Here is a 106,377-nt window from a genome sequence, read left to right on the forward strand (position 1 = left end):
TTAAAATATTATAAAAATAAAATTTAAATATTTAAGTTAAGGTAAAAAATATTTTTTGAGTTTAGAAAAGATTAATATATATATTTTTTACTGTAGTTAAGATAAAAACAAAATATATATTCAATTTTATTAAGACGTGAATTTAAGTTATGATATATATAATATTTTGAATTTAAAATTATACTAATATACAAGTTATATACTACATGTAGTCTATTTTAAGGCAAGTAATTAGCCTTGTCCCAGTGGTTAATGTTATCTTTTGTCACCCACACAACCCAAGTAAGAATCATGTGACCCCTTCTTCAGCGCCTTTAATTTTCATTCCACCTTAGAGGGTCATGTCACCCTTTAATTGGTGGAAATTAAATATATTAAATTAAAATAAATTAAAAATAAAGTAAATCTTCTAATCGAGTGGCGACACGTTTCATGATATTTTGCACTACTGACATGTGACATGATCTGATTTGAAGATTAAATTAAATTAAATTTATTAAAATTAAGATCAAACTAATAGAATATATAAGTAACAGTGACCAAATGTGTAATTATATCAATTTTATTAACTGCCACATCAACACTTCCTTTAACTATTAACATTCAGTGGCCTGGTTGAATACATTTAAATAGTTAGGTGGCATGATTGATACAATAACAACAACAACAAAACCCTATTCTCATATGCAATGGGGTAAGGGGGAGGTAGGGTAGTAGGCTGCCCCTATTGCCCGGTTGAGAACAACTTCCGTAGAAGACCTCCGGCAGTTAGAAAAATTAAAAAATAAAGATAAAAATCCAATGTATGTATAAATAAATTAATTAATAAATACATAGTTGAATAGTCATCATATGCAGTTTTCATACGTGCGTCTGTAATGGGAAGTAATCCCTGCAAATAAGTCACTGTGTAAAAATCTTTGCATATAGACAATAACGTAATTCCCGGCTAAATTTAGAAAGAGAAAATATGAAGAGAATGATACACAAAAGTCATCGATAGCAAGTTATGAGAAGTAATAAAGTCAAATGGGTTAAAACCTAAACTAAAGCAACTCTACTCTGCTACCCTAATTCTAATCCTTCATAAATTCCAATGACAGAAATGAATAAAAAGTAGAAGTCATGGAAATTACTACAGAGGCATTAAAAAGAAGACAGAGATGCTACACCTTATGGCTTTGACCCACAACTACTCGGCTACCCTGGTCTTAAGTCTCCATAATTTCCTATCAGAGGTCATGTCCTCGGTAAGGGCTAAATCCTTCAAATCTGATCTCAAGCACTCTAACCACTTCCTCCTTGGTCGTCCTCTCCTTCTGGCACCCTCGACAGTAATCGACTCTACCCTCCTGACCGCATCCGACGGTTGTCGCCTAAGGACATGCCCAAACCACCGTAGTCTTCCCTCCCTCAATTTTTCGGATACAGTCACCACCCTCAAGGACATCCTAATTGCAGAGTTTGGTGTCATGTCCCACAGAGTCCTACCACATGCCCATCGAAGCATTCTCATTTCTGCGGCCTCCATCCTCCTTATGTGATCCTTCTTGATTGCCCAACATTCTGATCCATACAGCAGCGCTGATCTAATTTCCATTCTATAAAATTTTCCCTTAAGTTTTAGAGGCACCTTCTTGTCACATAAAACTCCTGTAGCAACCCTCCACTTTAGCCATCCCGCCTTTATACGTTGTGTAACGTCATCATCTACACTCCCATCTTTATGTATCATAGACCCTAGGTACTTGAAATAATCCTTTGAGGGTAGAACATGTCCTTCGATGCATACTTCTACATCTTCATAGGTTTGGTTCCCACTGAAGTTTGAACATATATACTCTGTCTTTTCAATATTGATCCTTAGACCTTTTTCTTCCAAAGCAGTCTTCCAGGTAGCCAATCTACTATTCAGCTCAGTTTTTGTTTCAGCAACTAGGACAATGTCGTCAGTGAAAAGCATACACCATGGGACACTGTCTGGTATCGCACAATAAATGTCGTCCATAATCAAGGCGAAGATGTAAGGGCTAAGAGTCGACCCCTAGTGGAGTCCGATTTCCACCGGGAATGCATCAGTGTCACCAACTGTAGTCCTGACGCATGTAGTAGATCTACAGTACATATCACGAATCACCCGTATATAAGCAGATGGTATCTATCTCGTTTCTAAGGTCTTCCAGATCGTATCACGGGGAACGCTATCATATCCCTTCTCAAGGTCAATGAACGCCATGTGAAGATCTCTATTTTTTTCTCTATATTTGTCCATAAGCCGTCTAAGTAGATGAATCGTATCCGTAGTAGACCTGTCTGGCATAAAACCAAATTTATTTTTCGAAACCCTAGTAACTTGTCTCAACCTAGCCTGATTGATAAGAATTCAAAAATAGTGGTCAAAGTGAAAAGGGATTATAATTGGGTGACACTGGTATAGTTGACCCTTTTTTATGTCCGCAAGGTTAATTTGAATTATTCAAAACAAAGATCGTGGGAAGAAAAAAACGTAGGGATTTTAACCCACTGAATCTCGACTCTGACTCCAGCTTGAAAAATGATTCCATTCAATCCAATTAGATTTCTGTTATAAGGAACTTAAAAAAATTGTTATGAGGAAAAGGGCACTACAAGAATACTCACCTTATTTATAGAAATGGTCACTTGTGCAGTAACTAACATCCAAGAAAATTACTGAAGAATGCCTCCCAGCAACCTGTTCAACTATTGAATCGCTTATTTCGCTTCCTGGCAGCCGTAAAGTCTGAAGAGATTTGGCACTAGAAGTAGGGAAGAATGAGTAAATAATAGCAGCAATAATCAAATTCACAATATCCACAATCGAGTTGCTAAATAAAACGGAATGTGACCATTATGCGCTGACAGTAGAATTCGATTCAGATTCTTTAGAATCTTTACGGCTATGATTGTTATTATTCCTTAATCTATTAGTAAGATACTTAACATACAGATCTTCAATAAAATCACAGCCAAAAATGAAAAATATAAGCAGGTTCATCCAACCATGTATTAGTTTTTGGCCTAGTGTTGGTTGCCTTGGCTAATAAATGGCAGCATTTTCCCATTAAATCTAGTGTTCTTCAGTTCTTCGATAAATTTCATGCAAAGGGATATGAACAGATAATGTAATTGAAAGACATGTTCGTACTTATCCTCGATGAACGAAAAGCTCTCATCATTAGCTAGACCGGTAACACAGAGATTTTTGAGTGAACCTGAGCTTCTAGTTATCAGTATTCGAAGCATCCGGTCGAGGGTTACGGTTCGGCACTGGTGGCTCCATTGTTCAATGTCAATGTCCCACCAACATTACGGTCCTGTAAGCGCCCTCTGCCACGATTTGCAGACCCTCGGGACAATAGTAAGTATTTCCTGAAGTGAAAGATTCTTGAAAATCAGCCCCAAGGCATCCGGAATCAATTCATCCCAGCATCTGAAATCGCCATTATCTTCCATCAAATCCATGTTTCCCTTCCAGCTAAAGCATAACTAAATATGAATCTGCAAGCAGTTAACAAATATAACTAAAATAGAACGATAACATAAGCTGATTGACAATTAGAACAATATGAAACTGGGGCCTCAATAATTACCAATTGAAGTGCTAATCAGTAACTTTTTTTAGTAAAAAAACATTTTTGAACATAGAATGATGTTTCAAAATCAATAAAATCCGAGTTTCCTATTGAAAGAGGCCAGCTTTGAACAGAAACATGAGGTCTTATGGTAAGAAATATGACCCCTATTCAGCGCCTTTAATTACACGTGTTACCCTTTAATTGGTGAAAACTAAATATATTAAATTAAAATAAATTAAATCCTCTAATCGAGTGGCGACACGTTTCATGATATTTTGCACTACTGACATGTGGTATGATCTGATTCGAAGATTAAATTTACTTTAATTTATTAAAATTAATATCAAATTGATAGAATATATAAGTAACATTGACCAAATGTATAATTATATCAATTTTATTAATTGTCACATCAACACTTCCGTTAATTGTTAACAATCAGTGGCCTGATTTAATACATTTAAATAGTTGGGTGACTGGATTGACAATAATTTAAAAATAATGGTCAAAATGAAAAGAAATTATAATTGGGTGGTCACTGATATAATTTATTTTTTTATGTCTGCAAGGTTAATTTGAATTAATCATAACAAAGATCGTGAGAAAAAAAACGTTGGCATTTTAGCCCATTGAATCTCACTCTGACCCCAGCTTGAAAAACAATTCTATTCAATCCAAATAGATTTTTGTTATAAGGAACTTAAAAAAAAGGATTTTTGTTATAAGGAAAAGGGTACTACAAGAATAGTCACCTTGTTTAGTGTTGTTTACTTTTGTTATGAGGAATTTAGATCAGATTTCAGCAAATTAAATCTCTTCAATGCACGATCTTTTTTTTAATTTCTCAGCTTTCGACAGTACTTTGTCCTGAATATCCAATAGCGAGCCAAATTTCTACTGCTTTCTATTTAACCTATGACAATCCAAAGACCTTAGACCGTAAGAAGATGGCTTAGGCTGCCAATGATTGGCATATCTATTAGAAACAGGAACCCCAAAGCTCTCGTCAAAGCCTTTGTCTGAAAGTCCAACACAAGGCACAATGGCTACTGCGGACGCATTGCTTTGAAAAACCGCTCGGCAATCCAAATTTGTTGCCATGTGCACCTCATAGGATAATCAAAATTTTATTACCCAAGAGCAGTAAACTGCAACAAAACAATATAGTAAGAAATACAAAGATCACCCAAACTATACCCCATTGGTTACAAAGAAAAATGTTAACATTGTCTATTCTACTTATTGTTCTTCCCCTTAGATGAAACCCAACAATTTCCTTGATAGTTTTGAACATTTCTTCGACAGTAGAAGAATGACTTTGGAAAAGTATCTTGTTTTTTTCCTTCCATATGGGTAAATTAAGGCATTAGAAGAAACTTTCATAATGGTAGATAAAAGTGATTTTCCCTTCCAGAACACAATAGCCCAACCGAAGAGAGCATCCCAAGAAGGATGTCTAAACCGTAAGCCATTGAGAGAAAAAAGAGTAGACCATAGGGATGAGGCAACCGGGCATTCGAAGAATAAGTGATCTTTCGTTTCCATAGCAGTGCACAAAATATACAATGACAGTCATTAACAAGCCCCATTTTATAAAGTCTTTCTTTCGTAGGAAGTCTGTCAAGAAATGTCATCCATGCTATAAGACTATACTTAGGTATAAGAAGAGGGAACCAAAGCAAAGAGTGCCATTGCAATTTAGGATTTTTCACCCTAATTGAGATATGATAAAATTTGATCTCATAATCTTAAACGACTATCATATCTCAATCATCAATGATAACATCCAACTCAAATTGCCGTTATTTTTTTAACAGAAAAAGATGAGTTTGGAACATAATGAATAGTTAGATTACTATTTTATAACTTTTAATAGTCGGGAGACCAAATAAAGTAATATTATATAGTCGGAGGACCATTTGTGTACTTTACCCAAAATAAAATTACTATTAATAAAAGGAAGGGTAGTAGATTCTGATGGTGAATTGATTTTCGGTTCAATACTTATTGTTATAGGAATACCATAATGGAAATTGAACTCCGTCAACTTATTAAGCATACAACTTAGAATAAATCCAATGATCCAACATTAATACAAAAACCTCAACACCGGAAGACATTGTTATAGTATGTTCTTGATGAATTTATTAAGGTTATTGTAAGAAGTCCCTCCAACCTCGGTTGCTTCTTCAGCTTTCTTCTTCCATTCCAAAGCTTTGTTCTTCATTTTCTTCCCTTTATCCCCTTCCATCATCATCTTCACAATGCTTGTAACTTCATCACGCTTCACATCATTACTGATCTCCATTCCGATTCCCCATTGATTGCACAGATACAAACAATTCGTCGGCTGCTCATCGAAAAACGGCCAACAAATCACAGGCTTACCTCCACTGATACTCTCCAGTGTCGAATTCCAACCACAATGTGTAAGAAACGCTCCAACTGAAGGGTGAGAAAGCACTTGATCTTGATGGCACCAATTCACCATTAATCCCCTGTTTCCGATCTCTTTGTAATATTCTTCCGGCAAGATTTCAGGGCTCCCCATCACCATATCAGGCCTCACCACCCATAAAAACGGGTGCTTGCTGTTCGCAAGACCCCAAGCAAATTCCTGGAACAGTTGGTGTGTCATCACGGTTATGCTGCCATAGCTAACGAACACCACCGAGTTAGCTTGTCTCTCGTCAAGCCATTCGAGACACTCCGAGTCCTCTTTCCATAAGCTGGACCTGAGCAAGTCGTCTTGGCCGAGAGGAGTGAGCTTTTCGAGCAGCGAAAGGGGGCCTATGGTGTAAATGTTTGGGGACTTTGCGGCGATTGCCTGCAGCACTTCGTGTTCTAGCTCATCGAATGTGTTTAAAATGATTGCTGAAGATTTTAGACAATTTCGAGATTCTTCACTCATGAAATTCAACATTATGTCGGTTTGATTCGTTGTTCTTATCAATGTTGGGAAATCTTTGAGCCTCATGTTGCTCATACCAGGGACTCCGTGGACCAGTTTGTCCAGTGTGCCATCGTTGCTGAAGTTTTCATCTGCAGACACAGAGAAAATAACTTAGTTGATCGTGTGATTCTTCATTAATGAGGTAGAAAAGTGTACCTTTAAATGGAACAATGCCTCCTTTGATGAGTTCACTGAAATGCAAATATGCCATGAAACCGCAAGCCGAGGTGGTCCAAAACTGAGCTTCAGGTATGCCTAGTTCCTTAGCTGCTTTAATTGTGAAGCTCATGGAACCATCTGAAATAATACAGCTCACAGGTGGGCAATCTGACGAACCATTTAGCTTAGCCAGCAACTCCCTAAATGGACTGGAGCAGTTTCTCTTAACCGAATCGGACAGAACCCATATGTCTTGGGTTGCATCACAGTCTGATGACGGCAACCCATCGGATATGGTCTCGAACCGAAAGTCGGACTGGCTGGTGAGAAATCCAGGACCCTTGGACCTCACTAGGCGCCTATGGTTAAATTCAGTGTTGACAAAGGTGATGTAGAAGCCTCTTGAATGTAAAAGCTTAGCTAACTGCATTAAAGGGTTTACATGGCCCTGAGCTGGGTATGGGACAAAAACTGCGTGAGGCTTAGTGATTGATCCCATGCTTAGAATGAACTCAACTCCCTAATTTGAGGCAGTATTTATAGAAGAGAACAGCAACTATATTACTCGGACTCGGGTGTAAATGTCGAGTATATATAGTACTAATATATTCAAGTTCATATCTTCGTACTCATCTTCGAATATGTATTGGGCAAAAGAATCTGCAATTCAACCTGGAGTTTTATGTTCAAAGTCAAAATACACGGCTGTCAAAATACACGGGTGCTAGTGAATTCGGTGGTCCACGTGGACAACAGATTTTGATTGAAAATTGGCAAGGGAAAATTACCAAATTTAGTACTTGTACTTTAGAGTATTTATAAAATTAGTCTTTAAGCTTCAACTATAAATACTTAACGCATCATAAATCAGTGGACTTGAATTCAATACATCATAAATTAGTGGACTTAGGTTCAACCTATTGTCGTAATCGGTTTTCGTCCGGGTACGAATTTCATTTGCGGAAAAGTAATGTGAATGAAATAAATAGCTTTTTTATTAAATGTTTTGGAGTCGCCATCGACCTTTAGGGTTAGGTAGGTCGAATACCTAAAAATCATCTTTTAAAACAGTTTTTAAGAAGAAAAAAAAACTATTTAAAAGAAAAATCGGTCTGCGTGTAACCAAAAATTCATTCTTTTTAGTAATAAAAAGATATTCGTGGTCGGTTACGTTTGGGGAATGATTAACACCCACAAAATCCTCGAAATTGGTACCATTCGATTATAAATTGTCTCTAGTAGTAGAATTTTAAGAATTCGAATATTAATTTAATTTATGATTTAGTTATTGCAGATTCAATCGAATAATTCTAAGGAAAAATCTATTAAAATATTTTTTATAAAATTAAAGTAAATATATATATATATATATATAAATATATATATATATAAGGTTTTATAACTGAAGTATTTATTTATTTAAAATTATCAGAAAAGGACATCTAGTTACTTTAAGGCAATCCGTTTCTTTAATATTAAAAAATAAATAAATATTAATAAGAATATGATAGTTTTTCCTTAAAAAATAATTTAAATAAAACTAAATTAAATATAATATTTTATTTATTTAAAAATATTAGAAAATGACATCTAGTTACTTTAAGACATCCCCTTTCTTAATATTAAAAAATAAATAAATATTATTATTTAATCAATTTGTGAAATTAATCAAATAATATTGTATTTCATGTAAATATTAGTGACTAAAATATAAATAAATAAATAAATAATTACAGTACTATATTTAAAGTGTTGAAAAATGTAAAAGAAAAATAGAAAATTAAAGTAATGAAATTAAATAAATAAAAAGTAAATGGCATCAATTAAATATAAAGTAAATGACTAAAATAAAATATATCAGAAAATTAAAAGATAGAATTAAGATGACTAGAATATAATAAAGTAAAGCATAGAGATCAAAATAAAAAAAATAACAGTGATTAGCTTATAAATAAAAATAGTGACCAAAATAAAAGAAAATAAAAATATAACAGTTAATATCGAAATAAAAAAAAAGAGAAATTACGGGACTAAAGTGTAAATATACACATAAATTGGAGGGATTAGTTCATGATTTTCCCTATTTTAAGTGACTAAAATATAAAAATACATTAAAGGTCCAGAGACCTTAGCGTGATTTACCCCTAAAACTGAATTAAACACTTCAGTGACCAATATGCGAAAATGCAACATAGATTAGAGTACTGAAGTGTAGTTTTCTCCTAAAAACAGATGGCATAATACAAAGGGGTACTAAAATAAGGGAGCCTCTGTGCGAATAACCCAAAAAATTTATAAACTTAAAACTCATCTTCTTCCTCTCTTTTTCATGCAGCAGACCACACCAAAGCCACCCAACTTATTCGGTCGGCCATCTCAAAAAACCCAAGGCTCCAACGCCGGCCACCGCTACGGTGTCCCACCCTAGCGTTCCAATCAACGACGGAAGTAAACTCCGACCAAGGACCAACAACGAGGTAAATCCAATCATATTGTTTTTTTAACTTGCTGCATTGTTTTTTTAAATAAAATATAAAACTAAAAAAACAAACGAAAAAAATTATGGAAGATAATAACCTTTCTATTTGTATTGATTTCCCAAATAGAATTGGGGAGAATGGAAGTCCCTGTTACACTGATTTTTTTTAGCTTAGAATCGGGGGAAGAGGAGGAGATATTTTTCTCCTGTTTTTTTGGGTTTTTATAACCCATATTACATGTGTAAAAAAAACTAGTATTTGTTGTTTTTTGATTTGCTAATGAAGATGTTGGGATGTGTAGCAAGGGAAACTGTGGGAGCTACCGACAACGTGGAATGAACCAACTATTGTTGCTGGAAGATACTGGATGGAGTGGGAACAGCTGTTGTTGCTAAAAGCTACTGAATATTGTTATGGTGGAGCTGTCGACATGGAGGGACAGCTGGTGTTCCTCTGGAAGCTGCTGGAACCGTTGGGTGGAGCTGCAATGTGGAGGGGGCTGCTGTTGAGGTAAAAATGGTGATTACATCTGCCCCTCTTTGCTCTTTGTTGTGGAACAAGAAGGGAGCAAAGATATAAAGTACCATTTTTAGCTTGAATTGTTCAAACTTCTGAGCTATAAGTTCTTCTCATTGTGAACTTTTCACTGGGATTGACGATCCACCTCCTTCTGTGATGGATTTGATTAAGAATGACAATATTGGTGTTGATCTATCTCCTTCTCTTTCTGTGATGGAATCTAGTAAAAGGTTGAACAAGTTATTCTCATTATGAACTTCTTCTTTATTTTCCTCTTCGGACGAATTATTCTTATTATGAACTCTTCCATTGAAAATGTTGATGTCTCTAGTGAGGTGTCATTAATTCAACTCCATATACGATAAATCAAGGTAAAGTTCAACAAGTTCTTCTCATTATGAACTTCTTCTTCCTCTTCAGATGAGCTCTTCTCATTTTGAACTCCTTTTGGAAATGTTGATGCTGGTCTATCTCCGTATGTGATGAATCGAGCAAAAGGTTGAATAAGTTATTCAGATTATGAACTTCTTATTCCTCTTCAGATGAGTTCTTCTTATTACGAACTCTTTCTAGAAATGTTTTAATAAAAATAATCTCAAGTGAGATAAATTGCTATTTCGAGTGAAATTTTCTCAAGCAATAAACAGTTTGTTTTAAGAAAAACAATCTCAAGTGAGATAAATTGTTATTTCAAGTGAAACTTTCTCAAGCGAGAAACAGTTTGTTTTAAGAAAAACAATCTCAACTGAGATAAATTGCTATTTCAAGTGAAACTTTCTCCAGCGAGAAACAGTTTGTTTTAAGAAAAACAATCTCAAGTTAGATAAATTGCTATTTCAAGTGAAATATTCTCAAGAGAAACAGTTTGTTTTAAGAAAAACAATCTCAAGTGAGATAAATTGCTATTTGAAAACATCCTGCACTGAAGGCCTTATGGATGGCCCGTAGGACTTACAAATTTGGGAAATAGTTTACTAAGTAAGAAACTTTGGAAATCGTTTTCTTACTATTTAACAATTTCATTTTCATAAAAGATTAAATGAGAAACTTTGGAGATTGTTTTTTCATTTTTCAAAATAAATTTTAGTTGGGTAACATGCCCCAACTTCAAAATAATGGTTCATTTGTGGATTGCATTCATCTATTATTCATATGTTTGCATGATTTCTATACTTGAGGCTTGAATTCTACCTTACACTTGTAAGGTATTTTCCATCATGAATCTTCTTTTTTCATATGAAAACGTGTAAAACTTCATGTTTGAATGCAATCAAATGTATCAATGTAATGCATTTTCTATTATGCAAATGATGTTCTTATGAATGCATGAATATGGAATCCTTCATTTGTCTTCAAATTGACAAGCTCGATCTTTCTTCACTTAGTCAAAATGTCATTTCAAGTTGGAATTCTCTTTTTTGGAAGAGCAATCTTTGTGTTTTTCTTTACTTCATTTGTATTTCAGTCTCGGAAGAAATGTTTCATTTATGAAACTATTGTCGTAATCAGAATTATGACCTTGATGCCCCCATTTTGTCTTTGATAACAACAGCTTTCTTTACTTGGACTTATATAGAAATCCAATAAAGCTTTCATCTTTGAAAAGATAATCTATCATCTTTGAAGAACGTAGATGTAGATATGCCAAACTCAGCAGAGATTAATTAGGAGAGCAGCGTATGTTCTGATTTGACTCTTGAAACACATAATAAGGATGATTTATCCTAATTCCTTTCATGTCTCCACATCTAATCAGATCTTGAACAAGTCAACTTGGACTATATCATGTCGAGATGTTTAACAACAACCTATTGTTCAATCTTAGTTGGCTCGACTAGTTTCTTGTTGATAAATTTTCAGTTTCCCTTCCGTGGAAAGAAATCATCATCATATCTAACTTCTAAACTTGGGGTTGAAGAAGTCAAACTTCATCTTGGGTCCATAAATGGAAATATCATATGATTGCAACATTGGTTCAACACCATAATCATTGGTTCGTAAAACATTTGACAACACATTCATCATTTCATGTGACTTTTGCACAGATGTTCATTAGTGAAGTTCTTTCATAGTGTTTGGAGTTTTTGTAGGACGTCACAAGGACACCTAAGAACAAAACTTAGTGGGAATACAAGTGGAACGCTTTGGCTTACCAGCATCAAATCACCAGAATAATGCAACTGTATGATTAACAAAGCAATTATGTATAGTCAGCTCCATTGTCACTGTTTCACCATTTTCATTCTTCATATCTTTCTATCTCATTGGAAATATTTTATCAAATTGATCTTTCTGCAAAATGATATAGGCCTTCAGCATACCCCAGTATTTATTGATATGAACGTTCAAAATGTGTCAATATTCCTATTTCTGATTGAAAAGGGTTTTCAGCATACCCCACATGGATCATTTTTGTCTGAAATGGGCCTTCAAAATGCCCCAACATTTGTTTCTTGCGAATATGAGCTTTCAAAAATGCCCAAATATTCGTATTGATGTAGGCCTTCAAAATGCCCTACATGGATCATTTCTGTCTGAAATGGGCTTTCGAGATGCCTCAATATTCTATTTCTGGTTCATTCTCAATGCCTGTTTGACTTGAATATCATAATCCCCACGAGATCCAATTTTGACAATGCACTGTTATGGGTACTTGTGGCTTTATTCGTGCCCCAAATCTGTTTATCTTGAATACTCTCATTTTGTTGTCACTAAACAGCAGTGGTGTCAAGTAACTTGAGGAATTCTCTTCATGTTGTCACAAACTTAAGAAGTAATTAATCTTTCTGACAGAAATGCCTGAGATATGTGCCTCTTCTGAATGAGGTGATCATATTCTTTTTATCAGGCTGCTGCTAATGTCACAATAGAGCATTAATGGTTCAGTTCTCCAAACTTTCTAGCTTCTTGGACCACTTGTTTTCAAGAATGTGAAACGCTTCATCATTCTGGCCTCACTTATTCTTTTTTCTCCAATAGAGGTAGAATATGCAACAACTTGCTTCAAGGACCTTTCTCATTTGAGACTGTCCTATTTGAAAATGTTTTCCTCATTTCTTTATCAAAGAATGAAAGAATTTTGTAAAATATTGCCCCTTAATTTAGGCTCACAATTGAATTAAATAATAAAACAGGAGTTTAATAAATATCAAATAAATCAACTACACTTTTAAATCAAAAAAATCATAGTCCTATGGAAAGTGTCAAAATTATTGATTGATTTAAAGTGTAGATAGATTTTGGTAAGGTAAGGTCTCTCAAGTTGGTCCAGCATATATATCCCTTTGAGCTTTCTCTAACTTGAAGAAATGGTTGTTATGTTCATCTTATAGAGATACTTCTTGATTCCATAATCTCAAAAACATCTTTATGATGTGCGGTGCTTCATCAAGAGCTTAAGATCATCTCTTATGTTGTTGTTGCACCATTCAATAATCGAGTCGCCATTTTAGGTTTTTAACTCGAATCCTCCTTTGGTTTCAAGGTGTTATTTAAAAATTTACATCTTGAACCCCCTTTTATCATTTTTCATATCATGTATTAAAGATTAAAAAAACCAATTTTTTGCAAAAAAAAAAATCAATCCTGAGAGGCGGAATGAAATCTAAAGATAGTCTCTTTCACATAGAAATTCGTATATGATTTTTTAGGTACGTAACGTAAGCCAGGGTCCAAGGATCAATTCATTCTGATACATTCAATCTTGTCTTGCTTGACTTGGATCTACTTTTCTACTCGTCTTTCATCATTTCTTTTTCTGGATCACTCAAGACTGCCAATTTTTGGGTTCATTTCCATTTTCTTATATCTCCAGCATTTCTTGTGCTTCTTGTTAAATATGAATCTTTGAACTTGATCAACCTTATAACTTGAGGCTTAATGAGTCATCCATCTTGATTCAATTTCTTTTTTCTTCTTTCATTTTCTTTTTTTTTTTTTTTTTTTTTTTTTTCTTTTTCTTTTCTTTTTTCTGATGAATGAGTATAGGATTTTAATTGCTTTGAGAACCTCTTTTCCCTCTTGTATTTCAGAAATTCTTTAATTATTCTTGACTGGATTGATCTTCAAGCACTTTGTATTTGATCTACCTTGTGGTATCTTGATATTTCTCACTTTATTTCACCATGACTTACTTCTGTAGCGAAATTTGGATTGATAATCTTCACTCATGCAAGCAGGTGTCCTTCATCTTTGCCCCCAGTATGGAGGGTTGAATCAGAAAAAATCATTTCATAGACAGAAGTCTTTGTAAAAGGAGGTATCCCTAGGGGGATGAATATTCAAGATTAATTTTATTTACATGAAAACAATGTAATTAATGCATGATATAATTATTTAGATCAATCCCCTTATTTTTTTTTTCTTGCTTCGAGCATGCCCTAATTACTCAAAATTCTCTTCGATATGTTGATCCATGATGCCTCATCTCGTCTCTTCTTGTAGAAAGATTCACAGATAATTGAAAGTTTGGTTCTTTTGAGGTCTTTTGGTTTTACCAGTATGATGGTTTTGTATCTGGAAGGACAAATGTGTGACTTTTGAAGTCGTGTATATGGTGGAATGTTATAAACTAATCAACTCTACCCGAGAAGGTAAACAGTTGGATTTGGTATCTCAAAAATAGGTAGAGACATTACTTCAGAGTCTCAGATATTTGTGGGGTCAGATTTGGTAAGGGTCAAAAATAGATCATGGAATTGTATTTCTGGCGTTGTACATGATATGAAAGGTATAATTTTACCACTTGCCAAAGATCTACGATTCTTGAGAAAGAATATTTAATCTACTTGATACTCAAAAATTTCAAAATTAAAATTTGATTCCTTGCTCATAACCATAAAATCAACAAAAATTTATTTATCACAACAAGGCAGAGAAAAGAACAAAAAACAAGTTCAAACAAGATGCTGAAAATAGAAAGGTACTACAGTGGTAGATAACAACTTCCATTTGTTTATTTATCTTGCTCTATCATTCCTCGAATGTTGGGTGTGTACTTGGCCCATGATTTTCATTCTTATTTGCCCCCCCATTTCTTGATCATTTCTTGTGCCAATGCTTCCTTGTCAACAAGCATCTCTATTTCTTTTAACAGTGGCCAACAATTCCCTATTGAATGCCCCTTTACCCCCAAGTGAAAATTACAGAAACTATTTTGATCATAGCAATGGGAATAAGGTTTTGGTGACACTTTCACCAATCTTGGTGTAATGTATTGACCTTTAACCAAATGAGGGTACAAATCTGAGATTGATTCTTGAAACACCTTCAAAGTTTTTCTTGATCGTGTGATTTTCTTTAGTCGATCCGAACAACTACTTGCTCTTTTTCTTTTGTAATTGTGGGGACTTTGGATTCGACATTCATTCACGTCATCAGCTTTCACTTTTTGATCCGTTGGGCTCTTGGATGTGACTTTTGAGTTTCCTTCGCTAATTACATTTTCAATTAATTCTCCATTTGTCACAAGATTCTCGAATTCCTTCGTCGGCTTTGCCAACATTAACTACAAGAAAGGAATGAGAAAGGAATCACGAAACATATGTGATATCTCTTCTTCTAACATGGGAGGTTGAACTTGTGTTGCCACTCTTCTCCATCTCAAGGCATACTCCTTAAATCCTTCATTGGCTATCATCTTTACTTCTTGAAGATCCATACGTGTTGGAGCTAAGCCTTTAACATACCGTTATTGTCCCTAAAAATGCATCATCTAGATCAACCCATCTCTTAATCAGCTCTTGGTTCAAATAATTGTACCATACTACTGTTGGCCCAACGAGGCTATCATGGAAGGAGTGAATTAACAAATCATCATAATTTAAATATCCTTCCATTTTTCTACAAAACATTCTCAAGTGGATTATGGGACAACTGGTGTCATCATATTTCTCAAAATCAGGCATCCTGAATTCATGGGGAATAACCAAATCTGGAACCAATCTGAGTTCTTTTGCTTCTAATTATTTGTTGGAGGCATTAACACCTTTCATATTTCTGATAGCTTCATCCACCTTCTTGAATCTCTCCCCATATTGTGAATAATTAATGAGGTTATTCTTTAGGTTCGAGTGGGATGTACCAGGGTATATTATCACTCTCGACTCTTCAATCTAATAGCATGGTTACTCTTTAGCAGTTATCTCTTCTTTATCAGATGTCATCTGTTGCGTGTTGTGAGTACTATAAAATATACGCAAATAATGTGCAAGTATACACAATCGCTCAAGTAATATAATGATGAGTGAGTATCGTCTCCACAGGGATTGGGTGAAATCACAAAAGTCTAACCAAAGCAATGCAGTATTCTATCTAAGTATAGTTAGTCTTGATATATACAAATGTCACGGCAATGGATATGTGTATGCTGGTGGATGCGGATTGATGGTGTGATGGTGTAGCAAATGGAAATGCAGTGGCAATGATGGATGTTTAATATTGAGTATGGTGAAATGTCAAGGCAATGAGAAATGGTAAAAACAGTAAATAAAAAGATAAATAAAATAAGAAGAAAATAATCCTCACGTGACAAGCTTCCAATGAAATGAATGGTAAGGATTGGTCTAAGGTTGCTAAACTTATTTCTCAAGTATATTTAAGCTATCTTGTCTTTACTTACTCGACAGGGCTTTCCTAAAGTGTTCAAAAGAACCTAACAGAATAGGATGCCAAGGCATCTGCTCTCACTCAACGATGTTGGACAGCCTACCCTATTGATAAAGACACCCTTTTTAGTCGTTGAAATCCTATCCTAGTCTCTTCCGAGATCTAAGGGATTAAGTTATAATATTCCTAGGCCGGTTCAAAGCCCCTTGAAAATACCATAACCCATTGCTTATGAGGATCTTATCTTGCGTTTCTTCCGAATACTTACAAGTATTTTTAGTTTAGGATTCTTCCGAATACCTAACCTTCATCTAAGAGATGGACATTTCCATGCCTCTTACAAGCCTAGATGGTGAAGCATTCATAAGCAAATCAAATAAAGAACCAAAATAAACTTAAATATACCATTAAAAATAAAGTTTAAACAACCATTCAACCAACCACCACCAAATAAGTTAGTTCATGGTGGGGTTCGAAATATCCAAACACACAGTCATGAAAATTCGTTCCAACAACCCACAAAATAATATAAAGAAATAGCAGCAAAAAGGGAAGTGAGAAGAAGCCTTCGACACGCCACCGGAGGTCTCCTCTCGGCCACCACGAACCACCTAGCTCGCTAGCTCCTTTCGGCGCCTAGCTTGCCACTCCTTGGAGCTTTATCAATGGAGGAATATTCCAAGGAAGAAGAAAGGAAAAATAGAAAATAAAAATCTGATTTATCTGCTCTATGCGTGTGCTCACTCTCCTTGTCTCTCTCTCATGAGGTGTCATATATAATAAATAAAATATCTAGGGGTAATGATGAGTTTGTTGGGTGCGAAATACCCCTCATACCCCTAGAATCACATTTTGTGCATGAACCTTATCCTACAAGTGGCAGTGGTCTATTGGTAGCTCTGGCAGGCGGTTACAGCAGTCCTCCACGTGCAGGGACAGTTGTCCAGTGCCAGCTGTCCTTATGCAGAAATATCTTTTTGTCTTTTTCTGCGCCAGAAATGCCAATGCATTTCAATCTGCTTTAGCAACGTGTGATTCCGCGACATTACTTCCCAAAGAATCCTTTTCCTTGCTATTCCCTGCACACCATAGACAAACTGCACCTTTCTCTCAAACAGCATCATTAAGAAATAAAATAGCACAGCCACCACAAATGCAACTATATGCAACTACATGATCCTAAAATGACTAAAATGAGCTTTTAAACAAACAATAACTTAAGTGAAAAAGGCTTTAAAAGTAGCCTTTTTAGGAAGTTAACATCATCCCCTGAATAATTTTATTTGATCCATCTTGTGGAGAATTCGATGCTTCTTTCCTTGTATCTTGATGTAACCCTATCAATTATTCTGGCCACTGATCTTGTAATCCCTCGCGAGATTGCTCCATTGTTTTCATGATGATGATACAGTAATATGAATGAATGATCTCGGTTTTACTGTTACAAATCCTTTCAAGAATTATTTACATGTTTTTATAACTAATGCATATAACAATACTTAAATAAAAATGTAATGTAAATGCGAAAATGTAAAAATGGGAATGCAAACTGTGCAATGCAAAAACAAACAAAAAAGTATGAATGTAAAATGAAAATGAAAATGCAACGAAGGAGTTAATCAAGAGTGATCATATTAAAACAGACTTCATTGAATACAAAAGTTTCAGTACATCAAACAAAACTTTACATATAGGGGATAGTTTGCACTCCTAACTTCCCTATTTCACTTAGAATCCAAATTAACTTCCGCTCATGCTCACGTGTGGAGTTGTTAATCTGCTTTAATTCTCTAGTGAAGCCAGTTAAATCAACCAGTTTTATTGCTTGCTTGAGCATCTACTTCCTTCATGACATTGTCTTTTTCCTTCATTTTCTGTGTCAATTCTCGAAGTTGTAGACAATGTTGTTCATTCTCCCCTGTAAGAAAACCTTTGTGTTCAAGAAGTTCTCGTACAAGTTCTCCATAATCATCGAAACATTTCATCAATGTCTTATTTTTGGCTCTAGTGGCTTTTAATTCAGTATCAATCTCATGCTGATGAATCTGATATGATGCTTCTATATTGGTCATAGCATTATTCAACGTTTGATTTTTGGCCTGACATTTTCCAAATTTAATGACAGTTGTATTCCGTCTTTCTTCTACAACTCGTAAATCATGAGAAAAATTCTTGGCTCGTCCTTCATGTATCTTGCAGTTCTTTTTCAGTTTGGTGACCCCTGTTATCCATTCTTCTGGGGTATTTCCTATACCAATATTTTTAAAGGCTTGACTGACCTTTTGGAAATCCTTATGCATTGTTTCCATGTTTGAGCTCAATTCATCATTTTCAATCTTTAAATGACGTATTTGAGCTTCGTACCTCAGCAAATCTTCTTTCTTCTGAACGCTTCTATTATATTCTTACCTTTGAATACTTTTGGTATTAATCCAGCAGGACCTTCAGTTACCAAACTAGGTCGATCATTTATTATAAACTCTAAGATTCCATGATCCAAAAGACTTTGGACTCGATGTTTGAAGGCAAGACAATTCTCAATGGTATGTCCTTGAGCTCTGACATGATATTCACAATAAACGTTGATGTCATACCAATTCGGATACGGAGGTTACAACAGTTTCACATAATGAGGATACGTTTCTCGCGCTTCAAGCAGCTTCTCATATAACTCCTTATATGATATATGTATATCATCAAAATGAGAACCACCTTTTATCTTGGATTGAACCTGAGTTTCAGACGTCGGGAGCAGACTAAACCTCGACGATTTCAGATTACATGATTTTTTTTCATTTCTGGGAGCTTTAACAGTTGTCACCATTTCCTTGGTATCTCCAGATAGCTTGTGAATACGAATGATGACTGTATGTAATTTATTAAATTGATTAGGATCAAAAGTCCCTTGTATATATGAGATTAAGGGATTATATTCATTAATCTCTTTTTGTGTATGCGTCTCTTTTCCTTTGGCCAAAATATTATACCCATCATCTTGGACATTTGTTCTTTTATTTCTTGTATCTCCTTTTGCTCTTCAACGGGCATACGATCTTTGGGTGCATAATTCTCCTCTATCCTCATAGTTTCCTCAGGAATGCATTCCTTGGCTGCGTCATAGTTTGCTTGATCATAAAACTTGTTGTCCATTTATGAAAACTTTTCAATTTGATGTCCACTCTCTCGAATCAACACCTTCTAGTTCCATGCTTTCTATCATGGTATATAAATTTATGAAAACTTCTAGTTCCATTTATGAAAAAAATTTATCTATCATGGTATATAAATCCTAACCTCATGCTTTCTAGTTCCATGCTTTGTTTGGAAAAATTAACCTAACCCCATGATTAAAAAAATCAAATAAATAAAAAGACAAAAGTTAGAACATATTTCTCCTTTGTGTATACCTATAAAGAGAGGTTCGGTATTATCTTAGATCGGATGAATTTATATGGTTTACTATATGCAGGGTTTCAGTTCTATGAGTAAAGGTACTCGAATTGCCCTTGTTGATGCCCCCTTGGGATGCCAAACCCTCAATCCTGGTCCATTATAGATTTAAGCGGATCGAGTTCAATTCGAGGGGACACATTTCTCTATGCCTGACATGGAGAATAAATCCTCACGAAGACATGGAGAATAAATTATCAGGAAGACGTCACTTTCACTCCCACTTAAAAGGGAAAAGAGTTCGAGTATAGAGCTTATGTTTATGCAATGCAAGTGTTGTGTGTGAAGAGAAATTTTTACACAAAAATTAATATCTAAAAAGCAATTAAATACAAACATTAATATACAAGGGTATAAAATAAATTGAAAGAAATAAAAAAAATCATAAATTAAATAAAATTGAATTCTTAATTAATTATAGACACAATATATAATCGACTTAGGTTTGACCAGGGTCCCTAGCAGAATCTCCAAGCTGTTGTAAATGGTTTTCACCCGGGTACGAATTTTATTGCCGGAAAAGTAATGTGAATGAAATAAATGGTTTTTTATGAAATGTTTTGGAGTCATCGTCGACCTTTTAGGTTAGGTAGGTCGAGTACCTAAAAATCATCTTTTAAAAGAGTTTTTAAGGAAAAAAAACTATTTAAAAGAAAAATCGATCTGCGTGTAACCAAAAATTTATTCTTTTTAGTAATAAAAAGGGATTCGTGGTCGGTTACGTTTGGGGAATGATTAGCACCCCCACAACGCCCAAAACTGGTACCATTTGATTATAAATTGTCTCTAGTAGTGGAAGTTTAAGAATTCGAATATAATTTAATTTATGATTTAGTTATTTCAGATTCAATCGAATAATTCTAAGGAAAAATATATTAAAATAATATTTATAAAATTAAAGTATATATATATATATATATATATATATATATATATATTTAAGGTTTTATAACTGAGGTATTTATTTATTTAAAAATATCAGAAAATGACATCTAGTTACTTTAAGACATTCCCTTTCTTTAATATTAAAAAATAAATAAATATTAATAAGAATATGATAGTTTTCCTAAAAAAATAATTTAAATAAAACTAAATAAAATAAAATATTTTATTTATTTAAAAATATTAAAAAATGACATCTAATTACTTTAAGACAACCCCTTTCTTAATATTAAAAAATAAATATTATTATTTAATTAATTTGTAAAATTAATCAAATAATATTATATTTCATGTAAATATTAGTGACTAAACCATAAATAAATAAATAAATAAATAAATACAGTACTATATTTAAAGTGTTGAAAAATGTAAAGGAAAAATAAAAAAAATTAAAGTAACGAAATTAAAGAACTGAAATTAAATAAATAAAAAGTAAATGGCATAAATTAAAATATAAAGTAAATGACTAAAATAAAATATATCAGAAGATTAAAAGATAGAATCAAAATGACTAGAATATAATAAAGTAAAGCATAGAGATCAAAGTAAAAAAAATAACAGTGATTAGCTTATAAATGAAAATAGTTACCAAAATAAAAGAAAATAAAAATATAATAGTTAATATCGAAATAAAAAAAAAGAGAAATTATGGGACTAAAGTATAAATATGCTCATAAATTAGAGGGATTATTTCGTATTTTTCCTTATTTTAAGTGATTAAAATATAAAAATACATTAAAGGTCCAGAGACCTTAGCGTGATTTATCCCTAAAACTAAATTAAACTCTTCAGTGACCAATATGCGAAAATGCAACATAGATTAGAGGACTACAGTGTAGTTTTCTCCTAAAAACAGATGGCAGAATACAAAGGGATACTAAAATGAGGGAGCCTCTGTGCGAATAACCCAAAAATTTTATAAACTTAAAACTCATATTCTTCCTCTCTTTTTCACGCAGCAGACCACACTAAAGCCACTCAACTTATTCGGCCGACCATCTCAAAAACCCAAGGCTCCAACGCCGGCCACCGCTATGGTGTCTCACCCTAGCGTTCTGACCGACGACAGAAGTAAACTCCGACCAAAGACCAACAACGAGGTAAATCCAATCCTATTGCTTTTTTTTAACTTGATGCACTGTTTTTTTTAATAAAATATAAAACTAAAAAACAAACGAAAAAAAATTATGGAAGATAATAACCTTCCTGTTTGTATTGATTTCCAAAATATAATTGGGGAGAATAGAAGTCCCTGTTACACTGATTTTTTTAGCTTAGAATCGGGGGAAGAGGAGGAGAGATTTTTCTCCTATTTTGTTGGGTTTTTATATCCCATATTACATGTGTAAAAAAACTAGTATTTGTTGTTGTTTTTTGATTTGCTGATGAAGATGTTGGGACGTGGGAGCTACCGACGACGTGGAAGGAACCAGTTGTTGTTGCTGGAAGATACTGGATGGTGTGATAATAGCTGTTGTTGCTAGAAGCTACTGGAATATTGCTGTGGTGGAACTGCCGACATGGGGGGATTGTTGGAATCGTCGAGTGGAGCTGCAACATGGAGAGGGCTGTTGTTGAGGTAAAAATGGTGATTACACCCATCTTCACAAGGAATCTAAAGATCATGATAAAGAACCTGCTAAGAAAATAAAGCCTTTTATAGCCAACAACGCATGTCTGATTATAAAACTCCTCTATAAACACAAGCACCCAGAAGAAGAGCCCAGAATCCCACCCAAAGAAAGCGATGATGGTTCGGATTCTGAGGACTTTGACCCACTCAGGGGCTCCATCTTTGACATAGTTGAAACCCCAAAAAATGAAGTAGGATCGACCCAGCAGTCGAATAAAGCTTCAGCTGAGGATGACTTAACGAACAATGAGGAGTATCACCATGATTTCACCCATGGCGACGAAGAAACTGATAAATCAAGAACAAGGTGTTGGTAAAATAGACTGCTGCAAAACGAGGCATTAGCACTGACATGAAAGATATATATTGAAATATATAAATAAAGAACCGATTAATCGTGTCGTGGTATTAACCACTGCCTTATAAACGAATTCGCCCCGATGTGTGTAATCGCTGCAGTAGGCGGACCGTCCCCCGAGGTTAACACAGTCGCTCCGAATTCCGTACACCCAAAACTATAGTGGACTTGGTGGTATTGCTCTTCTCTCAACTCAAACAACACTCAAAAGAGAGGAGTGTTTCAAAGCAAATGATTGCTTGGGATATCACAAAGTGAATGAAATTACCCTCTATTTATAAGCTAAATAATGAGGGTAAAATAGTCACTTCTAAATCACAATTTAATTCTATTAAACATAGAATTAAAAACCATTAAAAGACTGTTACAAATTGAGCATTACCAACATTCCCCCACTAATGCGAAAGAATTCTTTCGTAAAGATGAGAGCAATGAAGTTAAAACACGAGAAGAGCAATAGCGAGATCAGTTGCTTAAGCACTAGTGAACGTATCTGGAACTAGTACATAGTGATGATGAGCAATCCTTCTCTTAGATAAGTGAAACTAGTCTGGAACTTTCTAAGATGGGGGTAAACTCATAACACACAACTAACCCCTTCATCCACCTGAGTCCTCGATGTGTAAGATATATATATACCAAAGTATATATTTGGCCATCTTACCTCAGGATTCTAATAAGTGTGCTAGAAAAATGGCCCAACATTTTTCATAGAATGCGACTAACCCTTCTCATTTACATAGGTTATTTCATCAAGTTTATCTCAAAATAAACCACCCTTTAAAACAGAATATGAAATAATTAAGAGCTTTTATAATAGCTCAACCTCACAAAGGGTATGGTGACTTTTTTCAAGTTCATTATAAATGAACCACCCAAACTCTGGGCTAAGAAGTCATTAAGAATAAATATTCAACTTCATTTATCGATAAATTCAATAAGTCCTTCTCACTAGAACCATCCAAATACTTGGATTTGAATTTATTAAGAGTTTAACAAACTCAACCTTTCTGTCGGTAAGTTCATCATTTCCTACCCACTCACTCTGGGTTATGAACTTATTAAGAATAGATATTCAGCCAAAATCGGTAAATTCATCAAGTCTTTCTCACTAAGACCACCCAAAGCCTGGGCTATGAATTTATTAAGAGCAATTAAGCTCATCCTGGGCATGCACATTATTCATCATATGGATAGGCAGTAGGAATGTGCACTATGAGTCTTTCCATGGTTTCGTTTGACCACATGGAACTTAGATAACTAAGTTGGGTATCCACCATGAATTCCTCAACCAATGGGCTTTAAATCCATCCCCCTCGACGAATCTAGGACCAACTTCCGACTTAACCCTTTGGTAAGTGGATCTGCTAGGTTCCTTTCCGACTTCACATACTCTAAAGAGAGCACTCCATTCTTTATCAAGTGTCTAACTGATTCATGTCTTATGTGAATGTGTCTTTTCTTACCATTGTAAGCTTGGTTCTTAGCCACACATATCGCAGTTTGTGAATCACACAACAATGAAACTAGAGGAGTCGGTCTTCCCCATAATGGAATATCTGCTAACAAGCTTCTGAGCCACTCAGCTTCTTGCCCAGCTAGGTCAAGAGCTATAAACTCTGACTCCATGGTAGAACGAGCAATACAAGTCTGCTTTGATGATTTCCACGAGATCACTGCTCCACCCAAAGTAAAAACATACCCGCTCGTAGACTTACCTCATCATTATCAGAAACCCAGTTGGCATCACAATATCCTTCCAGTATCGCAGGAAAGCCAACAAACTCAAGTTTCCAATCCACAGTACCCTTAAGATACTTCAGTAAGCGTTTAAGCGCAATCCAGTGCTCACCACTCGGATTATGAGTATATCTACTTAGTCTACTCACATCATAAGCAATATCAGACCGAGTATAGTTCATTAAGAACATTAAACTTCCGATTAATTTAGCATATTCAGTTTGGGAAACACTACTTCCTTTATTCTTAACTAGATGTATGCTAGGGTCATAAGGAGTTCGAACAGGGACGACATAAAAACTGTCAAATTTCTTTAGCACTTTCTCTATATAATGTGCTTGACATAAAGAAAATCCCTTCTCAGTTTTGGTAACTTTGACTCCTAAGATTACATCAACTTCTCCCAGATCCATCATCTCAAATTTAGTGGACAAGAAACCGTTTGTTTTGTTAATGGACTCAATGTTAGAACTGAAAATCAACATGTCATCAACATACAAAACTTATGATGACGTAATCAGTATCAAACATCCTTGAATACACGCAAGCATCCGAACCATTCACTACAAAACCAAAACTAAGTATAGTTTTATGAAATTTCTTGTACCATTGTTCTCATATATATCTCCTCATCTAGATCTCCTTTTAAAAATGCAGTCTTAACATCTATTTGATGTACTCGCAACTTATGAATGGAGACTAGTGCAAATAATGCACGGATCATTGAGATGTTCATAACAGGAGAGTAAGGATCAAAGTAGTCTAAAACAAACTTTTGAGTGAACCCTTTGACAACTAGCCTTGCCTTATACCACTGGATCAAACCATCTGGTCTCATTTTCTTCCGGAAGATTCATTTGTTACAGATTGGTTTAAATCCTCTAGGCAAGTAAACTAATTCTCAAGTATGATTAAACATTATCGATTCTAGTTCATCATTAATAGCGCTTTTCTAGAACTAGTATCGATAGATCTTATAGCCTTTTAGGATCCTCTTATAATATTTAAGCTATATGATCAGAAAGAGAGTCTAAATCATTTATCTCAGAAATAAAGGAAGTGATAAAATTTGGTCCAAATAGCCTTTTACTTCTTCTAGTCTCGAAATCAATTTCTTGAGAAGACCTAGCAGGAATACTAGAAGAAGTTGATAGAATATTTTCTATTTAAGTTTAAGCATTTAATCTACATTTTAAGACACCCCCACATTTCTAACATTTTAGGATATCCATAAGTGTCTTGTAAAACTTGTAAACAAATACTCACTCATACTAGAGTAAAGTTTGTTATGAGTTTTAGCCATAAAACTATATTTTAACAAACTCAAGTTTTGTTTACACATAATTCTCAAAGTTTTGAGAAGTTACAAATCATTAAGATTAAAATGCATAAACCATTATGAAATAGATAATCTCTTTTCTTTCTACTACTTAGGAAAATCACTTAAAGAGATTTAATAGATACAACACACTTTTAGTAGAAATAGTGTCTAGCATATTCTCATTCACTATATTCAATATATTAGCCTTAAAGAGATCATCACATATTTTATTTACTATGACTAAGTTTGGTATTTCACTCAACCAAATAAATCTTTACTCCTTTAACTTCTAAACTAAGTTTAAAGAGTTATCATCTTGTCATAGTATTTTATAAATTGAAATAGTGAGCATAGTAATGAACAATGCACCAGGTAGGTTTCTATGAAAGAGAGGTGGTGCACTAGGCACGCTTAAATACCAAATCTTCATTGAACCAATCCTAGACATGCACTTTCATACTCATCACACTACTTTCCAATAAATTATTTATAGATTTTCTCTTTCTTAAGGCTTCTAAAAGAATTATGCTTGATACTTTTAATCACAATAGTATCTTATTAAGCATATATATTTCGGGTTTGCACTACTACCTTAGCCTTAGTAGTACTACCTTAGTCTTTACTAGTGATTTTATCTCATTTCATAGTATCCACTGAGTTTTAAAGACTACCTTAAAGGCTCATGCAGTCTAATTCATGTATTTAAAAGAACATGAATTAACAAACAACAAGTCTAAATAATCTAACCTCGTAGGTAGAGTCATAATTTCCAAATATACTTGTTCATCCTCACCATGCATGCTACTTCAGCCTTTGCATAAGGACCTCAAAATCTATCATGACAATCACTTCATCTGACCCATCATCTCTTTTGAATCTTCCGAATTTAACAACTATTTCGATTTGAAGAATCTTCTCGTCCAATATCATCATCTTCATGATTCTCCAAAATTGCAACGTTCTGTTATCTTTAATAATTTCTCAAAAGAAATTATAAGTACGACAAGAGAGTTGACATTTATTTTTCAACTTACTATTCAGAAACTGAATAGTTTCATAGCTCAACTCATTGTACATGAACCAACCATATTAAAATTCTTAAACACATAATAAAGAATTAAATAAGGCAGGCCATGGAAACATGAAACAATTCACTAAGAATAAAACGGCCATCTACCACCTTTATACAATATTGTTAAAGCTTAATAAATTGTCATTAAAGCTTAATAAACAATTCAATTGCTTGCTATAATAGAACCATTAAAAATTCTATTCAAAGCTTACTGTTTTTTTTTCTTTTTCATGATTTTTCATTATTCAAATATTAATCCATTTATCACCCAAATGAATTGTCAATAAAAATTACCACTAATGCATATTCAACCGATGCATCATAAACACAACACAAATGTGTCAAATTTTTAAATGTAATCTTAATCTACATTTAAAAGTTTCTTTTACTGTTTCATCATAAACACATAAATGTTAAGACATAATAATAATGCCATAAAACAACCAATAACTCCAAATCAAAAGTTATAACCACATAATGATTATAATACATTCATGTTTTCCAATAAATACCATTTCTTAAAAAGATATTATAGTTTTCATTTTTCTTAAACGCATTATATATACATTTCCATTCATATTAATACACATTAACCAAAAAGAAATGTGCATATTTACGTGTAACTGTACAAATTAATGCATGTAAATGCATTGACATGGCATTTAATCGTTTCAAGTAATAATTGCATTTTTTAATCTGAACATTATTCAGATATTGTATTACTTACAAACGTTTAAAAATACTAACATTTATATAGCTATTAACTAATATTTATATAGCTATTTAATAAATCGTTCAATCTAGTATTGAAACTTAAAACATTTAGATCATATAATTACTACAATCAACATTCATGTATAAGATTAAATGTCATGAAAATCCCATCAATAAATGTGTAATCATGCATAACTTTAAAGTATTTTAACCAACAAATTTTAAAGTCATAACCGTTTCAATTGATTTAAATAACCATAAAACTACTTCAAATGTTACAATTTAATAGCATATTAATGATTTTTTTTAAATCAAAAAATTCAAAATCCTTCCTTATCATTAAAAAAAAACCGTTATGGCTAAAACAAATAAATCAATTGCATTTTATAATTAATCTACTAAGATAACATCTCCAACTAGTGAAACGGTTATTAATTTTTCCACAAAATTAATCATCCAAAGAATTTATTATTTCAATTAAGCATGCAATAAGTTTTTACCATTGTCATAAAGCTAAAAACAATTCAAAGAATATGATTTGTCTACTCAAATATTTTACTAGTTAACCGAATCAAAATAATTATTTGATATTTGTAACCTTCCTAAAGCACTAGTAATTATAATTGCATCACCGACTCAAATTCTTAATTCTGCCATTTTAACAACACAAAATGGTCATTAACAATTCAACAGAAAGCTATTAGTTTAGAGGAAAAACCGTTTGTTTTCTATTAAACATGCAATCATTCATCATCAGTCAAGCAATACCAATTACTCAAAGAATTACTCATTGTTTCATAGTCTTCACACTAAAGTTTAAACCCGACATACTTCTTTAGCAATTTTGTAGCCATGTAAAACATATAAAACAGTTTAGCTTCCAGTAAAAAGATAGATCAAACCTGAACTCGGATTAAAAATCCTTGTATCGATGATCAAACATGCAAATATTCTTTCAATAGCAGTAGAATTCGTTTCTAAATTGTTGGTAAAATAGACTGCTGCAAAACGAGGCATTAGTACTGACAGGAAAGATATATATTGAAATATATAAATAAAGAACCGATTAACCGTGTCGTGGTATTAACCACTGCCTTAGAAACGAATTCGCCCCGATGTGTGTAATCGTTGCAGTAGGCGGACCGTCCCCCAAGGTTAACACGGTCGCTCCGAATTCCGTACACCCGAAACCAGAGTGGACTTGGTGGTATTGCTCTTCTCTCAACTCAAACAACACTCAAAAGAGAGGAGTGTTTCAAAGCAAATGATTGCTTGGGATATCACAAAGTGAATGAAATTACCCTCTATTTATAAGCTAAATAATGAGGGTAAAATAGTCACTTCTAAATCACAATTTAATTCTATTAAACATAGAATTAAAAACCATTAAAAGACCGTTACAAATTGAGCATTACCAACACAAGGAAATTGATTTCAAAAATTGGTGGTCTTATAGGAGTGAAGAAGAATCTTCACAACAAGAAAGAACATCCAGTAGAATAATATAAACGAAAACGCTAACATCTTTTCTATCTAATCTTTTATTCGCAATTAATTATATTTAATTTTATATCTAAATTTAGAGGACATGTTTGTCTATTTATTTGTTATGAATTGGTGAATAAATTTTTAATTTGAGTAAACATCTTCATTTATAATATTTATAACTATGATTATTTATATATTTATTAACTATTTTAAAAATATTATAGATATGAAATTTAATTGAGTAATTTTTTTGAAACAAACCTTTATTTAATTAACCGACAATAGTTTCTTGCAAGACAAGAAAAAATATAATTTAGAAAGTCATAAGCAAAGGAGATAGATTAGAAGCATGTGCAATAGATGACCAATCAGCTAAAACATGATCAGTGGAATTTGCCGAGTGTAGTATGAAACGTATAATAATACGAGGAGATATATCTAGTAGTTGACGAGTTTCTGTAACATAATAATTTATTATGTTAGTTGAAATTTGAGGAAGATTTTCAATATTGATGATATCATTTTTGTTTTCGCTTCAGTTTCGGGAGTGCAACAGATTAACACTATTTGGTTGTGGGGTGAGACGAGGAGAAAGAGAGTCTCATGTCTTCTGGCAAAAAGTTAATTTAGTTCCTTTTACACGTTCTTAGATATTCGATCATTGTCAGGTTAGTCATTTTAGACCGGCTTAACATCAGAGATAGACTATTGAGAATGAATATTTTGGTTGATCCTAATTGTTTGATTTGTAGTGTTACTTAAGATATTAGAGATCATTTGTTTTTCAATTGTCTATTTTCGTGTTATTTTCCCGACTTATGCAGCAAATTTGTTATAGGGATCTTAAGCTGGAAAACACACTATTAGATGGGAGCACTGCACCGAGACTCAAAATATGCGACTTTGGCTAATGAACCTATACTAATTATTCAGCATCAATCTGTTTTATTTGCTAAATAAAGTTATGTTACTCGGACTCGGATAAACATATCGAAAGAGTGTTCGATATGGGTGTTGAAAACAAAATGAAGAGTCCGAACAACATAGCTCTAAAGTAAAGTTACTAACTTTCTACTGTATGTTTCAGTCAAGTGTGTTGCATTCCCAGCCCAAATCAACAGTAGGAACCCCAACTTATATTGCACCAGAGGTCTTGTCTAAAAAAGAATATGATGGGAAGGTAAATTCTTATTCTTATTAAGTTTTTTTCCCCTTCAAAAACATTCTGATTTTCGAATTGGATTGTCATATTCGACTAAACCACTCCGAAGAAAAAGAAAGCTTAGAAAAAACATTTTGGAAAAATTTTAGGTTGCAGATTTTTGGTCTTGTGAGGTTACTTTGTATGTCATGTTGGTTGGGGCTTATCCTTTTGACGACCCTGAAGATCCAAAAAAAATTCAGAAAAACAATTCAGGTTAGTTGATATTAGTAAGATCCATGCATAATGTAGATATTACTAATTAGACCCGAAAAGGTATTCGATATATATCCGAACATGGAAACTTTTATTAAAAAAATTAAAATATACCCGTATTAGATACATACACGTATATTCTTTATCCGATCACCATATTTTTTTTCAGAGGATAACTATACCAGAAATCAAACAGCATCCCTGGTTTCTAAAGAACTTGCCAAAGGAGTTACGGAAGGAGGCGACAATGAAAACGGAGAAGAAAGTGAAGATGTATCACAGTATTGAAGAAATATTGTGTGTAATCGACGAAGCAAGGAAAGGCGGTGAAGGTCCAAAATTTGGCAATGGATTACTAGGTGGTAGCATGGATCTCGATGATGACCTGGATGCGGATGCAGACATTGGTGATTTAGAGACGAGTGGTGATTTTGTGTGTGTATTAAGAGCGTGAGTTTTGAAAACAGTTATGTATGAAAACTTTTGAGAACCAATCTTTACTGAAAATTCAAATAAAAGAAGAAGAAAAGCAGCGTATGGTTTCGTGGATGATGATGATTTTTCATGGATGATGATGATGTTTCATTTGCATCAAGGCATTATAATAAAGAAGGATGAGTAAAATAATCGAATGCTGGAAAGTGGTTGGGTAAGTGGATTAGTTTTTATGAGATAAACTTATTACTAAACCACGAATTAAAACAATATATAGGGTAAAGTACACAAATGGTACCCCGACTATAGTGTTCTTTTTGTTGAATCTCCCGACTATTAGAAGTTACAAAATGATCACTCTATTATTCATATATTCTAAATCCGTTATTTTTCAATAAAAGAACTTACGATTGTCTGAGCTGGATGTTAACATGCTGATTGAGATATGATAGTCGTCTGATATTATAAAATCAAATTTTAGCATATCTCAATCAACATATTAACGCCCAGCTCAGACTACCGTCAATTTTTTTAACGATAAAGGACGAGTTTGAAACATATGAATAGTCGGGTGACTATTTGGTAACTTTTGATAGACAAGGACTCAACAAATCAACAAAAAATTAAGAATAGGAAAAATAACGGTATTAGTAACAAACTTATTATTATTTCTCTATTTGGTCACTAAATTTTTTTTTACAAAATCACTGTTAATATTATGTTTGTCTTTCTATTTTGGTCATTGATAGTTAAAAAATTAATGATCATCCGTCATGGATTCATTTTTTTATTTTTTATATCCTTTCTCTTCACACGTCAACACTTCATGTGTTACTTTCCCTTATATGATCCAGGTTTTAATTTTTATTTTTATATCCTTTCTCTTTTCTCGTCGACACTTCATATGTTATTTTTCTTTTTATTTATTCGATCAATAAAGTGATAACATATTATTATCTTATTATACATATAAAATGAGAAAAAATATTGTTATTAGTGATCGAAGGGAGTGTCAGACCCAAGTCCTGTGGTATAGCTATATATGATTTTACAAAAACTTCTAATACATATGGTGTGTGTGTGTTTGTATATATATATATACTAATAGAACAATTGAACATATACATACTGGGCATCCATCCTTAAACTAGCTTTACAATCCCACATCGAAATTGTATTAATTATTGTAGGTTATTACATGAATATTAAAAGGAATAAAAAAAACTTTCTTTTGGCTACAAATTACTTGTTTTTATTACAGACGCTCATGGAAGACCATTGTTTATATACATAAGCGAAGTGGTGGAACTACGTGGTACTCAATAATGGAGGTCTAACAATGGTGGAAAGCATTGACAGAGTTTGTCAATGTCAATTATGAAATATGATTAGGGAAGAGAACTTAAGGGGAGGGGCCAATCAAATGCAGCATCGTCTAAATCGAAGCCGCCATAGAACCTCATTTCCACGTCTTCCATGCTTTGGTCATCGTCCCGATCTCCGGCTGATATTTCATCATCATAATCAGAACCGACATTTCCGGTGACAAAGTCCCAGGCCAAGTAACCGGATGTGACTGGATAATTTGAACAATCATCACAGCCTTTCATCCCCAAATAATCGACAACAAGAGGTACGATAACTTTCAGTCGAGAAAATTTCTTGAAAAATTTCTGGTCTAACTTCACATTCCAACAGCCTCGAACATCCAATAATTCAAGCTCAGGACAGTTTTCAAGTACCTTAAGCACACCTTCCGTGATAATAAGCAGGTATGCCACCTCGAGTTGCTTGAGCTTTGGCATCGTCATAGCAACGGAAAAGGCCTCATCGTCTTGAGACAGTTTATCGATTACCTCTAAAGGGTGCATTGTTCTCCTCAACCCCATTAGTAGCTTACAGTGCTTGCCAATCACTTCAAGAGCTGGAGCTCCGATGTTCCTGCAGTAACTAACATCCAAGAAAGTTACTGAAGAATGCCTCCCAGCAACCTGTTCAACTATTGAATCGCTTAATTCGCTTCCTGGCAGCCGTAAAGTCTGAAGAGATTTGGCACTAGAAGCAGGGAAGAATGAGTAAATAATAGCAGCAATAATCAAATTCACAATATCCACAATCGATTTGCTAAATAAAACGGAATGTGACCATTATGCGCTGACAGTAGAATTCGATTCAGATTCTTTAGAATCTTTACGGCTATGATTGTTATTATTCCCTAATCTATTAGTAAGATACTTAACATACAGATCTTCAATAAAATCACAGCCAAAAATGAAAAATATAAGCAGGTTCATCCAACCATGTATTAGTTTTTGGTCTAGTGTTGGTTGCCTTAGCTAATAAATGGCAGCATTTTCCCATTAAATCTAGTGTTCTTCAGTTCTTCGATAAATTTCATGCAAAGGGATATGAACAGATATTGCAATTGAAAGACATGTTCGTACTTATCCGCGATGAACGAAAAGCTCTCATCATTAGCTAGACCGGTAACACACAGATTTTTGAGTGAACCTGAGCTTCTAGTTATCAGCATTCAAAGCATCCGGTCGAGGGTTACGGTCCGGCATTGGTGGCTCCATTGTTCAATGTCAATGTCCCGCCAACAATACGGTCCTGTAACCGCCCTCCACCACGATTTGCAGAACCTCGGGACAATAGTAAGTATTTCCTGAAGTGAAAGATTCTTGAAAATCAGCCCCAAGGCATCCGGAATCAATTCATCCCAGCATCTGAAATCGCCATTATCTTCCATCAAATCCATGTTTCCCCTCCAGCTAAAGCATAACTAAATATGAATCTGCAAGCAGTTAACAAATATAACTAAAATAGAACGATAACATAAGCTGATTGACAATTAGAACAATATGAAAATGGGGCCTCAATAATTACAAATTGAAGTGCTAATCAGTAACTTTTTTTTAGTAAAAAAACATTTTTGAACATAGAATGAGGTTTCAAAATCAATAAAATCTGAGTTTCCTGTTGAAAGAGGCCAGCTTTGAATAGAAACATGAGGTCTTATGGTAAGAAATATAGATCAGAGAGGAAAAATCATTAAAACCAACATCATTTTGTACTATTTAACATCACTAAATGAGTGACACTATAGAAATGTAAACATTATATTATATTTACACATAACATTTATGTACTAATTTCACACACTTTATAGATAACAAGAAAAAAAAAGAGAGAGAACAAAAGAATAGGAAGAATTTACTAGAAGATGGGTATTTTTGTTTTCATGAATATGCAGAAACCCGGTTTATCCGCCAGAAACAAGGTTAAAAGGAGAGAGAAACCTGAAAGAAAGAAGAAAGGGAAAGAGAGAGAAAGAGAGCTTAAATGGTAGTAGAAGACTACAGAAAGAACAATGGAAACTAAAAATGAAGCAAACTCCAAAAGAAATAAATCAATGGAAAGAGAAAGGGAGAAACATGAAGGAAAGGTAAATAATTGAAGGAACTCAAATGTTTTTATTTAGTTTGAGTAAACACTGTAAATCTGTAACAGAGGACCCAATTATAGTCGTTGACTACTATTTTTTTGTTAATTAGACTATTTAATTATTTAAATACATTTAATCAGATCGTTGTTAATATTTAATGAAAGTATTGACGTAGTAATTAATAAAATTAATATAATTACATATTTGATCCTTTTTACTTATATATTATATCAATTTAATCTTAATTTAATAAATATAAATAAATTTGATTTTCAAATCAAATCATATCACGTGTCATCACCTAAGAAATAGCTAAGAGATTTGAACAAGCATCCTACGATAACAAAGGGATCATCAACCATTAAGATAAACCCATTTTATGGTTTATAATAGAATACATTGTGTAGATTAAATATATCTTATTCTTATCTTAATTTTAAAATATATATTTTATTTTAATTTTAAAACATATTTTAATATATTTTATTCCTATTTTAATTTAGAAATATATTCTATTTTTATCTTAACTATAAAAAATATATTTTTATCTTAATTTTAAAATATTATAAGAATAAAATTTAAATATTTAATTTAAGGTAAAAAATATTTTTTAAAGTTTAGAAAAGATTAATATATATATATATATTTTAATTTAGTTAAGATAAAAATAAAATATATATTCAATTTTATTAAGACGTGAATTTAAGTTATGATGTATATTATATTTTGAATTTAAAATTATACTAAGATACAAATTATATATCACATGTAATCCATTTTAAGGCAAATAATTAGCCTTGTCAATGCTATTTTTTGTCACCCACACAACCCAAGTAAGAATCCCACCATTTGAGGATGACAACTGTCACCCTTTAATTGGTGAAAACTAAATATATTAAATTAAAATAAATTAAATCCTCTAATCGAGTGGCGACACGTTTTATGATATTTTGCACTACTGACATGTGGTATGATCTAATTCGAAGATTAAATTTATTTTAATTTATTAAAATTAATATCAAATTGATATAATATATAAGTAACATTGACCAAATATATAATTATATTAATTTTATTAACTGTCACATCAATACTTCCGTTAATTGTTAACAACCAGTGGCCTGATTGAATGCATTTAAATAGTTGGGTGACTTGATTGACAATAATTTAAAAATAATGGTCAAAATAAAAAGAAATTTTAATTGGATGGTCACTAATATAATTTATTTTTTATGTCCGCAAGGTTAATTTGAATTAATCATAACAAGGGCCATGAGAAAAAAAAAAACGTTGATATTTTAGCCCATTGAATATCGACCCTGACCCAACTTGAAAAACGATTACATTCAATCCAATTAGAATTTTGTTCTAAGGAACTTAAAAAAAATGATTTTTGTTATAAGGAAAAGGGTACTACAAGAATAGTCACCTTGTTTAGTGTTGTTTACTTTTGGTCATCAATAAAGTTATATTCTAATAATTTATGTTAATTTAATCAATAATTTATTTCTAAATTGACCTCTAAATTTCTTAAAATTTATTTTCCATTCTATTCAATAAAAATAATAGGGTAAAGTACACAAATGGTCCCTTGGCTATAAGATATTATTTTATTGAGTCTTCTGACTATTAAAAATTACAAAATGGTCACCCAACTATTCTTTATGTTCCAAACTCATTATTTTTCGTTAGAAAATTAACAATATTTCTAGTTGGACGTTAATCTGCTAATTGAGATATGATAAAATTTGATCTCATAATCTTAAACGACTATCATATCTCAATCAACAATGTTAATATCCAACTCAAATTGTCATTATTTTTTTAACGGAAAATGATGAGTTTGGAACATAATGAATAATCGGGCTACCATTTTGTAACTTTTAATAATCGAGAGATTAAATAAAGTAATATTATATAGTCGGATGACCATTTGTGTACTTTACCCAAAATAAAATTACTATTAATAAAAGAAAGGGTAGTAGACTCTGATGGTGAATTGATTTTCAGTTCAATACTTATTGTTATAGGAATACCATAATGGAAATTGAACTCCATCAACTTATTAAGCATTCAACTTAGAATAAATCCAATGATCCAACATTAATACAAAAACCTCAACACCGGAAGACATTGTTATAGTATGTTCTTTATGAATTTACTAAGGTTGTTGTAAGAAGTCCCTCCAACCTCGGTTGCTTCTTCAGCTTTCTTCTTCCATTCCAAAGCTTTGTTCTTCATTTTCTTCCCTTTATCCCCTTCCATCATCATCTTCACAATGCATGTAACTTCATCACGCTTCACATCATTACTGATCTCCATTCCGATTCCCCATTGATTGCACAGATACAAACAATTCGTCGGCTGCTCATCGAAAAACGGCCAACAAATCACAGGCTTACCTCCACTGATACTCTCCAGTGTCGAATTCCAACCACAATGTGTAAGAAACGCTCCGACTGAAGGGTGAGAAAGCACTTGATCTTGATGGCACCAATTCACCATTAATCCCCTGTTTCCGATCTCTTTGTAATACTCTTCCGGCAAGATTTCAGGGCTCCCCATCACCATATCAGGCCTCACCACCCATAAAAACGGGTGCTTGCTGTTCGCAAGACCCCAAGCAAATTCCTGGAACAGTTGGTGTGTCATCACGGTTATGCTGCCATAGCTAACGAACACCACCGAGTTAGCTTGTCTCTCGTCAAGCCATTCGAGACACTCCGAGTCCTCTTTCCATAAGCTGGACCTGAGCAAGTCGTCTTGGCCGAGAGGAGTGAGCTTTTCGAGCAGCGAAAGGGGGCCTATGGTGTAAATGTTTGGGGACTTTGCGGCGATTGCCTGCAGCACTTCGTGTTCTAGCTCATCGAATGTGTTTAAAATGATTGCTGAAGATTTTAGACAATTTCGAGATTCTTCACTCATGAAATTCAACATTATGTCGGTTTGATTCGTTGTTCTTATCAATGTTGGGAAATCTTTGAGCCTCATGTTGCTCATACCAGGGACTCCGTGGACCAGTTTGTCCAGTGTGCCATCGTTGCTGAAGTTTTCATCTGCAGACACATAAAAAATAACTTAGTTGATCGTGTGATTCTTCATTATTGAGGTGGAAAAGTGTACCTTTAAATGGAACAATGCCTCCTTTGATGAGTTCACTGAAATGCAAATATGACATGAAACCGCAAGCCGAGGTGGTCCAAAACTGAGCTTCAGGTATGCCTAGTTCCTTAGCTGCTTTAATTGTGAAGCTCATGATACCATCTGAAATAATACAGCTCACAGGTGGGCAATCTGACGAACCATTTAGCTTACCCAGCAACTCCCTAAATGGACCGGAGCAGTTTCTCTTAACCGAATCGGACAGAACCCATATGTCTTGGGTTGCATCACAGTCTGATGGCGGCAACCCATCGGATATGGTCTCGAACCGAAAGTCGGACTGGCTGGTGAGAAATCCAGGACCCTTGGACCTCACTAGGCGCCTATGGTTAAATTCAGTGTTGACAAAGGTGATGTAGAAGCCTCTTGAATGTAAAAGATTAGCTAACTGCATTAAAGGGTTTACATGGCCCTGAGCTGGGTATGGGACAAAAACTGCGTGAGGCTTAGTGATTGATCCCATGCTTAGAATGAACTCAACTCCCTAATTTGAGGCAGTATTTATAGAAGAGAACAGCAACTATATTACTCGGACTCGGGTGTAAATGTCGAGTATATGTAGTACTAATATATTCAAGTTCAAAATCTTCGTACTCATCTTCGAATATGTATTGGACAAAAGAATCTGCAATTCAACCTGGAGTTTTAGGCCGTAAAATCCTGTGCCCTGAACTCTGAACCTTGAACGCCAACCTGGTTATGAAACGAGCCGAACAATTCAAACAAAAATTTAACAGTGCTGGAAATGAAATATGTATTCAATGAAAATGGTTAATATACTACACGACAACTGCATAGTCTACAAAGTCCGACCCTAAAACCCAGCAAAAAACCAGACATAAAACAAGAAAACAGATTTTAATCTAATGAAAATGCTTCTGCCTTGTCAGCACCATGTTAGAAGCTCCATGTATTATGGAATATGCCATTTAAGCCTGTACATGTTTAAAAGATTTGCTTTGTAAAACCCACCCATTGGAGGTTCGTAGATTAAACGAACTTTAAAAATAAAAGGATGTAGATTTCAACGCCAATGAAAAGATATCAAATCTATATCTATTCTACCATTTGATAATCCGAAGAGACAAGAAATCTGCTTCAGTGTTATCAATGATTTGAATGCTGTCCTGTTCTAAAACAATTTCCCATTTTATACTTTTCTAGTTGCTGCAGATAAATAAAAAGAAACCAATGTCACTGGCCAAATCTACTCTTGATTTTTTAAATTTCTTCTGCAATTTTAAAACAAATTCCAGTTCCGAAGCAAAACGACCGAGGCAGGGGCACACTCTTTTATTTTTATAATTGAGTTGAGAGATGTTATATTTTTAAGGTAAATATTAGAATTTGAATTTAATATGAATATCTTTAATAACTCAATTAATTAATATATATCTGATTTCATTATTTAATAATACATAATTTTACTAAATTTTAATTATTTTATTTTATTATATATTTTATATCTAATTTATTTTATTTTAATAACTTAAAGTTATCATTAATAATTAAAATAATTATTAATGATAACTTAACGCTCTTAATTACTCCACTTGTTAGGCAGTGAACCAGCGTGTCCGTGCATATACTTTAGAAATGCTTAAGGTGAATTTGAGCGCCATCACCATGTCTGGCCGAATCAATTGCGTGTTGGTGTGACCATTATTTCAGTTTGACTTGACTGATTAGTCCATCATTAAGGGTGCGTTTGGTTCATGGAATATAAGATTATCAGTGGGAATAAAATATTATCAAGGAATAGGATTACTGAGAATGTTACATTACTATGTTTAGTTTGTTTGGCAGAAATGTAAGATTACAGTGTTTGGTTGAAGAAATAAAAGATTACTAGAATGTATATTTTACCAAACTTTCCTTGTTCTATATTTTTTAACAAGTGAAATTTTAAATATTTAAATAAAAATTATTTATATGAAAATTCATCGATAATATTGTTGAAAACATTTTGATATTTCGATATAACAAATAAGTATGTTTGTTCGAATCATTTTCATGTTTGGATTCAAATTTGATAAGTTAAATTTCACTGCTTCAATTTGTTGCTAAAACTTTCATAAATGATCATCCATGTCCACGACATTAATTAAGGATTTCATTAGGGTACAATTCCCTTGATCAATGTCATTTACACATTTTAATCAAGACATGTAGATGTTCAAAGTCAAATAATTTAGACACCAAATGGTACTTTGTCAAAGTCAAAAATTAGGCACCTAATTTTTGTTGAAATTGGGTAATGGGATAATTAATTTTAGTCATTGTAATTTAGGGTATTTATAAGATTAGTCCTTAAGTTTCAACTATAAATACCCTAGCTCATTTAGCTTCAAAATCATCCCAAATCATTCTAGCTTTCTTCCAATACTAGAGAGATTTTATAGAGTTTCTTAAGAGCTGTTTTCTCCTTTTTATCTAGAGAGAATTATCAATGTTTTCTCCTTGGTAGATCGAGAGAGGTTGTAATTCCTATTTTCTCATAGTGAAATTCTTTTACCGTTGCATGTGGTTTTTACCCTAAATTTTTAGAGGTTTTCCAAGTAAATTTTGTGTCTCTTTTATCTTCATTTTTATTTTCTCAAATTATTAGTTGCGATTTTGCTCTATCCGATAGTCGTCTTCCGCAACAATTGGTATCCGAGCCAGATTTGAGTGTGTAATATCTGCTTATTATCTTTGTGGTTGCCACCAAAAGGTGGATCCTCCAACATAAGAAAATAAGAAGGTATTACCCATTCTTTGAGGTTCTAAAGAACTATTCACGATAGTGAAATAGTGGGAGCTATCAATAATAGAAGCTATGGCAACGAAATTTGATATTGAAAAATTCAATGGGAGAAATTTCTCATTGTGGAAATTGAAGATGAAGGTCATCCTGAGGAAAGACGGTTGTCTAGCAACTATCAGTAAAAGGCTAGTAGATTTCACAGATGACAACAAATGGATCGAAATTGACGGGAATGCTATGACAAACTTTCATCTAGCATTAGCAGATGAAGTATTGTCAAGCATCGATGAGAAGAAGACAGCTAAGGGGATATGGGACAATCTCACCAAATTGTACGAGGCCACATCGCTGCACAATAAAATTTTCCTTAAGAGAAAATTGTACACTCTCCGTATGCCAGAATCTACTTCAGTGACAAAGCACTTAAATACACTGAATACTTTATTTTCTCAGCTTACATCCTTAAGTTGTAAAATAAGAGAACAAGAACGTGCTGAACTTCTACTTCAAAGTCTACCGGATTCGTATGATCAACTCATCATCAACTTGACAAACAGTAATGTCACTAGTCTAGTCTTTGATGATGTTGCAGCTGCTGTTCTACAAGAAGAAAATTGACGCAAGAACAAGGAAGACAGATAAGTAAATCTGCAACAAGCAGAAGCGTTGACAACGATGACAACGATGAGAGGGAGATCAACAGAACGTGACCAAAGCAGCAGTCACAAACATGGTAGATCAAAGTCGATGAGCAAGAAGAATTTAAAGTGTTACAACTGTGAAAAGAAGGGTCATTTGAAGAAGGATTGTTGGAGTCTAAATAAAAACTCCAATCCACAAGGCAATACCGCAAACACTTCAGATGATGGAGATGCTCTATGCTGTGAAGCGTTAACCACTGTGGAAGAAAGAAAACGATTTGCAGATATATGGCTCATTGATTCGGGAGCAACATATCACATGACCTCAAGAAGAGAATGGTTCCATCATTATGAACCTGTCTCAGGAGGATCTGTTTATAGTTGCAATGATCATGCCTTAGAGATCGTTGGCGTGGGAACCATCAAATTTAAGATGTATGACGGAACAATTAAAGTTGTTCGAGATGTACGACACGTGAAATGCCTGAAGAAAAATTTATTATCCTACGGATTGTTGGATAATAATGCAAGCAAGATTGAAACACGGAAAGGAATCATGAAAGTGTTCCGTGGAGCGCTTGTGGTACTGAAAGGCGAAAAAATAGCTGCAAACTTGTACATGCTGAAGGGAGAGACTTTGGTAGAAGCAGAAGCCTCTGTTGCCTCATGTAGTTAAAATTCGGCAATGCTATAGCATCAGAAACTTGGACACATGTCAGAACAAGGAATAAAAGTCCTTGTGGAGCAAAAGCTACTTCCAGGCTTAACAAATGTATCACTTCCTTTGTGTGAGCATTGCATAACAAGTAAGCAGCACCGGTTGAAATTCAACACATCAAATTCTAGAGGCAAAAGTGTTCTAGAATTGGTTCACTCTGACGTATGACAAGCACCAGTAACGTCTCTAGGTGGAGCAAAATACTTTGTCTCATTTATTGATGACTACTCCAGGAGATGTTGGGTGCACCCTATTAAGAAGAAGTCAGACGTGTTTTCAACTTTCAAAAACTTCAAAGTGGAACTTGATTCTGGAAATAAGATCAAGTGTTTCAGAACAGATAATGGAGGAGAAAACACAAGCGAAGAATTTGATGACTTTTGCAGGAAAGAATGCATCAAAAGACAGTTCACAGTGGCGAACACTCCTCAACAAAATGGAGTGGCAGAGCGGATGAACAGAACAAGAGCAATGTTGAGGGATGCAGGCCTAGAAAAATCATTCTGGGCAGAAGCAGTCAATACCGCCTGTTATTTGGTGAATCGAGCTCCATCAACTGCCAATAAATTTCAAAGTTTGATCCAAAATCCAGGAAATGCAAATTCTTGGGGTATGCTGATGGAGTAAAAGGGTATCGCTTGTGGGATCCCACTGTCCGCAAAATGATCATTAGTAGAGATGTTATCTTTGTAGAAGATAAACTACAAAGAAAATAAGACGATGATAGCGCTGAAAAGTCAGAGACTACTCAGATACATGTGGAAAAAGAGTTTGAAGAAGGAGATTCTTCTGAAGCAGAACTAGCACATGATGAACAAGAACCAGAGAGTTCTGAAGTTCCAACAACTCGTCAATCAGATCGTGTGAGAAGACGTCTCAATTGCCACTCAGATTATGTTATAGAACGTAATATTGCATATTGTCTTTTAACAGATGACGGCGAGCCATCAACATACCATGAGGCAATAAACAGCTCAGATACTTCACTGTGGATGATGGCGATGCAAGAAGAAATCGAAGCCCTTCATAAAAATAATACATGGGACCTTGTGTCACTACCACAAGGAATGAAGCCAATTGGTAACAAATGGGTCTTCAAAATCAAGTGAAATGGTGACGATCAAGTTGAGAGGTATCGTGCAAGACCGGTGGTCAAAGAATATGCTCAAAAAGAAGGTATTGATTTCAATGAAATATTTTTTCATGTGGTTCGACTAACAACAGTTCGAGTAGTTTTGGCAATGTGTGCTACATTGAACTTACATCTAGAGCAGCTAGATGTTAAACCAGCTTTTCTTCATGGAAATCTTGAAGAAGAGATTTACATGCTCCAGCCTGAAGGTTTTGAAGAAAAAGAAAAGAATAACCTTGTTTGCAGGTTGAACAAATCTATGTACGGTCTAAAGCAAACACCGAGGTGTTGGTATAAGAGATTTGATTCCTTCATTATGTGTCTTAGATACAACAGACTTAATGCAGACCTTTGTGCTTATTTTAAGAGGTCTGGTGATAACGATTTTGTTATATTGTTGTTGTATGTCGATGACATGTTGGTTGCAGGACCCAACAAATATTATATTGAAGAATTGAAGGCACAACTGGCTAGGGAATTTGAAATGAAGGACTTGGGATCAGCAAACAAGATTCTAGGGATGCAAATTCACCGAGACAGAAGTAATAGGAAGATTTGGCTTTCACAAAAGAATTACTTGAAGAAGATCTTGTCACGATTTAACATGCAAGATTGTAAGTCAATTTCTACCCCTCTTCCTATTAACTTCAAATTATCCTCCAGTATGAGTCCTAACAGTGAAAAAGAGAGGATGGAGATGTCTCGAGTACCGTATTTATCAGTAATGGGAAGTTTAATGTTCGCTATGATATGCACAAGATCATACATTGCACAAGCAGTGGGAGTGGTTAGTCGGTACATGGCGAATCCAGGCAAAGAGCATTGGAATATTGTAAAGAGGATCCTCAGATACATCAAAGGGACCTCAAATGTTGCATTATGTTACGGAGGATCAAACTTATTAATCAATGGTTATATAGATTCTGACTATGCAGGGGATTTGAATAAAAGCAAATCTACTACATGATATGTGTTCAAAATTGCTGGTGGAGTTGTAAGCTGGGTTTCAAAATTACAGTCATTTGTGGCTACGTCCACAACAAAGGCAGAATATGTAGCAGCTACACAAGCCAGTAGAGAAGCAATTTGGTTGAAGATGCTATTGGAGGAGCTTGGGCACAATCAAGAGTATGTCTCTCTGTTTTGTGACAGTCAAAATGTCTTGCATCTAGCAAGGAATCCAGCATTTCATTCAATGAAAAATCATATACGAGTTCAGTACCATTTCATTCGTGAAAAGATTAAAGAAGAAACGGTAGATATGCAGAAGATCCATACTAAAGACAACATAACAGATTTCAAGACGAAGGCAAGCAATGCTGATAAATTTACCTGGTGTCGATCTTCCTGTGGCCTGTCAGAAACGTAAGCAACATGAAGGTACAAGGTAAAAAGAATGGTGTGAAGATATGATTATTCCAATCAAATTTTTAAGTGGGATATTATTAAAAGTCAAATAATTCAGGCACCAAATGGTGCTTTGTTAAAGTCAAAAATTAGGCGCCTAATTTTTGTTGAAATTGAGTAATGGGATAATTAATTTTAGTCATTGTAATTTAGAGTATTTATAAGATTAGTTCTTAAGTTTCAACTATAAATACCCTAGTTCATTTAGCTTCAAAATCATCCCAAAGCATTCTAGCTTTCTTCCAATACTAGCGAAATTTTAAAGAGTTTCTTGAGAGTTGTTTTCTGGAAGGGAGACTTTTGAGTTCTTCATTTATGTTGGAATATTGCTTGGATTTGGTGGAAAGGTTGTTGCTAATTTGTATTTATTACAGTTTGTTTGTAGCTTCATGTTATGACTGAATTCAATGGAATATTGGCATTAAGTTTAATTTCAACATTCTTGTACTTATATAAAGATTTCTTTTACAAAAATTTTCTCTAGTGCTGCATCATAGCTTAATACTGGTCTTTACCTTTCATGTATTTTGAATCAAATTAAATCTTAAAATAATTTTGGTGTTCAAGAAAATGAGACGTTTTACTTGCTCATAAGAGTGATTCTGCAAAGAGGTCTACTTGTCCTTGGCAAACCCCAACCGGATTTGTGTTGTAAGCCTAGTAATGGCTGATGCTGTCGGAATAGCTTTCCACCGGTTCATTTCCTGTTAGTTTTCTTTTTAGTGCATACCCTTCATAGGACTGAAATGAAAGGAAAAGAATAAGCTTGAAAGTCAAGAGTACAAGAGGTGCTGCTCGTCCTAACACAAACTTGTTCATATTGGAGGTGTTCTGTTGCTTTCTCTCTTTGGTAATTATGTTGTATTGTGGCAGAACATTGATCCCTAGCCTGTTTTCAAGTGTCAAATATGTGGCCGACTTGAGTACTAGGAAATCAAAGGCCAGAGAAACATAGTTGACCGGATATGCTAATTGCATTTTGCCTTACATTTTTGTTCTTGAATGTTTTTGCAGGGATGAAAGTCACTTTTATGCTCATAATATTTTATATTTCATGCTATTGATCATTGGGGCTGACTTTGCTGAAGATGGAATTATTTCGTGGTTTTATCATATTGACTTGCTTTCTTTCTTTTGCATCTGCTAATATACAAGGTAAGTCGTTATTCCTTGTTTGATATCCTATTTTCCCCCCACATCAAACATGCATACGCTGCACTTGTGGAGGCAATTGTTCTCTGGATTTTTAACACATAAAATTTGATAATAGGCATCTAATTAGTTTTCTCATAAAACTAATTACTTGGGACTTTTAGGTCCTTATTTGTTTGTGGTAAAGTGTTTAGATGTAAACAGAAGATGTTACTCAGCCAGTAAGCTCAAATAGGAACTCAATAAGCTTGAAAGTTTTCATATTGCTCAATGAAATTTACCTCCAACTGTCGGTGATTACTTATCGGCTGGATTTGAGTTGGACTCTAGATTTGGTTGCTTTTATGTTTTCAATCAAACTATATGATACATTATTTCCTCTACAGAAATGTTATCGAGTTGAGAGTTTGAGGTTTTTTGAGAAACTTGGTGATATCGAATCAAATGTGGACATAATATTTGCTAAAATATTAGTTATTTTTGCATGAACTCTTTAGAGAGACGGATTTCTATGCATGTGTGGGTGGAATAGTGAGATAATATTCCTCGATGATCTCCCCCCACTATATTGATTTTATATACTAATTTTTTAGGCCTGGTTTGGCCTGAGGGATTATTTGTTTTGCTTAATTGGATTATGAATATTTGTATCATTTGTTTCAGGAGATGCTTTATTTGCATTGAAGACTTCACTTCTTGCCTCACCTGATCAGTTGGGAGATTGGAATCCCGATCAAGTTAACCCTTGCACTTGGTCAAATGTTATGTGTGATTCTAGTAATAATGTCATTTCCGTGTAAGTCATTAGTGTAATTCTTCCTCCTTGACTATGAATCATAGCCGCAAATGTATGTGTATTTGATTCAATTGTTTAAGGAACTTTATTTTGTTTGTATAATATAAATATGTAGTATCCTTATATCATAATTGTGCTTTCAGGACATTGTCATCCATGAACTTTTCAGGCACGTTGTCCCCTAAAATAGGAGTTCTGACGACTCTTTCATCACTGTATGTATCAAACATATAAATATTCAATCAAATAGTAGATTTCTATTATTTATGTTCTTCATTCGTAGACATTTGCTGAGGTCACTTTCTTGATTTCCAGATTCAAAACTCTTTACTCCCGGTGCTGCACTTAAGTGTACAGTTCATTATAACATTGGAGTGAATCTTTTATGTTAATACATTTCCTTATTCCATGTGTTCATCATGCAGTACGTTGAAAGGAAATGGTATGACCGGTGAGATACCAAAAGAGTTAGGGAACTTGTCGAGCTTGACCAGCTTGGATTTGGAAAATAATCATTTAACCTGAGAGATACCTTCTTCCCTCGGTAATCTTAACAATCTCCAATTCCTGTAAGCAACGCCTTTTAGATTATTTTATTTGAGGCTTTTATTTATTTCTCCATATTACATGTTCATTGTAAGGCATTTGTTCTTTCATGCAAGCAGGACACTGAGTAAGAATAATCTTACTGGGACTATCCCTTCATCAATTTCAGATCTTCCAAACTTGATCAACCTGTAAGTATTGAATCCACTGATATCTGAATGTGTTGGATTCAAACGATCTGAATATCCGAATCTTTCCGCAGTCTGCTCGATTCAAACGATCTTAGTGGTCAAGTTCCAGATCATTTATTCCACATTCCGATTTACAAGTATGTGTGTCTTTGACTAGTTTGTTTCACTCCCTATTTTAATACAAAGAAATAAAAATATCGTAAACGATCATTCACCTTGCACACCGTTCACAAACATATATCTGCAATGAATTGAAGCTAAAACAATTTTATTTATTTCAGTTTTCAAGGAAACAGGTTAAATTGTGGTGGAAATTTCCCGCAGAGTTGCGTATCAAACGGAAATGATTCAGGTAATTGGATTAACTATTTCAAGTGAATTGCATTGCTTTTAGAGTGTTTGATGGTTTTAAAGGTACCCCATTAATGTGTGCGGTGTGCCATAATTAGACCAGCTATCTTAGACAATTCTCTTTTCTTGCAGGTTCTTCACAGAAGTCAAAGGTGGGAATTGTAGTCGGAATCATTGGTGGGTTAATAATTCTTCTTCTCTTTGGTGGCTTGCTGTTTTTCCTGTGCAAGGGTCAACGAAAAGGCTACAAGAGCGAAGTATTTGTAGATGTTCCAGGTTATTGCTACATTTCATTACTTTGGAGTAAAAATTAGTGGCTCCATTGGCAGGTGAAGTCGACCGAAGAATTGCTTTTGGTCAATTGAAAAGGTTTGCATGGAGGGAATTACAATTGGTTACTGACGACTTCAACCAAAAGAATATCCTTGGACAAGGAGGTTTTGGGAAGGTTTATAAAGGCGTGCTTTCTGATAACACAAAAGTTGCAGTTAAGAGATTAACTGATTTCGAGAGTCCTGGAGGAGATGCGGCTTTTCAACGTGAAGTCGAGATGATAAGTGTAGCTGTTCACAGGAATCTCTTAAGGCTGATTGGCTTTTGCACAACACCAACCGAACGCCTTTTGGTCTATCCATTTATGTAGAATTTAAATGTGGCCCATCGCCTTAGAGGTACTAGCTATTCAAGAATTTCATTTGAACATGATTTTGTTACATGTAAATTAAGCACTTGATCTTGAGATTTCTGAAGAAACTAGTTGTTATATACTTCATTTATACGGACCTTTGTATGATGTGTGATTATTATATGAAACTGCTGCAGAGCTCAAACCGGGAGAACCTGTTTTAGATTGGCCTACAAGAAAAAGAATAGCCCTGGGTGCAGCACGCGGACTGGAATACCTTCATGAATATTGCAATCCGAAGATCATTCATCGCGATTTGAAGGCAGCTAATGTATTATTGGATGAAGACTTGGAAGCCGTTGTTGGTAACTTTGGCCTTGCAAAGTTGGTGGACGTGAGGCGGACAAATGTTACGACTCAAGTTCGCGGGACAATGGGTCTTATAGCACCCGAGTACTTGTCCACCGGGAAGTCATCAGAAAGGACCGATGTATTTGGCTATGGGATTATGCTTCTAGAGCTTGTAACAGGTCAACGTGCAATCGATTTTTCACGCTTGGAAGAAGAAGATGATGTTTTGCTGCTTGATCGTGTAAGATAACTCGAAATCTATTACCATGTTTGATTTTGTATAATGCCCTAAGCGCACACCTTGACAAAATTTCTTGATGTTTGTGAAGGTCAAGAAGCTGGAAAGGGAGAAAAAACTGGATGCTATCGTAGATCGGAACCTTAATAAAAATTACATCATCAAGGGGGTTAAGGCAATGATCCAAGTTGCATTACTTTGTACCCAATCTTCACCCGAGGAGCGTCCAGCAATGTCGGATGTGGTGAGGATGCTGGAAGGAGAGGGGCTGGCTGAGAGATGGGAAGAATGGCAGCATGTCGAAGTTACCCGTAGGCAAGAGTACGAAAGACTTCAAAGGAGATTTGAATGGGGAGAAGATTCATTGTATAATCAGGATGCGATCGAGTTATCCGGTGGAAGATGAACATTTCTGTTGTAAAAAAGCATAGTATCCTAGCTTATTTTAGTAGGTTAGTTAAATTTGATGTTTCATTTTAGTGGAACAAAAAAGGGCATCACATTGTTTTTATATATTCACGATGCATTGTTTGTTGTAACTCTCCGTTTTAGCATGTTTTATTCAGCGATTTCTTGTTCTTGTTCGTGTTTATTGAATTGAATCTCAACATAAATTTGAAAGAACAATTTATTGTCATAAGAAGCTGACACTATAATATGTTACAACAAGGATTGTAGGACAAATTAGCAGATCGAACAAGGATTGTAGGACAATTTTTTGTTCTTGTTAGTGTTTATTGAATTGAATCTCAACATAAATTTGAAAGAACAATTTATTGTCATAAGAAGCTGACACTATAATATGTTACAACAAGGATTGTAGGACAAATTAGCAGATCGAACAAAACATTTATGTAATGGCGATTTTAATGTTACAGGAAGGCATCATGAGAAGGTCCCAACACGTCTTGCAAACTGTAATTCTCAACAAAACCAAACCCATCAAGCAAGTCGTCAAATAACCCATCTTCCAGACAATCTTCCTTCTCCATCGAATCATCTTCGTACATGCACGAAAAACCTTTCATCTTCTGATCCTCCTCAGAGACGACTGCAGGCATATGCCCTTCGAACAACGATATGTGTCCGAAGAGCTTATCTTTCCTGGAAAACCCATTACCGCAACTACACTTCCACTTCTTAACCTCTACCCCAATGCCACAATGCTTCAAATGAGCCTTCAAATCGCTCAATACCGAGAAACACTTCTTATGACACCTATTGCACCTATACATTTTCGGGCAGTGGCTTCTCTTGAAATGATTCCTCACACAGATTACCGATTTCAATGGCCTGAACTTGGGATTCTTCTTGTTCCTATTACACCCATCGTATGGGCACGAAAACCGGGTATTCCAACCCGGATTCTTCACTTCCGATTTCTTGGCCAACGCTTCCGGAGTTTTGTACTGATCTCCGTGAGCCCTCATATGCATCCGTAGATTCGCGTCGCGTTTGAAACCTTTACCGCAAATTTCGCAGAAATGTAAATGTTCCGAGAGCAATTCGACGGCGTCTAACTCGATTACCTCGGAATCTCCTTCATCGTCTTCGTTGAACTTGGGTTTCGGTTCCGGAATCGGGTTCGGAACCAGAATCGGATTGGGGAAATGAGCTCTTTCGGCGCCAGAGAGAAGAGCGGCACCGTTGACGATGATCTGGTGGATGGCGGCTGTGATTTCCGAGGAAACGAAATCCATTTGATGTTCGGAGATCAAAGTATTGGTGTTGACCGATTTAGAGAGGAAATCTTGTAGTGAATCCATCCTCGTTTTGAGCGTCGAGAGGTTTCGGAGTGGGACACGCAGATCGGCATCGGCAATTGAACCATGTTGCCGGACAGAGGGAGCTCCGGTTCCGCGAAATTCCGGCGATATTCGATAAGGCTCTACGGGATTCGACATTTTTGTTTTCGGCGAATTGAAAGTTTTGATAAGGTCAGCTTCCGAGAGAATTAAGTACGAAAAAGGCTTTGGTATTGAACATTGAAAAAGACACGAGGAAGCAAGTTGGAAACACTCCAAATGTTCGTGGAGATTGACGCGTGTGAATCTCAGATCTTGACCGTTCAAAAAGTTGCGTTGCCGCCATGGGCCATGGGAACCTATTTGGCTTCTTATTTGATTTTGCTCGACTTTTGCCACTATATAATTGGTAAAATACACATTTAGTCACCGTTATTTTTTATTTAGGTAAACTACTTTAAATATCACTCACTTTTAGGTTCGGGCTCGTTTATGCCACTAACGTTTCAATTTTATCAATTTTAACACTAACGTTTTAATTTAACTGTAATTATGTCACTTTTCTGTTAAGCCACAAGACATCTCTTCGTCGTGACATTGTTGACGTGACATCTCCCATGAAATTATTAAAATTTTCAAAAAAAACCTAAATTCATAAAAATCCAAAAAAAAATATAATCCCTAAAAAACATAAGATTTATTTCTTAGAATGAATTTAGGGATTAACAAAAAAAATCATAAACTCTAAATCATAATCCTTAAAATCATAAAAAAATCATTCTTTAAAATGAATTCGGGGTTTACTAAAAAATCATAAGTTCCCTAAAAATGAATCTTATAATTTTTAGGGATTATAATTTAGAGTTTATGTTTTTTGGGTTTTTTAGGAATTTTTTGCGATTTTCTGGAATTTAAGATATTTTTGAGAAATTTTAATAATTTCATGAGTTTTTTAGAAAATAACTTTTGACTAATGTTATGTACATTGTGTTTGTAAGATCTTATTAAAAATTTAAGTTGACACAACGGCTAAGTTTTAACCTTTGTTTCAAAAGGCCTGCAATACTAAATTTTTTCAAATAAAATTACTCATTAACAATGGAGTAACATATTTGCAATTAAACTTAAATGTTAATGTTAAAAATAACAAATTGAAAAATTGAAGGCAAAAACGAGCCCAAGCCTAAATGTGTTTGATATTTAAAGTAGTTTACCTTTTTATTTTAATCACATTTTTAAAAATATATATAAAATAATAAATAAACTTATTGAAACTAATTTCTTAGTTCGTAACCGTCATCAGGAGGGATGATGTGATAGGTTAACTCAATAATTGAATATCTTATTTCACTCCTTAAGTATATCTAAAATTTTAATTTAATACATTCAATTTTTAAGCAATTTTAAAAATAGCAAAGAACTCTAAAAATATTTTTAAAAAATTATAAAAAGGAATTATATAATTCTTTAAATTATAAAAAAAATAAAGATTATAATTATGCATATCTAGTTGATCATGTGGAATATGACACTAGATCTCTTAAACAAAGTCAAGAGTTCGAATCATGGCATTTACGAATGAAATAAACTAATTTAGAAAGATCACCCTCATCTTTTCAATACTAGATCCGAATTAGTTGATTAATAAATCATATACTAGTGGTTAACCATATATATATATATATATATATATATATATATATATATATATATATATATATATATATATATCTAACATTTAAAAAAGATTAATTTACAAGAGTATCAATTATCATAACTGAATCCAGTTTAATAAAGCAAAATCCAAATTCAAATGATACTAAAAACAATTAAATTAATCTAGAATTCATTACATTATAATTTTCAAAGAAATGGATGTTCAATGCAAATCTAATACTGATTTTTGAGGGACAATAACAGTATATATTAGTAATAATGCTTGAATATGTATTTGGTACTTAAACTATACACATTCTTTCAATATGGTATTTCAAGAATTACATTTTTATACTTTTATTTTTATTTATATAAATGTATAATAACGTTATTTTCATATGTGCAAGACTCACTCATAAATAGCAGTGGACAGAAAAATAATAAAGGGTGCAAAGAAATGCTTAGTTCTTTCTTTATCTTTTAAATTACTTCACAATCACATACATGATTATTCAATTCACAATTCATACAATTTTGCAGTGTTCCAAAAGGTCAGAGACTTGCATCGATGCATTGGTTCTTTATATTCCCAATATTAAGCACATACGATATGGATTCTTCATTTGCATGCATCTTAAAATTCATTTTAACCCTCCCATTAAAACTTGGGAAAAACAACTGGAAACTATAATAATTGGGGTCAATCTGAGAAATCCCCTTACCTGCCTACAGGTGTTATTAGGCTTCCTTCTTTTTGACTCGGTATGGATATTTCTGGTATATTGAAATGCTACTGATGACAAGTGGAAGAGCCACGAGACTATACGTCGATGGTGGTTTTCCTTCAAACAGGAACTGCAGCATCGCCGTTACAAGAAGTGCTGAAACAACGACAAACCCCTGCTTGCATTTGAGGGGGGGAAATTACCATCATAAGTATTATTGAGAAAATGGTATGTGGTATAGAAACTAAATCCAAACAATCTGTGTTCTTAGAATTCAGATACATAGAAGGGGATAAGTTTCATCTCTGCATCAGTGCCCCTTATTGCCAGCAGGTGTTCTAGGATTTCAAGGCACTTTGCCTACATTACCCTTCATCCCTCTTTGATTTCAATACATGAATTCATAAAATTAAGCGAGGTCAACGACTTGAAACTCATAATTTAGTTTACTAGATGATGCATGCAACTCAATAGCCCCCTTACCAACATGCACCTATTTAATCATCAATGTACCCTTCGATATCCCATCCTGAGTTTTCACTGTATTAATTTGATGTAGTTAGGCTTACCTTTGTTACACCACCTGCAAGGCTGGTGATAAGGCCAACAAGAATCCCGCCAAGAGCATTGGCTACAACCGGAACCTGAAAAAGCAAGGAAAAATTGAAAATAGTCTTGTTTAAACTTTAGCGTGCATGTATCATGCAAGTTAAAACACAAAAGTATCACCGAAATAAGCTTATATTCATCAATTATAGAGAAATTATGTAGTCTTAACTAGTAAAGTTCCCCACCCAATCTTACACTATTCTTTTCCTACTTCCATAAACCCAAGAGCATCCCCAATTTTATCTAAAGAAATTTTCAAATAAAATAAGATAATTACCAAAGTCAGTGGAGTCCAACCATAAAAGAATCCATGGCGTCTAATCGCTTCTCCATCTGGAGACTTGGAGATACTAGCCAGTAAGCACAAGCTTCCGACAGTAGACATTTCTATAGTCATCAAGTATGATGAGTGTTTCTTGACCTAATAAAGAAAACCTTAAGGGGATAAAAAAAGATAGACAATCCTATATAATGTGTTAATTTAAAATAGAAAATAAGCTGTTTCTTACCTGAGAAGCCCATTGACACAATGAAGAAGCCAGACCGGAAAGTACAGAACCAACTAAAACGGGGACAATTCCGTAAAATAGAATTTGCTCGGGGTCACCACTGCTAGAAGCTTTGCTAGAACCTTCACCAATGCTTAGAAGAAGAGCTGCCATTATCAACAAAAACAGAGCCCCAATTTGGTGAATTGACTGCCTCTGCCTGCATGGAAACACCACAAATTAAGCAAAATAAGCTCACATATATCCTGAAAATAATTATTAGAATGGAAATAATAGGATGATGCTTTGAGTTGAAACAATACCACTTTGCAATGTAAAAAAAAAAAGTCATGAAGAACTATAAAATTCAGAAAAATACTAGACGAAGTAATCCTTTGCAACTCAAAAGAAGACCAACAAATTGGTGAGTTACAGTTAGTGAAATATACAAACATCAACCTAGTTTCTAGCTTTAAAACAAAACAGTTGATCAATACTAAAGAAGATGAATCATAGATAAAGAGCATTTTGGGAAGGATACCTCAGTATGATAAATGTAAATAAGGCAGTAAAAATTATTTTTGTCTGGTTCAGCATTGTGAAAGTAAGTGAATCCAGATTCCTGTAAGATATCTGCAACAAGCTGTTTTGAAGAGCATAAATCGCTGCAGGAAGACCTGATGCAATAAGTGAACCAATCAAAGTCCATTCCTTTGCCAGTTTCTTTAAGCTACCATCTTTCACCATGAGCATAATGGCACATACAACCTAGTATACATATTCAGAAGTAAACGATCTCACAAACCCAAATTCTTAAATGCTAAAAGAACCAAAAGCATATATTTGTTGTAAAATTACCTTGGCTACCTCACATGTCAAGACTGATGAAGTTACAATTACTTCCCGACTGGAGAAAAAAAAGAAAAAGAATATGAGTTAAAAACTTGGAAAAGAAAAATGTTCAAACACATTCCAGCAGGAAAACAAACAAAGAAGTTAGGTGTCATTTATGATCCATATACATACTATGCTACTCGGATTCAAGTATGAAAAACCGGACAGAGGTATGCATGGATACGTTCAAGTGTTTCCGGAATTTCCGTGTATTTGAAGGATTCATAGAGGATCTTATCTCTATATCCATATCCAAATAAGTAACCGACAGAGGTTCTACACGAAAAATGAACAAATAATATATATGTGCGCACTGAGCAAGCGCTTGGATGTTTACTACCATTATCAAATTGAATTTGATAGTTCTTATGACTGTAGAAATACACAGGCAAACCTAGATGAACAAGCTCTCTAGAAGTTTCCAATTTCAAGAAAAAGAAAACAAAACAAAAACTGGGAAAAATCATGAAAATCCAACTTAGCAAAAAGATCATGGTTAACTAAAATATTGCAAAGCGGTTCCTCTTCATCAATTACTATCTTTCCTCCACAATCCAAACCAATGTTTCGAAATGATAATTCAAAAAATAAATCAAAATAAATAAAACCCAGCAGTTGATTGATTACACTCCAAATCAAAAGGCATGGAATTAAACAAAATAAAACAAGTTAAAGTTTTGGAGCGAAATTACAGTTACCTGATGAAGCGCTTGGAGATGAGAGGTTGTGCGCCGTATTGAAGAGTGAGCAAAATGGAGTAAAACCAAACGCGTGAACTCATTTTGCCTGGAACCGGAGTAGATGCTTTTGGCTTTGGCGCCGCCATTATTGGCGACCTTCACGAAGAAGCAAGATCTCTTCTGCAGCGTTGCAAAATCGATCCTCCACTTACTAGTCTGATGGTTCTTTTGGCGGATGACAGGGATTAGATCAGAGTGTGCTCTTTTTCTTCCCTTGTTTGGCGTTGGAGAAGGTACTTCTTGTCTCGCACAGGCAGGGAACCACATTGAGTTTGGGACAGGCCCTTGCCGCCCCAAAACCTTTAGTCTAATAGCAATTGAGGTCCTCTCAATTTAAATATCAGTTAAATTAAGGACATCCTTTTCTTTACTTTTGAAAAGTATATGGGAGAAGTGGTTTTATTTTGTTTATTTTAAATTTTGTGTGTTTAGTATTATCGTTAAAAATAGTGATATATGTGGTTCGGTTTAAATTTCTATATATTTTTAATAATTTATCTGATTTTCGTTAAGTTAATTTTGATTTTTTATATTACTTTTAATTTTTTTTAGATTTTGTATTTAATTTTGATAAAATAATTTTTATTTTATGACTTTTAGTTATTTGATAAAAATTTTAAAAATCATAAATATTTTTTAAGTAAATAAAAATTTAATAATTTGTATATTGTATTTTTTTTAATACACAGACAGAAAGAACGTAGAAACTAAGCCCGATTCAATTTTTAAAACTAAATAAAAAATTAAATCTGATTCAATTTTGATAACCATGAATATTAAACTTGTTAACCATAAGTTTATACCTGGCATGTCTCAAATGATGGGCAGCACATATGATACCTTCTAAAATGAGGCTCTTAAAATATTTTATAATAAAGATTCATTTATCAAATATGAAATTATGGTGGATCTACGAGATCTTTTTATCAAAATTCATTATGGAAACAATTAAAGATACAGTCAAAATATTCGTTTGTAATTTTCTTTGCCACTTTCAACATAATCAAACGAAAAATTTATTCTCTCTTCAAACGAAAACATCGTTAGGGCGCAAAAATTATACATCGACGAACTCGAATAGCATTCACACGTAGAATTCTTATTTTGAGGTTTGTCACAAATCACACATGTAAATGGACGGATATCGTTCATACCAATGTATTGTCCATTTAAGGATTCAACGGGTTAAGCTTGTACGTAATTATGGGACTTTTGTACTTTTTTTAAGGGTTCCAATCCCTCACTATAATTTGGTTCTTTCGTGGAATGAAATGATTCGTTATTGTTAAAAAATGAGAAAAATGTTCATACCAAAACTAGAAAAAAGGAAATTTAATTGCGTTCAACGTACTATAAAGAAAAGGTTTAACTGCGAACACACACAGTTTCAATGGCAAACCTTAAAGTTCCATCTCATGTTCCTTCTCCTTCTGAGGATGCCGAGCAACTTCAAAAAGCTTTTTCAGGTCTTTTTCATCACTTTATATACGTTCTAATTTGAATCATTCATCAATCTTTTAGTTTTTGTTTGTTTTACAATAAGATGATTTTCTTTTTTTGGGTTTGATTAGTTGTTTGATCACATTGTATTGGATCATGGATTTTTATGTATTTTGATTGATCTTGGGTGGTTTCGTATTTTTTGTTCATCGTGTTTGCTATGATCTTTGAAAATCATTCATACAACGGTTCCTTTGATTTGAATATTCATGGATTCCGGATCTGATCACTGTTGTTTTGGTCCGTCAGCGTTGGATCACCATCTAATCTGCATTTTAGGTGGAAGATCATTTGGTGTTAATTTGAAGACCGAAAGGATGTTTGGAGCTTTGATTATATGTCTGGGTAATGGTAGATAGAATGTTCGACTCGGATATCTTAATTTGAATAATCATCGAAGATCATATCTACGTTACATTTGTATCGGACACAAATATAATTATCAGACACAAATATTTTATGAAAAATGAAGTCTAAACATTCTTATTGCGAGACCATGTATCTTCTCTCCATCCGTATTTGAAAAATGGAATTAGACTTTTATCTGCCATTTGTATGCTGAAAGAACATGCCAAAATGATGAACTGTTTTTCATATTCTTTTGCAGGCTGGGGTACGAACGAGCAATTGATTATCGACATAATAGCTCACAGGAATGCAGCACAACGCAATTCGATCGGGAAAGCTTATCATGAAGCTTATGGGGAAGATCTCCTCGAGTGCTTGGGGAAGGAACTTACCCGTGATTTCGAGGTGAGATTTCGACATACATTTCGACGTTTGGCAGTGGCATGAAGTTTATTTTATTGTAGTTCTGAATGTTTTCCTTTTTGAATAGTTTGAATGGTTACAAGATAGTATCTATTTAGAATTTTCTAAATGTTTTCTTTTACTTATCGGAATTTTTGCTTTGTTTTGCCATTCAACAGCAGATTGTGCTGCTGTTTACCACGGACCCTGCAGAACGAGATGCATATCTGGCTAAAGAAGCTACAAAGAATTCCTCATCCAGCCATTTTGTTCTCATGGTAATAGCTTGCGCCAGGTCTTCAAATGCACTACTCGATGTGAAAAAGGCATATCACGCCCGTTATAAGAAATCCCTCGAAGAAGACGTTGCTCACAACACCAGCGGAGACTACCGCAAGGTTCCGACTCAAATACCATCTCCCCTGCTCTTATCATTATCATGTTGAATGCTTGCTCATATTACTTGCTTCGTGCAGCTTTTGGTATCGCTTGTTAGCACCTTCCGATACCAGGGAGAGGAGTCGGACATGTCGCTGGCTAAATCTGAGGCTAAGACACTTCATGAAAAAAATCTCGGACAAGCAATACAGTGATGAGGAATTGATCAGGATTCTAACTACAAGGAGTAAGGCACAGCTAAATGCAACTCTGTCATTACAATACTTCATTCGGCAATCCTATCAACAAGGTAATTATATATGCGCTCCGATTTATCATATTTCCGAGTATGTTATAGCTCAAACTGATATGCAAATTCTGGTTTGCAGGATCTGAAGGCTGATCCCAGTGATGAATTCCTCAAATTACTGAGATCTGTTATCAAGTGTTTGACTACTTCGGAGAAATATTTCGAGAAGATTTTACGTCAAGCACTCGATAAGTCGGGAACAGATGAATGGGCTCTTACCCGAGTTGTGGCAACTCGGGCAGAGGTAGACATGGTACGTATCAAGGAAGCATATCAGCGAAGAAACAGTGTTCCTCTCGATAAAGCAATTAATTGCTGGAGATACTTCTGGGGACTATGAGAAAAATGCTTCTTGCCATGATCGGAGCCAGAGATGTCTGAACTGTTTCCGGTTCCTTCGTAGGACTAATGAGTAGCCTACTTTGCCTTTTTCAGCTATGGTTTTGCTTAGCAATGGCAGGTTCAGTGAACGGAAGATAATGTAGCTGGTACTGGTATAAGCTTAAAACGTATGGGTGTCTTTATCAAGTAAATAAGTTTCACACAACTGGAACTGGATTGATCGGCTATATTTTGGAAATTAAAAATGGGTTAATTTCACTGGACGTTCTCAAATTCTTTGATTTGTTTTAAATTGATTTCTAAACTTTAAAATGTTTTGATTTAGTCCTTTAAAAGTTAGTATCTTTGCATGATATCGAAACTGAACATTTGATTAACATGTGATAGATACTTACATTATTAAAATTGATTAATTTGTTTTAAGATTATTTGATGCACTAAAAGTGTATTAATTTAAATATTACTGATAATTTAAATATTCCACATCATCATAAAAATTTTAAAATTAAAATTTATTTTTGCTAATGTATTTTAACAGATAATGCATATAATTATATACCGTCACTATCAAATATTCATCCTTTAAATAAGATTTTAAATATATAAAAAGTAATTAAATATACCCATAATTAACACATATCATTCAACACTCGTTCTAGTATAAATCCAAAGTATGCCATAGAGAAATATTATTAAGCTCCTCGGCGCTCTTCGAGGATAACAACACTTGGGAACATGAACGGTCAACAGCACATGAAGGCAGTGCATTTGGCGTAAGCTTTACCCTATTTCCCTTGGAAAATGGGGTTCAAAATTCAGTGGCTTTAGTGCCCTTCCAGCCCCTGCCTCCTGCATGTTGTCCTATCATCATTTCGGACAAATTCCGTAACACATTTAAAGATTTTGAAAGTACAAGACCTAACTACCAAGGGCCTCTATTATTCAACAGCAACAAACAAAGTTGGTCCGGAGATCATGGCAAACACTAAGAAACACAACAATGGAAATTGTTGAAATAACTCATTAGCCAACCTCAACTGCCTAAGGTTCGAATCTAAATGTTATACTCTAACAACGTATTACATAAGCCACTTCATAGTTAAAACATAGCACCCCAAAGTGGGGTGTAAAATAAAAGATACAACTGGTACACAGGCAGCTAAATATCAAAGTTAAACCAAGGAAATGCTGCTCTCACCACCAGGGGGCTTTCGTGAGCCACCGAAAAAACTCCGAGATTCTGCCTTCCCATCAGAAAAGATGTCATTGCCACTCATTTCTCGCAGTTTAGCTTGGCTCAACGGTTTTTCTGCAGAACCTGGAGGAACATCTCCCTTGAAGATACCGTTACCAGTCAGCTCTTGAAACTTTTGGTTATGTATCTTTTTTGTTGCCTCCACAACGGGTTCATCTGTGAATAGGATACTTGTCTGACCTCCTGCAGGCTATAAAAATTGCAAAATAGCAGTTATATAATTGATGAAACTTCAAATTCAGGATATGAAGCAGAACTCTAGGACCGAGGGAATGATTGAGTTGCGGAAGACTGCAGGCAGGATAAGCTTAAAATTAAACTTAATGAAGGAATTCATGTAAAATGGGGAGAAAACAAAGTTTTATTTGCTTGACATAAAAAGGTCGGGTTTAATACTAAATTTATGTGAAACATGTGCTTATTCCCAATCTCATAAGAATGTAAAAGCACTTTGTCAGTTTTTAAAGGGTTGCACTCTACTCTCATTTCAAGATTTTGAGGACTAACTGCGTTTCGCCTTTATCAAAACACAAATTTAGTTGTGATGTGGTGCATCTTGGAAGTCATTATTCCGAAAGTAATGGATATAGTGTTAAACAACCCAAAAGAAAGCAGCTAGCAGCCAAACCGTCCTATGATCTAGGTTAATCAGACTTGAGGATGTGAGCTGGATGCATGAATGTGTTTAAATGGGTTTGCTCAAATTTTGTAACATTGTCATAGATCTGGAGGAACTTACTGGTATAGGACACAGGTTTACTTCAAGAACAATGAAGAGTTGGAGTAACATAGCCCAAGAGTAACTTTTATACCAAAATTTTGACAAGACACCTAAAAGATAGAACTCACATTTGAAACTTTGACAGATGTGCGGATATTTCGTGGCGCAGGTTCTACCATGTCTTTGCTTTCTCTTGATTCAGTGGCGGCAGCGGCCAAGGAACGTGGCTTAATTTCAGGAGGAGAGGAAAAGATGTCATGTCCGCTGATCTCCTTATACTTTGCATTCGATATTTTTTTATTCTTTGCATCCGATTCGCTTTGCAACGAGCCACTTAACTCTCGCTGCTTTGCTACCTCAGGTAGAGAGGTAGGCTTCTTGGGAGAAACACTTGAATCAGCACTGAATGATATTTGGCTATTCGTTGCTCGCTGAAAATAACACCAGAGTTTAAAACTGTAAATTTTCGTAGACAACCAGTTAACAATCACGGTCATTCCCCGGAGGGAAATCAAACAGATACCTGATGCATGCGCACTCCAGTTTTGTTAGTGGAGTTAGTGGCAGTAGTTTCAGATGCACCATTGGCAGCAAAAATTCCACTACCAGTCATCTCTTTCATTTTGTAACCCGAGCAAGGCTTCCTGAAAGAGCAATAGTGAACATTTCCAGACGAATTCAGATGAACGAGCCACACATCTAAACTGGCCCCTGATGAATGTACTATTACATTACAACTCCATGCCAGAGTATGAATGAGAAAAACGGATTTGATTCACACAACAGACTCAAGCAAAGCCACGAAATTCTTAGAACAATGCATAAATATTGTATAGTTAATCTACAATCCAATTAGCAATATTAATTGAGAAAAGAAAAAGTAGGATCTTGAGCTAGATTAACACTGAAGACACTTAAAGTAAATATTCCAAATGCATAAATTTAATATAAATTAGGTGATTTAAACAGCTAAAAAAACAGATCAGAGATTAATATCGTGATACAAATCAAAACAATCCCAAAAGAAGATGTAACAATAGATAGATCTGGTTAAATCCAAAAGAGAAAAGGACGAAATACAAGATTTTATATTTTATTTGAAAATCAAGTTCAGATTTCAAACTTTTAAAATAATGAAAAAAGAAAGCACAATCTCATATTTAAAAAAATAAACATTCACAGGCTTACAGCTACAGATGGAAACTTTCAAATACAATTTTCTTTTCTAAAAAAATAGAGCAAAGCTGAAAATAGAGAGGGTTCGTACTTGTTCAAGAGAGATTGAGCTTCGTCATCGGTAACCTGACCTCCAAACAGCACTTTACTGATTCTATCAGACGGCTGTTATTCAATGAATTACTCGTAAAATACAGAAAGAAAAATGTTTATAGAAAAAGCATCCTGCATGCGTAATCATATATGTGAAGAAAACATAAAATAAATATAATAAAAATAGGCCACCTGATTGTAACGACCAGAGGAACGCTGGCCGGAGTTGGAGGAGACAGCTTGTGCACCCTCCGTCCACGTCAGCAGATCGGCGGTTGAGGTGTGAGGCTTTCGCACCGGCGTGCTTTTCTCCATTTTTTTCTCTGCTTTGATGTTCTCTGAGCTGAAAATTTAAAAAAAAAAAAAAAAAGAGTTTCAGGCTTTTCGGTCTTTGGAGATATTTTCTCTTTTGTTTGTAAATGACGGGAAAAAGCTTTTGAAAATAGAAATAAAAGGTAGACACACAGGTCACAGTGAAAACAATATATGTCCAGCTGGAATGTTTTGATTGGATAAAACTAGTTGAAGAAACTGAGGGTAAACCAACATTTAATCACATATTTAACAACTTTCTTCCAATTTGATCCTTAATATTTTTTATCCACATTAGTCCCTCGACTTGGAAACTTTTTTAACATAGTCCACGACACCAAATTTGGATTGTTCACCATCAATGAAGCATTATCTTCCTCTACTTGTTGCAATTCTGATTCAATCAATACCTGTATTCTTGCCGTTGTTCCTGGTTTCTGGGATACATGAAATAGAAGAACAAGTAAAGTGTCATAGCAAGTGATGCACTATTCTTCCAATCCGACTCGATCTCTATCGAGTCCGATGATCTTTTAGGTGTTGGTCTATAACCATAAACGTGTGAGCCAAAATCCTTGCTACGAGAGGAGCAAAAGATGTCGGTATAGACTCAAAAGACTGATCCGATGCAGAGATGATTGTTCGGGACTTCTTGGCTATGATCTCTGCAAATATCAGATTGTCCTCACGATTCATATCACTGACCTTGCTTCATTTATAATGTCATTCACTCGTGATGAAAAGAATTGTGTGTAACACGTTCTTTAGCCATGTTATCGCGATGGGAACAAGGCAGATCGTTAGCAAAAAGGTGGACTGGAGTACGAACTACGACTCACTAATAGGGGCTATCTTTCTCGAGCATGAAAACGGCAAGGTGGAGGAGATTTCGATCGAAAGAGCTATGGCGGAATCAGGTGTCGGAGTTTGAAAGGAGTAGCTACGGGATGATGGCAGCTTAGAGTTGTTGGTTGGAGGAATTCGAATTTGGATTGATTCTTTTCGAATATGTTGTTCACACATATTTCATCGTAAAATTTTAACTGACAACTAAAGAGCCCGGATGAATGAAAAATAAACATTATGTTTACATAAAATTTTGAAGAGCTTTTATGAGAAACTGAAGTTTGTCACTGCAGCCTTTATAACAATTTAGTTTCAAATGAATACAATGTGGATTGCCCCAAGCTTCAGTATAACATGTTTACCACTGTCCTTGAGAACTAAACCTGGTAATGCAGAAGAGATTTCTCTTCATTATCATCAAAATCAATGCTACAAATTTCACCCCTTCCGTTCTCATTCATATACTCAAAATCCGTAACACGAATTTCGGATTCTTTGCTGTTTGATGGAGCATTATCTTTCTCTAGTTGTTGCATTTCTGCTTCAATCAACGCATGCATTCTTGCTCTTTGCCGGTCTCTCGGATATGTGCAATAGAGGAACGAGTAAATCGAGCAACAGACAGCCATTGGAATCCCGATTGCCATGTAAAGTGCCTTAGCAAGTGATGCAGCATTTTTCCGTTCTGTCTCGATCTCTATCGAGTTCGATGATCCTTTCTGAATTGGTTTATAACCATAAACATGCTGAGCCAAAATCCCTACTACAGGAGGAGCGAAAGATGCCAGTATAGACTCGAAAGATTTATCCAGCGAATAAATGCTTGTTCGGGATTTCTCTAATATGATCTCTGCAAATATCGGACTGTGCACACAATTTATATACCAGACAATGCTATTAAAATGCAAATCTACTATGCAGATTGAGATGCAATCAAATTTATGTCCAAGTTATTTCCAAGTTAGTTGATTGAAGACCAAGAATACATACTTGTTGGTTGCTGAACCATTCCAGGACATGAATAATCCCATGATGAAAAGAACCAGGCCATGCATAACTGCAGTGGAGGGATCATCAGGTAATATGAGCAGTAAAACTGCGGCTATCGGGATCGCAGAACTCGTACTTATCTGCGACAGAATAATTCTTCCATAATTCGGGAAGCGTTCTGCTAGAACATCTCCCATCTTTCCCACAAAGAGACTACAAAGTGAACACGAAACCATGAAAAGTGTCATGATTGTCGCTGTCGTTTCATGTAAGAAGCCAATTAGTTCGAGCCACATCGGAGCAAATGACAAAGCAGACAACGGAAATGCTCCTGAAACACCTTGAGCAACAATGATTTAGAAAGTTGGTATTCTCATAACAGAATTTGCTTCATTTATCATGTCCTTCACCTGTGATGAAAAAGACTTATGTCCAACATGTGCTTTGGCTACATTATCATGGTCTGAAAACCGTGGATCGTTAGCGAAAAGACGGACCAAAATACCGACTACAACACTCATTATCCAAACCAGATGGAATGCAAATCTCCAGCCAGGTATCCCCATGATAGTTTTTCAGGCAATAAGGACGGAACAAAAGCTGCGGAGGATCGCCCTGAAGTTTCCGGTCAGGTTAAGCCATCCAAAAGCCATACCGCGGTTAATATCGTCAGTTGAATCAGCAACAAGGGAATTAAGGGCTGGTATGACAATGGCAAGGCCAACCCCATTCAAACCTCTTGAAATTGCAACCTAATTCGCCAAAGAAGAGAATTGCTAATAGATTATGCACCTGAATATGCCAATGTATAAGTTCCTTAAGGTTACAACTTACAATAATAACTTCCCATTTAAACAAACAATATTTGGCTCAAACAAATAGTCATTCATTGATAACATAAAACAAACAAAACCGAGAAAAGAAACGACCAAATTGAAGAATTTATGTTTCGCTCTGGCTTCAAAAATAAAGTGATGGTAACCGTATCGACTCATAAGTCAGGGTATTTCGCAAACAACATCAGCTCTGATATTTCATTATAAAAAATCAACCCTTAATATGACATGAGATAAGTTTAACGGGCTCTCCAACGTGGCGGTCAATAGGATGATCTTCTTCGATTTGATGGAAGAAAAAGGAGTTTAGAGCTCAGAGTTATTTTTCATATATTATAATATTAATTGAAGCGTTGGTCAATAGGAAGTTCAACGGGCTTTTCAACGTGGCGGCCAACGATTCAAGTAAAAGATTAACGGGACTGGTAAGTTTTTATCGCCCCCACGCTAATAGTGGAGTGATCAGTTTATTATAATTTAATAATATAAATAATTAATTTGTTAGTTTTAAAATTTTAATGAAAAAAATAAAAATTTACTCAAACACGTAAATTTTAACTTAATCTGAATTTATAAAATTAAAAAAGAATAATACTCTCTTTGACTATTAAAATCACTTAAAGAATTCAAAGTATTATAATTATTATAATACTTATCTCTATATTTATAATAATTACAACATTACTCCATATATATATATATATATATATATATATATTTCAATTCTCTCTATCTTATCAAATAAAAAGAAAAATCAAAAAAGTCGAGACATGTGAAAACACTAATTGTCAAAGTTATAAAATACAAAAAAAAAATTAAATGGATAAACTAAAAATAATGAGTGAGAAATAGGATGGGCAGTATAACTTTACAAAGCAATTGGGCCTTAAAAAGTGAATTTGGCTGCAACCGGCCGACACTCCATTATTCTATTTTTCTCAGCAGTCTTATCTTTTGTTTGTGTTCTAAACCCTATATTCAGCTTCGACATCTTTGTTAGAGGAACCTTCAGCAGCGGAGCCTTGAAGAAACCAACTGCAATTATAAATAACAATGGTGTCAGGCAAGAAAACGGTGAATACCCTTCGTGTTCTGCTCTTTCATTAGCTGATCTGTTATCACAACGTGAAGAAAAGGAATTTGAAATCAATTTTCTTTTTGGATTTAACAGAAGAAGACCCATGAAAGCATCAACAACAGGCTGGCTCTCGTCATGAAGAGTGGGAAATACACTCTTGGCTATAAAACAGTGCTCAAGTCCCTCCGGACCTCCAAAGGTTGTTTACCTTTTTTTAAATCTGAGCTCAATTTCTTTTCCGTGTTTTTAGTTTTTAATCAGTTGGGTTGCTATTAGATTTTTAAGATGTTTTGTAGTGAAGAGTATTTGGGGTTTTGTTGATATTTGATAGGGAAGCTGATTATCATTTCGAACAATTGTCCACCGCTGAGGAAATCTGAGATTGAATACTACGCAATGCTTTGTAAAGTTGGGGTTCACCATTATAATGGAAGTGAGTCTTTTACCCCCTTCTGAATGTTGCTTTGCGAAGACCTTTTTTATTATTATTTTAAGTGTTTGTGACATGCATAATTATGGTTGGATAGAGGCTGATTTTGATTGTAGTGTCTTCCCTTTATGCTAAATTGACCTCTTTAGTGATTTTGTGTGATTGTTTCCTTTGTTGAACTTTGTGTCGAGTCGAATTGTTTGAGTGTGTTTTTGATGAATTATGTATATCTTTAGCTTGTTAGTCACTGAATGAAACACTAAGGGTGCGTTTGGTTCACGAAATGTAAGATTACCAGTGGAAATAAAAGATTACTAGGGAATATGATTACTGAGAATGTTGTATTTTGTGTTTGGATGGTTTAGCAGGAATGTAAGATTATCGTGTTTGGTTAAAGGAATAAAATATTATTGGAATGTATATTTGACCAAATTGTCCTTATTATATATTTGTATAATATTATAAATTGTAAAATATATATATATATTTTCTTTAAAAATTAAATTCATAATATTTATATAATTTTTTTTTACAAAATTAAAAATATAAAAAAGGTTTAATGAAATGGTAAATTTTTTTTAACCCATGAACTTCATATAAAATTTTAATTATAGATTTTTTTTGTAAATCTAAAATAATTTAAGGATAAATTTGTAATTTAACCTTCGTAGAATTTTTATTATTCAATGACAGAAGAATGATATTTTTGAAAAAAATAAAAATTTAAGGGTATTTTAGTCCAAAACGCCGGTAATGTTATAATACTTAAGGGAAGGGAGGTAATGACATTCCCGATAATATACCTCAAAAAATCTACTATTGGTAATAAAACATTACCGGGAATGAGATTCCCGGCCAACCAAACATGGGAATATGGGATTCCCACAATCCTTGAACCAAACACCCTCTAAAACGGCAAAAAAGAAAGGTAAGTGTTGTGCTCAATGTTCACTGTATAGATGATAGGTGAAGTTAGTGGTGTTCGCTAGATTGGCCTTGTGACTTGTGTGATTGTTTCCTTTGTTCACCTTTGCATGGATTGGACCTCTCTTATAAGTGTGTTTTTGGTGAACTGGAGATTTATTAGCTTATTACTAACTGAATAAGAAAAAATGAGTATTGTGCTCAATGCTAAGCTTCGATATAATAGGTAATGTTAGTTGGTTGCCTACCCCCTGTCATTAGCTTATGGCTTTGAATATGTCTTAGACGAACTTGAACCTGTATTTTTGTTAACTTATTGCTTTGAATATGGTTTGAATATGACTTAGATTGATCGATTTCCTTTACTGGTTTTTTTTATATCTGATCTCTCTTTAATTCTCCAGACAACAATGATCTAGGAACTGCTTGTGGGAAATATTTTCGTGTATCCTGCTTGAGTATCGTCGATCCCGGTAACACCATATTTAAATTGCGATAATTGCTTATCTCTGCAATTTGATCATTGCAGATTACTAAAGTTCTTTTCTTGCCTCTATCCTGCAGGTGACTCCGACATCATCAAGTCTCTACCAGGCGATAACTGAGTCAATGAAGGTCAGGTTCTCTACCATTTGACAGCATAATGATGATGTTTCTTTACATTTTCACTATATTGTTTTGCTTTGCCCTCACCTGTTTTTGTTTAAGAGGATTTGGTATTTTCTTATTGTTAAGTTGTGGATGTTGCTAAAATTTGTAGCTTGAATACCAATTTTTTTGTTTTGATTAATGAGGATTCTGGATTTTAATTACAATGTTGGCATCGACTGCATCAACCATACATCCTTAGCTTAATGATTCAATAAAACCAATGCCAAATTATCCCGAGTTTTCTTGAAAACCCTCATGGTAAATCCTGCGGAGCAATTATGAATGAGAACGGGTAGATCCCTAGAATGAAATGTTTCGAGAAAACCTCCATGGTCCCTGAAATGATATTGGCTCCCCCACTTGCACCAACCACTCCTTTTAACTTCTCAACCAACCGAGAACCAGTTTTCCACATGGATCGGATTATGTTTTTTTAAGTCATTGGAGCGGTAAACCTTCAATACAATCGTGGGTGTCATAGATGTTAACAGCTTTTTTTTGAGGCGGATGAAGTTTGGTGGTGCCAGTGGAGGGGGTACTACCGGAGCTGTTTTTAGGCATGAAGAAGTCATCCATTTCATTATTGATTAGTATTCCAGTGCTTGGTGGCAGTATTTTCGAACCAAAGGATTGAGTCATTGAAACAACATTGAGATCTTTGTCGACAAGGGATATATGGCTCGTGCTATGACCATGAACTGGCTTCACCATAATGTTTGACAACATCTCAAAGGTAATATTTACCTTCCACCTTAGTGAGCGGGGCCAAAGGTCATGTTGTCATAGATTGTGTTCTTCAACTTCTTTGCAAGAGATCATATTGGCTACGACTTTCGAAACATTGACGAATTCTGATCACCTAAATTCATCCTCGCACCAATAAATTGAGAAAGAACCTCAAAAGACAGTATCATTTCTTTTATGATTGTTCTCTAAAACATATGGATTTGTAGCTAATTTGGATGATAAATTATCAAACGGTAAAAAATATAAAATAAAGGAAATAGAAAAATGAAAAAAAAAAGCTCTTATAAATGTTATAAGCTTGCATTTGAAGATCCTAATCGTTGATAAACTCCTCTTGAGACGAGTAGTATCATATCATCATTTGGGCTTGTCTAGCGACGAAGAAGATTACATAACAAAAGTAGAGTTTGAGTTCGAGGTGTTTTCAAGTTAAATAAATACTAAGTTTATGTTTACGAGGATGGAATGAATTTGGTGAGAAATTTTAAGATTTATATTCTATAGATAATGCTGGCTGATTGCAACGATTATTCACTAAAGCCTGATTAGATAGAGAAAAAAGAAAGAAGATTTTATAGAGATCACAAATGATATCATTTTGATGTAAAAATTAATTTTGAAACTTTCATTCTTTTGATTTTGATTTTCATGTTTTAACATCGTTAATTATTAGACGAAAAGTGACCAAAATAAAAATAAATTTAAAGACTGAAATTATTTTTTTTAAAATTTTAATAATCATAATAAAATGAGATTAAAGTTGACGGATGAAATTTATAATTTATCCGAATGAAAAAGAAAATTCACCCGTGAGTAATGAGTTGTCTTCCCCAAAAAGATATAGAAACATGGCATATTTCCGTTTCCTGTCTTTCCAAGAACTCTGCATTTCCATATCGAGCAGCAGCAGCAACACCACAGTAGAGAAGAGAGAAAAAGGGGGGAAATGTGTCCTTGTTTTGCTTCTTCTTCTTCCCCTCTCTCTCTTTCTCTCAAACTTCTCCTCCTCTTTTCATTTATTCAGGTAAACCTTTAATCTCTGCTTTCATTTTTCTTCAAAATCCACCGATCTGTCATCTGTGGCTTTTGATGCTTGAGTTTGATGTTTCAACGATGGTGAAACTGAGATCTACAGCTCTAGAAGTTTCTACTGTGTTAGATTTAACTTGATCTGCTTTCTTTGTAGCTGTATCTTTACTTAGCTTGATCCGCTTCATTACATTTGCGATTTATTCATAGATCTTACGAGAATTCGTGTTTTTCATTTATTTTGAACTTGATTGTGGACTAACCTTCCTGATTAATGCTTTCATCGTGTAGATTTAATGCGTTCCAAAGTTAATTTTTTCGAGCTTAAACAAAAATTATAATCTCGATCCTTATTTCTAATTGATTTAATTTCTTATCCATCGAATTATACAGTAGCTTGATTAGATTCTCTCAAATGAATGTTGCCTACTATATTAATATTTAACTATTACAGTTGTTTGCGGTGTTTCGTAGATAGCTAAGATATTGTACTCTTCTATTTTCTGTGTTTGAAGTTGACTAAGTTTTCCTGTTTTTTCTAATTAGAGAAACTAGAACTTGATTTGTCAAAGTCTTTAAATTAAACTTGTTTAGATTAGTTGAAGAGCATAGAATACCCGTTGACATTTGATTTTGCTATACTTACCACCTCGATTCTTGCTTGTAGTATTGTTAAAGATGGCCGATGGTGAGGATATTCAACCCCTTGTCTGTGACAATGGAACCGGAATGGTGAAGGTTAGTTTATAGACTTGAATAAACTTGTCCAAGATTTCAGCCACCTACCTTCAAAGGACCACTTGAAATTTGATTGGGTTGGACCAAAATATTAAGCTTGAAAAAATGGTCTGATCAAAGAAATTAGGTCAATTTAGAAAATGAGCCAAGTTAAGGCTCCTACATTGTAGGCCCGAGCCTGGCCAGACCTATTTTCAAATTTTATAAAATATTGAAAAATAAATTATAATACTATAATTTAAATATTTAAAAATGTTAAATTGTCTATGTTTAAAAAAACTATGAGAAATATTTGAAGTTACTAAGCATTAAATAAATAATGATATTCTTCTTTAAAATTAGAAAAAAATAATAGAGGTTAGCCTAAATGGGCTTGGGTTAGCCTTAACAAATATGGGTGGATTAGGACAATTCGAGGCTTATATTTCAGACTGGGACAAGCTTGGGCACATAGAAATGATGATGATACCTTACCATCCATAGCTACACCTGGCCCGACCCATGGATGCATCTATACCTAAGTTATATTCTCCGTTACTATTATTATATGAGAACTATGTTATGGTTGAGCTGATTGTGTCTGTAATGCAGGCCGGTTTCGCTGGTGATGATGCTCCCAGGGCTGTTTTTCCCAGTATTGTTGGTCGTCCCCGACACACTGGTGTTATGGTTGGGATGGGTCAGAAGGATGCCTATGTTGGAGATGAGGCACAATCTAAAAGAGGTATCCTGACATTGAAATATCCTATCGAGCATGGTATTGTTAGCAACTGGGATGATATGGAAAAGATCTAGCATCATACTTTCTACAATGAGCTCCGAGTTGCTCCCGAGGAGCACCCTGTGCTTCTCACCGAGGCACCTCTCAACCCCAAGGCCAATAGAGAAAAGATGACGCAGATTATGTTTGAGACCTTCAATGTACCCGCCATGTACGTTGCCATCCAGGCTGTTCTTTCTTTGTATGCTTTTTTTTTGATAAGATTTGAAGTTCTCTTTAAAAACCTCCTTCTTGATTAATGGAGCTTGTAAAGAAGCTTCTTAATCATGGGAAGGAGGAAAAGAGTGCCTTATAATTTCATTGAAGAAAATAAGAATTACAACCTTGGAAATAAAAATCCAAGTAGTACCCTTACAACAATTCTTGAGCCTTAAAACCGAACTATAGAAGTCAACAACATAATAATCAACCTATACCAGCCTTTGCTAGAGCATCGGCATCCATATTAGCTGTCCTTGCAATCCATCTAACAACCCCCCGACGGTTTTAAGACACTCAACAATATCTCTAACAATGAAACCATAAACAGCTGGACATGGGACAACCTTATTGATCCAGTCTACTGCAACTCTGCTATCACTCTCTATGATCAACCTATCTTTAACCCTCCCTAGGACAGAGGTAAAGAAAGAGATACCCCTTTGGATAGCTTTAAGTTCCTTCAATATTGGAGGTCCAGAACCATCCGGTTCCTGAAAAAACCAAGGATTGCACCAGAATGATCCCTCATAAGACCACCCAGCCCTGATTTTTCCCAATCACAACTAATTGCTGCATCCACATTCAACTTGATGAAACCTGTAGGGGGAGGTAACCAGGGGGTTATGGAAGACTTCAAGAAATTGTAGGACGAGTAAGAATCCCCTATAGAAGGATCAGAGATTAAGGAGTCCTTAGGAATAGAAACATCCTTATTCTTTGCTAAATACCAAGAGGCCAGCCTAACTCTTGTTAAGAAGAATAATTCAGTCTGATCGAGCTTCCCCCCTTCAAAAACTATGTAATTCCTGAATTTCCAGATTGTCCAAATAACAGCCCCAGGAATGAAAGTCCAAATTACCGAATTATATTTCAACTCATCCCAAGCAAGAAGAAATTTTTTTGCTTCTGCAGAAAACACAGAACTAAATCTCCAAAAATTTAGAAATTTATTCCACAAAGACCACGCAACCGAACAGGAGAAGAATAGATGCGAAGAAGATTCTTCAACCATTTTACAAAGAGGGCATAAGCCATCCTCAATACCTTGAACTCCTCTTTTAACCAATTCGGATTTAACTGCAATTTTTTGAAGCACAATTTGCCAAACCAATGTTTCAACTCTAGGGGGAACCAATCCTCTCCAAACAATCTTGTTCCAGAAATGAGACTCTTCTTAAATTGAAGCACAACTCTTAACACAAGAATCGACTGTATAAACCCCATCCCCACTGCCTTTCCAGATCAATCCATCGCTAGAATCAATAGATAGAGAGAAAGAAGAAATGATGCTCACCAAATTGCACCATTGTTCAAGCTCCCAATCGTTTAAATTTCTTCGAACTTTAACATCCCAAATCCAACCCGAAGAAAGAAATTCCCCAAACTCACAAAGTTTACCGAATTTATTAGTTGACAGTGAAAACAGTCTAGGAAATAGAATCTGAAATGGAAAATCAGCAGCCCAACTATCTTGCCAAAATCGAACATGCTTACCATTTCCGACATAAAACTTGCACAAACTACGGAACTTACAACCAAAAGAGTCTTGTTTGAAATGGTTATTAACCACTGATCTCCACAACCATGAGGATTGAGAAGGAATCTTGCTGTCAAACAATAGTCTAGAAGAGTCAATATTGTATTTGCTACAAATAAAATTCCTCCAAACAGAATTTCTCTCATTTGCAAACCTCCAAGACCATTTCCCTAGCAATGCTCTGTTCATAAAAATCAGATTCCGAACTCCCAAGCCTCCCTCAGTCTTTGATTTGCAGACATCATCCCATTTAACCCAGTGTATCTTCTTAATACCATTGCCCCCTCCCCATAAGAAATTAGACATAATAGAATTGAGAGTCTTGAGGATAGAAGCTGGAATCTTAAAAATAGACAAAAAATACGTAGGTAGTGAGGACAAAACGGATTTGATCAAAACCAGTCTCCCTGCTAAAGAAAGAGTAGCAGCCTTCCAACCTGCTAATTTAGAGTGAAAATTATGTACCACTGGTTCCCAGATAACAGAGGAATTCCTAGTAGCACCTAGAGGGAGGCCTAGATAATTAGATGGGAAGTTTCCCACCAAACAACCGATAGAATCTGCCCAAGTTTTAACCTCCTGTTGGGATATATTAATCCCGAAGAGTCTGCTTTTCTTCAGGTTTAGTTGCAGCCCTGACATAACCTCGAATACTCTAAGCACCCTCTTCACATTCATAATTTGAGTCTTCGAAGCTCCACAGAAAATAATTAAGTCATCCGCAAACTGCAAGTGTGAAAGATTAAAAGACCCCTCCTCCTTGCCAACTGTCAAACCAACAAATAAACCCTCCGAAACAGCTCTTCGAATTAAAAGATTCAATAATTCCCCCACTAGGTTAAAAAGTAAAGGCGAGAGTGAACATCCCTGTCTAAGACCCTTGGCCATTGGAAACTCCTCGGATGGAACCCCATTAACTAACACTGAGATTGAAGCTGTAGAAACACATCTCCTAATCCAACTTATCCATGTGAAACCGAAACCCATTTTTTCCATCACCTTGAACAAGATAGGCCAGTCAACCGTATCGTATGCCTTTTTGAAATCAACTTTAAACACACAACCCTTTAGCCCTTTATTCCTCCAATAATCAATACCCTCGTTAGCAATGAGTGAGCAGTCCAAAATTTGTCTACCGGGAATAAAAGCGAATTGAGTCGGGCTTATAAGATCTCCTATACAACTCCTAAGCCTCCTTGAAAGACACTTGGATAATATCTTATACACTCCTCCTACTAGGCTTATAGGTCTATAATCATCAATACTTCCAATGTTAGATTCCTTAGGAATAAGGGTAATAAAAGTATGGTTAATACCATGTTCCCATTCTTTCCCCACAAAAAATCTGTGAAAAAACTGCATAATATTTCCCTTAAGAACATACCAAAACCTTTTAAAAAAACCCAAATTCAATCCATCGGGCCCCGGAGCTTTATTACTATCACAAGACTTTAGAGTTTCCCAAACCTCCTCCTCGGAAAACTCCTTCTCTAAAAGCATATTCTGTTCGAAAGAAATTCTGGGGAAAACCAAACCAATATCTTCAACTTCTAAAGTAGACCGATCATTATAAATTTTGAAAAAATGATCTTTGACCTTGGCTTTGATAACAATTGGATCGTGAGTAGTATTCCCATCAACAATTAAAGCATTCAGAGCATTTCGTTTCCTCCTAACTGAAGCACAAGTATGAAAGAATCTTGTGTTTCGGTCCCCATCATTAAGCCACTTCTTCCTAGAATTTTGAAGCCAAATCTGCTCCTCAATTCTGTGAAGTCTCCATAACTCTGCTCTACAAACACTAAGCTCTTTAGCAATCCCCTGAACAGAGCTGTTATTCAGCTGTTGGCGTCTTCCTCAAGCTTCTGAATTTTCTTTTCCAAATCTGATATTGCTACTCCCGGAAATTGATTCTTCTTCCCTGACCATTTCTTGATGGCAGCTTTAGAGTTCTTCAAAATACTTAAGATCCCACCTTTTCTCCCAGTCTTCTTACAATCTGTGATAGAATGTCTGACCATATCCTCAAAGCCGTCTTCCTCCATCAGATAATTAAAGAGTCTAAACGGTCTTTTCCCCCAATCAATATCTTCATCTTTCAATAAAATAGCATTGTGGTCTGAAAGGGATTTAGGAATAAGAGACTGAGAAATCTCAGGAAAAGTAGCTAAAAATTGACCATCTACCAAAAATCTGTCCAATCTAACAAAAGTTGGATCATCTTGGTTATTACACCAAGTGAACCTTCCCCCATTCAAAGGCAGATTAATCAAACCTAAAGACTGAATAAACTGAGAGAAAATCCTCATAGAGAACCTATTCTGTGCTTTACCCACCTTTTCATCTTCACACAAATAAACATTAAAATCTCCTCCAACACAAACCGGCAGGTTCTGTCCAGAGATGAACACACTGAGTTCTTCAAAAAAACTCTCTTTTTCTTCCTCCACTGAAGGCCCATAAACATTAATGAGGACACTTCTGAATTGATGCAGCCTGAATTTCCCTACAACAGCAATGAATCTTCTGTTAATGCAGTGATTTTCCATCTCAAACACATTGTCATCCCAACAACATAATAAGCCCCCTGAAGAACCAATAGCTGGAGATTCAATAACACTCTGAAGATTATTCAGTCCATTCCTTCTCAGAAAAGACCTTTGAACCTTCTCTACTTTAGTTTCTTGGAACCAAAGAAAAGAAGGATATGAGGTAGAGACCAATCTCTGGACTGCTTTATGTTTTTCTCTTTTCCCCAAGCCCCTAACATTCCATGAAATTATTGCTAATTTGTCTTTCATTAAAATTTCTTGAGAACCTGACTTCCCCACTATGGCAACTCAACTGGCCAAATTCAAGCCCTGTTCTAATTTAATTATTTTGTCCAGAAAAGCTTCCTTCCCCTTAGTAAAAGAGACCCCCAAGATCTGACTCACTTGCCATGTGGCTACTGCTTCATCTAAAAGCTCTGAAAATTCTGTAGAAGAGGCTGTAGAAATATCGACATGTTCTAGAGCTTCTCTTACCAATGATCTTCTTGCCCTTCTTTTGCAAAATCCTGATTTGGAATTAATCAAATGACTGTCCGTAACACAACCCTCTGGCTCTCCATCGAGACTACTAATCCCAGCTTTCTCTACTAAATTTGTCTCCTCTCTGCCTGGAGAATTAAGCTCTGCTGCTGTAGAAATCTTTTGTATTGGCGTGCAGACCTGATCACAAACTTTGTTTTGAACTGGAACAACCTCTGTACCATTAGTTTCCTTATGAATCTCCCCATGCCATTGTTTTCTCTCCCTCCTTCTATAAACTTTGCTGTAACTGGCCATTCTCCTTCTCTGTAGAGGCTCACTTTTTGTGGATAGCGAGCTTCTATGCACCACCATCGCTTTATTTCTTAACTGGCTCTTCAAACAATTCGAGTTAGGAACTATCAGCGAAAAATTAGGATCAGGAACCTCAATATCTACACTGGCAGACGAAGCTGAAATGCAACTGGTCCCTTTATTCTTGTTTTTAACACTGCTAGCCTCTATAATTCCCCTGTTTTTAACCAGTTTACCAAACTTGTTAATTGTATATCCTGGCCCAGAAGGAAAAAACTTTGAAGCCTCCGATCCAGTCAGCTCATTGTCAACAGATAGGGCCTCCGGCCCATTAGCCGAAATATTTGAATTTCTGATGCCCAAACTTGCAAACTCACCTACTATGGTATTCCCACCATTCTGAACACCTAACAACCCTCTTTTAATGCCTTTCCCATGTTTAGAAAGTCTTGGAAAGTGCATTTCCCCATCAGACTGTGCTGTGCCGAAAGAGACACCATCATCATTCCACAAGTCTACCTTCTGTCTGAACATCTCTGCTGATTTGACTGAACTTTCCTCATATTCTGACTTCTCCCTGACTCTACCTTCCTCAGACCCAACTCGCCATACTGTTTCCCATCTGCACCGATCACCGGAAAAAATTTGAAAAAAGGATTTGCATCTTCCCAGCTCTCTCCAACTTTGATCTTAATCCGATACGATCTGCCATAGGATCCAAAATTAGTGAATTCTGGAACATCGAAAGGACTTGCAACTCGCAAAAGAATCCTCACAGACGAGAGATCCTCCCTGTTCTTAGTGGACTCATGGATTTCTACCATACTTCCCCATCTTCCAGCAGCTCGTTCCAAGAAGGATTCATCCCAACATAACAGAGGAACCCCACTTAACTCAAGCTGAAAATAAGCCATTGGAACACCTTCTTCATTCAGTAAAGGTGCTAATATATCGAAACAAAAGTTTATTACATCTCTCTTCTTTGTCCATGCCTCCATCATTTCTTCGAGAGATTTGAAAATGATAACACAAGAATTACGGGCATAACCCCAACCAACAATCTGAACTTCGTAACCATTAGTAATGAAGAACTCCTGAACTGACTTAATATCTAAAGAGAGCTTAAAAATCCTTGTTAAAGATCTTTTGACCCAGTTCCGATTCTCAGAGGGAATATGCATTTTCATAACATTCTTCAATGCTTTCTCCCTTTGATTCCCAACAGAATGTGTCTCCCTATACCCCAAAGTATTGTTCCTCATATCCTCAGTCAGTAAAGCCTCTTTGTACGATCTGTCATCCCTAACACTCCTACTGGAAAAATCAGCCTCTTTCAACTTTGAAGGACCTGCTGTAATCGAAACTGGACCCAACTTAACTGGACTATTCTTGGCCACATTCCTTGGACGAACTTCATTGTATTTTGCAACACCAACTGAAATCCTTCTCCCATCTATCAGTGAATCATTTAACATATCAATTGCTCTCCTCAAACCAGATTCCCTCTCAAACTGAACAAAAGCGAAAGTGGAAAATCTATATTTTGGGTTTTTAGTTTCTTTCGGGATGAAAACTCTCTCCACAGTTCCATGAGACAAAAAAATATCTCTAAGCTCACGCCGAGAAACTCTCCTACTTTGTATGCTAGTGGTCGTACAACAGGTTTGTTAAAATAGAAATCTCTTCGTGTTTTCACATTCTTTTTAGATTGTATGTAATGATGCTAACACTGGATTATCTCCCTATTGGAACAGGTATTGTGCTGGATTCTGGTGAGGGTGTTTCTCACACTGTGCCAATCTATGAAGGATATGCCCTTCCACATGCCATCCTCCGTCTTGACCTTTCTGGTCGAGATCTCACTGATGCTTTGATGAAGATACTTACTGAGAGAGGTTACATGTTCACCACCACTGCTGAACGGGAAATTGTCCGTGACATGAAGGAGAAGCTTGCTTATGTTGCCTTGGACTATGAGCAGGAACTGGAGACTGCCAAGAGCAGCTCTTCTGTTGAGAAGAACTATGAGTTGCCCGATGGACAAGTTATTACTATCAGAGCTGAGAGATTCCGTTGTCCTGAAGTCCTCTTCCAGCCATCTTTCATAGGTATGGAAGCAGCTGGAATCCATGAAACTACCTATAACTCTATCATGAAGTGTGATGTAGATATCAGGAAGGACCTCTATGGTAACATTGTTCTCAGTGGGGGTTCAACTATGTTCCCTGGTATTGCGGACCGTATGAGCAAGGAGATCACTGCCCTTGCTCCAAGCAGCATGAAGATTAAGGTCGTTGCACCACCAGAGAGAAAATACAGTGTCTGGATTGGAGGATCCATCTTGGCATCACTTTTTGCATCTTCGGTTAATGTTTTACGTTTATATGCGCGTTGGCTGGTTGTCTGAGACTAACATTCTTGCTTTACCTTTTGCATCAGATGTGGATTTCCAAGGGTGAGTATGATGAGTCCGGTCCATCCATTGTCCACAGGAAGTGCTTCTAAGTTTTAAGTGCCATGTTAGTGAGTTGCATTTCCCATTTAGTTCGCCTTTTTGAACTTGAAGTAGGGGTTATGTGGTGGAAGATCTTTGTGGGATGGTGTTCTTGATTTTGATGTGTTATTATTTTAGCCTTCAACTGCTGCGATTTGAATTGTCCACCGGTATCGCCGCTATTGCGATGATAGCCCTGGAGACGGTGGTGGGCAGATGATTGGTGTATAATTCCTTTCTTTCGGTGCCATCTTATTTAATATCCATTGCTGTTGTAGCTGGAGATTGGATTATGGCGCTTTTTTCTTTTTGCTCTTATTTTGATATTCAAGGTTTCGAGGCGGATATCATATTCTTATAAATATTATATAATTATTTTCAGCAAAATTATAATTACCATCTGAATTTGCTCTATTTTAAAGATAAGTCCGAATAACCAAATTCATTTTTCACTTTAATTCTTATATTTTTAGTTTTAAAGAAACCAAATTTAAATACAATTCTCATACGTATTGTTAATTTAGACTTGGGTGGTAATACTTGGATTACCAAAGAGAATAAACAAATTTGAACAGTAGCATCTCCACTTGAGAAAGCTCTTATTGGCAACCATAACACCAGGTTTCTACTCCCACCGAAGGCAAATGATGATGCCGCCTCACCTTTAGTACAAGATAATATAATGCTAAAGCTACAAAGGAGATACATGATGTTCAAACACATTACATTCGAATTATCTATTAACCATTTTCACAAAGAATTGTTCCATAGCCAGACAAAGCAAGATACCGACCGCACCTTAACCACACAATTCCAATATGTTGTGGAATCCCTTCAAGCAGCTTGTTTTGCTGACTTCATAAGCTCTATGAATTCTCTGAATGCTGTACCAATAAAGAACTTGAATTAAGCAAAGCTATCTTTCTTTACTAGAAATATCCAATCTTAGTTAAGAAGTCGGAAGACTAAAACTAGTTCGTCAAGATTAGGTATAGGAAAGATGTTCTTACCGCAGTCTGAATCGTGAGGTCCTGGAGATGCTTCGGGATGGTATTGAAGAGACATTATATTTAAAGCGGGATACGCTAGACCAGCACAGCTTCCATCATTAAGATTAACATGAGTCACTTCTACACCATCAGGGAGCGATGCTGGATCGACCGCATAGTTGTGATTCTGCCAAATCATGAACTCCGAGGTCATAATACAACCCGAGAGGTATGTTACAACTTCAAACACATGCTTAATCAAAGGAAATACTTTGGCTGCTTATACATACCTGAGCACTAATCTCTACACGATCATTACGGAGATTGCGAACAGGATGATTTCCTCCGTGGTGACCAAACTTCATCTTAAAGGTTTTACCACCCAAAGCTTGCCCAAGTAACTGATGGCCCATGCAAATTCCGAAAACAGGAACTTTTCCCAAAATTTCCTTAACAGTTTCAACAGCATAAGGAACAGCAGATGGATCTCCCGGACCATTGCTGAAAAGAACCCCATCTGGCTTCATCTTAAGGGTTTCTGCTGCTGGCCAGGCGGATGGGACGACAGTGATTTTACAACCATAAGAAGCTAAGCGTCGAAGTATATTATGTTTGATTCCAAAATCATAGGCAACGACCTTCAATTTGAAAAGCATTTGACAAGTGTAAGAGCAATCAGAAAGCAAGAATCTAAAATCTCTAACATCGACTTTAAAAAATATTACTAACTCTATAAGTCTCTTGATCTCTTGTACCCGAGTTGAAGTCCCATTCTGAATTTGTTTGATCCACCCACTCATAAGGGGCATCACAGGTAACACCACTGACTAAATCGACACCTGTAAAATAAAAACATGAATACAACTAATTTATCCTCACAAAAATGCTCCGATACAATAATCCTTCATCTTACCTATAATGCCCCACGAACGTGACATTTTCAAAAGTTCTTCATCACTTCTAGATTGTTCTGTGCTCAAAACACCAATAAGACTTCCATCTTGTCTCAGTCTCCGGGTGATAGCACGTGTGTCAACATCATCTGTCATTTTACGAAAGCATAAAAAGATGAAAGGAGGTTCAAAGTCATGGCCAAAGAATGCACAAATTTATTATATCAGTATGTCATCTAAGCATTTCACTTAATAGATACAGAGTCGCATTTATTACAACTTACAAATTCCCATAATATTTCTTTTTGCTAAATAATCACCGAGGGTTTCAACACATCTCCAATTGGAAGTACTGCAGAACATTCAATTAAAATTTGAAAACACAAATAAGCAAATGAGTAAATTGCAAATCTAAGAAATTAAAAGTATAAAATTTACCTAATGCTTAGACTTCTGATCACCAAACCGGCAAGAAAGCACTGCCTCGATTCTTCATCATCTGATGGCAGTACAAATCAATATCAGATAATATATATATATATATATATAGTTTTCAACAAGTATGAATTGAGAAGATATGGAATGTAACATTCACTCACCAAAATTTACTCCCGTGTTGCCGATGTGTGGATTGGTCATCAAGACAAACTGACCAGCATAACTAGGGTCAGTTAGAATCTCCTGATACCTGAGCAACAATTATATTTGGCATTTATTAGACAAAGCATAGTGATGATGATCTTCATTTACTGAAGCTAGTAGTCGAAATAGAGACATTACGGATAAAAATTCGATAACTACTATGCAAATTCATCCAAACATTGCAAGTGCAAATTTCTTTAATTTAGTTTAAATCGTAAAGAGAAATTGAAATTCGTAATACTATATCATCTTTACCCTGTCAAAGAAGTGTTGAAAACCACTTCACCAACTTGGGTTCCAGAGGAACCAAAGGATTTAGCCCTCCAAATAGAACCATCTTCAAGAACCAGCCTAGCATCCGCTACCTTCCATGGCCTCTCCGCCAACCCTGAAACCACCCAAAAACCCAAAGATTTTTCAACAAAAAAAAAAAATCAAATTTAAAGAAAAAGGAAAATGAAAAAAAAAAGTTACCAGTGGCGGCACCGTCAGAGGAGAGTGGGATGGAGCATCTAATGGTTAGAAACCTAGGTTTGGAGGTGGGTTTTGGTGGGTTTTGAGTGAAGCAGATAGAGGGGTTAGTTCTGAGTGAAAAACCCATCGCCGTTATGCTCATTCTTGCTCTGAAAATCAAGTAACAAAGCTGTTTGAGCTAAAGGACGGTTAGGAATGGTTGCTCTGATTTGGAAGAGTAAAGCCGCTCAGTGCTTACTATATTATTGGTTTTGTCAGTTGTTGGAGAACTAAAACTAGGTATTCCGGGTTTGTCCTTTTCGATATACCTGTGATCTATTAATTAATTAATTAATTAATTTAAACTAAATATAATACTAATAAAATTTGATTTAGATTATTCTTTCTTTCTTAATTAATTAATTAATTTTATTTTATTTCATTTCATCTTTCTAATAACATCTCTATAAACTTTATATATAGCCAGAGAAATCTCAAATGAGTGTTTGATTACGGGTGTGGAAAGAATATAGAGTATTTTATTATTCGATTTGTAAGGAATGTTTTTGTATATGTCATTTAGAAAGACCAAAATTCATACTTTTTAATAGATTTTGATATAATGAAGCTAAATTGATATATAATATCAATGACGTATCTAAAAGTATTTTTTTAAGACGGATAGTCACAAATCACAGCGGTGAAGCCGTTTGAGTTTAAGTACGAGCCATATATCGTGATTGGACCCGAATCAGCACCGGAGGCTGCAGCAGATACCGAGAAACTAAAAGAAACCAATACTCCCGTACAACCAATGGAAACCGAATCAGAGCCCGAGGAAACTGCAGAAAAGGGCTATGAACAAGACAAACTAAGCCACAGCACACAACAATCCAAATATCGCAGAAAAAGGTTCCATTCGCTGTCAAAATTTTTCCATTAAATTAAGCAGGTAGTATGATTCTTAGGAATACATCAAGAATAGACGGCCAGACGTTCAAAAGGAAGAACAACGCTTGTCCTTACTTCTGTACAACATTCTTCTTAGGTATATATATGTATGGTTTCATAGGTTTTATTGGAAAATATATAAAAGAAAAGAAATGGGAAACAGAATGTGTGAGATTGCAGAGAGAATGAAAGTGGTGATAGTTCTATCGGTGGTTCAAGCAGCACTTGCAGGAGTAATTGTGTTCTATAAACTGGCTGTGATTGAGGGAATGAGCATGAGGGTACTCATTGCTTACAGATTTATCTTCGCCACTGCTTCTGTCACTCCACTTGCTTTCATATACGAAAGGTATATCTTACGATTTTTGATTATCTGAATTTAATTTTGGATTCTCCCATGTCTGATATTTATACAAGTTCTGAACTATTCTCCTTCAACTTTACCCTACACATGTAGGGACGGTAAAGCAAATTTAACATGGAAGGTCATTTTCCTAGGGGTTTTATCAGGTCTATTTGGGTGAGAATAACGATCATCATTTTTATTTTTAATGTGTTTTGACACTTTAATTATTATTGTGTTCAACTTTTGTGTCCTTAGTTTACATAACTTAGAAACTAATTAGAGGGAGTGTTCGATCAAATCGAGAGAAAAAATGGACTTAGTGAATTTATGAGTATCATTTTATCATTCGAATTTTATTTGAGTTTTTCTAATTGAGCTGAGCCAAATCAAATATATTTATTCAAGTTTTTGTTCAAATTTAAATATAATTAATTATATTTTACATTTTAATGTACTCTATTTAATTATCAAAAAATAATGTACTCTCTTTAACTATATAATATATATATATATATATAATGTTACTTTTTAAAGAATGAATTTTGGGATCAATTATTGATGTGAGAGTATAAAGGAATCAAGGAAATAGAAAGAAATAATTTATAAAGAGCTGTAATTAGAGTATCAAATTGAATAAAATATAAATTTAAGAGACTAAATTATAAAAAGTAAAAATATTGTAAAAAAAAGAATTAAAGTTACACATTTATTCTGAAGTGATTAATAAGCACGTGGTTCAACTTTTGTAAAAAAAATAAACTTAAAATGATGAGAAATCGAAGAAATAAAATAATTAAAGATCAAATTACAAAAAGATCACGATATGGTTTGTTTTTTAATTTTAAGTTATTCTAACTTTATAAATTCAAACTCAACTCAAACTATAAATCTAAATTAAAATTTTAAATTGAATTAAATAATTTTTAAAAAAATAAATATAATTTTAACTACGGTTTCCATACACTGTTGGGAAAAATTACTTGGTAAATGGTTATACTGGCAGGGGAGCATTGGGTCCAAATCTGTTCATAGCAAGCTTATCCTTAACATCTTCAACGTATGCCACTGCAGTGTCCAATCTTGTTCCTATTGCCACATTCATCTTTGCTGTCATCTTAAGGTTTTCCCCCTTAAGCTATATCATATTTTATAAATTTTTTTCACTTTATCTAAAAAAATATTTTAAACTCTTGAGAATGGAGAGAGTAGGAATAAAGAGAGTAGGGGGACATGCCAAGGTGATGGGCACATTTTTAAGCATAGGTGGAGCAATGATTCTCACATTTTACAAAGGAAAAGAGATCATTCTTTGGTCAACCAACATTAACGTCATCGAACATGGTCAACAACATACCCAACATGCTACTGTTGCCGATCAAGTTCTCGGCTCATTGTTGGCTTTAGGTTCTTGTGTGGCATTTGCAATTTGGTATATAATCCAGGTATAATTATATTTGTGTATTTGTAAAAAAAAAATTACGTACTGTGAAATTTTTGATGTAGAAATTACCGGTAGAGAGATGAAGTGTTGTTATTACAGGCGAAGATGAGTGAAATTTATCCATTCACGTACTCGGCGTCTGCATTGTTTTGCGTCACAGCATCGATACAGGCAACAGTTTATACCATAATTACTGAGAGGAATTGGTCTGCTTGGAAGCTTGGCTGGAACTTGAGGCTTTTGAGTGTTGTTTACACGGTAATTATATCAAATTTACATTCACGTAGGGAGTATCTGAGATTAAAACAAAATCATGAATTTTGTTTTGAATGAAGGGACTCGTGGGTACAGGACTTACGGTAGTTCTGATGTCATGGTGCTTGCGATTGAGGGGGCCATTGTTTGTATCCATCTTCAACCCTCTTACACTCGTATACGTAGCCGTCGTTGGATCTTTGATCTTCAATGAAAAGCTAAGCATAGGGAGGTAAATTAAATTTATACTCGATTCGATTCAAGTCGAATAAACTTTCATATATTTTCCTCATTGTATGCAGCTATATATTTGACAATTGACAGATTCAAATGTTGTCATGTTCAGCATTTTAGGGTCGGTGATTATTGTTATAGGAGTATACGTTGTTCTATGGGGAAAAGCCAAGGAGAAGAAGACTCGGCCGGCACAACTTGCAGCAGCACCGGAACAGCCGGCGGAGCCTGAAACTGTGGATCTTGTTATTCAAGATACCAACCTAAGTTGTGATCCAAGCAAGGCAATTTCTTCCTAGTTAAATATCATTGCACTACAGGATGCTGCGTTTTGTGATCCACGTTATAAATTGTAATATATATATCATCATTTTTGACTTATTTACTTTTTAAAATACGTACAATTTACTTTTTAAAATACGTACAACGTTTTATATGTATAATTAAGATTAACCTGGAAAAGATTAAAAGAAAGTGCTGCTCTATTATTTCTATTTTATAGAAAATAAAATGAAGTGTAAAAAATGTACAACTTCTCAAGCGGCTTTTGCTTGGCTCGAACCCTGATCCGACCTTGGATAACGACCACGGCCGCCGCCATCACGGCCACCCCTTGCCCTCTCACGGCCGCGCCCTGTACAAATTGAAACAAATTTACTGCTCACACAATGGAACGTCAAAGAATCCGAAGCACTAACTTACAACGACCTTGGGCTTGGGGAGCATCTGATTCACCATAGCCATAGTATCCTCCACCACCATAGGCACCGCCTGGTCCTCGGCCCCGATAAGAACGCCCTCTTCCGCGTGCTCGACCTTTGCCACCTACACCTCGCCCACCGTCCCAACCATCACCATTATATTCCCCTACTCCATAGTTTCCTAGAGACACACCACAACACATCATTCCAATGAGAATACATAAATTGCTGCAATATTTCATGTATTCAAAGGATTATATCCTCGTACCTATATTCGAAGATGTGTCAGTGTCGAACACGAATATCAATTACAAATACTTCTAAAAAGGTAGTGAAAATAGATTGAAAACCTGGTGTGTTACCTTTACCCCTGACCCTTCCTCGACCACCTCGACCCCTTCCTCGTGGCGGCTTTTGTGGAGTCTCAGGAGCTAAACAACATGAAAATAATTAGATTTGCACTAATACAATGCCTTTCTTCTCTTCTTATTTGTTCAGTAAACAAGATTGCTTACCTCCATCCTCTTCATATTCACTTAATGACTTCACTTGATCAGCCTGAAGAGGAGCTTGATATCTGCATTTAAGAGTAACCTGATAAGACCACATTCTATAAACATAAAAACAAGTGGAAGAAGACACTAAGTATCATTCAAATGTAAACAAAACATAGTTTCTGATTCATTTACCCAGTGGAGGACATATCCAGCTCCTTCTTCGATAATGTAACGGTGATCATCGACACATGACGGGTAATCTCCAGACTGTAACAATGAGACACAAAGCAAAACATCGTGATTCCGGATATGAAGATATGATTTCATACTCGTATACGACAGTCCCACTCGCATTCCTTACTCCAATAACATAACCTAAGTAGACAGTAAAAGAATGCAGTGTGTGGTTTTCATACGGGAGTAATCCTTCTTCTAGAGGTTCCCACGTATCTGTTATATCGGTTGATCCGATCGAAGTGATTTGATGAAGATCAGAAATTCTCCTCTGAGAAAAAAAAACAACGCAAGTTTTTTTTTTTAAAGTTGAAATGTATGCAAAATGTGTTTCAAGTTTGAGAATCTCACCTTGATTAGCTCTGCAATCATCACAGTCTTGTTAATGGCCCTTCCCATTGCTTTAAGAACTATCTCATTCGATCCTTTCTCCTACACAGAAACAAGAATTTTCATCAATGAAAAGTAGAATATGAAAATGAAGAAAAATACAAGAGATAGAGAGAGAGGTGGGTACTAAGAGGAGAGTGGCGGCATAGGTCATGTAATTCCTGATTCGGCCTTGTGTTGTTATCCTAATTTCGTTGTCGCTTATTGGGATCTCCGCTCTTGGCTTCTCCATCCTCTGGTACCTATCCATTTTCCTTTTCTTTTCCTCCAAACAGAACGGATTTGGATTTATATTGGGATTTCGATTAAACTGAAATGAAACACTTTGTTCAGTCCAAGTGGTTTAAAGCTGCCATTAAAATCTCTTATCTCAAGTTTGAATGAATAAAGACGGTTAAAAGCAGAGGCGAAAAGTTCGGGTCTGGTGAAACGGTCCTTTCAGTGTGGTTCTTATAGACGACGACGATTTAAATGAAAAATAAAAGGAAAGAATTTGGTAACTAAATTCAGCTTCAGTTGCAGAGAGAGAGAGAGAGTCAGAGTTGGTCCCGGTCTTCCCGCCAATCGGACCGCTCTCACTCGCCGCCTATCACGCCTCACTAACTCTCGCTTGCTACACTTCCATTAATTTTTATCTAATTTATTTTTCAAGTTTTAATTAATTTATAATGTTTCTTTAAATCAAACTTTTGGATTTAATTTTATAGAATTGATTAGATTTATCGATCTTTTCAATTATAATATATATTATTTTTAGGGTATATGAACTAATTTCATTGTAAATTATTTATCTCTTTGGGTGATAAGAAAATATTTTTTATACTGTTAAAATAGTTATAAATTAAATAAAAGTATAGTTCGATTGAGAATATTTTAATTTTATAAATTATAAATTAAGTAGAACTAAATACACTTAAATATTTAAATGAATCATAATTTATCCAAATTTCAATTCTCTCCATTTTTTTTAAACATGGTTTTGTATTACCTGACAAAATACAAAACATTACAATTACATGGGCCTCATTAAAAAAATTCCGTAGTCTTTTTTTATTAAATTAAAGGTGATTATAAAGTAGTATTTGTTGTAAGTACACTCAACCATTTAACAATAAACGTTCAATCACCTTTGTAGTCGTTGGTACTCGAACTTGTAACCTCTACGAACAACAATAATTACTTTAACCATTAAGGTAAATTAGTCCGTGTAAAACCTTCCTAATCCTAAATAGAGGAAAAATAAATTCACTCCATTTTTTTATTCCATCCTACTTCTTGCTTCCATTTAAATTAATGTCAATTTAGCATTGTCAATTTACTTTTTATCTATTCGTATTTATAAATTATGATGATTAATTCTGAATAGAATTATATAAATATACTAATTATAATTGTATTTATATATTGTACTAATTAATTCTAATTATAATTGTATAAATGTATATTATAATCGTAAACAGCGTCGTTTTGTTCGAAAACATATCATGCATCTTAGGTAGCAACACTCCTTCACGTATCTCTTTGTTTTGGTTGCGTGTCTCCACCAACTTGGCATTCCAACGCCACAACAGTCTTCGTGACAAAGATGACTTTAATGCAATTTGTAAGTTTTAATACAATTTGTTGCTTACTATATAATATAATATAATATATATAGGGTTAGAATTCACTTATATAATATAAAATTCATTTAGTTTCATACAATTATGAGATCATCACATAAACTAAAATATATGATTAAAATTATTTCTTTGTAAATATCTTCTTATTTACTACTGTCAATCTTAATCATCTATTTTCACTCATCTAACGACCTTAAATTTGTATAAAACTATATTACATTGTGTATTAGGATCCTATCTTATATATAGAAACCATTAGAAAAGTAAAAATGGATGACTGAGATTAACAATAGGAAATGAGAAGATATTCATTGGGAAGAAAAACAAGAAGATAAATCTCATCTATATATTTTCACCCATCCAACGTTCATGAATATGGTAAAACTAAAAGAGTTTTATATTATATAAGTGAATCCTAACACATATGCATATATAAACATTTAACTTCAGTACATTTGCAGAGAATTTCGAGTTTCCTAGACCTTACAACAAATATGAAACATGTAAACATTTGCAGAAATGTAGAATACAATGAAGAAATGTACATAGAAAAACTCTAATTATGACATAGAAAAACATATACATTATGTGAAACATGTAAACAATTGCCATATATACCTTGAAGAAATGTAGAATACAATGATACATAAACATTTAACTTCAGTACATTTGCAGAGAATTTCGAGTTTCCTAGACCTTACAACAAATAAATCTAAACCAGGGTCAAAGAAAAAAGCAGAGGGGAAATTCAGAAAGGTTATTCATAGACTGGACTATCAGCATGCATAACCATGTCCATGCAATCATTGGAGATTGAAGAATTGGCTTCCCCATTATGTTGGTTATTGTAATTGGTCTCATGGCATCGAGGTCTACCAGAAGAAGATGAAGATACAACATTATTTGATTGGTAACCAACCTTGACTGACTGGTAGTGCTGAAGGCTCCCTCGAATGGGGCTTGAGATTGCATTTGAGAATTCCGAGTTCTTTGTTTGGTAATCACCAGAACGAGCTCCTTGTCCGATTGTTGATGCAGAAAAGGGAGTACCTACGGTGTTCATGTGCATAGCGGTTTGAGGGTTCTGGTTAAATGATGGTATGGGGGACATTGGAGACTCTTCTGCTTCATATTCAAGTTCATTCTACAGATGTGAAATGAAAAATGATTTATCAATAAAATCCTTAAAGATTTCTTCACCAAACAAATTCATCAAAACAAATAAGAGCAAGAAATCACAAAAGGTACCTGCAAATAAGCAACTATTTCAGCTGTTGTCATCCATGATCCTTCTTGCTGCTTCCTCAAAATCCATTGAAAAAGTTTCTCCTGTTGGGGAAAAGAGGAAAGAAAGAAGGATTTATGTAATAGATGTGCAACACCCAAGGACAACCAGGAACATATGAAAATGCAATAATACAACTGAAGTATGATAAATGTTTAACAATCGAGAGCTGTAATCATAAGGAAGCATTTCAGTCATAGTGGAAGTTAAACAAGGCAGGCTTGAAGCCTCGAATTATATCCATATCAGATACTAGAGACGACTCCAATGTAGTAATAAAAGCAAGGATGAAAATCAACCATAGACAAAATTCAAGATAGATTAACACACCAAAAGCCCCACAATAGGAGTGAAGAACTAGAAGTAGATAAATCTATAGTGAGAACACATGAACAAGAATTTAGAAAACTCAAAGACTGTTGCCCAAAAAGGCTTGCAGGCTTGCCAACAGTCATCAATTTTGCACTAAGCTATGACTGTTTTGAGAAGCTCAAATGATCCACCATGAAGCGTCAAATAGCCATAGTGCTATCATATATTTGTTTGAGGGCTTAATGCCTCCTCTTCTTTTAATCATTTGTGTCCGTTTTACGTTTCATATTCAGTTCATATCTGGGGTTTGTGGATGCTTCCGGACAATATGTATCCAAGATATAAACCTAGGTTATCTCGTTGAGAGTACAAATGTGCCTTACCATTGCACTAACACATGTTGGTAGGACTTAAGGCCTCTTCAAAATTTGCTTAAGCTTGACCTATGTTAATCTGACTGATCTTTCCTGTGGTATCTGAGACCAGTTTCTTACACATACTCATATAGGGGTATGAAAATATGATCCAACTAGGGGCCTCCAAATACATGAGAATCTTGAAAAGAAAATTAAGGTAAACTATATCCAATGCTTAAACGAAATTAACATAAATTTCCAGCTTCTTTAAAGGAAAGAAATAAAATGATAAGAAAGAAACAAGGATAACACTTTTTCACCAAATTACAACAAAATTTCAACAGCAAATGGGTGATTAAACAGAAATCCAGTTTAATTCCTCCAAAACGCAGTCGTATTTCTTATGAATTTTCCATTCCACATAATTCTGTTCCAAAAAGCAATTACGTTGCGCAAATCAAACACAACAAACTAGCAATTCACCGAGAACAAATACATCATACTCAATAAAGAGCTACAGTCATATAGATAAACGGGGGGGGGGGATTGAAAGATATTGGAATAAAAACACAAAGAGAAAAAGAAGCTAACCAGGGCGTGACGTTCTCCGGCCTGGAAAGAGAAATGCTGGTGGTTCATGGCCTGAGAATAAAGCTGCGAAAGAGAATTAGCAGCGCTACAGAAGGTGTTGTACATGCTCCGATCCATCTCGTCCAGCCGCGTCGCATCGGATTTCCTCTTCTTCGACATGGATTCAGTTTTTGGGGACGAAAACTAAAGTAAACCCACAATGAGAATGAGAACTAAGAAGGAGAAAATATATAGATTCGATTCGATTCCATAAACCGAAACCGAAAAAAGAATTATTCGGGGAGAAATTGTGAAACAATTAAATATATGGAGAGAACTGGAGGTTGAGTTTTTGTATATATTTTGCCACATGGATTACACGTGGCTGGCCTTTTTGGATTAGTGGACCCCACCTTCGTCCTCTGTTGACTGATATATATATATATTAACTAATCACCGAGTTTATTTACGTTTTTATGAACTTAACACTGCAATTATGAATTTAAAATTATTTTATCAATAAGTTTATTAACGTAAATGCGAAAAATTAGTAAACTTTTATCGTATAAAAACAATATATTCTGCATATAGACCTTTAGTTATAAGATACTTTTTTTTAAATCATTTAATTTATAAAAAATTATAAAACAATTACTAGATTCTAGTAAAGTTACAAAAAGATTTAAGGAAACTTAAGTTAGACGCAAACTAATTAAGTTGAAATTTTACAAATAAAATTAAATGACATATAATATCCATGTAATATTAGTAGAACTCTAAAATTTTCCAAAATAACCCATACACACCATTTTTCACTTTTAAATCCCTATATGAATAAAGTCGTAAATTATTCGAGTAGAGCTCGAGTATTATTGAATTTGACTTGATTTAATTCGAAAGTTCTTAAGTTTAAAATTGTAAAGTTCGATTCAAATTCAAAATAAAAAATTGAAACTTGACTCGAGCTCGAAAAAACTTAAACTTAAAATGTTCTCGGGATTAACTCGATTGAAGCTCGAATTCAAGCCTGAATCAACACCTTAAGTATATAAAAATCTTATATTGTATTTTTAAAACAACGTATAAATGTTAATATTAATAATAATTTAATTCAAAAATCAATATTTTTTTAAGTTACTCACGAATTTTTCGAATCATGTATCAAATATCATGTTTCAACTTGTTAAGAATTAGAGTCAAGTTCATTTAATTTGAATATTAAACGAATTTTGATCAAATCAAACTCAAATAATTTATTATCTGTCACATCTTATTTGCAATCCTATATATAATATATGCGAGAGAAAGAAGGGTATAAGGTTTTGGGGCTGTAGCTTTCCCCGTCCCCCCTTCATGGTGTGGTTGCAGGTCACGACTGCTACCAGAAAGATCCAATGAAGATGAATATTTCACGTGGGGGGAGTGCGCATCTGTGCGGTGGGTGTTCCCTTATATTACGACCCGACAATTTATGTGTGATTTTGTAACTCACGTTTCTTATTTGTTTAGGAAAGACTTAATTTTAATTCCATATGAGATGTTCTGTTGACTCTCTGTGGTCACTAACTATAAAAACTGTCTAATGAAATAACTTCAAAAAAGTTAGTGTCTTACATGAAACGTTTTATAGTTTAATAATCAAAACCAGACAGTGCCTAAAAACTAGTGACTAATTGTTCAATATACCCAAAATAATAAACAACGCTAGAAGGAGGGCTTGAACCTCCGACCTTGTGGTTAACAGCCACACGCTCTAGCCAACTGAGCTATTCCAGCAGTTGCTGTGTTTAATAAAGCATAAAAAAATTCTTGAGAGATAAAAAACGAAACCGTTTATATTTACTTAAAAGTTATATAAATTCGATTGCTAAACAGATAAAAGCATCTTGAACATAAACATGTAATATAATCATATATTTTTAAATTGGACTGTTAAAATAAAATAAATTACTTTGCTACTTGGTTGAGTTTGAATTGAGTTTTTTTATTAATTTAAAATTTTAAAATATAACATGTACATATTATTTGATTCAAATATTATATTATTTAAATTTAGTTTATTTTATTAGTTGAGATGCTCAACTTAGTAGATAAGGATCAAATCAATTTTTTTAATAGATCAGGGTAATTACAAGGTGGTATATATTCATAATCATTTTAACTATTGATAATACAGACGTGCATATGAAGACTGTTCACTTATGTATTTATTTATTTATTTATACATGCATTGTATTTTATCTTTATTTTTAATTTTTTAATTGTCGGAGGTCTTCCACGGAAGTTGCTCTCAACTTGGCGTTGGTGGCAGCCTACTACCCTACCTCCCCTTACCCCATTGTATATGGGAATAGGACTTTGTTGTTGTTGTTGTTGTATAGACACAAATACTCGAACTTGAGACCTCAAGAGAGAACAATACTCTTTTTCTTAATCACGGAGACTACTAAATAAATTTATGATTAAACTAAACTTGAATATATATATATATATATATATATATAATTACCCATATTAATAGAAAAAAAAACGAAAAATTAGGATTCCTCCTCATCGATTAGTAAAGGATAAGTCACATTTTAGTTCCCTCGCATTAGCATTTAAACTTGTTTTATATATTAATACCTAAATTTATCTGTTTTCATATGTTTTTCATATCGATATTTCTTTCTGTAATGATTTTAATTTATATAAATTTTATATTTTTATGATTTATAAGTTTTTTTATAGTATTTTTTCTTTTTGGGTAATGATATGACATAATTTTAAAATGTCACATCACTCCGTGTAATATGGTTACAAAAATATGTAAATGTGGGAAAAGTAAATCGATTCAAGTACTAATATAAACAAACAAATGTTCGAAGTAGTAATGTGAGAAAAATAGAAAAATCCAATACTTGAATTTGAATAGAGAATAAAGCTACATCATTGAACAAAACTAAAGGATTGTATTTGCTTCAACTAGATTCCATCTCAATCCTAAAAACTAAACCAAAATCCAACAAATATGAACATGAAAACCAAAGTCTAAACTGAAATTACTTCATGAACTCAGATAGAAAATTTATCTATCAATCTAAAAGCACGGGTGTTCTTTCTACTAGATGAAATGTTCTAACAATTCCCATCCTTCATTGTTGAGTCGGTAACACGAAGCAAGCCTGCAATCTGAACAAATGATTCGGAGTTAGCACAATGCCTCCAGACCAGCAAAATCTTGATGCACAGTAAAGATCAATACACAACAACAGATGAAGATGTTTGTGACGATTATTTCATGGATAGTTCTATTCAAAGAAGATGGATTAGCGTCTGAATCCGTCTGTTAATCTGGCTTATCTTCTTCGGTGAAAGCAACTTAATCCAACATGATCAATGCCTAACCCTGCATAATCCAGCATTTCGCATGCAATGCATAAATCCTCTATGTTTACGACCTCAGCACTTTCTCAGTTCTCTCCCTTTCTCATTGCTTTACCTGAAATGTGAGCTTTAGATCACTCTATTTCTCATTAGCTACGGCAAAATCAGAGCTTAGAGAACATTCAGAATATAGTTTAGCGAAAGCAAGCTGTGTGTAAAATATAACATTTAGGGTTCGATAACATCAAGAAAAGTATGTAAGACAACCATGAATCACCATAGCAAGAAAAGAGTTTTCCCCTAGTTCCTTTACCATGAAAATTTGCTTATTCCTTTTTCTGTTCCCCTGCATAATGCTGACCATGAGTCATGAGATGCCAAATGAGGATTCGCCAAAAGAAAAATTAATCCCATTAATTAAAATAATTCTATTTCCTGGTTTTCCCTACCACTCAAAATCTAAAACTCAAGACAATTTTGCAATTTTCATTTCACCAAATCCAGAAAAATTAGTAGTCTCTTTTAAAACCTTCTTTTGCCTGCTATGTTTCTTGAAACTTCACTCAAACCAATAAAGAGAGTATATTTTGCTCATGTATGTTGCACATATTACATATACATATAGAGAGAAAGGGTATTAAGTATTAAACCCTGAGAGAAAGTGTTGTCGGCGCAGGGTCACTTTCTGTCGGCATTGTCTGTATCCCAACGATGGGTATTGGTTTTTCAATTTTATTTATTTTTCAATGAGTTGAGGGAGGTTTACGATTCGAATTTCTTTATTTTTTACTGGAACTTGAATTCCCAAAGCTGTCTCTGATGTTGTTTTTCATTTGTTTTTCTTTTAATGATTTGGACATTCCATCTTGTTTATTAAAAAAAAAAAAAGGAGAAAAACTACCACTATTCCACCAACTTCCTCGATTCCTCATCATTGCTGTCTATTTTTGCCTGCTTATACCACCTTTGCCCCCCTTGATTTCACCTGTTCACCCTTTTATCTTTTTCTGGGTATCTCTTGACTTCTTCCCTCAAATCTCATACAAGGTTGTTGTTTCTTGTTCTTTTTTCGATGTGGGAATGTGGGTGATTTCAGCTCCTAAAGAGATCAACTTGATTTCTCATTGCCAAATGAATGGGAATACAGGTTTGAAGTTTCAGCCTTTCTTTTTTTTTCTTCTTCTTTTTCTTTTTCATTTTCCATCAGTGTCTCATTATCTTTTTGTCTCTGATTCGACTCAACATAGTGCTCTTTTTTTTTCTTCTCTTTTGATGTCCACTTGAATTTTCCCTTTTCCCTTTTTTATTTGGACAAGGGATCTGAATTCAACTCTATGAAGAAGGATGCTTAATGGTTTAGGACTTTAGGTGCTCAAATTTAATATTCTTATGATTTTTTGTTTATTTGCATCATTGTTCTGTACGATGGGTATTGAGTAGTATCGAGTGAGAAACGATCTAAACCGAGTTGCTTCTTTGAGTTCTTAGCTTTTAACCTATGCAAAGCATCTTTCATTTATAAGATTGTCAATTTGTCATCCGCCTGCTAGCTACCAACTTGCTTGCTTGCTATATCCACATATCTAGATTCTATTTAAATGGATGGTATGCTTGCCATTTCATTTTATGCAAACTGCTTTTGTTGTTTGAATTTTGGGTGCATTTGGTGATTCTGGATAAAGATTTATCGGCTCGTCTCATCTTCTTTATATTAGCTTCAATGTACAGTAATTTCAACCATATCTGAAGTAGTTCCAATACCAAATGTCAAGGAATCTTGCAGCAATTTTAGGATGTGCTGCAGGAGCCGTGGCATTGGTGGTGCTAGTTGGCTTGTTTATATGGTTCTGCCTATTTCACAAACGAGGTGTTTCGAGAACATCCGAGACAGGGTCTTCGGATCCATCTGTTCAAGGTAACTTTCATGTCCTGCTTTTTCCCCCCTAGAAGCCCTTAAAGGCAACAAATAGTGTAACAGATAACTTATTTGTGTGTGTGTGTGTGTGTGTTTTCGTTGACTCCTTCTAGGAAGACATATTGGGGTTCAGTTGTCAATGCGGGAAGCTAGACATTTTGAGTTGATGGAGTTGTCTTCGGCTACCAAAAATTTTAGTGATAGAAACCTGATCGGGGAAGGAAAATTTGGTGAGGTATATAAAGGTTTGCTTCAAGATGGGTTGCTGGTTGCAATCAAAAAGCGACCTGGAGTACCTACTCAGGAATTTATTGATGAGGTAAAAGCAACTTACCTGTCAATTATTTCCCTGATCATGGTAAATGTGAATTATAACTAACATTCCTGGCCTGGCCTGCTCCTGCAGTTAATCGAGTCTATTTCTCCATCTTAAGATCCCTCTTAAATTGTCCCTGTGGATTGCTTTAGGTTGAGATTTTTCATTAGCTTTAAAAAGTTTTAAAGGTTAACTTGCTCATTTGAGTCCTTTGATCTAATGGTACTCAACTTTACTCCTAGGCCTGCTATCTTTCATCTATTAATTCAGCATCGGAATCTTGTCACTCTCTTGGGCTACTGCCAGGAAAATGATCAATATCTAGTTTACGAATATATACCCAATGGAAGAGTTTCCATTCACCTGTATTGTAACTCTCTATCCAGTCAAAAAAATTGCATATACTTATATGTCATGTTGGGAGAGCTGGAGAGCTCAGTTAGGTAAATGGCTCAGGATTTAATCGAGAAAGTGAGATGGTATTTATTTCTGTATTGAAGTTTTTTACTGATTCATTTCTGCAGGAGTTGGTCAAGTGTCATCTCAGAAGATAGAATTCAAGCATAGACTTTCAATATCTCTAGGTACAGCTAAAGGTGATCCTCAGCAAAACCAGTGAGCATTTGTGGCTTTCCTGGTATCATTTTTTCTTTTCTTTAGATAAACTATCCAACTAGCAGTCCCGCAAAATCTGTTTGTAAGTTTCGGTAACGCTTCTGAATTAAGATGTTCATCTTCAATGATGTAATTTTCTAAAATTTACTGCCCGATTTATGTTGCCTCGACGGTTATTTGTCCATCTTGCAGGCTTGGCTCATCTCCATTCTCTAAGTCCTCGATTGGTACATAAAGATTTCAAAACGGCAAACATTCTTGTAGATGAGAATTTTATAGCCAAGGTTGCAGATGCCGGATTACGTAATTTTCTGGGAGGAATTGAGATTGCTGGACCTTCTTCTCAAGTGACAGCAGATGAGATATTTCTTGCTTTTGAGTACTCCTCTCTTCACTTTGCGACTGTTCTGATGATTTATCATTCACAAATCTTACCTGCATATGCATTGACTAATGCAGGGTAAGGGAGTTTAGACTATTTTCTGAAAAAAGTGATGTGTATGGTTTCGGAGTATTCCTTTTGGAGTTAGTAAGCGGGCGGGAAGCGTCAGAATTGCCATCTTCAAACTCCACGGAGAACCTTGTTGAGTGGGTATGACATTGGTTTTATTTGTGCACTTCATGCATGCTTTTTCGAAATGTTTTCTTGCTACGTACGAAAAGAAAACTCTCAAGCTTACATTTCATTATGGGAGACCATTCTGCATGTTGTTCACTTCCATGGCCTCATATGGGCCTTTTTCCTGTTCCTATGCAAACTTAATCATGCATCTCTGCATATCATATTTATAAACCATCCAATTTAGTAGATAGGTGGTCAATATATATAAAGATCGTGGTTATAGGTATAATTCTTCTGGGGGACCAAAGTTGACTGATACATTTTTTTTCTTCTTCTGGAAGGTGCAAAGTAGCCAGGATTACAGCAACATTTCCAGCATCATCGATCCGAGGTTGAGGTTGGGGAGTAGCTTCACGGCTGAAGGTATGGAAGAATTCATAAAGCTAACCATCCGATGTCTGGAACCATCGAGCGAGAGGAGACCGACCATGGGGCATGTAGTAACGGAACTTGAACGGATACTCAATAAAGAGATGAGCTTGACGACGGTGATGGGGAAAGGAAGCCCAACTGTGACCCTTGGAAGCCAGCTTTTTAGAGCAACAAAGTGAAGAAAAGAGAACTTGTTATACCCTGCATCCAAATACTGGGTAATACAACGTGTGTGATCTTGGTGAAAGTACAGAATTTCTTTGATGTTCAGCTGTTTGTTCAAGTGTATAAAGGAACAGCTGTAATTGTTTTCATTATATCATAAAAGTGAGGAGAAATCTGTGTTGTTTTGGTGTGATTTATACATTCATTATACCTTACACTATTTGATTTTGGTTCATCCTTGTGCTACGAGCTGTCGGCATCTGTAATTCATCGTATCCTACGGCTTAAAGAAGTTGACCTTTTGTAGGTTAAGTGGCAAGTCGATTTAGAAACTACAGAAAATGCTATTACTGCCTATAATAATAAAAAGTTGCGTAAAATATATTATTAATCATTAAATTGTTAATGACACGATAATGTGATTGTTTCATTCTTGTCTTCTTATAATAAAAAATCATTAATTTTTCTGAATTATTATCACTAATTAATTATTCCTTATCACTGATCGTCATTTATAATAAGATTAATATTAACAATTTGTTCGAGTGTTACTATTGATCAATTGTCGTATGTTTCTGGTCATTATTTGCAATAAAATCAATATTATTAACTTCTCTGATTGTCATTACCAACCAATCGTCATCTGTCACTAATTATTATTCATGATAATATAAGTATCAAAATGTTTGCATTTCACTTTATTTTCCTCTTTGGATTGAATTTCCACGAGACCTATTGAAAATCAATAAAAAAACATATAAATATTTATCTTCTCGAAAGAATGTTGTTTGTCTTCGGATTGATGCTCCAATCTTCTTCAACGAATATATGATAAGATTAATTGTTTGTCTTCTCAAAAAAATGTTTTTTATTGTTTGAACGGAACAAACCCCTCAAAATTGAGAAATATCTCAAACACAAAAATAATAGGTTTTTTGTATTTAATTTTGTGAGTGTTAAAGGTATTTCGAAAAAAATCTAAACAGATGAAATAATAGAGGATGATAAAATCAATTCATGATATTTAGGGTGTTCGTAAAAAAGTCAGAGAATAAAGATTTTCGACGATGATTAAATATATCTAATTTCTTTTACTTTCACATCAACACTTGTTAGCATCAAAACTTTCATATAATCAATTGTTCTAGATTTAATATCCTAATTAAAACGTGAACTAAAGTTTAATATTAAAATTAATTCATTTTAAATTCAATATTAAAATTAATATAATATCTAAAATCTAATAAAAAATTATATAGTTTACCATAAAATAATTTAATGAAAAATAAATACTAACAATAAAATATTTTCCATTTTTTAGCTTTATAAATTCAAAAATTAAATTCAATTAAATATATTTAAAAAAGGCTTATAAATAATACGCCATTGATATTACATTAAATTAAACCTTTCGTTTAATTTTTGTATTATTTAATAAAGTTTAGTTTAAAATAAAAATGTATTGTTAATTGATGTAAAAATATTAAAAAGAAAAAAAAATCAAACCCAGTTAAGAGAGGGTTAATTATAAAAAGCAAAACCCTTGCAGAACCCTCGCGGCTTTCACCTGAAATCTGGACTAACCGGAAACTATTGGCGTTGGGTTTCGGCTGATCGTTGTGGGTTATCAAATTCTGAAATTTACTTAGCACGAGAGAAGTGGAAATATGAGATTCAAGAAGCAAAAGCGTCACAGGAAGACGGTGAGATTCTTCAGCGTGTGCTTCGGTTTCAGGCAGCCATTCAAGGTTCTCTGCGATGGAACTTTCGTACACCACCTTCTTCACAATGACTTAACACCCGCAGACAAAGCTCTCTCCAATTGTCTTTCTGCCCCCGTCAAGCTTTTCACCACCAGGTTCAACGCTCATCCTTTTTGTTGTGTAAGTTTCTGAAAGTAATTGCTTTTGCATGAAAATCTAACTCCTTTTTGTCGTGAGGAGTTTTCAGCTGTGTTCTGGCCGAGCTGATAAAACTCGGTGCTGCACAGTCTGGATCATGCCAAGCTGCTCGTAAACTCGCAGTTGCAAGGTAACCCTTTTCTCTTTTGATCCTGTTATGGGCTAATTTGCTGGTCCTATCACTTTTGCTTCTGAATTTACACGTAGTTTCTGTTATTTTGACAATTAATTGAATGCGGGTTTTCTTAGTTTGGCCTTCTTTTCTATGAATGTAATTTGTTTGAGCTGTAATTGAAACTCATACTCAGATGTGATCATGAGAAGAAGGTCAGTGCTGATGCTTGCATTGAGGAGGTTATTGGAGAAAATAATCTTGAACATTTTTTTGTTGCTACTCAGGATGCTGATCTCCGGAAGAAACTTCAGAAGGCAACTTTCTTTCCTTTTTTCACTTTTATAATTTTAATGTTACTTTTCTAATTCTATGTTAGTTGAATTAGGTGTGAGTGTTAGATATGGATATGACGCAGAGTATGTTTAATTTTCTTAGTTTTTTACATATATTCGGATATATGCTGGACATGGTTTTTTGTGAAAAATAAAAAGTCGGAGGCTCGGTCGGAGCAATAATTTCTGTTTGTTCTATTCTTTTTCCTTTTTTTATACTTTTAAGTGTCTTCGAGGATAAATATCATTTTTGCTTTCCATTTGAACATTCATACTGTTATTCAGTCTGCCCTTTGAAGTTTGTATTAAAATTTTCCATGAACATATATTCTAATTTTGTGTCCTTCTCTTCCTTTAGGTGCCTAATGTTCCTCTAATATTTGGTCTACGAAATGCCCTTTTCCTTGAGCAACCATCAAAATTTCAGCGTGATTTTGTCAAATCTTCTGAAGAAAAACGCCTACATTTGACTGAGAAGGAATTTAAGGCACTAGAGAAGAGGACTACTAGCATTTCAGCAAATGCAGATGAAGAAGATTCGGTTGATGAAGATGGTTTGGGTCGTCACAATCCAGGGTTGCAGCCACACAATACCAGGAATTATTCAGGAAAGGAAAAAGATGTGAAGGACAGAGTTCGATTTAAAAGAAAGAGAGCCAAGGTACTTTTCCTTATCCATCCTCAGACTTGTACCAGTTTGGTCAGAATTGTACTTTGCACGTCTATAGCCTAATCGTTGCAGAAGATTATATGGTTTGTTAATTTTCTATCTGAGAGTGCAAGTTTCCTAAATTGCATTTGGAAATGTTACCAAGGATTCATGACCAGAATATGTTAGTCGGAAACACAAAAATGTAAACAAACTTGCATTATGTAGACACCCGTTTTTATCCGGATCTAAAAAACATTTTATCGTATAATTATTATTATTTTTTATTATTATTATTATTGTTAATAATATTTTTATTTTTTAATTTTACAGGCCCCATGTACAACCCCACTACCCCACCATTGTCTCAACCAAAAAACAACCCACTAAACCACCATCCAATTAGTTATTAACTCCACCCCATGTCTCAACTAAAACCACGCACGTTTCCTTCTTTTTCTTTCAAAAAATGAAAGTGGAAATCTTTATCAGGGGGCCTGCCTATTTATTTAAAGGATTTTTAGATTTGGAGGGGGGGAGGAAGATGGAGATAAGTTTCGGACGCTCATATACAACATGGCAGTGATGTTATAGGCTTATAGCCTCCATCCTCGTTGCTAGAATCAATGCTGCGTAGCCCCGCCTTGTAGCCGTGAGATGCAAGCAATGAACTCGTTCTTAAACTCCATTCAACAAATCCATTTTCAAGGCCTTCAAATCAACGGCAACAGTGATCATCACCAGAGGCAAGACCCACACTTGGAGCCCACATCATCACAAGATGACTTCTTAGAACAGATGCTCTCCGTTTTCCCTTCTTGCTCATGGTCGTCCGACCTCAAGTCACCTTGGGACCCTCTCAAGTGCGATGAAGCTGGAGCTTCTAATCGCGACGATAATGTCGGCTTCCACTACAATGAGATTCTGGCATCCAAGCTTAAACAACATCAACTCAACGGCGGTGGTGCCATGAAAATGATAATGCAACAGCAGATGATGTTACCTGAAAAAGGTGTTGCCGCTGCAGAAGGCGAGGTCTTATCCATGGCTGAGGAAGCAACGGAGAAAGAAAGGTTTGAAGTAATACGCTTTTGAATGGCGTGAATCTAACTCAAGGGTCTGATATGCTTTCCATTTCTTTTGTATTGGGAAAATTACTTGCTTGGTCACTTGACATTTGATGAATTATGTTAGCTTTATTTTTCTTTTTAAGTTTGGCACTGTATTATGCATACAATTCATTTTGATCCTAGAATTTTAAGTTTAAATTGAATCATTAGATTTAGATTTCAATTATTTTAGTCCTAATTTAGATTATCTTATTTAGTATCGTTTTCTTTATTATTATTATTTTTTTTAAAACCTTTTTTTCATGTTATACATATATATATATATTTTCTTCATGTTATTTTATTTTTATTTTTATTTTTAACATTTTTACTTTATTATTTTTTTATTTTCTAACCTTTTTTATTCTTTTTGCTTCTCTTTAGTTTACTAAAATATTTAATTAATTAATTATTTTTATTTTACAATCTAACATTTTTTGACGTTTTCAGTAATAATTTCAATCGATCAAAGGTAAGCTATTCCAATTGAATTTTTAAATTTTAATTTTAATTTTAATTTTTTCGCAATTAAGACAACTGACAAATTAATTGATACCGAAAGGGCAGTACAAGGGGCAGTACAAGGGTGCTAATCCTTCCTTGACCGTAACCGACTCCCGAACCCGACACGTTTCTGGTACAACGCAGATCATGTAAGATGGTGTCCGACCCACCTAAATCTGTTTTAAAATGGTCGGTGGCGACTCTAACCCCAATTCACGTTTTTCCTAAGTCGAAGCCCGATTCCGGGGCCTAACCGAAAGACGGTTCCGACAGCTTGGCGACTCCGCTGGGGAGGTAAGTGAGTCAGGCCGAAATTAATTTTTGGTTGTCTTTTTATGCGAAAATGGTAAATTTAAATTTATTTATTCGATTCCAGTTATTTACCTTTGATTATTTTTCAAATAAATAGTTGTACTAACTTTTTTTAATGATTTCAGATTTTTCAAAGTTTTCATCTCAGGCTCTATACCCGAGCTCCAAACCCGTTTTAAGTGGGGGCGAAAGCGACGCATTCGTGTGAATTTATTCACCGTATGGGCCTAGCAAGTAACCTTCGGGATTCATATACCTTATGCCTTCGTGTGAATTTATTCTCCGTATGGGCATAAGGGAATGTTTCCTCTCGAGTTTAACTTAGTCCACACAAGCTTATAATGGGCTTAGGACTAAGGGTCTGGCAAGCCCAATGGGGTACCGGAAAGGATAACTCGGGTACCTTTTTTTTAGAACCTAAACCGGGAGACTACAAGGAGTTAGAGCCCACCCCAAAACCTCATTCCAAACCCTAGGATGCCGGAATTATTTCCAACTTTACTTTCAAAGCATGTGAACTAGAAATTTATGCGGTTAGGACTTGTTCAAAATCAACTTGTGGGATAGAGATCATGTTCGGGTAGGAATAATAAGCATGTGAGGTAGATATCATGTGGGGTAGGACTTTCATTTTTATGATCATTTTTTATTATTTTTCACATCACTAACTCTTTTCATCTTTCTTCTATTTTATTTATTTTCATCACTTGCATTATTCAAAAGAGGTCATTGATCCACTAAAACGTGTTTGTTAAAACTTGAATAGTCTGAATCCATGGAAAAAGGTGTTGTAATACAAGAGATGAAAATACAGATAATAGTCTACAAGGTGATTATGTGTCACATTCAATCCAAAAGACGTGGTGCCCACAATTGAATAGTATATCACTCTGCTGCATTATAAAGAACTCATAATGAACCGGGTCTACATCAAGCACAATGAAAGCTTATCTTTGAAGAACTGACTGACAGAGGTTGCAGGGGCAAGATGAAGGTTATGTATCTCGGAAGTCCCTTTGAACACAACAATGTCAAAATGATAGCTGAAATTAGAGACCATTGCTGGCGAATTCAAGAAACAGATTAATGAACTTCACATAGTTCCTATCAATTAAGGGCTCCAATGACGAATTCGTTGGGAACAGGCTCAACAAAAGTAAATGCTCGAGATGCGATCATTCGAGACTTCTTGGACCAGTACAAAAAACAACTCAACATTTTTACTATTCATCCAGAGAGGCCGGAGCGATTCGACAGGTTATTCAACCGATGAAAGACGAAAGTAGAAGACTAGTCAACATGTCAGAAGCTGTCAGGATATTTTTGTCTCTTAAAAGATAAAACATTTTTGTCCCCAATAAGGATTATTCATAGTAACAATCATATTTCTTGGATCAATGCCTCGAACATTTCATGCATTCTTGCATTTTTTGCATCTACATTTTTAAGCATTTTCATAAACATGAAATTAAATCACGGAGGATTCGATGAAGTGGTCTTAACCACATTACACCACATGGAAGCAAGATTTTAACAATTAAAGAAAAACTGAAATCAGTACAGGGGGAGCTGGATCAGCTGATTGTAGGACTAAGCCTGCCAGGATGATCTGAGAAAAGAGTACCCATCTCCTAAGGGCTACGATGTTGAAGCTGTTGCCACATAAGGATTCCCAAACATTCTTCTGAAAACTGTAAGGCGCTTGCCGAAGAAGGGGGCATGGCATATACCATTTGTACTTAGAGGACTGTTTTGTTTGAACACATCTTTTAAACGATTGAATTCATGTTACTTTCTGAGGTGGAGCAATTGAACAAATTTTAATCTTTAGTTCTTTGAATATTAAATGAATTAAGGATTCTTTTTAATTCTCCAAGAATTATAGATTTTTGACATATGGCAAGATTAGACCTTTCTTACCCTGTCTCAAACCCTAGAATAAAACACCTCGATTCTTTACCCAAAATAACTCATGGTCATTACCAAAAAGACCAAATTTTGACATTACCTCACTTTAAAATTCTTGAACATTACCTTTATCTTTTTGATACACCCACACCTTTCTTTGAGTCAATAAGATCACACAACTGTCTTTAACCTTTTTTTACCATTAAAACCCAAGGCATTGAGTTGTTCATTTGAACATGAGCATTCTTTCAAGACACAATTTAGGGCATCTCGCCGGGAGCCTGAACATTGAGACATGTTGGGAGCAAGGAGCAGAAAAAACAATTCATTCGAAATAATTCTATCATGCATTAATTGCACTGTTTTCATGTGAATAGAATTAATCCTGAAAATCTATCCCCCTGGGGATACCTCTTCTGTGAAGACTTCCATGTATGAGATGATGAACGACTTTCTTTCTTTATCCCTTCACAACATGAGAAAATATATATCCCTTGTGTCCCCTTTTGAGCCTATAGTATTTTTCTTCTGATTCAACCCTAACCAAGGATCACCCTCCACACTGGGGGGCAAGGTGGAGAAAACATGCTCGCATGAGTGAAGACATTGATTTAGATGAGATACCGAAAGGTGAACCAAATGCCAAGTGCGAATATTCAATAAGAAGCAAAAAAGGAAAAAACAAAAGAAAAAACAAAAAAACAAAAAAGGAAAAAAACAAAAGAAAAAAGAAAAAAGAAAGAACAAAGATCAAAAAGAAAAGGGGACAAAAAGCACATGCAAAGATTCCCTAAAGACAAATGGCACATCAAGCTTCAAACTTTGAGATTGATCAAGCACAATCATTCCCGAATCACTGAATCACTTCACTCGAAGATCATAGAGCATCAAGAAAGAGAAACATTTTGAGCAAGATTGAAGGCATCAGAATGAATTGATCCTTGGTTCAACACCCTGAAACACTTGTTTGATCCTATTTATCCTTTTCTTTCATAACCATGAACCCTGGCCTACATTACGTACCTTAAAAGTCCCTTCTAATCATACATGGATTTCTAAACAGAATAGGCTATTTTCAGATTTCATCCCGCCCATCAGGATTAATCTTTGTTTGCAAAAAACAATGTAATTAATGCATGGTAGAGAAAAATAACAAAGGGGGTTCAAGACGTAAATCCTGAATAACGTCTTGAAACCAAAGGAGGGTTCGAGTTGAAAACCTAAAAAGGCGACTCGAATATAAAATTGTGCAAACTGAGGCGTTCACGCTAATTCCTTGATAAGGCATCGTACAATCCGAGTGTGACAACGAAGGT

The 106,377-nt window shown here is 34.8% G+C and overlaps 12 protein-coding genes, 1 non-coding gene and 6 pseudogenes across 13 annotated transcripts; 7 read left to right on the forward strand and 12 right to left on the reverse strand.

Annotated features, from left to right (window-relative positions):
• Nucleotides 1–5,709: 5,709 nt before the first annotated feature.
• On the reverse strand, nucleotides 5,710–7,352 carry LOC120140871 (linamarin synthase 2-like). The gene is made up of 2 exons (XM_039155870.1): nucleotides 6,706–7,352; nucleotides 5,710–6,638 (listed from the first exon to the last, which is right to left on the reverse strand). Exons 1-2 carry the CDS (start codon nucleotides 7,205–7,207, stop codon nucleotides 5,719–5,721), a joined length of 1,422 nt encoding a protein of 473 aa, XP_039011801.1. The 5' UTR covers nucleotides 7,208–7,352; the 3' UTR covers nucleotides 5,710–5,718.
• A 24,686-nt stretch (nucleotides 7,353–32,038) lies between these two features.
• On the reverse strand, nucleotides 32,039–34,298 carry LOC120140874 (annotated as a pseudogene).
• A 2,169-nt stretch (nucleotides 34,299–36,467) lies between these two features.
• On the reverse strand, nucleotides 36,468–38,047 carry LOC120140872 (linamarin synthase 2-like). Its single transcript, XM_039155871.1, has 2 exons — nucleotides 37,455–38,047; nucleotides 36,468–37,387 (listed from the first exon to the last, which is right to left on the reverse strand). The coding sequence occupies exons 1-2, from the start codon at nucleotides 37,954–37,956 to the stop codon at nucleotides 36,468–36,470; spliced, it is 1,422 nt and encodes a 473-aa protein (XP_039011802.1). The 5' UTR covers nucleotides 37,957–38,047.
• Nucleotides 38,048–45,092: 7,045 nt separating this feature from the next.
• Nucleotides 45,093–48,793, forward strand: LOC120140573 (annotated as a pseudogene).
• A 351-nt stretch (nucleotides 48,794–49,144) lies between these two features.
• On the reverse strand, nucleotides 49,145–50,312 carry LOC120140643 (protein SENSITIVE TO PROTON RHIZOTOXICITY 1-like). Its single transcript, XM_039155610.1, has one exon. It carries the CDS (start codon nucleotides 50,289–50,291, stop codon nucleotides 49,260–49,262), a length of 1,032 nt encoding a protein of 343 aa, XP_039011541.1. The 5' UTR covers nucleotides 50,292–50,312; the 3' UTR covers nucleotides 49,145–49,259.
• A 2,087-nt stretch (nucleotides 50,313–52,399) lies between these two features.
• LOC120140644 (UDP-N-acetylglucosamine transporter ROCK1-like) lies at nucleotides 52,400–55,458 on the reverse strand. The gene is made up of 7 exons (XM_039155611.1): nucleotides 55,203–55,458; nucleotides 54,469–54,517; nucleotides 54,152–54,378; nucleotides 53,632–53,830; nucleotides 53,400–53,543; nucleotides 53,083–53,157; nucleotides 52,400–52,688 (listed from the first exon to the last, which is right to left on the reverse strand). Exons 1-7 carry the CDS (start codon nucleotides 55,328–55,330, stop codon nucleotides 52,527–52,529), a joined length of 984 nt encoding a protein of 327 aa, XP_039011542.1. The 5' UTR covers nucleotides 55,331–55,458; the 3' UTR covers nucleotides 52,400–52,526.
• Nucleotides 55,459–56,633: 1,175 nt separating this feature from the next.
• Nucleotides 56,634–58,578, forward strand: LOC120140634 (annotated as a pseudogene).
• Nucleotides 58,579–59,434: 856 nt separating this feature from the next.
• LOC120140894 lies at nucleotides 59,435–62,084 on the reverse strand. The gene is made up of 5 exons (XM_039155896.1): nucleotides 61,962–62,084; nucleotides 61,768–61,841; nucleotides 61,024–61,144; nucleotides 60,629–60,931; nucleotides 59,435–59,969 (listed from the first exon to the last, which is right to left on the reverse strand). Exons 1-5 carry the CDS (start codon nucleotides 62,082–62,084, stop codon nucleotides 59,697–59,699), a joined length of 894 nt encoding a protein of 297 aa, XP_039011827.1. The 3' UTR covers nucleotides 59,435–59,696.
• A 1,111-nt stretch (nucleotides 62,085–63,195) lies between these two features.
• Nucleotides 63,196–64,739, reverse strand: LOC120140777. The gene is made up of 2 exons (XM_039155757.1): nucleotides 63,918–64,739; nucleotides 63,196–63,791 (listed from the first exon to the last, which is right to left on the reverse strand). The coding sequence occupies exons 1-2, from the start codon at nucleotides 64,211–64,213 to the stop codon at nucleotides 63,305–63,307; spliced, it is 783 nt and encodes a 260-aa protein (XP_039011688.1). The 5' UTR covers nucleotides 64,214–64,739; the 3' UTR covers nucleotides 63,196–63,304.
• A 973-nt stretch (nucleotides 64,740–65,712) lies between these two features.
• On the forward strand, nucleotides 65,713–67,992 carry LOC120140792 (60S ribosomal protein L30-like). Its single transcript, XM_039155776.1, has 5 exons — nucleotides 65,713–65,827; nucleotides 65,925–66,030; nucleotides 66,163–66,264; nucleotides 67,590–67,658; nucleotides 67,750–67,992. The coding sequence occupies exons 1-5, from the start codon at nucleotides 65,807–65,809 to the stop codon at nucleotides 67,788–67,790; spliced, it is 339 nt and encodes a 112-aa protein (XP_039011707.1). The 5' UTR covers nucleotides 65,713–65,806; the 3' UTR covers nucleotides 67,791–67,992.
• Nucleotides 67,993–68,064: 72 nt separating this feature from the next.
• Nucleotides 68,065–68,750, reverse strand: LOC120140954 (annotated as a pseudogene).
• A 745-nt stretch (nucleotides 68,751–69,495) lies between these two features.
• On the forward strand, nucleotides 69,496–78,709 carry LOC120140791 (annotated as a pseudogene).
• A 562-nt stretch (nucleotides 78,710–79,271) lies between these two features.
• On the reverse strand, nucleotides 79,272–81,924 carry LOC120140676 (carbamoyl-phosphate synthase small chain, chloroplastic-like). The gene is made up of 10 exons (XM_039155645.1): nucleotides 81,688–81,924; nucleotides 81,469–81,601; nucleotides 81,171–81,259; nucleotides 81,010–81,070; nucleotides 80,856–80,923; nucleotides 80,592–80,720; nucleotides 80,408–80,517; nucleotides 79,969–80,316; nucleotides 79,700–79,865; nucleotides 79,272–79,573 (listed from the first exon to the last, which is right to left on the reverse strand). Exons 1-10 carry the CDS (start codon nucleotides 81,827–81,829, stop codon nucleotides 79,524–79,526), a joined length of 1,296 nt encoding a protein of 431 aa, XP_039011576.1. The 5' UTR covers nucleotides 81,830–81,924; the 3' UTR covers nucleotides 79,272–79,523.
• Nucleotides 81,925–82,769: 845 nt separating this feature from the next.
• On the forward strand, nucleotides 82,770–85,192 carry LOC120140956 (WAT1-related protein At1g68170-like). Its single transcript, XM_039155933.1, has 7 exons — nucleotides 82,770–82,966; nucleotides 83,075–83,137; nucleotides 83,967–84,083; nucleotides 84,159–84,405; nucleotides 84,504–84,662; nucleotides 84,740–84,891; nucleotides 85,006–85,192. Exons 1-7 carry the CDS (start codon nucleotides 82,770–82,772, stop codon nucleotides 85,190–85,192), a joined length of 1,122 nt encoding a protein of 373 aa, XP_039011864.1.
• A 237-nt stretch (nucleotides 85,193–85,429) lies between these two features.
• LOC120140957 (guanyl-specific ribonuclease pgl-1-like) lies at nucleotides 85,430–86,965 on the reverse strand. Its single transcript, XM_039155934.1, has 8 exons — nucleotides 86,843–86,965; nucleotides 86,677–86,757; nucleotides 86,508–86,596; nucleotides 86,284–86,358; nucleotides 86,110–86,171; nucleotides 85,957–86,025; nucleotides 85,596–85,775; nucleotides 85,430–85,527 (listed from the first exon to the last, which is right to left on the reverse strand). Exons 1-8 carry the CDS (start codon nucleotides 86,963–86,965, stop codon nucleotides 85,430–85,432), a joined length of 777 nt encoding a protein of 258 aa, XP_039011865.1.
• Nucleotides 86,966–88,930: 1,965 nt separating this feature from the next.
• On the reverse strand, nucleotides 88,931–91,090 carry LOC120140903. The gene is made up of 3 exons (XM_039155904.1): nucleotides 90,882–91,090; nucleotides 89,586–89,666; nucleotides 88,931–89,481 (listed from the first exon to the last, which is right to left on the reverse strand). The coding sequence occupies exons 1-3, from the start codon at nucleotides 91,038–91,040 to the stop codon at nucleotides 89,095–89,097; spliced, it is 627 nt and encodes a 208-aa protein (XP_039011835.1). The 5' UTR covers nucleotides 91,041–91,090; the 3' UTR covers nucleotides 88,931–89,094.
• A 1,472-nt stretch (nucleotides 91,091–92,562) lies between these two features.
• TRNAN-GUU lies at nucleotides 92,563–92,636 on the reverse strand. The gene has a single exon. It is a non-coding gene; the product is annotated as a tRNA-Asn (tRNA).
• Nucleotides 92,637–95,975: 3,339 nt separating this feature from the next.
• On the forward strand, nucleotides 95,976–98,367 carry LOC120140904 (annotated as a pseudogene).
• Nucleotides 98,368–99,768: 1,401 nt separating this feature from the next.
• On the forward strand, nucleotides 99,769–101,441 carry LOC120140902 (rRNA-processing protein UTP23 homolog). The gene is made up of 4 exons (XM_039155903.1): nucleotides 99,769–100,089; nucleotides 100,182–100,262; nucleotides 100,441–100,561; nucleotides 100,938–101,441. The coding sequence occupies exons 1-4, from the start codon at nucleotides 99,899–99,901 to the stop codon at nucleotides 101,310–101,312; spliced, it is 768 nt and encodes a 255-aa protein (XP_039011834.1). The 5' UTR covers nucleotides 99,769–99,898; the 3' UTR covers nucleotides 101,313–101,441.
• Nucleotides 101,442–106,377: the final 4,936 nt, after the last annotated feature.

This window comes from Hibiscus syriacus, unplaced genomic scaffold (assembly GCF_006381635.1).
Source record: "Hibiscus syriacus cultivar Baekdansim isolate YM2019G1 unplaced genomic scaffold, ASM638163v2 tig00110788_pilon, whole genome shotgun sequence".
Lineage (NCBI taxonomy): Eukaryota > Viridiplantae > Streptophyta > Magnoliopsida > Malvales > Malvaceae > Hibiscus > Hibiscus syriacus.

Bases quoted from the DNA above. Each gene is read 5' to 3' on its own strand.
- LOC120140872 (XM_039155871.1), bottom strand. From the start codon at position 37,956: ATGGGATCAATCACTAAGCCTCACGCAGTTTTTGTCCCATACCCAGCT. The intron at 37,388-37,454 runs GTACACTTTTCC...ATGTGTCTGCAG, and splicing joins AGGCATTGTTCCATTTAAAG to ATGAAAACTTCAGCAACGAT.
- LOC120140792 (XM_039155776.1), top strand. From the start codon at position 65,807: ATGGTGTCAGGCAAGAAAACG. The intron at 65,828-65,924 runs GTGAATACCCTT...TGGATTTAACAG, and splicing joins TGGTGTCAGGCAAGAAAACG to AAGAAGACCCATGAAAGCAT. The intron at 66,031-66,162 runs GTTGTTTACCTT...GATATTTGATAG, and splicing joins GTCCCTCCGGACCTCCAAAG to GGAAGCTGATTATCATTTCG.
- LOC120140643 (XM_039155610.1), bottom strand. From the start codon at position 50,291: ATGTCGAATCCCGTAGAGCCTTATCGAATATCGCCGGAATTTCGCGGA.
- LOC120140871 (XM_039155870.1), bottom strand. From the start codon at position 7,207: ATGGGATCAATCACTAAGCCTCACGCAGTTTTTGTCCCATACCCAGCT. The intron at 6,639-6,705 runs GTACACTTTTCT...CTGTGTCTGCAG, and splicing joins AGGCATTGTTCCATTTAAAG to ATGAAAACTTCAGCAACGAT.
- LOC120140644 (XM_039155611.1), bottom strand. From the start codon at position 55,330: ATGGCGGCGCCAAAGCCAAAAGCATCTACTCCGGTTCCAGGCAAAATG. The intron at 54,379-54,468 runs GTAATTTTACAA...TATGTATACTAG, and splicing joins TGACATGTGAGGTAGCCAAG to GTTGTATGTGCCATTATGCT. The intron at 53,158-53,399 runs GTAATTATCTTA...TTGCTTTTTCAG, and splicing joins GTTGGACTCCACTGACTTTG to GTTCCGGTTGTAGCCAATGC.
- LOC120140903 (XM_039155904.1), bottom strand. From the start codon at position 91,040: ATGTCGAAGAAGAGGAAATCCGATGCGACGCGGCTGGACGAGATGGAT. The intron at 89,667-90,881 runs GTTAGCTTCTTT...TTTCCCCAACAG, and splicing joins CCGGAGAACGTCACGCCCTG to GAGAAACTTTTTCAATGGAT. The intron at 89,482-89,585 runs GTACCTTTTGTG...TCACATCTGTAG, and splicing joins AAATAGTTGCTTATTTGCAG to AATGAACTTGAATATGAAGC.
- LOC120140957 (XM_039155934.1), bottom strand. From the start codon at position 86,965: ATGGATAGGTACCAGAGGATGGAGAAGCCAAGAGCGGAGATCCCAATA. The intron at 86,172-86,283 runs GTAAATGAATCA...TCTTAAATGCAG, and splicing joins CTGGATATGTCCTCCACTGG to ATATCAAGCTCCTCTTCAGG. The intron at 85,776-85,956 runs GTAACACACCAG...GTGTGTCTCTAG, and splicing joins AGGAAGGGTCAGGGGTAAAG to GAAACTATGGAGTAGGGGAA.
- LOC120140777 (XM_039155757.1), bottom strand. From the start codon at position 64,213: ATGTGGCTCGAACTAATTGGCTTCTTACATGAAACGACAGCGACAATC. The intron at 63,792-63,917 runs GTATGTATTCTT...TTGTGTGCACAG, and splicing joins AATGGTTCAGCAACCAACAA to TCCGATATTTGCAGAGATCA.
- LOC120140676 (XM_039155645.1), bottom strand. From the start codon at position 81,829: ATGAGCATAACGGCGATGGGTTTTTCACTCAGAACTAACCCCTCTATC. The intron at 81,602-81,687 runs GTAACTTTTTTT...GGGTGGTTTCAG, and splicing joins CTCTGACGGTGCCGCCACTG to GGTTGGCGGAGAGGCCATGG. The intron at 80,924-81,009 runs GTAAATTTTATA...AATGTTCTGCAG, and splicing joins ATCAGAAGTCTAAGCATTAG to TACTTCCAATTGGAGATGTG.
- LOC120140956 (XM_039155933.1), top strand. From the start codon at position 82,770: ATGGGAAACAGAATGTGTGAGATTGCAGAGAGAATGAAAGTGGTGATA. The intron at 83,138-83,966 runs GTGAGAATAACG...TTATACTGGCAG, and splicing joins GTTTTATCAGGTCTATTTGG to GGGAGCATTGGGTCCAAATC. The intron at 84,663-84,739 runs GTAATTATATCA...TTTTGAATGAAG, and splicing joins TTTTGAGTGTTGTTTACACG to GGACTCGTGGGTACAGGACT.
- LOC120140894 (XM_039155896.1), bottom strand. From the start codon at position 62,084: ATGGAGAAAAGCACGCCGGTGCGAAAGCCTCACACCTCAACCGCCGAT. The intron at 61,842-61,961 runs GTGGCCTATTTT...ATTGAATAACAG, and splicing joins CCTCTGGTCGTTACAATCAG to CCGTCTGATAGAATCAGTAA. The intron at 59,970-60,628 runs GTGAGTTCTATC...CAATTTTTATAG, and splicing joins CATCTGTCAAAGTTTCAAAT to CCTGCAGGAGGTCAGACAAG.
- LOC120140902 (XM_039155903.1), top strand. From the start codon at position 99,899: ATGAGATTCAAGAAGCAAAAGCGTCACAGGAAGACGGTGAGATTCTTC. The intron at 100,090-100,181 runs GTTCAACGCTCA...AGGAGTTTTCAG, and splicing joins GTCAAGCTTTTCACCACCAG to CTGTGTTCTGGCCGAGCTGA. The intron at 100,562-100,937 runs GCAACTTTCTTT...CTCTTCCTTTAG, and splicing joins TCCGGAAGAAACTTCAGAAG to GTGCCTAATGTTCCTCTAAT.